Genomic DNA, 144,179 nt, shown 5'->3' on the forward strand with positions numbered 1-144,179 from the left:
GAGATCCTTATTCTCTTGGAGCTTATTTCCCGGTGGAGAAAACAGACTAAGTCAATAAATAAACAAGTATATATTAGAGAACGATAAACGCTATGATGTAAATAAAATCAAGACATGTGATATTGACAGGGCTGGGGTGGGGAAGGTACTGAGAAGGTATAGTTTTTGTCTATGCAAATAAGAAAGCAGAGTCTTAAAACACCCCAAGGTTATAAAGTGCAGTGGAGACTTGATAGTCTACTGGCATCCACTTCCGCCTTGTTCCTTCATAAACAAACCACTTCTCAGGGAAGGCTGAGTGTCCCAGCTCTAGCGCTTGGCCCTGGTGAATATCACCAGTCATGGTAGCCCCACCCCCCTGGCCAGCGATTGGTCTAAGAATCTGAGCGTAAGCACATAAGGTTTTCCCATCAGTAGGGTTTGGATCCGGAGGGGGCTCATGATCCAATCTGAAGCAGTGAGATGTGCAGGGGAGTCTTCTGGAAATGTCTGGGAAGTTTTCTACCCTTAATAGGAAGAGATGGTCTGTCTCTCTCCTTAGCTGGGATCAAGGAGGCAAGAAGATGCAGGTGTTCCTGGGAGCTGGCCTGCAGCCGTGTAGGAAATGGACGGTTTCAGACCTGAGTGTAGGGAAGCAAGCTATCTGGTTCTTGAGGACGTGAGTGAACCTCTAAGCCAACCCACGTTGAACGTCTGCTCTTTGGTGCTCGTCCTTCATCCCTGTGTAGCCAGAGCTTCTGTTCGTGCACAGAGCGGGACAGAGGGCCCCCCGAGCAGCCCTCAGCCAGTGATGAGCAGGAGATGATAGACAGCTACCCCATCTCCCTGGTCCCTGCTGAGACGGCTCTGAGCATCCTGTGGTCTCCAAGCAGAGAGCATGTACACTGAGCCGTGCATGACGACAGGAAGTCATCCGCCAGAAGAGTGCTCCCAGCTGGGGCAAAGGTTGGCAAAACCCTAATGTGGAATTTGTCTTGGCACATTCGAGAATCAGAAGAAAGGAGGACAAGTGTGGCTGGGACCTGGTTAGCAGGTTATAGAATCAGGGAGTCTGGCTAAGGTCCTCGTCCTCATCTTGCCTGCAGTTTGGTCTTGAGCAGGTTCTCTAACCCTTTTGAGTCTTAGTTTCCTCATCTTTAAATGGGCTTAATCATAGCACCCCCCCAGGACAGGGCTGTAAAGAGAATCAAAGGAGCTTGTGAATGTGAAATGTTTATTACGGCCCCTGGCACAGAGGAGTTATTCTCTCATCTAGATTAGGTTTGCTCGCAAATGTGTCATTTGCCATGGATTTTACATCTTTTCGGGGTCATCGTCAGAATGAGCAAAGTCTCACCCAGCTGAACCTCCGGACAATGAGAGCAAAGCACCACGGGTAAATCCCGAGGAATCATAACTAAGAGTTCTTTATAGAGAAATTATCTGGATCCATTTAGAGCTCGGGATGCCCCAGAGTTCATCGCCTTGCCAGGAAATCTGGAAGCAGGCCTTAAAAGCTTGCACAATGTAGGGTAAGTGTATCATCTGAGCCAGAGCACATCACCTCTCCTGTAGCCATGTCTGCTGCAAACTATCAAAATATAATCTGTCCAAATCCATAAAGATTGTGGCCCACAATAAAGACTTTGGCAGATCTGTCCATCAAATAAAATGAAAACCCTACTACAGACCTTCCTGGGGGAGGCAGAAAGGCCTGATATGGTTTCACCAGAACACACGTGATTAATTACCTGACGGGCCTTGGCATGTGTATTGTGGCTGCTTTGAAAGCTACTCTAACATAGATTCCTACTCCTAACGGAAGTGTCCAGGAAAGAGCCTGAATTTTCCCTGATGTCCAGGGTCATCAAGAATACTCCCTGCCTCTTTAGGCCGTGTTCAGCTTCCAAGGAAGCTACTGCAAGATTGCTTATGTTGATTGCACAGATGACTGTGCCGTGAATCCAGAGCTGACCCGCAGGAGAGCAATTCCACCCAGAATGCTTTGAGCAGAGTGCTATCAACACACTGGATAAATAGTATTATTTATTTATTTATTATTTATTTTTAAAATAAATAAATTAATTTATTTATTTTAAAATAAATAAATTTATTTATTTATTTTAAAAATAAATAAATTTATTTATTTATTTTAAAAATAAATAAATTTATTTATTTATTTTTAAAATAAATAAATAAATTTATTTATTTTAAAAATAAATAAATTTATTTATTTATTTTTGGCTGCATTGGGTCTTCATTGCTGCGTGCAGGCTTTCTCTAGTTGTGGCGAGAGGGGGCTACTCTTTGTTGTGGTGCGTGGGCTTCTCATCGCGGTGGCTTCTCTTGTTGTGGAGCACGGGCTCCAGGCGCTCGGTCTTCAGTAGTTGTGACACACGGGCTCAGTAGTTTTGGCTCGCAGGCTCAGTAGTTGTGGCCCACGGGCTTAGTTGCTCCTCGGCATGTGGGATCTTCCGGGATCAAGGCTCGAACCCGTGTCCCCTGCAATGGCGGGTGGATTCTTAACCACTGTGCCACCAGGGAAGTCCTAAGACACTGGATTTAATCATGTGTATTCGTTTACAAAAACAAAGACCAAGAAAGTGTGTTTCAACTCACCTGTCAGTAGTGATATTTCTGTTAGAGCTCCCTGTCAGAGAAGTGTCATAAAATAGTAGAAATGGCTAAGTAATATTTATCTAGGGCAAGTAATATTTTTCTGACCTCTCGGAAGCTCTGAAAGTAATCAAACCTCTCCATATTTAGTCAAAAGCTATTTCGGGACCCTTTCTGTCCACCATCATAGATGAATTTTCGATAATTATGGGCTATTAAAAATGAAACGAAGAGATAAAGAAAGATTCAATTCCTAGCTCTGGCACTTACTCATTCTTTGACCTTATTAATAGTAATAGTAATAATGACAGTTAATATTAATGACAGCTTACCGGGCCCCAAGCCTTATGCATAGCAGTTAACTTATACCCATTTCATTTAATATTTGCAAAACGCCTTTGGGAGGCAAATGTATTACCATGGTATTCTTTTTACAGCCGAGAAATAGAGACTTTAAAAGGTTGAGACACTTGTCTAGGGTCACACTCTGAGCAGACGGCTAGCCTGCATTTCCAACGTGGGCTGCCTGGTCTGGGGGATCATGTGGTCACTGTATATTCTGCCCCCTCTGAGGCCTCGTTTCCTCATCTATATTTGCCTTCCTCTCCTAGGTAAATGGGGAGGCCAGGGCTTGACCCAGACTGAGTTTCCAGACTAGGCGTGGGAGGGAGCAGAGCCGGCTCAGCTTTGCTGCTGAGGGCATTGGGTTCAGAGTGAGACCAGAGCCAGGGCTGCAGCCATGGGGGTGAGGCAGGAAGCAGAGGGCCGTCTGAAGTGCCCGGTGCTAGCCCAGTGAGCCAAAGTGGGGGATCAGCTCCAGAGATGCTGTAACATGAGCAAGGGCATTTGGGAGGCAGACTGGAGAGACTGCCAGAGTCGGGGAGACGGAAGCCATGGGAACATACTTGAGGCTGTCCAGGGTGAAGAGGGCTGCTGGGGCAGAGCTGCAGTGGACGCCCGGCATATTCCTGCCACCCGTGCAACAGAGGTCATCAAGATCTCTCTCTTCCATGCATCTCTTGAAGAGTCACGGAAGAGCCTATGTGCAAGGTCTCTGCAAACTCTAAAGCGAGGATTTTTATCCTAAAGCATTGTCTGTGTCTGTGCACACCAGATAAGATGAATCTGTGTGTCTGGTTCTCTCCCAGCAGCCTGGGCTACGGATTTCTGATGCAGAACACCTCAGTTGGGTTTAGGACTAGGCGGAAAGTAGGAAGATCGTTTTGATGAGGAAAGAGGGAGAGAATTTTCCAGTTTTGTCATTGCTCTGAGCGGAGAATATTCACGTGTACCAAGAGAAGGACCAACGCCGTTGCAAATTAATGCCAGAACACAATGGTTTCTAGGTGATAATGAGTGGTGTGTTGACAGATGGGATCCAGGACTTAAAACACGTGTGGCCGATTTTGTTCTGTAGCTGCAGCTCAGCATTGCTCATGGCAAAGGGAATCTCCAGGGCTTGTGAGCGCTGACTATCCCAAGCAGAAGGGCAGCAAGATGGGGAAGGAGCTGAACTCAGAGGCAATCGAGGAGACCTTGGGAGAGAGTTTATTACCCCCAACCTGTCGGGCACAGGCTGGAGATGCCCAGGGTGGGCCAGGGGGTCACGTAGAACACGCTGCTGAGTTTCTGTTCCACTCCGCAGCCCAGGGAGCTGGAGCGAGTAGCAGTGGGAGGCAACTGGTTTCACGCAGCCGCCACGGGGCCTGCATCCAGCTGGGTGGTGAGGCTTGTGCCGGAGCTGGCCAGCGGCAGGACCGAGACGGGGTTGGCAGAGATGCGGCTGTTACCTGGCGTGGAGGCCTGGCAAACGACAAGCCAGCAGCAGAAAGCTGGAAGCTCTGCAGCTCCACCAGTGCTGGGAAGAAACTGTGCAAAGACATTTCTCTGCTGGGAATGCCCTTGGCATTCTGCAGGCTGTTTAGTTCAGGCCGAATAGGAAACAGGCATTGACATCAACCAGCCTTCAGCATCAGAACCTGACAGGAGGGTTCCAAGGGCAATCAGGAGAATTAGGTGAATCCAGCCTTTCAGTTTGTGGAGGAAACGCTAAGCCAAAGTTAGCTTTACCTTCTAGGATGAAGAAGTAGGAAAAAAGCCCGAGGAGCTAATAGAAAGATTCTGAAGCAGGAAAACACAAAACCCACTCTTCAGGATGCAGAAAAAGTGGACAAATAGTTAAAAATAATGACAGATGGATAGCTTAGGAGCAGAGGGGAGTGATTAAACAGAGGTAACTGAGGTTTCTAAAAAGGAGACCAGAGCAAAAGGATGAGAGTCACATTCAAATGTATGTTAGAAGCAGGTATTCCCGAGCTGTGGGAAACCTGACTATATAGAAATGGCTAATGCAGTATCTGCTTACGGTAGTGAAAAAATATCCAGACATATCCTGGTTATATTTTAAAAATCAAGTACTTCCAAAGCATCCAGGGAGAAAATCAGGTGGCCTACAAAGGGGGACAATCATATTTCCCTCTGATATCTTCTCTACAATATTAAAATTTAGAACAGCATAGATTATGGGAATAGATGGGGCAAAGATTTGGTTTAAGAATGGTGCAAGCCAGGGAACTATACTCAGTATTTTGTAATAACTTATAAGGGAAAAGAATCTGAAAAAGAATATACATATATATATATATACACACATACACACATATATATATAAAACTGAATCACTGTGCTGTACACCTGAAACTAACACAACATTGTAAATCAACTATACTTCAATTTAAAAAATACACTTTAAAAAAAGAAATTAAAAAAAAGAATGGTGCAACATCTGATTCTATCAATATCTATCTATCTATCTATCTATCTATCTATCTATCTATCTATCTACCTACCTATCATCTCTCTATCCATCTATCTATCTCATTCCATTTCTGAAAAGGTAAGCCAAGTAGTTACCAAAGAAAGGTCCCTGAAAAAAATGACTCAAAGGTGAACTCTAGTTGACCCAAAGATACAGAACTCAGTGATGGGAAAATCATTGTACAAGGCAGACATAAATTAAATTTAAAGAATTGTTGTAAATATGGTTTGAAACCAAAGGAAAGTGTCAAAAACAAAATCTGAAAGAAACACGCCTAATCAGAAATTTGGCAGGGTAGGTTATGTATATATGTCCAAAGCACTTGACACATAGTACATGCTTTATAAACATTTGCTGACTGAGTATAGGGCCCTTACTATGTATGTAAAATAAGTCAGAGAAAGGGGGATGGCCAGTACTTAGAGGAAACTGAGTCATTTTCTTCTTCCCCTGGGTAAAGCAGAAAATGAAGGAGGGTACATAGTGGTATTTCTTTCTATAAAGAAAACATTTTTAATCTTACAGTACAGTCCCTTGAAAAGGACAGCAGTACAGTGCAACAGCTGGCATCCAGGGGCTGGCATCGAGGGAACAGGCAGGAAGAGTTACTGACTGGAGGAGGGAGAGGAGGTGGGAGATGGTAGAGCTGAAGGATCGTCAGCGATAGGGGGCGGAGGGCAAGCTGCAATGTCACTCACACCTGACGTTGATGGCACAGGTTTTGGTTCCCTGCTGGATTCAATTCTATCCACCCTCTTGAAAAAATGATCCAGTGATGTCTGGGGAGTAGTTCTTTTTTTCTCGTCACACAATAGCACTGGATTGCATTCTGAGCGGCTGCTGCAACCTCCATGTACCGTTCTACCTTCCGATCCTGTGCCTCAAAAACTAACAGCGCCTCCTCAAATAAAGAAAATCCCCTGCCATTTCCTGCGTTGTGAATCCCTTCGGTTCTTCAGTTACTTCTTCCTCCTCCACTTTTGTTTCCATCATTATCACTTGGCGCTTCTTAAAGTACCAGGAGTAATCAGTACCAGCTACATCACCGCTGCTTTTTCGCTTGCTTCTGGATATCCTGGGTTTGAAACAAAGATACTGTACTACTGTACTCTGTACAGTACTGTACAGTAAAGTACACAAAAGCACAACCACTTGTAGAGGATGCACGCACGTGACAATGTACGCCAGGCACAGGAACTAACTTTCGTGATTGGACATGTGAACACACGTTGCATCTTTGAAAGTTCGCAACTTGAAGGTTCATATGTAGGGGACTTACTGTACAGACACACACACACACAGTTTTCTGAGGGAGATTGCCTCTGCTGGCTCACTTGGGCTTCCGGCGTAGATTCGGGTGCTAGGTGGTGGGTGGGAGCAGGCGTTGTGGAGATTCGTGTAGGAATGTGAGGGAGAGAAGAGGCAGTGCAGTCGGGTGAGGTGAGGGAAGAGTGGGAGGGCAGAATCTTAGGAGGGAGGGGAGCAGAGAGCAAGGGGAGAAAGCCTGGGGAGGGAGTAAGGCATAGAGGCACTGAGTGTTTGGAGAAAGGATTTTAGGAGGAGTCGCTGTGGATCTGTATAGGATACCCTTTGGCGTTCTTGCAGAGAGACCATTAGGACCGGAAGTTCTCTCTACTTTTGGCTTCTGGGCAGAGTTTCCTGGGATGGTCACATGCCTGGAGACTGAAGGTGCAGGCTAGGTGCTGTTGGTACCATGCAGGGCACAAAACACATTTTCTCTGCCCTCGTGGAACTTACACATTAGCAGGGGTGCTAATATGAATCAAATAACCACCCAAGTATCAAGGATTCATTCATCATTCAGCGATCCATTCAACCACTATTTTTAAAGCACTTACCATGTGCCAGGCAGGCACTGTTTTGGGTTTTGGGGATTCTGATTCATCAGTAAACAAACAGACCATAGGATTCCCGCCTGGGGCGGCTTTATAATGTGCCAAACTCTCTAGGCTGGAACTTCATTTCCCAGAATTTCCTTCTCTGTGCATGTCCGGGATGAAGATGGCCCCAGAGAAACATGCAGAAGCTCTGCATGGCAGGAGCCCAGCTATGGCATCGTCTCTGAAGGTCACGGCATGGGGCAGCTCGTGACATGGGAGCCGACCTGCTGGACCACCGTCCTGGTGCTGGGGTCACCTTCCAGGCTTGCTGGGGCTCCTCTTCCTCTTCTCTGAGGCCTGGGTCCAGCCTGCTGCAGCTCCAGGACAGAGGGCCAGCTTCTGCCGCGATTCCCCCGGCACTGGACTGGAGGCAGTGGGCCACCGAAGTCCAAGGTTGTCCCGTGAGTGCCACCGTGTCCCCACTCCCACGCACAGCCAGGTCTCCTTCCTGACTGCTGGAGAGCTTGACTTCCGGCCACACCAGGCTCCACACTAGATGCAGAGGCAAGAGCTCGTGCAGCTGTGTCACCTGTCCCCACGACTGCACCCCTGTGATCCGTCCCCTTTCTCCAGCTCGCCTGTGGTTCTCCTGCTCTGGTTGAATCCCGATAGATATTCTGCCCTTGGGCAGTTGACATTCTAGACAGACAGTACATAGCTTAATACATAAGCAAATTGTGAAGTATGTTTCAGAGGGAAAGGTGTGATGGAAAGAAAATCAGAGAACGAGTCAGGGGGTGTCTAGGGCACCCTTGGGGGTGGAGGTGGGGAGGCAGGTGCTATGGGAAACAGGGCGGTCGTGATGGGCCTTACTGAGAAGGTAAGATCTGAGGGACCAGCCAGAAGAAAACGCCAAGGTCAGAGGGACCACAGGACACACTGCCAGAGGCAGGAATTTGCCTGAAGCATCCCTGGAGCTTCCAGGAGGCCAGTGTGACTGAAAGGAGGGGGCAGAAGGGTATCAGGCCCTGGGGGGTCTGGTATGTGCAGCAGGGGTTGGCGAACATGGACCTGTGGGCCACGTCCAACCGCCTGCCTGCTTTTGTGCATCAAGTCTTACTGACACGCAGCTATGCTTGCCCATTTCCACATCATCTGTGGATGCTTTCTGGCTACCACGGCAGAGCTGAAAAGTTGTGACAGAGACTGTATGGCCTGAACAGGTGGAAATATTCACTCCAAAAGTTTGCTGATCCCTGATCTAGAGGCTCAGAGGTTTTGCCTTTTACTCTGAATGAAACAGCCACCTCAGGGCTTTGGGTGGAGGAGAGCCATACTCGGACTAACCTTATATAAGAATTATTCCTGCTGCTGTGTTGAGAGCAGAATGCAGGGTGCAAGGGTAGAAGCGGGGAGACCCTTCGGGAAGCTATGGCAACAATGCAAGCAGCGGATGATGGTGGCTTGGACCGGAGCAGCAGCAGGAGGGAACAGAGGTGGTTGGATTCGGATTATTTTTTGAAGGTTGAGCCAAGCTGACAGACTGGATTTGGGGTGTGGGAAAAATGAGTCAACAAATACATGATTACAACTCATCTTAAGTGCTGGAATAAAGGATTCCTTAGAGGTACCTCAGGGACCACAGGGGTGGGAATGGTGCCAATCTCCCTGTCCAGCTGAAGCAGCGCTGTTTGTCTGTTTTATGTATTGGACTTTCTACTAGAAGAAAGATTGTTTACAATCTTGGCTACACGTTAGAATCACCTGGGCACTTTTATAAGGTCTGATGCCTGGGTTGCCCCGACCTTCAAATTCTTACTTAATTAGTTTGGGTTTTGACCTGAGAACCAGGATTCATAAAAGATCCCCCGATGATCCTTTTATCAACCAAAGTGGAGAACCACTGCTCTGATATTTTCTTTGAACAAACTTTCTATGTTGTTTGGTTTTTTTTTTCATTTAGAAATTGTTTTCAATTTCTTTTCAATTTTTATTGGAGCATAGTTGAACTTATTTACAAAACAGAAACAGACTTGCAGATCTCGAAATCAAATCTATGCCTTTTGAATGATTGCAAAGGGTTGGTTTGAGATCTAGAAGGGCGTGGTGGAATTCATCTCTTTTTCTTTTTATCTTCCTGCACTCGGCACCTTCATAACACCTCCTTAATTTCCTTTGAAGCAATTTCTTCTCCCCTTTGTTCTTAGCCTTGGTAGTGGTAAGGCCTGTCCCCTCACTGTTAAGGGGAACTTCCTGGATCTCTTCTCTCCTTTTTCCTGGTGCAGTCAGATGGCAGCTGTTTGACTTGAGCCCAACCGGTTGGACACACGGATGTCAGAGATGGTTGCAGGTGACGTTACAGCAATGGCCAACATGTTGGCGTCATCCTGAACAGGATTTCCCAACATGCATTGGTTGCTGCGTCCTGCTCCCAGCGCCCTGATTCTTCCTGTCCATCCCCAAGCCTGGTGCCCCTGCTTCCTCTTGGTCCTGTCAGTCTCCTTTGCCCTGCCCTGTATCATGGCTATAAATTCCCTATTGCTTAAGTTAACTTTAGCTGGTAACCAAGAACCCTCGTGATACAGAATGCCTGGGTGGCATCCTTCACTCTATTTGTATCATGACATTATTCCAGTCTATTCATCGTGATTTCTTGGAAAATCACAAGAAAAGAGCAAACAACAGGAATAACAATCTGTGGAACTATGCTTATTCGATAGGGAACAGACAGATATGTGTTGGGGCCAGATCCTTTGGAGATTATAACAATCATTTATAAAACGAGCATAGCTATCAATAATAACAACAATTTCTTAACCGTCTACTTCTTGAAATACGAAAATTGGATTTAATATTTCGACAGATGCCAAGTCTTTGTTTGAAATGCAAGATAGGTAAAATCTTCAAACTGGTGAATTAACAAGACCTCAATCTTGGGCCATGTATCTGATATCCAAAGGAAGAAGGACTTGTGTCAGTTTGTGTCCTGTAGGAAGCAGACCGAGATGGAATTAGGAGTGCAAGAGATTTAGCGTAGGAAACGCTTGTGATAGATAAAGAGGAGCGGTCATAGAAGCAGCTAGAGGGGAACCTCAGACCAGGCTGCAGGTCTGGCACCTGTGAAAGGAGAGCGGTGAGGAAGGAGGATCCTAGGAAAAGCTCAGGTTGCAGTGCAGCTCTGAGAAAGTCTAGATCAGGCTGATGGAGAGCTCCAGAGCAAAGGTGGCCAGTTAGAGGAGCCCTGCATTGGCCCTAGCAGCCTGCAGAGCTCAGGCATTAGCTGGGCGCAGCCTGGGAAGAGTGGCCTCGATATGAATGTTGGGGCAAATCTCAACGATGCAGCAGCTGTAGGTGATCAGCTGTGTTCCTTGCCCCAAGTTCTTTCCTGAAAGATTTGAGCAGTGCCCTTCCATAGAGGTCACAGAGGGCCAGAGGATGCAAGGGAGGAGGATCTTTTCTTTTTTCTTTCTTTCTTTTTTATTTCCTTTCTTTCTTTCTTTCTTTCTTTCCTTTCCTTTCTTTCCTTTCTTTCTTCCTTCCCTCCTTCCTTTCTTCCTTCCTTTCTTTTTCTTTCTTTCTTTTTCTTTCTTTCGTTCTTTTTCTTTCTTCCTTTCTTTTTCTTTCTCCCTTCTTTCCTTCCTTCCTTCCTTTCTTCCTCTCTCTCTTTCTCTTCCTTCCTTCCTTCCTTCCTTTCTTTTTCTTTCTTTCTTTCTTTCTTTCTTTCTTTCTTTCTTTCTTTCTTTCTTTTTCTTTCTTCCTTCCTTCCTCCCTCTCCCTCTTTCTCTCTCTCTCTCTTCCTTCCTTCCTTTTACCCTCGGCAGTGAAAACGCAGAGTCCTAACCATTGGGCCACCAGGGAATTCCCAAAGGAGGAAAATCTTATCTTTCAAAATTCAGGGTCAAATTCCTCCACCTGCCCTGATCTTTATTCAAGACTACGTAGGGCGTGAGAACTGCGTATATGACGGGAGGGGTTATGACTATGAGTTTTCTCTGTGCTTTAGCAAGAAGTCATTCAATCCCTTGTTGGAGGAAGATGAGTCATTTTGAAAAATTGGTGCATTTCCTTCCCTGTGGGGAGGGGTCAGAGGTGGGCTGCTGAAGAGGAGAGGCATTATTCTTCTAAGAATGGGACCACTGGGAAAGGGTAAGTAGATCCCATCTCTTCTTTCCTGCTCAAGCTATGTTCTTTCTGTTTTCTCCTCTCTCCTGTGCCGTCAACTGCTCCTTCTTTATGAAATCATTTCTATCATTATAAGCGTGCTCTTAAAAAATTTCCCTTTGTCCCGAATTCTTCTTCAATTACCCTCCTATTATTCTGCATCTATTCAAGACCAAGCACACCAGCTTTCTCTTGTTCTTTTACACCCATTCATTCTTCACTTTATCTGGCTCTAGTCTTACTGTCCCTTAGAAATGGCACTTGTCAAGGGCACCAGAGACTTCCATCGAGCAAACTTAATGACCATTTCTTTGTTCTTGCCTATGTGACCGCTAGCACCTAACACTGCTGAGACCCCCTTCTTTTTGAAACACATACCTTTCTTGGTTTCCCATCTCTTGGTATTTTCCCTGTCTCTCTCGCTACTCCCTCTCGGTGTCTTTATTTGACTCCCCCCTCCTCAACCAAGTCTAAACTTTGGACTTTGTCTGGTTTAGGTCTGAGCTGAATACTCTTTTTTTATTCCTTCCCCCTCTCTCTCCAGTGTTTCCTGGTCAGGGTGCTTTTTGGGTGGGAAGTTCGTTGTTGTGTGGTATGTTCTTGGCATTGAAGGGCTTTTAATGTCCCTGGTCTCCAGGCACCTAAATCCCATTTAGACTGAGTTTTTCATCAGTTCCCCAGAAGCAGACCCTGAAAAGAGGAATCTGTGCAAGGGGTTTATTAAGAAAGAGCTCCCGGAAGAATCGGAAAGAGTGTGAGGGGAAACAAGGCAGGGAAGGAGAGACACTGAGACAGAGGGATATTTCAGGCCAAGTTCCAGCCTCAGACAGATCCCCAGAGAAGCTCTGAGTGTGAATTACACTTCAAGGTTGTCCTGGCTTTGAGGCAGGAGATAGATGGGCTCCAGGTTAGACATTTACAACTGGTCTTCTGTTTACATTTCAAGGGGCAGGAAAAAGTGGGCTTCAGGCCGGACACTTACAACTAGCCTCCTGTTTGCATTTCCTGAGACAGGAGATAGGTGGGCTTCAGGTTAGGCATTTAAAATCAGCCTGCTGTTTGCTCTCCGAAATGGAAGCAATGACAGAGACAGGGTAAATAGCCAAGCTTTGTCTCTTGCGGATGTCTTAAGATAACTGTCATGGCAAGAACAAAGAGGGACAAAACCTTGTTTGAATAAAGTATCAAGGGATCTCCACTCTCCCCTGCCCCTTGGGGCACGAGAGACATTACGCATGCACAGAAAGGCTCCTTGGGGGTCAAAAGTCAGGGGACAAGGCCAGGCCATAATGAGTCTTGCTTCTCCCAGATGCCTTAACGGCGGGATCCGTGCATGAGGTGGAGAGGTGTGTGCGCACCTATGGGGAGGGTCCTGAGACTAATTAGCCAGGAGGGACAAAGCAAGATGATTGGCCAGAAGGGAAACAAAACCCCGAAGACTGCCCCCTTATAAAGGATTTAAACTTCCCAAAGGCGCGACTCTCTCTCTGAGTTCGCCCGTGCGTCTTTCCGCATGTCCTTTGCTTTTCCAATAAACTTTTTACTTTTCTCTTTACCTTCTGCCTCCTTGCCTGAATTCATTCCTGACAAGGCAGGCAAGGACCGGGGACCCAGGCCCCAGCCTCTGGCCCCTGGGGTCTAGCAGCTACAACTCGCGGCCCGGGAACTGAGATCTTGCTTCCAGCTACTGCTAGCTGCTGTGTGCGTCCGAAATCAGCTTGAGACAGGGAACTGGGTTTTCATATCCCTACTTACATCAGTCATTGCCTAAGGACTGCTCTGTGTGTGTGTGTGTGTGTGTGTGTGTGTGTGTGTGTGTGTGTGTTGGGGACCAGGGTGTTTGGTGTGAGTGGGTCAGATATAAACTCCGAAGCACTTTCAACTCTCCGTGTTTGCAGCAATGCAGGCCAGCAGCTCAGAAGAAATCACTGAAGAAAGTTGCAGGTAGGAGCCCTTAGCAGCAAACAACTCGAAGCTGGGGGATGGATACTCAGAGCTGGTAACGAGGATTCCAGGCGACCCGGGAGGAGCACGGACAGAATGTGTTACAATCTTCTGTAACGGGCACGTGGATGGAACAGGGTGGGTAGAGGCTGAGCGTACAAAGGAGGAGAGGGGAGAGTGCATCCCACCCATGAGAGTGGTTCCTTGGGGGTCTGTTTTCTGGAACATTCTCAGGTGAGTGGCTATGAGAAGACAACTATGAGAGTTACAATGTGAGTTCCTAGGAGCTGTGTTGGCAGAAGCCTGAATCCAGCCTCCTGGTCCAGGAATCACTCTCTGGGATCAGCTAACCCTTGTTTGCACTCAGAGGCCGGGCCTCCAAATGCCCTTCACCGCCCTTGGCTGGTCTCCTCCCATTCCCCCCCAGGCCTCTCACAAACATGATCCCTTGTGGAGGGAAGTGCAGGTCTTCTCCCCACTGTGAGCAATGAATAGGAGTGTCTGCTTTGCTGTGTCTTTCAGATTGAGGTATTTTGTTTGTTTGTTTGTTTGTTTGTTTTAAAGGGTTTTTTTTTTATGTGGACCATTTTTAAAGTCTTTAGTGAATTTGTTACAATACTGCTTCTGTTTTACGTTTTTGGTTTTATGGTCACAAGGCATGTGGGATCTTAGCTCCCTGACCAGGGATCGAACCAGCACCCCCTGCATTGGAAGGCAAAGTCTTAACTACTGGACCGCCAGGGAAGTCCCCAGATTGAGGTTTTATAATTAAAAAATGACTAACTGGATAACTTAAAAATGGAAAGAAGAAACTTTTCTGTTAAAAGTTAGGAAAATGTTTAGTAAACCATTATACTTGTAAATTTTAAAAGAGTACATATAAGTACACCACAAGCTGGGAAGAGAGGAAGCTGGATACTTCATTATGTGGATATATTTTGAAAAGCAGAAAGAAGAGAATATTCACCTTCAACTCTAACACCCAAAGGCATCTGATTGTAACATTTTGATTTATTTCTTTAGGATATTTTTCCATCTACATTTTTTCATCTAATGCTTTTCCCTTCTAATGTTATAATAGAAGGCTTTGCATATGCTATAGGATATTCTTGGAAAACAGTATTTGAAATTGCTGCATAATGTGCATATTGAGCTTTACTCAACATTTTCACAACTGTTGGATAGTGAAGGTTTTTATGCTTTTGTTTTATAAATACCACTGCAATGAACAATATCACAAAGGTCTTTGTGTGTGTGTGTGTGTGTGTGTGTGTGTGTTCTGGACCACTTTCCAAAATACCTTAGGGCTTGTTGTGGTTTTACAGTAATGAAAATAAAAACAAAAATAAACTAATGGGACCTAATTAAACTTAAAAGCTTTTGCACAGCAAAGGAAACCATAAACAAGACGAAAAGACCACCCTCAGAAAGGGAGAAAATATATGCAAATGAAGTAACTGACAAAGGATTAATCTCCAAAATATACAAGTAGCTCATGGAGCTCAATATCAAAAAAACAAACAACCCAATCAGAAAATGGGCAGAGGACCTAAATAGACATTTCTCCAAAGAAGATATACAGATGGCCAACAAACACATGAAAGAATGCTCAACATCACTAATCATTAGAGAAATACAAATCAAAACTACAATGAGGTATCACCTCACACCAGTCAGAATGGCCATCATCAAAAAATCTACAAACAATAAGTGCTGGAGAGGGTGTGGAGAAAAGGGAACCCTCTTGCACTGTTGGTGGGAATGTAAATTGATACAGCCACTATGAAGAACAGTATGGAGGTTCCTTAAGAAACTAAAAATGGAACTACCATATGACCCAGCAATCCTACTACTGGGCATATACCCCGAGAAAACCACAATTCAAAAAGACACATGCACCCCAATGTTCATTGTGGGATGAAAAATGTCTAGTTTTGGGGAGTAATTTTCAATGTAACAGTAGATAACTAATATTAGGCTCTTGATATATTCAAGGTGCCTTTTTAAAAGGTTATACGAATTTGTTCACTCATCAGAAAATAGGTAAGAATGGCTGCTTTACTGTAATCCTGAGAAGGTTTTCTTTTTTTAAAATTTATTTTATTATTTTATTATTTTTAATCAAAGTATAGTTGATTTACAATGTTGTGTTAGTTTCAGGTGTACAGCAAAGTGATTCAGTTATACATACATATATACTGATTTTTTTCAGATTCTTTTCCCTTATAGATTATTACAATGAATTAAGTACAGTTCCCTGTGCTATACAGTAGGTCCTTGTTGGTTATCTATTTTATATATGATATTGTTTATATGTGGAATCTAAAAAAAATGAACTTATATACAAAACCGAAATAGACCCTCAGACATAGAAAACAAACTTACGGTTACCAAAGGGGAAAGCCAGGGAGGGGGAGGGATAAAGTAGGAGTTTGGGTTTGACATATACATACTGCTATATTTGAAACAGGTTTTCTTTAACAGGTCCAAGGACTATTCATTTATAACCTTAAGATTATTAATGTTTCTTCCATGCAACTACATTTGCTAGAACATATATGCTAGAGAACAATGTCTTTTCTTGAAAGTTGTTTATTTCTTAAAGAAAGTGGCGTCACAGGAGATCAAGATGGTAGGTAGGAAGACGCTGAGCTCACCTTCCTCCACAAACACATCAAAAATACATCTACATGTGGAGCAACTCTCGCTGAGAACTACCTGGAGGCTGGCAGAGAGGCTCTTCTACAACCAGGGCTGTAAAAAAACATCCACATGGAGTTGGTTAGCAAGGGAGCAGTACAAAATCGATAAACCACAAGGTTATATTGTGCAGCACAGGAAGCTATAGCTAGTATTTTATAATAACTTCAAATGGAGTATAATCTATAAAAATATTGAATCACTATGTTGTACACCTGCAACTAATATAATATTGTAAATCAACTGTACTTTAATAATAAAAAAAGAAGGTGGCAGAGGGCCTCGTACTAAAATGATCAAGGAACGATGGGGGGTGAAGAGTAAGCCCGTAGGTACTGCAGCAAGGGGATTAGTGAATGGTGTATTAGGATGGTGCACCTCTCAGTGGGAGTCAGAAGTCTTTCAGAAGTGGCAATCAGGTCCAGAAGTGGTAAAAAAAGAACAGGAAGGGCCTCTCCACTTCAGGCCCTATGATATGCAGGATTTAGGAGGAAAATAGTCCTCACTTGAGAGAGTTGTGTGGAAAGAGTCATAGTGGGACAGCCAGGCTTTGTCAGAACAAGAAAGTGAAGGAACTCCTAAAAACATAGGATCTGGGCCTTCCCTGCTGGCGCAGTCGTTGAGAATCTGCCTGCTAATGCAGGGGACACGGGTTCGAGCCCTGGTCTGGGAGGATCCCACATGCCGCGGAGCAACTAGGCCCGTGAGCCACAACTACTGAGCCTGCGCGTCTGGAGCCTGTGCTCCGCAACAAGAGAAGCCGCGATAGTGAGAGGCCCGCGCACCGCGATGAAGAGTGGCCCCTGCTCGCCGCAACTAGAGAAAGCCCTCGCACAGAAACGAAGACCCAACACAGCCATAAATAAATAAATAAATAAGTAAATTTTAAAAAAAAAAGGTCTACAAATAACAAATGCTAGAGAGGGTGTGGAGAAAAGGAAACCCTCTTACACTGTTCGTGGGAATGCAAATTGGTGCAACCACTGTGGAAAACAGTGCAGAACTTCCTCAAAAAAACTAAAAATAGAATTACTGTATGATCCAGCAATCCTACTCCTGGGCATATATCCAGACAAAACTATAATTCAAAAAGATACATGCACCTCAATGTTCACTGAAACACTATGCACAATAGCCAAGACCTGGAAAGAACCTAAATGCCCATCAACAGAGGAAAGGATAAAGAAGATTGGTATATATATATAATGGAATATTACTCAGCCATAAAAAAGAACCAGATAATGCCATTTGCAGCAACATGGATGGACCTAGAGATTATCATACTGAGTGAAGTAAGTCAGAGAAAGACAAATACCTTATGATATCACTTACATGTGGAATGTAAAATACAACACAAATTAATCTATTTATGAAACAGAAACAGAATCACAGACCTAGAGAACAGACTGGTGGTTGCCAAGGGGGAGGGGGGTGGGGGAATGATGGATTGGGAGTTTGGGATTAGCAGATGCAAACTATTATATATAGGATGGATAAACAACAAGGTCTTACTGTATAGCACAGAGAACTATATTCAATATACTGTGATAAACCATAATGGAAAATAATATTTAAAAAAAGAATGTATATATATATGTATAACTGTATCACTTTGCTGTACAGCAGGTGAATCAACTATACTTCAACAAAAAATTATGAGACTGAAATTTATAAAAATTAGGAAAAACGTGATTCTTCCTTGCTCTCAAGTCCCCTCAAATTCGATTTTAGAAATAAGTTTACTTGGCTATGTTTATTTCTGATATCATAGAAGAGTTTGATTTCATAATGTATAACACCTGCCTTTGGCAGAAACACTGATCCTTTTTAAGCTATGAGAGGAGAGAATCTTTTCTAGGCAATCCCCTCTGAATATGTCTTTAACCCCTCCATCCCATAAAATGTTCGCTGCCACTGTCATTCACTAGTGCAGGACTCATTCTGGGTCTTCCTTCAGTGTTGGCTTAGAGCATGTCCCTGCTTCCCTCCTGTGGCCCAAACACCTGCACACCTGCATCCACACGTGCCCACCTGCATCCACACCTGCACACCCGCATCCTTCCCCTCTGGTGTCCGGCTAGGGCTCAGCAGCTACCCCAGTTCTTTCTGCAGCCCTTCCCAAGATGTCCACTGCTCAGCACTGGTGCCTGGTGCTGGACCTGGCGCCTGGCACCTGACCTCCCTCCTGGTGGGCCCACTGTGCCCCGGTCCTCACTCATCTGGGCGTGGGAAACAGACATCTGCAGAAGCTGTTCCTCCATTCATGATAATTTAGGAAACAGAGCTAAAAGTTGCCAGGCATTGCCACATCTCATGAGTGCCTTTCACACAATCATACACTTTAAGATGATATTTAAAGAGACAAATCCTGTGTTTGAAAAATTAGCTAACGGCAGTGATTTATTTTATTTTATTTTATTTTAATTTATACAGTGGTTCTTATTAGTTATCTATTTTATACATATTAGTGTATATATGTCAATCCCAGTCTCCCAATTTATCACAGCACCACCACCACTGCCACCACCCTGCTTACCCATTTGGTGTCCATACGTTTGTTCTCTACATCTGTGTCTCTATTTCTGTCTTGCAAACTGGTTCATCTGTACCATTTTTCTAGATTCCACATATATGCGTTAATATACAATATTTGTTTTTCTCTTTCTGACTTACTTCACTCTGTATGACAGTCTCTAAGTCCATCCACATCTCTACAAGTAACCCAATTTCCTTCCTTTTTATGGCTGAGTAATATTCCACTGTATATATGTACCACATCTTCTTTATCCACTCCTCTGTTGATGGACATTTAGGTTGCTTCCATGTCCTGGCTATTGTAAATAGTGGTGCAATGAACATTGGGGTGCATGTGTCTTTTTGAATTACAGTTTTCTCTGGGTATATGGCCAGTAGTGGATTGCTGGGTCATATGGTAACTCTATTTTTAATTCTTTAAGGAACCTCCATACTGTTCTCCATAGTGGCTGTATCAATTTACATTCCCACCAACAGTGCAAGAGGGTTGCATTTTCTCCACACCCTCTCCAGCATTTGTTGTTCATAGATTTTCTGATGATGCCCATTCTAACTGGTGTGAGGTGATACCTCATTGTAGTTTTGATTTGAATTTCTCTAATAAATACTGATGTGGAGCAACTTCTCATGTGCCTCTTGGCCATCTGTATGTCTTCTTCGGAGAAATGTCTGTTTAGGTCTTCTGCCCATGTTTTTGATTGGGTTGTTTGTTTTTTTATTATTGAGTTGCATGGGCTGTTTATATATCTTGGAGATTAATCCTTTGTCCGTTGATTATTTTGCAAATATTTTCTCCCATTCTGAGGGTTCTTTTCATCTTGTTTATGGCTTCCTTTGCTGTGCAAAAGATTTAAGTTTCATTAGGTCCCATTTGTTTATTTTTGTTTTTATTTTGTTGTGAATGCGCCCCTCCTACCATCTCACTGTGGCTTCTCCTTTGTCTTTGGATGTGGGGTATCTTTTTTGGTGAGTTCCAGTGTCTTCCTGCAGAAGATTTTTCAGCAGTTAGTTGTGATTCCGGTGCTCTCGCAAGAAGGAGTGAGTGCAAGTCCTTCTACTCTGCCATCTTGAACCAATTTCTACCCTTAATGCTTTGTTAACTGAAAGAGTTCTCTTAACATTTTGGATGGCTTTGGAAAAAGAAAGAAAACAAAATGGATCACCATGAAAACTCTCTGTATTTCTTGTGGCAGGAGTCTACATTAGCTTTAATTCCATTCTTGTAAGAAGACAAAACCAAACCACACCCAAGCCAGCACAATGGTCTTGTGTGTATGTGTTAGTTTCTGAACAACCCCCAGCAAATCTAGTGTCAGAGATAGTAAGCAATCTCCTTAGACTTCGTCTCTGATACTGCCTGCAGGCTTTTCATCCAGCCCACGCTCCATTTCTGAGAGAGCCATTTAAAAAGTGCAAGTCTGATCAGGATACTCTTTATGAAACAGAAACAGAATCATGGACGTAGAGGTGATCATGGTGGTTGCCAAGGGGAAGGGGGTTGGGGGAGGGATGGAGTGGGAGTTTGGGGTTAGCAGATTAAGCTATTATATAGAGAATGGATAAACAACAAGGTCCTACTGTATAGCACAGGGAGCTATATTCAATATCCTATGATAAACATAATGGAAAATAATATTTTAAAAAAAGAATGTATATATGTATAACTGAATCACTTTGCTGTACAGCAGAAATTAACACAACATTGTAAATCAACTATACTTCAATTTAAAAAATTGGAAAACATAAATTATATTTTGGCAAAAAAGGGAGAAAAAAAGATGAATTTCATAATTAATGCCAATAAATTGTGCAGTTAAAATGGCAATAAATAAATAAATAAAGCAAATCTGCAATAACAAAAATGTCCTATCTAAACTCCCAGGAGCTGCCGTGATCAGGCCAGTACACATTCCTGTGCATGGTCTCCTTTCCTGCAATTCTCCACTGCCTGCTTCTTGGTCTCCAGTTCCCCTGAAACCCACCTCAAAGGTCTCCCTGTGAAATCGTCTTTCACTTTCCTCCCCCAGGTTGAGTTGATCCTACTTGATGCATGATGGTCTATTGCATATAACAGTATCCCTTACCCTGACTATAATTATTTACCCTTCTGGCCAGTCTTTGACCTCCTTGAGGGTAGAGTCCTGTCTCCTTTGTGACCCCTGAACCTCATGCGATGTGTGACATGAATGAATGAGGGTGAGGAGCAATGGAAGGCTAGACCCAGCAGCTGATTTGAAACACTAAGGCGTGATATGGCCGTCAGACCCTATGACACAGATCGTTTTGTCTTCTCTTAAAAATATCCACTTTAGTCTGTGCAAGGTTGGCCCATGCACAGCCCTAGTGTGGGAAAGCAAACTTGCTGGGGTCTCAGTGATGCTTCTTCCCTCCAGCTGGCTAGAGGAACGCTAAGCCAATGCTTTTCTCCGCAAAACCAATATGTTTATATTTGGTTTGTCATTTATCAACCTCTGAGTAACTTGCTCCAGGTAGAGTGATGGAGTTGAGAGAGGGATTGTTTTGAGGGAGGTTGGCGGGCTGCCCAGGCAGGCTGTCTCCTGAGTGTCATTGTCCCAGCAGGGCTGCCCCGTCCTAAGTCTGGGTCTTTGCCTTGCGCAACATTGATATTTCACTCAGTGCGGAACGGACTGTATAATCAAACCCACAAGACTGACAAATACGAACCAAGATCCCAAATTATTCATTTACAATGAAAAATGTAACTGGGGAGCAGATGAGAAATTCATATTGGATGCGGAGTGTCTTCTGACTGCTTTAGGGAAACGTGTAGGAAAGAAGTGTTTAAATCCCAGGATGGATGGAGGATCCAGATGAAGAGAAAGTGATGAACGCCACTGAGCCACAAGACAGATGCTCTACTGCCCTGGTCCCCAAGCTGCCAAGCAGGCTGTATATTCGTGCTCAGAGGCCCTGGATGGCCCTTTCTCCAGACAAGGCAAAATATAACTGTCAGGTCTCCAATTTCCACCTTAGAATAATAATCCAGGACACCTTGATTGGACTTCCATATTTGCAAATCCCTGCAGCCCTAAATTGGTTTGCATTAATTGCTACGTTTAGCTAATCTCAGCCATGATGTATTAACTCAGTAATTTCATTCTTATAAAATGGTTACATTATTTATAGGTTTGGGGATGGGGGTCTGGGCTTTGCTTCTCACATTGATAACAGTTTTTGGGTGCTTGGTCCACACTCCCTGTAAGTACTAATTGACAATTATCCTTAAGCAGTGCCTTTCAGAGCACCAGTCTCCATGCATTAGTGTGTCATAAAATCAGAGGAGAGGGTTCTGATCAGTGGCTTAAAATGAAATAAAATAAGAAATATTAGAATTCATGGCATATGGTTAGGTAAATATTGTTTTATATGTATTCTGTGTACTAGGTTGTGATGTAAAACGTTTTTCTGCCTCTAGGTTGTGGTTAAAAAAACTTATAAACCCCTCCCTAGAACTCAGAGCACCATCCTCTGCCTTAGGAGCAGGATGCTTTTTGTATAGGAAGGTGTTAGAAAATTTATGTACAGAAAACCTTTGCCCGGAAGAGCTCTGTTATTGAGGGGACAGTCTACACTCTGTGACAGAGACCTGCAGAAACGTCCCATATTGACGGTGTGTGATAGGACATAAAAAAGAGGTGCAAGGCATGTCAAGCCAAATGTGAATGAGAAATCAGCTGAGAGGAAAGAGTTTTGGACGCTGGCTGGTCACTGCTTTTCTGTAGCTCAAGTTTCTCCTTTTGCCCTGGGGCTTGGGGTTCCTGACGGTCAGAACAGAGCTGCACTGAATTTATCGAGTTCTGTATGAGACAGGTGATGCCTGCTCAGATTCAGCCAGTCAGAATGAATAACGAGATTTTCATAAGAGATTTAATTTTCTTAGGAAATTGTTTTCATAAGCACAAAAATGCAGCATATGTTTGGGCACTCAAGATAAGTGTTTGGCAAACTCTTTGAGGCGCAAATACATTTTATTTTTTCCTCTGGAGTGCAGTTTATTACATAGCACTAATGTGTCCATGGACAGGTGCTGTTGAGTATTGCAAGTGTCAGACTGCATTATCCATCCATCCATCCATCCATCCATCCATCTCTTCATCCACCTCCATCCATCCATTTGTCTTTCCATGTGTGTCATCTGTCCATCCGTCCATTTGTCCATCCATACATGTCTGTCCATCAATCCATCCATTTGTCTGTCCATGAATGTGTCCATCCATTCATCCATCCATTTGTCTGTCCATACATGTGTCCATCTGTCCATCCATCCATCTATTTTTCCATCCGTATGTGTGTCCATCCATCCGTTTGTCTGTCCATATGTGTGTCCATTTGTCCATCCATCCACTCCTTCCTTGTTGAGTACCTATGTACTCTGTGCAAGCAGTTTGCCCTCTTATTGTGTATTTTCAACATCAGAAAGTCTTAGGTTGGCTGGGAATTTGAAAGTTATTTGATGTAGTTCTTATCAGATGAGTGCATCTTCCCTATAGCTCTCCTGGCAGGTGGTAATTCAGGTTTTTGCCATCACAGGAATACACCCCTCTGACTGAGAAAGTTCTTTCTTGTGTTTCTTTTTCACTAGCTCCCCTCAGAAGCCTCTTGCCTGACTCCCATACAGATAAGGATTCTGAAGAGCTGCTCCCCACCTACTTGCTCCTTCCAGTTCCCGAGCCAGTTCCTCAGCTGGCTGGTTTCTGAGCTAATTTTATTCCAGCCTGATGACATATTAAGATTTGCATTCCCATCAGAGGATGGGATCAAGACCATGGCTAATGTCAGGCAGGTCTAAGGTGTGTCCCTATCCCAGGCTACACCCTTCATGTTCCCACTCTGCTGCCCAGCTCTTGTGCCTCTGCTTCTCTCTGGTTTTCCCCTGGGATTGACACCCCAGTCTAAATCTCACCTTGACTGGGGCCCTGACAACCTTCCGGTCCTTTCCCATCTGTCTTTCCCCAGCCATTGGATGGATGGATTCAACCTGAATGGTCCTCCCCCTGATGTTGTGATGCCCCAATCTGCTACTGCAGGTGGAACCTTGGGCACTGATGCCATCTGAGACCGAGTCTAAGCTAGCCATGGTCCCCTGAGCATTCTAGTCTAGATTCTTGGTTTATTTTTCGAGGCCAGTCCCAACGCCAGCTGAGTCCAACTCTGGTACCCTCTTCTGGATCTCTCTGCCTAGTCTTATCATGGAAGTTCCTGGCTGCCTCTCAATGAGTCTCTCCAAGGTATGCATATTGGTTCTAATTCTCCATATTGGTTCTAATTCCAGCCCAAGGGGCCATGTCTGAGAGCTCTTCATATATTTGAAGATGTTTACTGTTTCAATGTCCTCTTGCCACCTAACAAACCGCCTCAGCTCAACACGATAACAGTAACTTTTTTCTGCGAATGATCTTGCAGTCTGGTGAAACTAAGCAGGGAAAAACTCATTTTTGCTCCATGTGGTATCAGCCAGGGTAGCTCAGCGAAGTAAGGATCTACATCAAAGTGGTTCACATACGTGGGCTGGCAGGGCATGCAGTCAGGGTGGCTGGGTTCTAAGTGGGAAGAAATGGAAGCTGCCAGTCTTCTGAAAGACTGGGCCTGGGGACTTCCCTGGTGGTCCAGTGGTAACGAATCCGCCCTGCAATGCAGGGAACTCGGGTTCCATCCCTGGTCAGGGAACTAAGATCCCACATGCGGCGGGGCAGCTAAGCCCGCGCGCCACCGCTACTGAGCTCACGCGCCTCAACTTGGGCCCACGTGCCACAAACTACAGAGCCCACGCGCCCTGGAACCGGCGCACCACAACTAGAGAGAAGCCCGCGCGCCACAATGAAAAGCCCGCACACCGCAACTAAAACCCAACACAGCCAAAAATAAATAAAATAAATAAATAATAAAATAAATCTTAAAAAAAAAAAAAAAAGACTGGGCCTGGAACTGGCACCGTTCCACTTTCCCTGCATTCTCTTGGTCCAAGTTGTCATAGAGTCAGCCCCAGATTCAAGGGGTGGGAAATATAGCTCCACTTCTTCTTCTTCTTTTTTTTTTTTTTAGAGGAAAATACCAATACATCTTATTAATACATTTTACATGACTTGTAAACTTCCACTGAAAACAATTTGCCTATACCATAAATAGACAAGATAAAATTTGAAAGGAGGTATTTGAAGTGTATAAATATTTAAAAGGATTAATATCTAGAATATATAAAGGAGATTTGAATAAATGAAATAAAGGAACCAATAGAAAGTAATGCTTAGAAGGTGTGACTCTAAACTTGGAGAAGAATAAACCCAATAGCGAATAAAGTATAGGAAAAGATGTTCAACCTTGTAATCAGGGAATTCAAATTAAAAGGAGATAACATTTCAGAACTCTCAGATGTCATATATTTTGATGGTGATGTAATTTTGCATGTTGGCCAGCATATGGAGAAAAAAGGATCAGATGTAATTTTACTGAGAAGGAAATTTGCAAAACACTTAATCATTATGTAGTACACCTGAAACTAATATATGATATGTCAATAACAACTCAATGAAAAAGAACATTTGTGAGAGACTTTACAGTCAGATTTTGCAATGTCTCATTTGAAGATTTCAAAATGCTGTATAACCCTAAATTCTATTCCTAAGAATGTGCCCCAGAGAAATTCCTGTGTGTGATAAAGCTTATACAAAAAGACACACTGGTAGCTCTGTTTCTTGATGGAGGGACTTGACAAAGATCTTGCAGCCACTTGTAACCCACCTCAGTTCCCAGAGGTGCATCTTGTCCTGTTGCCTTGCTTCACCACTCCTCCCACCCCTTCAGGCTCTTCTCAGCTGAAAAGCCCTTGTTCCTTTCCCACTACTTTATATGGCATCAATCCAAGTCTTATCAAGGTGCCAACAGCATTTGCTTGAACAGCTATAATCACAGTCATGCCAGGAATTGCGATGGGTGTAGTGAGGCTGAGATGACTAAGACACAGACCCTGTCCTTAAGGGAACCATAGATTAGAAAAATACTGTTTTTTCCCCTCCTCTGATCTAGTTTTAATCTCCCCCCCACCAAGTATCCTACCAAGAACATAATGCAATATTTTAATATAAGCATATTATGGAATATAGAACAAGATTTTCACCTCCTTTCTATAAAAACTTAACATCTTTCTTGATACAACCCAAGGCCATGTTAACGTACTTAAAAGTTACATTTCATTGTTAATTGACGCTGAACTTATTATTGATTATGACTCTAAGTCTTCTTTTTCTAACGTCCTCTTGGTATGGCATGGCACTTGTATCTTATGCTCAGAAAGTTGAATTTTCGACTTAATTCAGCTACTTCGAAGCTGTCTTTGTAAAGTTTCACCTTGTTAGATCTAAACTACTGCTTTAGCCTATAAGATAATTTAGATCATCATCTCTTGTCTAACATAACAATGTTCAGTCAACCCAAAGTTGATGTTTGTGCTTTTAGGTGGTCAGGCAAATAATTGACAAAAATGTTAAATAGACTGAATGTAGAGCCCTGTGACCTGCCACTGGAGATCTTCTTGGGTGACACAGGAATCACCACTCAGCTCTCCAACTGTTGTGTCCCAGTTGGCAAAACTTCATTTGACCCAATAGCGTATCATGAAAATAACACTTCCAAGGGTTAGCTCTATCACTCATCTCTCTAAAAAGTTTATACGAATATCCAGTCAACACCAACAGGGTTATCTCCCTTGAAATGTTATCTGTACGGTTTCCAAGTAGACCACAGGGCTATATACTGTCTTGGAATGTGCTCAGAAGGCTCCGTCATTGAGCAGGTAACACAGTAAACACCCCAGAGTCCTTTCTTTCAAATGGAAGAGGGGAAGGCAGAGATAAAAGAAACTCTTCAAACTTCATCTTCTTTCCTTGTGGCTTGTGGTCTCCTCCTCCTCCTCCTCTGCCCCCCCAGAAATCTCCTCGCCCTCCAAAGCCTCACTGGCCTCTGCCACCAAATCCACCTCGGCCACCTCTGCCACCACCTCGGCCTCCGAAGCCGCCTTCACCCTTAGGCTTGGCCCAGTCCGAAGTAACTTTGTTTCCATCAATTTCACCATCTTCCATGGCCTCCTTGACAGCTTTGGCATCTTCCTCGCTGTTGAAGTCTACAAAACCAAACCCCTTGGAGGATCCAGTCTCCTGGTCAGTGACTATCCTTGCACGAATACTCTAATGTCTCTTCTGTAGTATCCTCAGACAGACCTTTGACAAACAGAGTTTTGGATGGTTGGCTTCTTGCATTAGGTGATCCCCTGGGTCCTTGCCTGATTGCTCTGCCCTCAATTTCCCTTTTATTACATGAATTTAAAGCTTCTTTAGCATCTTCAAATGAAGCAACTTCTACGGTAGTTCCCAGATCTTGCAACCCAATAGCCATGTCGGGGAAGGAAAAATTATCAGGAAAATACAACATTTTCTCAGTGAAAATGTATTGTGTCCCAATCAGCCCTACTCCTTTTTTACGCTCTTACCGACTTAATAATATCATTTCGTATTTTGGTGATTTCTTTTCTCAAAAATTAGTTTGATTTAGGTACAGTTCACATACAACAAATTACACCCATTTAAAATGTATAATTTGACATATGATATCACTTACATGTGGCATCTAAAATATGATACAAATCAACATATCTATGAAAAAAAACAGACTCACGGATACAGAGAACAGACTTGTGGTTGCCAAGGGGGAGGGGATGGGATAGGGATGGATTGCGAGGTTGGGATTAGCAGATGCAAACTATTATATACAGGATGGATAAACAACAAGGTCCTACTGTATAACACAAGGAACTATATTCAATATCCTTTAATAAACCATAATGGAAAAGAATATGAAAAAGAATGTATATATATGTATAGCTGAGTCACTTTGCTGTACAGAAGAAATTAGCACAGCATTGTAAATCAACTGTACTTCAATAAAATAAAAAAAATAAAATGTATAATTTGATGCATTTTGACAGAATTATGTATAGACCCTTGAAACCCCCACCATAACTGGGACACAGGACATTTCCACCACCTTCCAAGGTTTCCTCATGCCCCTTCTCCTTAACTCTTCCCTTCCACCCCTGGTCAGCGGGCAACCTCTGATCTCCTTTCCATCACCATAGGTTACTTGCTCTTTCTAGAGCGTGTTATAGATGGAATTATACAGTATGTACTTTTTTTGTGTTTGCCTTCTTTCATTCAACACAATGATTTTGAGGCTCATCCATGTCGCTGCTCTCCCAGGACTATGTTGCTTTTTACTGCCGAGTGGTATTCTGTTGCAGGGATAGAACACGCTTTCTTTCTCCACTTCCTGTTGGTAGACATTTGTTTCTAGTTTTGAGCAATGATGAATATAGCTCTTTTGAATATTCATGTCTGAGTCTTGGTGTGGACATGTGTTTTCATTTCTCTTTGGTACCTAGATGACTTCTCCTTTTTTGGATTTTTGTGTTGTTTTGCTTTTTCACCAGACTCTTCCTACCTAGAATTAACACCACCATTCTGTGGTTTTGAAAATCAAACTTATGCCGTATTTTGGAAATTCCAGCAAAAGTTATCTACCTCTAACCTTCTGGGATATCATGATAGTTCCTCAAAAACTTTCCATTTACAAGTTCTCTCAGTTCTTAGAATATAGTCCCATAAATTAGAGAATTGATTCTCCTTTAGCTAGCAGATTTTGGCATAAATATTACTGAACACTTAATGTGTCAGACTAAGTAGTTTATGTACATTATATGTACATTACCTAATTTCCCACTCACAACCATCTTATAAGAGAGGTACTATTTTTATTTATTTACTTTTTACAGATGAAGAAACAGAAGCATAGAGAGATGATGTAACTTGCCTAAATTCTGACAGCTGGGGAGATATGTTTTGAAGCTAGAGTTTCTGTCTTGAGCTGGAGTCCAAACCATGTCACAATATAAGACAGAGAGTGGTGATTATGATAAGAAACTGGGCATACAGTGCGATGAGTGTTTATAACACAGAAAGATTACTCTGGGTGAAGACAATGAGAAACTTCCTTGACAGGGAGGTGATGGCTAAAGTGGATTTTGAAAGCTGGGATGAATTTGGTTATGGTGAGGTGGGGACAAAATGATATAAAATTCAGATGTACAAGCAACATAAACAGCAGCCCAGGGGCAGGAATGGGAACTCCATTGAGCCGCCTCAGTGCAGAGATCTGTGGGTGATGGGAGGCCAGGGGGAAAAGTGGCCTTGAGATTAGGTGCCATGGTGGGCAGACTGCAATCAGATCAACACCAGTCTTCGAATGCCAGGCCAGGGAACTGACCTTGACCGTAATTGTGATGTACGGCATGCAGTGCTCAGGCTGGGCTTCAAGATTAATATGGTCACTTGAAATGGATCCAAGGAAGATGACAGTAAAACTAGGAAAGCCAATTGGGAATCTACTGCACTTAAAAATAAAAGATCACAAGGGCCTGAATCAGAGGGAATGGCAGGGGCGTGGTTTGTATTGAAAGAGCCAACGGAACTCTGCTTAGTACTAGAAGTTAAAATAATTTTTGTGTCATTTACTGTTTTTGGCTAATCTTGCAACCGCTTTTCCAAACTAGCTTTAAGTACTTAATTGCGTTTATACCCATTGATATTTTTCTGTTTTTAAAATTTATAAACACAGAGCTCTCAAGTTATGCCATGAGCATATAGAAGGAATTAAAATATAAATAAATTGAAACTATTTAACTCATTAAATAAATGCACTGCTTACGATCCTTACTTGGGTAATATTTGAGTTAGTAACTCTTTCAAGTGATATCTCTTTTTGCTTATATCTAAAAGACCTGTAATATTTTACAGTTGCATAAGTATTTAATAAAGGCGGGGATTTCATAAAGTTTAAGTATAAAATTGAAGAGCTTACAGAACACCCACACATATTTTACTTATTTATTTATTTTTGGCCATGTGGCTTGTGGATCTTAGTTCCCTGACCAGGGATTGAACCCTGGCCTCGGCAGTGAAAGCATCAAGTCTTAACCACTGGACTGCCAGGGAATTCACTGTTTTATTTTCTGAGGTATAGTTTACACACAGATTGTTACTGAGACCAAGCTTGCTCTACTTGCCACACGACAGGCCAATAAATTGGGAGATCAGTTGTTGGGGCAAAGAATAATGACTTTATTTGGAAAGCCAGCAGACCAAGAAGATGGCAGACTAGTGTCTCAAAAAACCATCTTCCCTCAGTCCGAATTCAGGCTTTTTTTATACAGAGGAAGGGGAGGGGGAGGGGCCCACTTTGGTGCCAACCAATGGCTGAGCAGGACTGTTAATGGTTGCTCACTTGTGGGAGGGGCCCACAATGACCCCGACCAATGGCTGAGCAGGACCGCTACCAGTCGCTTGCTAACAGCCAGGTGCATGTCCCACCCCTATTACAAGATCTTAATGTAAAGATCTTAAATACATAGTTTGATGAGTTTGACAAACATATACCTGCACATAACCGTGCCCTGATGAGATATAGAACTTTTCATCACCCAGAAAGTGTGCTTTTTCCAGGCAATCCTGCACCACTCCCTACTTCCCCCACTGTTCTGATTTATTGTCACAGATTGGTTTCGACTGTCCTAGAATTTTACATAAATGGAATCATGCAACATGCACTGTTTTGTACATGATGTTCTGTCACCTGTTGTAGAGATTCGTCCATGATGGTTGCACACATCTGAAGTTGTTTCCTTTTTATTGCTGAGGAGGATTCTGGTATATGAATACGTCATTGTTTGTTTGCCCATCCTCCTGTTGGTTTGGGTTGTTTCCAGTTTGGGGCTGTTATGAATAGAGCTGCTATGAACATTTTTGTGCGGGTCTTTTTGTGGCCATATGGTTCCCTTTCTTAGACAAATGGCTTGGGAACCATGGCTGGGTCGTATGGTAGGTGTATGTCTAACCTTTTAAGAAATGGCTACACTGTTTTCCAAAGTGTGTGCATTTTAAGAATATATTTTAGGATTGTGTGGTTCTGGACATCTTATTCCTATAAAGCCTACCACAAGACTCGATTAAGAATGTAATATTCACGTTAGACTTACAACGATATTTCCTGTGGCAAGGAGGACTTAGAGATTACAGATGGCTGGCTTAGCCATCAACACCATTTTCTCCATAATTATGCTATAAATTAGGGGTGACCCCTGAGCCTCTTCTAGTAAGAACTTCAGTAACCGGAAGGTGAACACAAGACCCTCCAAGGTGAAGTGGTGCCTCAAGGAAAAACATGCTATCATGTCACATAAGTTCATAATTTTAAGGAGCCTGTAGGCTTGGCAGTGGAATTAAATGCTTAACAATAATTCAAAAATGGCTTAGAGAAACTTAAAAATGTGAATCATTTAGCAGGACTGAAATTTTGCTCCTGACATATATGTGTGACACAGGAGAGCACTTACCTGGGAATTTATTACCAGCTTCTGAGCAAACAAAGCCTGACCTACATTTGACTAAAGTCAGCTGTCTTTGGTTAATCCTATGGGCTTCTTTTTATTAATGTCACAATCGCTAATGTGGTATAACATTGTCATTACCGAATAGCACAGTGGGATTAGCTGCAGCTGTTATTTCTCTTTCAGAACTTACTGAATCATTAAATCTGAGTTTGGGGGACTACAAGTTGTAAAGATTATTCAAATTCTGATTGAGAAATAGGACTACAGGGAAATTGTAGGTACATAAAGTAAAACTTTGAATCAATGTTCCTTTTTTTTTGGTGAAGGTTGAATGATCAAAATTGTTCCTTATGTTTAATTTAAAACCAAATGTCAAGGAAATAGGTGAACAAAAGAAAATAAAAGAACAATAAGAATTACATGCTAAGTCTCTTTTTCTGTGGGGAAACCGATGCGTTGTTACTGGGGAAATATTAGGAAAATCATTTCCTTCAAAAGATTGTAACATTTTAAGAATCTTAACATTAGTTGAAGAAGGATACACTCTCATTGTAACAAGCCAGAGAAGAACTGATTTCTCTTTAATACCTAAGGAAATTTTGTTGTATTGTTTGTAGGTCTTCCTTGCAAAAATTTCTCTCTTCTTTTAGAATTCTTACTTTGCCTTTGGTCACAATTAGTCCTTTGTAAAGGGTATGAACCTGCAGTTTCCAAACTGAACCAAGGTACGTTAGCGTGGCTCAGAAAATTTTCAGTTTTTGAAGCGGAAGTACAGTGATATTGAATTTTTGTTGGATATCACATGAACTACTAGCCCAAGATACTTCACAGTTTCTTCAATGTGATTGTACTACATTCCCCTCCAGGGTGTCCAGTATTTGTGAAACTGGGTTTTCACAGTTGCTGTGATAAATAGCAATCACCACGTGAAAGGCAAAGTGGAATGAGGGCTGAGGGTGGCAGTGTCCAATCTGATGCCAAGGTTTAAGAAGTTGTGTGGTGCCCAGGATGCACACATCCTGATTAATAAGTGCTTGTGGTTATTTAAGGATAAAAAAAAAAAAAAGCAGATTTTCTTTCAGTTTATGTGTACTATTTTTTCAAATGGCTATTAAGTTGTTAGGACAAAAAAAAAAATACCAAGTTGTATGGACCTAACAAATTAGTAAATAAAGCAGTTGGTCATTTCTTTTGGGTTAAGGATGTTGTGAAAAAATTACAAAGTCACTTAAGGATCCCTTGAAGGGGAGAAATTTGGGAAACTCCTGGTATAATCTGATGATCGTATAAGATCATTTCTGACCTGTTATGTTAATTCAATTACCGTGTTTTGAAAGTTATTTTAAAATGTTGGGAGCAACAGAGTTCAGAGATTGGCATTTCTTTCTTTTCTTTAAATTGAAGTATAGTTGATTTACAATGTTGTGTTAATTGCTGCTGTACAGGGAAGTGATTCAGTTATACATATATATATATATACATTCTTTTTCATATTCTTTTCCATTATGGTTTATCAAAGGATATTGAGTATAGTTACCTGTGCTATACAGTAGGACCTTGTTGTTTATCCATCCCATATATAATAGTTTTCTTCTGCTAATCCCACACTCCCAATCCATCCCTCCCCCCCGCCCCTTGGCAACCACCAGTCTATTCAGAGCTTGGCATTTCTGAAGCTCATTTCTTCTAGATGATATTTTGGAACTCAGGCCTTCTGCAATGATGTCATTGACTCCAAGCAAAACTTTTAAGTTGAAAAGCTTGTCTTTGGCGTCATACCCCATGGGCACAGACATCCCTGGATACCTGGAATGCTTGTTCTCCACCACTCCACTCAGCAAGTGGTCTGTGGAGCAGCTCATCAGAAATGCAGACTCTCAGGTCCCACCCGGAACTGCTGAATCAGAGCCTGCGTTATCACAAGGCCTCTAGGTGACTGACATGCACATTAAAAGTGAGAACCACTCCCGTCACATCCCACCTCAGCCGCCCTAGACGAAATCCCCCATTCCCTTTGAGTGCATCTTTAAAATCTAGTTTTTGGTGCCCTATTTGATTTGGGCCTTACTATGCACTACTTAAACCAAAACTTCCTAATGAATTAATGCCTGAGGATAGTTGAAATGTGCTATCATTTCCCAGATAACCTAGGAATTTGGGGAGAAGCTTCATATAAACATTTATCTAACCCAGCATTTTCAAAATATCTGTTTTGGACTGAATGTTTGTGTCCCCCCACCCAAATTCATTAGTTGAAGCCCTAACCACGAAATGCGATGGTATTTGGAGGTGGGGCCTTTGGAGGTCAGGAGGGTGGGGCCCTAGTGATGTGATTAGTGCACTTGTAAAAAGAGACAGCAGAGAGCTTGCTCTCTCTCCTGCCATGAGAACAAAGAAGAGGTTATGTGAGCACACGGCCAGATGGCAGCTGCCTTTAATCTAAGAGAAGGAGCCTCAGAATGAAACCTACCTTGCTGGCACCTTGGTCTCGGACTTCCCAGCCTCCAGAACCGTGAGAAATGAAATCTGTTGTTCAAGCCACTCAGTCTATGGCATTTTGTCATGGAGTCTGAGCTGAGACACGGACCATAATGAACACCTGGTACAGTTGGGAAGCCCTGCATGTCCTAATTCAGTAGTCCTGGGGTCCAGAAATGTGTTTATATATAGTCTACACAGTGAGTATTAGGATCAGATACTTCATAAACCCACTACTTCCCTGACTTACTTGACTGTAAGAATCACCTGAGGACTTGTAAGCTCTCAGATAAGAAGCTATAAAATAGGTGTTTTTAACGAGTGTGCTGCATGATTTTGATAATTAGGTAATTTGGGAAAATCTTTTAACCCAAGGATTAAAATTGATGGAGTTTTAGGCACTTGCTGTGGACATGTAGGAATATATTAGTGGGCTTCTCCATTCAGTGATCCTCCTACTGACATGGCCCCAGGAAAAACCAAAGTTGGCAATGTTATTCTTCAGGCGCTTCCAGCTTCCTCTGCGTGTTCCTGCCTTTCTTCCAGGTGACCAGGGCTATTCTCAGCCTTCTGCATCCACGTATGCCTTTGGATTCTGGACCACTTGGAAGGCATTTTTAAAGAGAATTCAATTAAGTTATATATGACAAGTTGTAACTTAATGCAACGTTCTTCCCATGTGGGCTTGCAATTCAGTGTGGGCAATCCCCTGCCCTTGAATAAATGCAGGGAAGTGTGGGTGCAGGTGTGGGGGGGTCAGTGATGGGCATGAGAATTTTAAGGCAAGAGAAGCGTCTTCATACCTCCCCCCATCATCTTTCATAAGAAGTCATCTAATCTGAGCACAAATAAGTTGTTTTCTAGTTTTTGCCATTGCTTCAAACCAAGGTTGGCTCTGAAAAAAATCGCAGCGCAAGTGTCTAAGAGTTTCTAAATGCATAGAATTTGAAAAACTGTCACAATGCAATGTTATTTTTTGTCTTGTAAGCGTCTTTGACGTTTCCCCGTGCAGCCAGCTCACCGCACTCTCTCGTGATCTGGCTGTATTTTGAGGGGTCGGCTCACTGTATACCTTGAAATGGGCTTCTCTGGTGTGGAGCAGAAAGCATGGATGTCAGGCATGTGAGACGGAAAAGTGGGACGTGAAAAGTGGGAAAGCGCCTTTCTGTGCTGCCAGAGAGGAGTCCGCAAGGTGTTGTTCTGGGTTCCCGCAGTCATTCAAAGGGCAAACTTCACAACGTCCAGAGCAAATGAAGGAGGAGGATGTCCTCAAATTCCTTGCAGCAGGGACCCACTTAGGGGCCCCCACCTGGACCTCCAAAAGGGACAGAACATCTGCAAAAGGAGAAGTGATGGCCTCCACGTCATAAGTTTGAAGACTACCTGGGAGAATCTCTTGCTGGCGGCTCGTGCCGTGGTTGTCACTGAAAACTGGGCTGATGTCAGGGTTCTCTCCTCCAGGGAGACTGGCCGGCCAGCTGTGCTCACGTGTCCTGCTGCCACTGGCAGCTTCACTCCTGGAACCATCCAGGTGGCCCTGCAGGAGCCCTGACTCCCAGGGCTTCCTGATCCCGGTGACGTCAGCCTGTCACCCACTCCTTGGCTCGGCTTCACACAGCCTCTCCTCCGCGCCAAGGGGTCACTGCCATCCAGGCCATGACAAGGAAGCCCACTCAGCAGGTCTGAGCAGGTGGGTGCTGGCCGGCGAGGTTCTGCACGTGATCTCTGCTTGTACAGAGATGCTGAAGAGATGGGGACAGAAGGGCAGGCTGCTGCTGAAAGGCTGTGACTGAGGAGGAATTTCAGGGTGAAAGGCAGCTCCAGCTCCCGAATTTACCACTACTCAACCTGGAGTCTGAAAGTGGTGGTGGCCTCCGTGCCTGCCCAGGGGTCCCCCCTGAAGACTGGTCCCCAGTCCCCACTGCTCAGGCCACTGAGTGGGTAGGAAGAACCACTGAGTGAATTTCAGCTGTTGTTGCACAGACTCTTAAACAGAAAGCAGAAATAAGGTTGACGGAAAATAAATGTTTCTTTTTTAAAAAAGTGAGAAAGGGCCACTTCGCAGCAGCAGCAGCCAAAGCCCCGGGGTGAGGGAAGGCTCTGTGGTCCATGGTCAGTGGACAGTAGGGCTGGGAATGGAGCTTGGGTCCTCTGATTGCAGTTCTGCCTTTCCAAGTAATGAAGGTGATCATAGCAAACACTTCTCGAATTCTTATTATGTGCCAGGCGCTGTTCTGTGATCAGCACACACGTTGTCATTATTCAAAGTACACACGGTATCTTTCTTTCTTTTTTAAAGATACAGCACTGAGTTTACTTCATTCCTTTTACATCTACCAAGTGAGGCTGCATTCTAGACCCCTTCCTTCTATACAGAGATTCTTTTTTTTTTAAATTGCGGTATAATTGAGAGATAGCATTATATTTCAGGTGTATAAAATGAATCAATATTTGTATACATTGCAAAATGATCACTGTAATAAGTTTAGTTAACTTCCATCACCATACATAGTTACAAAATATTTTTTTTTTCTTGTCATGAGGACTTTTTTTTTTTTTTTTTTTTTAAATTTATTTATTTAATTTATTTATTTATTTATTTTTGGCTGTGCTGGGTCTTCGGTTCGTGCGAGGGCTTTCTCCAGCTGCGGCAAGCGGGGGCCACTCTTCATCGCGGTGCGGGGACCGCTCTTCATCGCGGTGCGCGGGCCTTTCACTATCGCGGCCCCTCCCGTTGCGGGGCACAGGCTCCAGACGCGCAGGCTCAGCAGCTGTGGCTCACGGGCCCAGCCACTCCGCGGCACGTGGGATCTTCCCAGACCAGGGCTCGAACCCGTGTCTCCTGCATTAGCAGGCAGACTCTCAACCACTGCGCCACCAGGGAAGCCCGTCATGAGGACTTTTAAGATCCACAGTTGACCCTTGAACAATGTGGGCATTAGGGGCACCAACTTTGTGCAGCTGAAAATCTGCATGTAACTTATAGTCGGCCCTCTGCATCCACAGTTTCTCCCAACCAAGGATCGTGTACTACTGTAGTATTTACTACTGAAAAAAAATCTGTGTGTAAGTGGACCCACGCAGTTCAAACCCATGTTCTTCAAGGGCCAACTGTATTCTTTTGGCAACTTTCAAGTGTGCAATACAATGTTATTAACTATGGTCACCATCCTGTACATTACATCCCCATGACTTATTTATTTTATAACTGGAGGTTTGTACTTTTTGATTCTAAATCGAAGACATTTTTAGTGATATTTGACTATATATCGTTATTTCCTTAAGAGCATAAGTGTCGCTAAGCTCATGTACTTATTTAAGTCAAACTGTTCTATCTGCAGGATTCTGGTTCCATGCAGTTATTTTGTAAAAGTTTTTATTGGAGTATAGCTGCTTTACAATGTTGTGTTAGTTTCTACTGTACAGCAAAGTGAAGCAGTCATACATATGTCCCCTCTTTTTTGGATTTCCTTCCCATTTAGGTCACCACAGAGCATTGAGTAGAGTTCCTTGTGCTGTACAGTCGGTTCTCATTAGTTATCTATTTTATACATAGTCGTGTATCTTTCTTTAAGTTTACACCACATACGAGGTAGGTGCTATTACTCCCCTCCTTCTGCAGATGAGGAAACTGAGAGCTGGAGCGCACTCTAACTTAGGTCCAGACATCGTTTGTTTATTGCGTGTTGGGTCCCTGTGCAGTTACCAGCTTCCTTCCCTTGGCTCAGATGGGTCCTTCAGTATTTGCTAGGTGGTGATGGGTTGGACTTTTTCTCTGTTCTTTTCAGGGGGTGATGCCACGCTGTGTCAGTAGAGGGCGCTGGAGGGACATTGCCAGGGAAAGATGCTCTTCCTCCGTCCGCGGCTGCGTTCGCTTCTCCCGCAGCCATCAGTCGTGGGGGGCTGAGCGGGGAGGGACATCTGGTGGCGCTCTGCGCGGCTGAGCCCCGGAGGGGGCAGTCGCTTAGCAACCTGCAGCCCCAGCCTGGGCCCCGGAACCACCTTGCTCTGGCCTCCTGACACGGACCTGGCATACCCCGGACCCTGTGCCCTCTCACCAACCTGGCTTGTGCCCTTGACGTGTGTGGACACCACACACTCCAGGCCTTGCACCTGCAGTGACGCCAGACTCCCTCTGCACGCCCTCTCACCAGCCACAGCTCGCCTGTGCCTGAAGGGTCGATACTGCTTACCCAGCAACCCTGGTCCAGCCCCAGTGCGGGCAACGCAGTGAACTTCACCACCCGAGGGCTGCAAGCAGGCCGTCTTCCATGAGGCTGAATGCCAGCCTTGGGGAGGGGACTTTCCCTCTCAGTCTGTCCTTCCTTTGATAGTCTCCCTTTGTCCAAGGTCTCCTTTAGAGTTGTCTTTACATCTTTGTAGTTATTCTCCTATCAGGGGTTAATAATTCTTTATATTAAATTTATGTTTACTGTCTCTTGACTTCCTAACCTGATCCAGACTGACACCATCTCCTCCGCTTTTCCACCCAGAATAACCTCTTCGACTGTCTGCTTTGCTTTATTTCTGACTCATTTATACGAAGGTATTTTTTAAAATTTACTTTATTGAAGTATAGTTGATTTACAATGTTGCATTAATTTCTTGTGTACAGCAAAGTGATTCAGTTATAAATATATATATATATTCTTTTTTATATTCTTTTCCATTATGGTTTATTACAGGATACAGAATATAGTCCCCTGTGCAATGCAATAGGTCCTTGTTGTTTATCTATTGTATGCATAATAGTTTGCATCTGCTAATCCCGAATTCCCAATCCATCCCCCCACCCCATACAAAGGTATTTTTTTATGACACCAACAATTCAATTGTTTTCTCTCTTTGAGCTCAGGGAGCAGCCAAGGGGATATTCAATAACTGATTGATTCCACACATATTCAGTCATAAAAACTTTTGCTGAATGCATGTTTGATACAAGGTGCTGGGGTTCACAAGGCAGATCAAGGCACCATCTTTGCTTAGATGAGCTCAAAGTCCTGTAGAGGAGGCATGAGGTTAAACAGATAAATTAGAAGACAATGTGAGAACTACTATAGTTGAGAAATGAGCACAGCTTTCTGGGAGCACCATGACAGAATGACTCATTCTGTCTGAGGGAGCTGACACAGCCCCATCGGAACTGGATCTGGAAGAGTTTACCTAACGCTAAAGTATGTGAAAATCTGTTGACATAGATCACTGTATGGTTATATACAGGGCTATGTAGATAACTATAGACGGATTTTTTTCCTTTTTTTAAATTTAATTTTTATTTTATATTGGAGTAGAGTTGATTTACAATGTTGTGTTAGTTTCAGGTGTACAGCAAAGTGATTCAATTATACATATACATATATCCATTCTTTTTCAGATTCTTTTCCCACTTAGGTTATTACAGAATATTGAGTAGAGTTCCCTGTGATATACAGTAGGTCTTTGTTGATTATCTATTTTATATATAGTATATGTTAATCCCAAACTCCTAATTTCCCTCCCTACCACCTTTCCCCTTTGGTAACCATAAGTTTGTTTTCAAAGTCTGTTTCTGTTTTGTAAATAAATTCATTTGTATCATTCTTTTTAGATTCCACATATAAGTGATATTATATGATATTTGTCTTTCTCTGTTTGACTTACTTCACTTAGTATGATCATCTCTAGGTCCATCCATGTTGCTACAAATGGCATTAGTTCGTTCTTTTTTATGGCCGAGTAGTATTCCATTGTATATGTGTACCACATCTTCTTTATCCACTCCTCTGTCGATGGACATTTAGGTTGCTCCTCCCAGGTCTTGGCTATTGTGAATAGTGCTGCTATGAACATAGGGGTGCATCTATCTTTTTGAATTATGGTTTTCTCCAGATATATGCCCAGGAGTGGGATTGCTAGACTAAGTTTCTAGACTTTTTTATCAGGGTGCTAGTAAAGGTAAAGAGGGATGGTAAAATATCGTTGCTGTGCTGGGGTCAGAGGCCAGGGCCAGACATAGGCCTGGCTTTGTCATTAACTCACTGGAGGACCCTTGAACATAGTAACTCTGTGGAACTAAACTTCTCTGTCTATAACCTGAGGCCATCAGATCACATAGTCCTGTCTGTCTCTTCTAACTCTCAATGCTATATATTTTAATAGAATGCATTTAAATAGCACATGCAGGTTGTATGAAACCAAAAGAAAATTTTAATCAGAAAGCATTCTAAATTGTCTGTAACATTTAATTTTACTTAAAAAAATGTTTTTTTCTGTAAATACCATGGCAAAACACTTAATTCTAGGTTATAGTTACAAGAGTGGTTGTTATTTTCTATCCTTTCCATATTAACTTTTTCAAAATAAAACAATTTAGTTTAGAAAGGAAAAATATAAGAAATGCACATTGGATATAAATAGATATTCAAAGTAATTCTAAAATTAAAATAAAAAAACTAAATTGTTTTGTTTTGTTTTTAAGTAAGGTACTATTTTGTTAAATAATAGGAGACATCTTGGAGGAGATCTCAGAAATAGATGCTTTAATCTGGAGGAGTTACTGTGTTTATTGTTCACTTATTTGTCTTCCAGAAATGCTTACAATCAGGAAGGGCTGGCTCTGTAATGGATCCTTTATATTTTCTGAGCAAATGCTAAAGTCAACCCTGCAGACAGCCCTGATGTTTTGACACAACTTTAATTACACTGGTGGCTCTAGATAGATGTTGCTAGGGACCAAATGGTAGAAGGACACATCACCAGATCTCACATCGTGAACACTTTACAGAGGCTTGGAAGAGAAGCTGAGAAATAGATTCCTTAATGAATATCATAAGTGAGGAGAAAATGTCCGGAATGTGTGTATATTTATTTGTCAGTATGATGTTGTTAAAGGTCTCTGAGGATATTGGTATCTGCAATTATTTTAAGATATTTAGCATTCGAGGTGGCAAATGGGCTTTTCAGCGGAGTCTACTTATTCTGTCTATAGCAGCTTAGTATGATGACTGGGGAACTGGGATTTGGAGTGACAGCTTGGAAAGTTTACTTCAACTCTCTGAGCCTTAGGTTCACAGGTCTGCAAAATAAGGCTGGTGATAACAGTACTTACACTGTAGGATTAAAGAGGTGATATATGTCACGAAGTACCCCATTGTCTGGAAAAGAGAAAGCACTCAATAAAAGTAAAGATTTATTATGATCACTAGAGCAAATATCTCAGGAAGATGATATAGAGGGGCCAGATGCTAAAAGGATGGGTCCAAGTATTGGATTAGGAGCCTACTCATTGTGTAACCTCAGATGAGTTCATGATGATCTTTAAATCCTGAGTTTTTTATCTGTAAGATTGAACTTACTAAGTCTGCTTCCTTCCCTTCTAGGATTGCTGCAAGAACCAAAGGAGAATGTGTATGTGAGAGTACTCCCTGCACGCCATGGGCCAGTGGAAGCGATTCCTGTGCGGCAGAATCATCTTCCCAACCACCATCCTAGCATACAAAGGGAGACCTAAGTAGGACATAGTAGAAAGACAGAAACTTGTTCAGCATCTTTCCTGCAGCACATTCTATGGACTGTCTCCAAAACATATTGAATGCTATCCATTTCTTTGCTTCCTTTGCTGCCATCTTAGTTCAAGATACCATCATCTGTCATTGAGGGAAGTGGCCTCTTTATTGGTATTTTGCTTCTACTCCTGATCCCTTTTAAGCCATTTTCCACTCAATTTCCAGGGCAATGTTACTCTTCTTCTTAAAGCCCCATAATGGCTTCCCCATCACACTTAGAATAAAATCTGTACTCTTTACCATGAAGTCGTGTACAATCCAATCCCTGCTCACCTCTCTGATTTTATCTTCTGCTACTTTTTGTTGCCCACTACATGCCAGCCTCATGAGCCTTCCTTCTATTCTTTAAGAAGGTCAAGTTCATTCCTAAGAGCATTGATCTAGTTGCCCTGCCAGCCTAAAATATGCTTCCTTCTGATGGCTTCCCCCAGTCCTGTTGCAGCTGACTATTTCTTGTCATTCTGTGGTCTCCCTGGAGAGGATTTTTCTGGCCATTTTATTGCACTGTCCTATTTTAATTTTCTCCATAGCTTATTGTCTTTGAAGTTTAGCTTCAGAAGAATGACATCCTTATCTGTCTTATTTGATGCTTCATTCCTAGGACCTAAAAAATACTTGACATACAATAGGTGCTAAAAAAATCCATTAGCTAAACATATAAATTAAACTTTAAAAGGGGTCAATATTAGCAAGGACTTGCTTATTGTTATTCATTTTTTGTTTGTTTCACTTAGAAGACTCTAAAGGACCTCAAGTCTCCTCCAGGATAGGACTTCAAATGCTTGAATTTATCTCCTTCATGTACTCACTTCTTGGAGCCTGGAATGGCTCCTAGCTTCTAGAAGGATCTGGTTCTTTGCTTTGGGGATAGTGATGACATCTGGGGAGCATAACAAGTAGAGGAAAAAAAAAAAAAAGCCTGAGGGCACCAACAGCCATAGAATAGATTTGTAGCAGTAGAATGTCTCCAAATAAACTGTTGTATATTCATACAATGGAATGTAAGGAAGAGAGCAAAACTGCTTCATGAGGCATCTTGCAGTCATAATGGTGAATGAAGGAAATGACAGAGTACAAACTATATACTATATGATTCCACTTATTTGAAGTCCGTGAACAGGCAAAACTAATGTATGGTGATTCAAGTCAGGACAGTGGTTACCTTTGAGGGGAAGGTATTGAGTAGGAGGACACATGAAAATACTCTATGTTATATATGCAAAAATGAATCCCCTTTTATATTTAATATTGATATAACTCAATAAAAATATTTTAAAAATCCATGGACATAGCCATTAAAAAATCCTGAGGAGGGAGTTGTGGGGGAAATAACAGAGAGGGAGGTCAGAGATGGTGGAGATACATTTAAGGTAGATCCAGCATGGACCCACCATCCGTGGACTCTGTGGATAGGTGAGATAAGCCAGCATGAAGTTTCCCACTGTTTAGATGAACATATACACACTGCTATATACAAAATAGATAACCAATAAGGACCTACTGTATAGCACAAGGAGCTCTACTCAATATTTTGTAAAAACCTATAAGGGGAACAAATCTGAAAAAATAGATATATATGTATGTATAACTGAATCACTTTGCTGTACACCTGAAACTAACACAACACTAAATCAACTATACTTCAATAAAAAATAATTTTAAAAACTTTTTAAAGGGAAGATATTTAAAATTTTAAAAAATTTTAAAAAATGGAAAGGAAAAAAAAAGACTTCACCTACATATCCTGCAAAACCTAATCAGCCTAATTGTGGGGTCACAACTCTAGTGCCCAGAGAACTCAAGATATTCAACATTGCTCAAAAGTCAAGATTTTAGTAGCAAAAACAAACATAGGAAATGCTGAATTCTGGAATTAAAAAAAAAAAAACAGCATAAACAGTGACACACATCACATGCAAAATTTACCTACTTGACAACAAAAAATTGATGAGGCTGGCTACCCTCTGATTTTTTTTCTTTTTTTTTTAAAACAAGACAGAGTAAATTTCTCAAACACGGGAGTCACAGAGGCTTTGATGGTACATACTAATCAAGGCAAAAGCCCACACCACCTAACCTCCTTCATGTACAAATCCGTATTTTCCTCTAGGCTAAAATGCAGTGTCTTTCTCAAGTATTCTGCTCCCCTGAACTCTATAGAACAGAAGGGAATGTAGTGGGTCAGCTGGCAGGAGACGTGACATTCTGAGGCTTGTAGAGCCATTTAATTAGATGAAATGACAGTCAACGCCACAGACCACTGCTTGGATGATTTGCATTCTCCATAAATTATGGGGCAGATATTTATTCTTTGCAGAGAGCGGTTCCTTTTCTCCCTTTTGGCTCAAATTCCCTCTGATTTTTCAGAATGATCAAGTGCTTGGAAATACATTTCGTGTGGTTTGTTTTATTTTTAAAGATGGGAGGGGTATATGTGTGGCTGAAAAGCCAACTCCAAACATGAAGTACTTTCCTAACATCTATACGTGAAGCTCGCATTTCCGCACGTTTTCATGGCTGGCATTTCGAAGACCATCATGCTTGTGATTCTTTACAGAAGACCCGAGGTTGGCTTAAAGAGTTGGCTTGAAAAGCACAGCTTGTTTCTTTGTTTCAACAGAACAAAATGGCTCATCTAGTTTGCAATCTGCCGCCATCCAGAACTGGGTAGCATTGTGGTAAGTGGTACTTTAGTTCCTAGCTTTAGAGCCCCTGTATGTTTCCTCTTTGGTTGCCCTGTTTTATCAGACCTTTCTTAAGTATAAGCCACATTCCTACTCCCCTTTGTCTGGGTTTCTCCAGCCTGTGCTTACAGGTAAAGCTATATTATTAAGAATCAGCTGGTTCCTCTGGCTTTTGCTCTTCCTGTTCACATAGGATCTTAGGTTCCTCAGGTGAGGTATCCCTCAAGTATTAGGTGTTCCCAACAGGTATCTCATGTGTGCTTATAAACCAGCCAGGCTCAGCTGGGCAGCACTGCATCAACAGACAATTATGTGTCTGCCACCATGAGACCCAGAAGCCCTTGAGATGGCATGGCCAACGTGGTGAAGAATGAGTGATGGTTTTAGAATATGGCTCCAATAAAGAAGATGTGGTACATATATACAATGGAATATTACTCAGTCATAAAAAGGAACGAAATTGGGTCATTTGTAGAGACATGGATGGACCTAGAGACTGTCATACAGAGTGAAGTAAGTCAGAAAGAGAAAAACAAGTATCGCATATTAACGCATATATGTGGAATCTGAAAAATTGGTATAGACGATCTTATTTACAAAGCAGAAATAGAGACACAGAGGTAGAGAACAAACGTATGAATACCAAGGGGGAAAGGGGAGGGTGGGATGAATTGAGAGATTGGGATTGACATATATACGCTATTGATACTATGTATAAAATAGATAACTAATGAGAACCTACTGTACAGCACAGGGAACTCTTCTCAATGCTCTGTGGTGACCTAAATGAGAAGGAAATCCAAAAAAGAGGGGATATATGCGTACGTACAGCTGATTCACTTTGCTATACAGTATAAACTAACACAATATTGTAAAGCAGCTATACTCCAATTAAAAAAATAAAATAAAATAAAATAAAATAAAATATGGCTCCAAATTCTGTGATATTCCTTCAATCAAGGTCATGTCTGTGTCCCTTCCCTTAGAATCTGGGTGGGCCAACAGTCCTTTGACCAGTAGAGTATGGCAGACACGATACTATGTGGCTTCCAAGGTCAGGTCTTAAAAGCCATGCCACTGCCACCTGGCTCTCCTGGAACATTTCCTCTCCAGGTGGTCTCTCTTGGGACACTGTCTCTCAGAACCCAGCTGTGAGAAGACCAAGCCTCATGGAGAAGCCACGTGTAGGTGCTTGATCAGTAGTCCTGGCTAAGTCCCCAGACTTGTAGTCATCCCAGCCCGACATGTGAGTGAAAAGCCTCCAGATAATCCCAATGCCCAACAGTTTGGATCCCCCCATCCCTCCCACTCTTCCCAGCTGAGGCCCCAGACATTATGGACCACAGACAAGCCTTTCCCACTGCTGACCTGTCCAATCTCCAGACCTTCCGAATCGTGGGATATGATAAAATGGTGATTTTTATCTCAGTTGGGGATGGTTCCCCAGCAGCAGATAACTGGAGTAGAATGCTTTACTTTCCTTTTGGATTTTGTGCCCTGCTGTGTCAGAGTGGTCCTGAGGAGGGCTATTTGTCCTCTGAGCTCACTCAGGCTCAGAAGCACCCCTTACATCTTAGAGCTCATCTATAGGAAGGCTGAGAAGCCTCTCTACCTACAGAGGCCCCTTGGGCCTGTCCCACATCTTCCTCAGATGTCTTTCTCCTAATGTTCTGCAGCACCTCTGTGTCAACAGGCCTCCAGTGGGCACAGTCCATCAGTTTTCCAAATGAACCCAGACAAAAGTTAATCCTCAATCTATTGATAACCATAATGCCATTTGCAGCAACATGGATGGACCTAGAGATTGTCATACTGAGTAAAGTAAGTCAGACAGAGAAAGACAAATATCATATGATATCACTTACATGTGGAATCCATAAAAAAATATGATACAAATGAACTTATTTACAAAACTGAAACAGACTCACAGACTTACAAAATGAACTTATGGTTACCAGGGGGGAAGGGTAGTGGGGAGGGATATTTAGGGAGTTTGGGATTGACATGTACACACTCTTATATTTAAAATGGATAACCAACAAGGACCTACTGTATAGCACAGGGAACTCTGCTCAATATTCTGCAACAACCTATTGGGACTAGAATTTGATAAAGAATAGATACATATATATGTATAACTGAATCACTTTGTAGTACACCCGAAACTAACACAACATTGTTAATCAACTGTACTCCAATATAAAATAAAAAGTTAAAAAAAATTTTTAAATGGTTGATGTTTATGAGTTGGGGTGACATGTGTAGGTACATGCACAGAGAGTGAAACAAGATGCTTTTAAATATTTGAGTGTCTGAGATGTTACTGACACAGTAGGTGAGCAGAGACCTTAAGAAAGTGAGCAAGGAAGCCCTGTGGATTTCCAAGGGATGGCTTCTGGGCAGAGGAAAGGCAGAGACAGCAGCCCTGAGGCAGCAGCAGCTGGGGTGTGCGAGTGATGGGGTCAGAGAGGAGAGCAGTGATGAGGTCAGGGAGGAGAGCAGGGGCCAGACCATGGGGGGGCCTGGTTGGACTGAGATTTTATTGGCAGTGGGAGGAGATTTTATTTGGAGGGATTCAGCTGAAGAAGGACAGGCTCTGGCTCACCAACGTAGAAGATTCATCCTGGCTGCCTTGTGGAGAATAGATTGTAAACTGGGAGTCCAAGTGGGAGGCTCTCACTTGGCAATATTGTCACCTATTATAACTGGAGAAGCAGAGCATAACCTAATGAACTTTTAGTTCTACAGGAAAAGGCTGGAAAACAATATTTTCTGAAAACATGCTTCATGAAGAACTATGGATGAAGATGTTGGTCCATAAACTTTTGGGAAATCAGATAGAAAGACATCTACTAAATTTCTGAGAAAATCAAAAAAGAAACCACAATATGGTAGAGCCTTGGTCAGCCCAGATGTTACCGGACCAAACTCCAAGCAAGGAGTCTGGGTCTTTTAAGCACTAGCTGCCTGGACTCCTTGCTAGGTGCCCTGCAATAAATGCTGCACTTTTCTTAACACAACCCGGTGTCAGCAGATTGGCTTTACTGCCCTCAGGCAAGTGGACCCACGTTTGGTTCAGTAACAGTTTGAGTTGAGTTCCTATCATTTATACCCAGAGGGTCCTGATTGATCTCCTAAACTACGTTGGGATCACACTTACAACAGTCCATTCATGATACTATAGTTTCACCTCCCTTTTGAACTTTTATATCCTTTTGTACACCGTTATTCAGAGGATTCAAAATATCTTGTCAAGTCATCTGCAGTGATTTGTGTCTTAATTTCATATTTTCAATACATTTAAATTATCATGCATTTCAGCATCAACACCTTCATGTTAACTCAAGAATCTCTGTGTTCTCTGGTTTTATCTTTGTTGCAAATGTTTTCACATTTTATGAATTTGCTATGTAAACTAATGTTACACAAAATTGATTCCCAGTTTTTAGTGAGCTATTACTCTTTTGATAGAAACAACAAAATGACTGAAATGTTCCCATTTCATACATCATAAAGCAATATTGTATCATGAATTAGTAATCGACATTCCCAATATTACAGATACTTGTCTGCAAGAAATTGCAGATGCTTGTAAATTTCTTTCCGTTACTCCCACCCTCCTGAGTTCTGACCAGGAACAGAATTCTGTAGCGGTTTTTTGCCTTATTGCTATTTCAAAGCAGGCCTTTGTGGTTACGTACAATTTTCTACAAGAATCACACCCAGCGTGGTCCAATGGGCTGTGTCAGCCACGGGTAAGGAGTGTGACATTAGTGGAAGTTTAACGTGGTTTTTCTACCTTGAATAGTCACTGGCTGTCATTCATGCTCTGAGGACATTTTTAGGCTTCAAATAAGATCCATCAGAATATTCCTACCTGGGCAAGGGCTGGTGTCACTGCCATGATTACCTGCTGGCTGACTGGCCCCATAGAGCTCATGGCATTTTTCAGTACACGCCAGCCCAAGTGCCTCTACTTGGAAATTCTAAACACACTGGAAATACATTAGGAATAACAAGTAGAGCTAAGAAAAGAGATGCAGAACATTAAAGTGGTAAAGGTGTTAACTCCATCCTTAGGTAAGACATCCCAGCTCTCCAGGGCTGAGCTGGTTTCCCTGCTCCCTCTGGCTCACATCTGCATGGGGTAGCTCACGGCACGAACATGTTCTCACATCAAAATGGGTTGAAAATGAGATTTTTTTTGGAATGGATGTACCTTCTGAGAGCAATTTTCCCAAGCAGTAATTCTTAGTATGTAAGGGATACGATCGTTAGAAAGTCCCTAATGCCCAACGGGTTGGGATTCTCTCCGATTCAAGTTGTCAGTCATCGGCTGTATGTGGTGATGAATGGAGAAAACGATTATTTTTATCCACATCTTCCATAGTAATTAAATAGGTCCCACTTCATTGTTTACTCTGAGGATGAGACATTATGATTTATTCCTTTTGCTCTGTTGCTTCAGATTTGTTAAAGACATTCTGTTATTTGATGAAGTTATTTCTGAGGGGAGGCAAATACCTTATTTCTTACCAGATTTGATGTTATTTGTACTAGCTGTTGGCAAGAACGTTTTCGCAAACAACAGGGTTTGGTGAGAATGTAACCATGTGATACCATGTACCCTGCAGTACATATACAAGCACTTAACGGGTAATAGCTGATTATAAACTTATGTTTTTCAAATGCACTAATGACATTTCAGACCTACATTTTAGACTTTGTACTTTTTTATTAACAGAGGTAGGTTTGAAAAAAAAAAAAAAGATTGCTGGTCCCCAGTCCCTGTGTGAGCTGGCGTTGCCATGGGCGTCGCGGTCAGACAGCCACAAGGAGGAGCCCAAGCATCAAACTGAAAATTAACACGTGCTATTAAGTGTGGCTTCTGCTGCTTTTGGCAACCTATTAAGACAATATTGATTCTTAAATGGAGGTGAGGTGATTTGTGGGCCTTTTGCCCAAATTCATATCACTCTGGGGGTGTTTATATTGATTTGCTTGTATGTATCCAAATATTTAAATACCTATGATAACCTAGGCATCATCTATTCTTCACCCAGGAAGCAGAGGGATCTTTAAAAAATGCAAAGGAGATCATGTCACCCCCACCCCTGGCTTAAAGCCTTCCAACGGCTGCTCTTCACTTTGGGAATTAACTACGTGGTCTTTACCTTGGCCTCAAGGCCCTGCTTTGTCCGGTTCCTATGTCCTTTTCTGGATCCATCTCACACCTCTCTCCCCACAGGCCTGATGCCATAGCCACATTCGCTGGCCGACAGGTCCTAGAATGGCTCCTTTTCCGCCTTAGTTTCCTCTGTTATTTTCCATCTTGGCATGCATGCCTCCTTCTCATCCTTGGAACTGGGCTTCAGGGTCACCTAGAGCCTTGTTTCCTGACACTTACAGAGAGTAGGTTGGCCTGCCCGCCCTCCTCCCATTCGGTGTCTGTTCATTCCTCCTTAGCATTTATCACAAGCTGTAATTCTCCTGGTCATTGGTGTGTTCCCCATTTATTACCTGGCTTCTATTTTCGAATATATATTAGGGCAGGAATGTTGTCTATTTTAACACTGCGGTATCCACAGTGCCTAGAACAATTCTTGGCACACTTTAAGTGTGCAATAAATATTGTTTGAATGAATGAGGTTTTATAATTGGAACTTACAGAACGTGACTGGGCCAATGTGTCCCTAAAATAACAGCTGTGGATACGGTTTTAAAAAATTAGTCTTTTATCTCAATGACCTAGATTCATGGTTTCAAAGACCACTCACTGGTTCCCCAACTGTACACATGCTGTTCCTACGGACCCCCAAGAATGGGTAGCAAATGCCACACAGTGAAATCTAAAGCCCCCCGCCCCCAGAATAAATCACTAGCAGCATTGCTGGATGAAACAAAATTAAAATTAAGCAAAACATACAGACATCTTCCACTGCCATCAGTATTATTTGAACCGTGATGACACAAGCTTGTTTCTGACCAACAGCCTCTTCGGCCCCGTTAATGGTACTTCCCTCTGGTGGTGTCACCAGCATCACGGTTCAGAGGTAGTGATAGAAATGGCTTTCATTGACCACATCTGTCAAATGCAGGAGGATATTTGGCTTGTTTGGAGCTGTTGTCCTTCCTTCGAGAAGGCCCTGGTGCCTTCCCTCCTCAAGGAGCCCGCCTTAGTGTCGGGGCAAGCAGGCTCCTTTAAGACAGATCTCACGTTCGTGTGAATGCTCCCGGAAAATTCCTGGCTCTGCTAAAACTGAATCCTAAAACCCACTAAGCTTGAGTTTCTGCCAGGTGTATTATTTCACTAGGTATAATACATTTCACCTTATACTTGGGTTTTAAAAATAGCTTGTGATTCTTCTAGTAATGACCAGTCATTACTCAACCTTGCTCATTTTCTCCATCTTCCCAAGAAACTTTTTCTAGGTAGTACATTTATTTACCAAGAAAAGAAACACTTCCTTTCTGGAAATGTACTCAGGGAAGATTCCCCAAAGAAATATATTTGATCCTTTCACAGGAAGAAAGTTGACACATTATCTGTTAGAATGACCATTCCAAAAACCATGCTTACATATTTTAAAATTTGCAGAGTAGCAAAAGAAGTTAACGCTGGCATATATTTTATTTATTACTCTCTGGGGTCACTTTGTCAGGATATGGCATTAAAAATGCTTTTGGGGCTTCCCTGGTGGCGCAGTGGTTGAGAATCTGCCTGCTAATGCAGGGGACACGGGTTCGAGCCCTGGTCTGGGAAGATCCCACATGCCGCAGAGCGGCTGGGCCCGTGAGCCATAATTACTGAGCCTGCGCGTCTGGAGCCTGTGCCCCGCGACGGGAGGGGCCGCGATAGAGAAAGGCCCGCGCACCGCGATGAAGAGCGGTCCCCGCACCGCGATGAAGAGTGGCCCCCACTTGCCGCAACTGGAGAAGGCCCTCGCACAGAAACGAAGACCCAACACAGCCATAAATAAATAAATTAATTAATTAATTAAAAAAAAAAAAAAAAAGAAAAAAGAAAAAAAAAAAAAAAAAGAGTGGCACCTAATTTATCTTAAAAAAAAAAAAAAAAAAAAATGCTTTTGTATTTCTTAGAGAGTTGGGAAAAATAACTGCAATTGAAATAGAGTCGTGATTCCTTCTCACAGGTCACCACTTAATAGGGAGCAGAGATACCCAAGCCTGCATGACTTGTTTGCAAGGAGAGAGGGGTCTTTCACTCAGGTGTCTTAATCTGTAATGTTGTGATACACAGGATTATGTTGATAAGATGTATACTGTTTCTGGGTGACCTGTGATGGTGACATAATGGGTGTCGTGACTTTAGCTGTTGGTGTCGCTTTTAGTTTTAAGTATATATAGTACTATGTTCCAAGGTATCTGTGGTAGATTGATTATAAAAATGTCTGAATTCTCCAGGCATCCCTGAGCACGTATCCTTTGCAATGGAGCTTTGCAACAACTGCCATCAGGAGGTAGAGTCTACTTCCCCCTCTTTGAGTCTGGGCTCATCTTATCAGCAGAAAGTAGCTAAAATGAAGGTATGTCAGTTCTCACCCTAGACCTCCAGGCTACTTGTATATTTCTGCTCATGCTGGTATCCCTTTTCCTTCCACATCAACAAGCCTGGGAGAGCCTGCTGGAAAGTGACAGATCATTTGCAGCAGAGCTGACTCATCCCAGCTGAGGACATCCTAGCCCAGCCAGCTCCTGGCTAACCTACCAAACCAATTGCAGCCAATGAGCAAGTCTGGCTAAGATCAGCCACACCTGGACCAGACCAAAGAACTCTCTGGTCAACCTGTAGAATCATGAGCAATAATAAATCGTTACTGTTTAAAGTCACTTAATTTTTAAAAATTTTGATAACTTGGACATATTACATTTTGTAAATTTAAGTCGTCCAGCATGTTACTTGGATACATTTATATAGACATATGATTGCCATTGAAGCAATAGTTATCACATTACATCTTTATAGTACAACATAATTGTCTATATTCATTAGACTGTGCATTAGATCTCTATGGCTTATTTGCATGTTGTTACAAGTTTGTACCATGAAACACCATTGTCCCTCTTATGCCCCCACCCCCACATTCCCTGGTAACCACCATTTTACTCTTTTTTTTTTTCAGGTTGAACTTTTTAAAGTTCCATATATAAGTGATATCATAAGTATTTGTCTTCCTCTGTCTGACTTATATCTTGTTTAGTGTAATGTGCTCAAGGTCTATTCATGTTGTTACAAATGGCAGGATATGCTCCTCTCTCATGGCTGAATAATATTCCATTGTGTATATATATCACATTTTTTTATCCATTCATCCATTGATGGGGATTTGGGTTGTTTCCATATCTTGGCTATTGTGAATAATGCTGCAATAAACATGGGTGTGTACATATCTCATCAAAATCCTGTTTTCATTTCCTTTGGGTATATACCCAGAAGTAGAATTGCTGGATCGCATGGTAGATCTATCTTTAATTTTTTGAGAGCACTCCATGTTGTTTTCCATAGTGGTTGGACTAATTTTTATTCCCCCCAACAATGTATAAGGGCTCCCTTTTCACCACACCCTCACCAGCACCTGTTGTCTCTTGTCTTTTTGATGACAAACATCTGACAGGTGTGAGGTGATAGCTCATTGTGGTTTTGATTTGCATCTCCCTGATGATTAGTGATGTTAAGCATTTTTTCATGTGCCTGTTGGCCATTTTCATATCCTTTTTAGAGAAATGTCTATGTAATTCTTGTGCCTATTTTTATTTTTATTTATTTATTTTTAACATCTTTATTGGAGTATAATTGCTTTACAATGGTGTGTTAGTTTCTGCTTTATAACAAAGTGAATCAGCTATACATACACATATATCCCCATGTCTTCCCTCTTGTGTCTCCCTCCCTCCCACCCTCCCTATCCCACCCATCTAGGTGGTCACAAAGCACCGAGCTGATCTCCCTGTGCTATGTGACTGCTTCCCACTAGCTATTTTACATTTGGTAGTGTATATATGTCCATGCCACTCTCTCACTTTGTCCCAGCTTACCCTTCCCCTTCCCCATGTCCTCAAGTCCATTCTCTAGTAGGTCTGTGTCTTTATTCCCATCCTGCCCCTAGGTTCTTCATGACCTTTTTTTTTAGATTCCATTTATATGTGTTAGCATATGGTATTTGTTTTTCTCTTTCTGACTTACTTCACTCTGTATGACAGACTCTAACTCTATCCACCTCAGTACAAATAACTCCATTTCGTTTCTTTTTATGGCTGAGGAATATTCCATTGTATATATGTGCCACATCTTCTTTATCCATTCATCTGTCAATGGACACTTAGGTTGCTTCCATGTCCTGGCTACTGTAAATAGAGCTGCAATGAACATTGTGGTACATGACTCTTTTTGAATTATGGTGTTCTCAGGGTATATGCCCAGTAGTGGGATTGCTGAGTCGTATGATAGTTCTATTTTTAGTTTTTTAAGGAACCTCCATACTGTTCTCCATAGTGGCTGTATCAATTTACATTCCCACCAACAGTGTATGAGGGTTCTCTTTTCTCCACACCCTCTCCAGCATTTATTGTTTCTAGAGTTTTTGATGATGGCCATTCTGACTGGTGTGAGGTGATACCTCATTGTAGTTTTGATTGGGACTTCTCTAATGATTACTGATGTTGAGCATCTTTTCATGTGTTTGTTGGCAATCTGTATATCTTTTTTGTAGAAATGTCTATTTTGGTCTTCTGCCCATTTTTGGATTGGGTTGTTTGTTTTTTTTTGATATTGAGCTGCATGAGCTGCTTGTAAATTTTGGAGATTAATCCTTTGTCAGTTGCCTCACTTGCAAATATTTTCTCCCATTCTGAGGGTTGTCTTTTCATCTTGCTTATGGTTTCCTTTGCTGTGCAAAAGCTTTTAAATTTCATTAGGTCCCATTTGTTTATTTTTGCTTTTATTTCCATTTCTCTAGGAGGTGGGTCAAAAAGGATCTTGCTGTGATTTATATCAAAGAGTGTTCTTCCTATGTTTTCCTCTAAGAGTTTTATAGCGTCCAGTCTTACATTTAGGTCTTTAATCCATTTTGAGTTTATTTTTGTGTATGGTGTTAGAGAGTGTTCTAATTTCATTCTTTTCCATGTAGCTGTCCAGTTTTCCCAGCACCACTTATTGAAGAGGCTGTCTGTTCTCCATTGTATATTCTTGCCTCCTTTATCAAAGATAAGGTGACCATATGTGCATGGGTTTACCTCTGGGATTTCTATCCTGTTCCATTGATCTATATTTCTGTTTTTGTGCCAGTACCATAGTGTCTTGTTTACTATAGCTTTGTATTATAGTCTGAAGTCGGGGAGCCTGATTCTTCCAGCTCCATTTTTCTATCTCAAGATTGCTTTGGCTATTCGGGGTCTTTTGTGTTTCCATATAAATTGTGAAGTATTTTGTTCTAGTTCTGTGAAAAATGCTAGTGGTATTTTGATAGGGATTGCATTGAATCTGTAGATTGCTTTGGGTAGTATAGTCATTTTCACAAGGTTGATTCTTCCAATCCAAGAACATGGTATATCTCTCCATCTATTTGTATCATCTTTAATTTCTTTCATCAGTGTCTTATAGTTTTCTGCATACAGGTCTTTTGTCTCCATAGGTAGGTTTATTCCTAGGTATTTTATTCTTTTTGTTGCAGTGGTAAATGGGAGTGTTTCCTTAATTTCACTTTCAGATTTTTCATCATTAGTGTATAGGAATGCAAGAGATTTCTGTGAATGAATTTTGTATCCTGCTACTTTACCAAATTCATTGACTAGCTCTTGTAGTTTTCTGGTAGCATCTTTAGGATTCTCTATGTATAGTACCATGTCATCTGCAAACAGTGACAGCTTTACTTCTTTTCTGATTTGGATTCCTTTTATTTCTTTTTCTTCTCTGATGGCTGTGGCTAAAACTTCCAAAACTATGTTGAATAATAGCGGTGAGAGTGGGCAATCTTGTCTTGTTCCTGATCTTAGTGGAAATGGTTTCAGTTTTTCACCATTGAGGATGACGTTGGCTGTGGGTTTGTCATATATGGCCTTTATTATGTTGAGGTAAGTTCCCTCTGTGCCTACTTTCTGGAGGGTTTTTATCATAAATGGGTGTTGAATTTTATCAAAAGCTTTTTCCACCTCTATTGAGATGATCATATGGTTTTTATTCTTCAGTTTGTTATATGGTGTATCACATTGATTGATTTGCATATATTGAAGAATCCTTGCATTCCTGGGGTAAACCCCACTTGATCGTGGTGTATGATCCTTTTAATGTGCTGTTGGATTCTGTTTGCTAGTATTTTGTTGAGCATTTTTGCATGTATGTTCATCAGTGATATTGGCCTGTAGTTTTCTTTCTTGGTGACATCTTTGGTTTTGGTATCAGGGTGATGGTGGCCTCTTAGAATGAGTTTGGGAGTGTTCTTCCCTCTGCTATATTTTGGAAGAGTTTGAGAAGGATAGGTGTTAGCGCTTCTCTAAATGTTTGGTAGAATTCACCTGTGAAGCCATCTGGTCCTGGGCTTTTGTTTGTTGGAGGATTTTTAATCACAGTTTCAATTACAGTGCTTCTGATTGGTCTGTTTATATTTTCTATTTCTTCCTGGTTCAGTCTCAGGAGGTCATGCTTTTCTAAGAATTTGTCCATTTCTTCCAGGTTGTCCATTTTATTGGCATAGGGTTGCTTGTAGTAATCTCTCATGATCCTTTGTATTTCTGCAGTGTCAGTTGTCACTTCTCCTTTTTCATTTCTAATTCTATTGATTTGAATCTTCTCCCTTTTTTTCTTGATGAGTCTGGCTAACGGTTTATCAATTTTGTTTATCTTCTCAAAGAACCAGCTTTTAGTTTTATTGATCTTTGTTATTGTTTCCTTCATTTCTTTTCATTTATTTCTGATCTGATCTTTATGATTTCTTTCCTTCTGCAAACTTTGGGGTTTTCTCTTCTTCTTTCTCTAATTGCTTTAGGTGTAAGCTTAGGTTGTTTATTTGAGATGTTTCTTGTTTCTTAAGGTAGGATTGTATTGCTATAACTTCCCTCTTAGAACTGCTTTGGCTACATCCCATAGGTTTTGGGTCGTCATGTTTTCATTGTCATTGGTTTCTAGGTATTTTTTGATTTCCTCTTTGATTTCTTCAGTGATCTCTTGGTTATTAAGTAGTGTATTGTTTAGCCTCCATGTGTTTGTATTTTTTACAGATTTTTTCCTGTAATTGATATCTAGTCTCATAACGTTGTAGTCAGAAAAGATGCTTGATATGATTTCAATTTTCTTAAATTTACCAAGGCTTGATTTGTGACCCAAGATATGATCTATCCTGGAGAATGTTCCATGAGCACTTGAGAAGAAAGTGTATTCTGTTTTTTTTGGATGGAATGTCCTATAAGTATCAATTAAGTCCATCTTGTTTAATGTATCATTTAAAGCTTGTGTTTCCTTATTTATTTTCATTTTGGATGATCTGTCCATTGGTGAAAGTGGGGTGTTAAAGTCCCCTACAATGATTGTGTTACTGTCGATTTGATTTCCCCTTTTATGGCTGTTAGTATTTGACTTATGTATTGAGGTGCTCCTATGTTGGGTGCATAAATATTTACAATTGTTATATCTTCTTCGTGGATTGATCCCTTGATCGTTATGTAGTGTCCTTTTTGTCTCTTATAAAAGTCTTTGTTTTAAAGTCTATTTTGTCTGATATGAGAATTGCTACTCCAGCTTTCTTTTGATTTACATTTGCATGGAATATCTATTTTCATCCCCTCACTTTCATTCTGTGTGTGTCTCTAAGTGTGAAGTAGGTGTCTTGTAGACAGCATATATACAGGTCTTGTTTTTGCATCCATTTAGCCAGTCTATGTCTTTTGGTTGGAGCATTTAATCCATTTACATTTAAGGTAATTATTGATATGTACATTCCTATTACCATTTTCTTAATTGTTTTGGGTTTGTTATTGTAGATCTTTTCCTTCTCTTGTGTTTCTTACCTAGAGAAGTTCCTTTAGCATTTTTTGTAAAGCTGGTTTGGTGGTGCTGAATTCTCTTAGCTTTTGCTTGTCTCTAAAGGTTTTAATTTCTCCATGAAATCTGAATGAGATCCTTGCTGGGTAAAGTAATCTTGGTTGCAGGTTTTTCCCTTTCATCACTTTAAATATGTCCTGCCACTCTCTTCTGGCTTGCAGAGTCTCTGCTGACAGATCAGCTGTTAACCTTATGGGGATTCCCTTGTATGTTGTTTGTTGTTTTTCCCTTGTTGCTTTTAATTTTTTTCTTTGTATTTAATTTTTCATAGTTTGATTAATATGTGCCTTGGTGTGCTTCTCCTAGGATTTACCCTGTATGGGACTCTCTGCACTTCCTGGACTTGATTGAGTATTTCCTTTCCCATGTTAGGGAAGTTTTCAACTATAATCTCTTCAAATATTTTCTCAGTCCCTTTCTTTTTCTCTTCTTCTTCTGGGACCCCTATAATTCGAATGTTGGTGCATTTAATGTTGTCCCAGAGGTCTCTGAGACTTTCCTCAAGTCTTTTCATTCTTTTTTCTTTATTCTGCTCTGCAGTAGTTATTTTCACTATTTTATCTTCCAGGTCACTTATCCATTCTTCTGCCTCAGTTATTCTTCTATTGATTCCTTCTAGAGAATTTTTAATTTCATTTATTGTGTTGTTCATCATTGTTTGTTTGCTCTTTAGTTCTTCTAGGTCCTTGTTAAATGTTTCTTGTATTTTCTCTATTCTATATCCAAGATTTTGGATCATTTTTACTAACATTATTCTGAATTCTTTTTCAGGTAGACTGCCTATTTCCTCTTCATTTATTAGATATGGTGGGTTTTTACCTTGCTCCTTCATCTGCTGTGTGTTTTTCTGTCTTCTCATTTTGCTTAACTTACTGTGTTTGGGGTCTCCTTTTCGCAGGCTGCAGGTTTGTAGTTCCCGTTGTTTTTGGTGCCTGCCACCAGTGGCTAAGGTTGGTTCAGTGGGTTGTGTAGGCTTCCTGGTGAAGGGGGACTAGTGCTTGTGTTCTGGTGGATGAGGCTGCATCTTGTCTTTCTGGTGGGCAGGTCTGTGTCTGCTTGTGTGTTTTGGGGTGTCTGTGACCTTATCAAGATTTTAGGCAGCCTCTCTGCTAATGGGTGGGGTTGTGTTCCTGTCTTGCTAGTTGTTTGGCATAGGGTGTCCAGCACTGTAGCTTGTTGGTTGTTGAATGGAGCTGGGTCTTGGCGTTGAGATGGAAATCTCTGGGAGATTTTTGCCGTTTGATATTACATGGAGCTTGGAGGTCTCTGGTGGACAAATGTCCTGAACTCGGCTCTCCCACTACAGAGGCACAGGCCTGATGCCCAGCCAGAGCACCAAGACCCTGTCATCCACACGGGTCAGAATAAAAGGGAGAAAAAAAGAAAGAGAGAAAGGAAAAAATAAAATAAAATAAAATAGAATAAAGTAACTAAAATAAAAAATAATTATTAAAAATTTTAAAAAATTTAAAAAGTAATAAAGAAAGAAAGAAAGAAGAGAGCAACCAAACCAAAAAACAAATCCACCAATGATAACAATCATTAAAAAGTATACTAAAACAAAAAACAAAAAACAAAAAACTGACAGTCAGAACCCTAGGACAAATGGTAAAAACAAAGCTATAGACAAAATCACACACAGAAACATACACATACACACTCACAAAAAGAGAAAAAGGAAATATATATATATATTGTTGCTCCCAAATCCACTGTCTCAATTTGGGATGATTCGCTGTCTATTCAGGTATTCCAGAGATGCAGGTACATCAAGTTGATTGTGGAGATTTAATCCGCTGCTCCTGAGGCTGCGGGGAGAAGTTTCCCTTTCTCTTCTTTGTTCGCACAGCTCCTGGGTTCAGCTTTGGATTTGGCCCTGCCTCTGCGTGTAGGTCACCTGAGGGCGTCTGTTCCCCGCCCAGACAGAACGGGGTTAAAGGAGCAGCTGCTTCGGGGGCTCTGGCTCACTCAGGCCGGGGGGAGGGAGGGGTACGGAGGAGGCGGGGCGAGCCTGCGGCGGCCGAGGTGTCGTGACGTTGCACCAGCCTGAGGCGCGCCGTGCGTTCTCCCGGGGATGTTGTCCCCGGATCACGGGAGCCCTGGCAGTGGCAGGCTGCACCGGCTCCCGGGAGGGGTGGTGTGGATAGTGACCTGTGCTCGCACACAGGCTTCTTGGTGGCGGCAGCAGCAGCCTTAGTGTCTCATGCCCGTCTCTGGGGTCCGCGCTGATCGCCGCGGCTCACGCCCGTCTCTGGAGCTCATTTAGGCGGCACTCTGAATCCCCTCTCCTTGTGCACCCCGAAACAGTGGTCTCTTGCCTCTTAGACAGGTCCAAACTCTTTCCCAGACTCCCTCCCAGCTAGCTGTGGTGCACTAACCTCTTCAGGCTGTGTTCACGCAGCCAGCCCCAGTCCGCTCCCTGGGATCCGACCTCTGAAGCCCGAACCTCAGCTCCCAGCCCCCGCCCGCCCCAGTGGGTAAGCAGACAAGCCTCTCGGGCTGGTGAGTGCTGGTCGGCACCGATCCTCTGTGCGGGAACCTCTCCGCTTTGCCCTCTGCACCCCTGTTGCTGCGCTCTCCTCCGTGGCTCCCCCCCTCTGCCACCCGCAGTCTCCACCCGCGAAGGGTCTTCCTAGTGTGTAGAAACCTTTCCTCCTTCGCAGCTGCCTCCCACTGGTGCAGGTCCTGTCCCTATTCTTTTGTCTCTGTTTTTTCTTTTTTCCTTTGCCCTACCCAGGTACGTGGGGAGTTTCTTGCCTTTTGGGAGGTCTGAGGTCTTCTGCCAGCGTTCAGTAAGTGTTCTGTAGGAGTTGTTCCACATGCAGATGTATTTCTGATGTATTTGTGGGGAGGAAGGTGATCTCCACGTCTTACTCTTCCGCCATCTTGAAGCTCCTCTATGCCTATTTTTAAATCAAATTTTTTTCTGTTAAGTTGTATGAATTCTTTATATATTTTGGATATTAACACTTTATCTGATATATGGTTTGCAAAATTTTTCTCCCATTCTGTAGGCTGCTGTTTCATTTTGTTGTTTTTTTTTACTGTGCAGAAGCTTTTGAGTTTGATGTAGTCCCTTTGTTGATATTTGCTTTTGTTGTTTGTGCTTTTGTTGTCATGTCCTAAAAATCATTACCAAGACCAATATCAATGAGCTTCTTCCCTGTTTTCTTCCAGGAGTATTAGGTCTTATGATCCATTTTAAGTTAATTTTTGTGAGTGGTGTGAGATAGGGATCCAATGTCATTTTTCTGCATGTGTTTCTCCAGTTTTCCTAGTACCATATGTTGAAGTTCCTAGTACCATACCTTCCCCCTGTTGGGTGTTCTTGGCCCCCCTTGTCAAATAGTAGTTGACTGTATATGCTGGGATTTAATTCTGGGCTTTCTATTCTGTTCCATTGGTCTATGTGTCTATTTTTATGGTAGAGCCATGTTATTTTTATTATGATGGCTTTGTAGTGTAATTTAAAATCAGGAAGTGTGATATCTCCAGCTTTTTCTTTTTTTTCTCCAGATTATAAAGCCACTTAATTTTGAGTTGGTTTGTTACCCAGCATTATTGTGACAATAGCTAACTTGTATGCTATTGGACACATGTTTCTGGGAGACAGTGACTGTATAGTCTTAGTCATTGATAGTTTTGTGGTTCTGGGTTATATTAACTATGGGTTTAGATAATAGTGGTCTTGTGGTTCTAGGTGTTGGAGGTTCAATGATGATGCAACTTGAAAGTATTTATGGCAATGTAGCTAATATTTATGGCTTTTGATAATGATGGACTTGTGCTTTTGGTGGCTATGGTGCTTATGCTAAGAGGTGGTTATCATGTTGACAGTACTTCATATGACAACCCATGTGATATACTAGGGAATTCAGATTTTCTGCCATGTTGCCACAATTTGATAACTAAATGACAGCTCTCAATGCCACAAAGTTTCCAAGGAAGCTAAATATACCTACTTCTTTGTTTCTTGCTAGACTGGGAAAGTTGAGATATTGTTGGGTATCTTCTCACTGTTTATATGTGTGTGTGTACACAAGCATTCGTGCACACACACATACACACATACACACAGAAGACTATAAAGGATTCCCGGCTATTGCACTGTACATGTGGAGGTCAACCTTCGCCATGCCAATCTGGGTCCAACTGGCACAGATGCCAGAAGTGGAGACCTTCTTACACCAATTCTCATGATTTTTCAGAAAAAAACCACCTTCTCTAGGCCTAAGTTCAGCCTTTACAGGAAGGGCTGATAAATGTGTGTAAAAATACCAGATCATCTTTTTCCTTTGGCTGAGCATGTCCAGTGGTTAGAGACAGAGTCCTGCCCGTACTTCAGCAGGGGGGCCGTCCATGTATGGGGCTCCAACCCGGAGGACCCTGGTCCTATCGCTGGAATGATCCTATTCTCCTAGGAGGTCACCAGTAATGCTTGCCTTTGGTTTCCACATAACTTCTCTGCCAGTGTATCCATTTGAATTACGGGGTACCATAGTACTCTTTAAGAATCCCTCCACATTTTCTGAGGCTATTTCCCACCTTTGTGGATAAATGGTTAACAAAACTCTTTCCTTTTTTTAAAATGAGAATTTGACCCTTGGCTAACTCTCTAGCTCAGTTCCCCTGGTAACTTGACAATGACAGAAAGTCAACTGTGTTTCTAGGTAGGATTACTTGTGCTAAAAATGACCTTTGACTGGCACGTTGCATCTGGCCTGGAAGCGCAATAAAGGAACTATAAATACTTGATAGGGAAGCTACACTTTGGGCTTCCCTAAGAGCTGTGACTCTTAGATCTGGGCATGCATCTTGCAGGGACCCTGGAAGCTCTGGATCTTATGGGTTAACGTCTTTCCAGACAGGGTGGATCCTGTACCTGCCTGATGTTGGTCTCATCTCCTGGCACCTCAGCTGTTAGACTGCTTCAAGGACCACCATAGAAATAGAACACCTGAAGTTGTCCTTTTGGTAGGCTCTGGGTTTTGTCCTCTCACCTAATAAGTGGGTGCCAAGTGTGGCCCTTGACAGTCTTGTGAGTGAATATTTAATTGAACGTAAAACGATCTTTAATGGGTATTGCATACTTGGCTTAGGTCCATAGGTCCAGCTGCTGATACACTTGAGACACCGTCTGGCCTGAGAGGACTCTATGACAACTGCCCTCTGTGTGAGTTTGGGGGTGATTCATCATGCATGAGGTGCTTGCCAGGAGATTAAGTGGCAGGATGCCTGTTTCCTTGGGGGTCCCAGACTATGGTACTAGCACATTGACAGAAGTGTTGTTTAGGTAACTTGCCTAAATGCAAGATCCCTACTCTGACTAAGACAGAGTATATGGAGAAGGGTTTTTTGGGAAGGAGGCTAAAGACCTTGGGGGGATGATTATGTTGCTGGTAGTACTGGCCAAAGACAGCTATTCCTGGTTAAAACCAAAGGGCACTCACAACATAGGACTCCCAGGAATCACATGGCCAGTCACAGGAAAGGCTGGAGAATGAACCCCCATCTTAGGCACGCCCCTAACCAGAGGAGGGCCTTCTTTAGCGGGGCCCTAGGCAAGTCCTGGCCACACTGCCATGCCTGCCCTTTGTCTAGAGAGAGAAGGCAGGTCTGCGTAGGATGAGTCAAGTGCTCAAGCAGCAGCCTCTGGAATCTTCTTCCATCTCAAGGCTCTATTCCACTCTGTGTTGGCTTCATCTTCAGTTGGCTTTTTCCTAGAAAGAGACAGAGGTTGCCACTGGCAGCTCCAGGCTTCCATTTTGCCACCTTAGCAACCATAGAGGGAAGAGCGTCTTTCTTTCCTTCCCTCCGGCAAGTATGCTGTGGCTGGCACTGCCAGGGCTTGGAACCCACGAGCTTGCCGATCACAGAGGCCGGGGTGATGGGAGCTCTCGTGGGACTGCCTAGGAGCTGGCTGTTCGGGACATTTGAAACACAAAGCCTGTGATTGGATCAAAGTGGTTTCCCAAAGGAAAACTGGAGGGCTGGGATGCAAGTGAGTGGGGAAGGAATACTGGGAAGCCTAAACAAGAGTTGTTCCCAACAGTATCCCTGAGCATCTAGGAAGAATATGGAAAAGCGACGATTTGCGTTCATTTAATATTGTCTTGATCACCTACAAGCCACTGAAAGGTACAAAGTCAAAGACAAGGGCAAAGACTCGGGATTAGACACAGAAATACCTTCATATATGATGGAGTGTGGGTGAGACAGCTGTGTGAAAAATGATACTCAGGGAGAAAAGTGATAAGTACCATGATGCAGACATCAATCCGGAGTTTATAGAAACTGGCAATGATCATGACAGCTCAGAAAATACTGGAGAAGAATTCTGGCATTCTTGACTTCCATCCAGTAGAAACTCCTCAAACTTCAGTGTGCTACGTTGTCACCTGGGGATGTGCTTAAACGCAGGTTCGATGCAGCCGGTCTGGGGAGGGGTCCAAGATTGTGTGTTTCTAATGAGTTCCCAGGTGTCTCTGATGGGACTGCGCACTGACAGAGCAGGAGAGCGTTTGGTCACTGCACATCTGCTACTGATACTATTCCTAAAGAAGAGGTGTTAGCAGCTGCCTCCAAGACATTTGGGGAGCATTAGGATAGCATCCCTAGTACAACAGGGGGCGTGAGAAAGCTTGTTGAGGGATCTCTTCTAAACGACTAGGTCTAGTGGGGCAGGTTGCATGACCCTGCAATGCTAATGTTGGCAGTTTTTCTTCGTGCTGTGGCAGCACTTATGAAAGTACGTTATGCTGTGAAATGAATTATATACAGTGAGATAATCACAGGGGTCTCCTGCCAATGGACAGGTCCCACTGGAATGAATCTGGAGATGGAGGGTGTTAAAAAAAAAAAAATAGCCAAATGGCAGGATACTGTGTAACCAGAACTATTTTCAAAATGAGCCATAAAAAGGATGTTTGGAGAGAGTTAATCTTTAAAAGTCTGCTCCCACACTGTTGTCTGGATTCCTTAGAAGACAAAGAATACCATTCCTTTTCCTTACACGCTTCTCTCCCAGGGTTGTTTTCAGAAAATATCGATTTGTCTCCTTGATTTGTTAAGCAGCAAATCCAACAACGTTTTAACTTGCTGACTTGAATTTCATAGCATGGTCTTAATCAGACCCAGCTTGCTTATACCAGGGAAACTAGTTGTATTCTAAATTAGATCCTTCTTTTCTGTTAGAAGAATAAATGGTGGTACTCCTCAAAATATTTAAGGAATAAACGTTTAAGCCCAGAACTGAAAAGATAAATAAAACAAGCAAAAAAATTATGGAGGAATTGAACTCTGGGAATTCAGGACATACTGCAATTTAGGACCTAGCATTTTTTCTGCAAGTCATTAATTATTTTGACTTTGAAGTCATTTGTCAAAGGCAGAAATTAGATAGACCAATATGTGTAAAAAGGAATTGTTTAGTAGTATTTTGGATAGTTTCCTCTAGCATCTGTTTTTCTCTTTTCATCTCATTCAACTTAAATGACAAATACAATGCAGTTGGCACAAAGGACATTAGATTGTCCCAATAAACAGATGATCAGCTGTAATTCACCTGACCTGTCCTTGAATCTGTTTTTGGAGTGTGGTGGGGAGCAGAAGGGGTTATTCCATAGTAGGGTCAATACCCGTATATGCCTGCTGGTTCCTGACACTGGAGCAGAGTGAGAAGGGAGAGAATCTTTGAGAAAAGAATAGGGATTCTGTAACTCAAGGGCTCCAGTGCCAAGCCCTGAGCTTTGTTTATGATAGGTTGATATTAAGGGGTTCCTCTCTTTTCCACTTGATTTTTCTCATCCAATAAAAATGCAAAGCTATCTCAGTGTTTATGTCTCACACATACAAACTACAAATACTTTGCAAATAAGGTTAAGAAAATGACGTGGCGTCTGGTCTTCGTAACTAGACAAGATGCTCTTCTCCAGGCAGCCTCTCCTGACCACCTTATGTAATACCTCCATTGTGGCTTCCTCTCCGGCCCCTCCCCTCCCACTGCAGCCCTGATCTCATGACTCTCATAGCATTTCTCATCACATAATTCGTCATTTATTTATTTGTTTTGTCCACTGACTGTCTCCCTCCTCTAGAATATCACATCTACAAGAGCTGGAATCTTTGTATTGTTCATGGATGTATCCTGCATCCCTGGAACAGTGCCCGCCTGGCCCTTGCTAGGTTTTCAATGAAGCCATGAATAAAATTATATATATATATATATTCTTATTCTAAATGCTAATGTACATATATATGTGTGTATATATGTATAAATATATGTGTATATATGTATATATACACATATATGTGTAAATATATGTATATATGTGTATATATATGTATAAATAAGTAGATACATATATTAGCATTTAGAATAAGTTAACTCCCATTTTCTTAGACCAGGTTGAATTTAAAACAGGAATACAGCCATCTACTTATACCATGTCTCAAACACAATAAGGATACCATGGAATATTATCTCATACTTTTTTTCCAGTGGAAGAAAAACCTTTTTTTCCTGTCATGGAACAAAAGAGATCACTTGATACAGCACTGATGAGAGTTCATTGGGTAATAATAAAAATTTCATTTCCATGTAGATCAATTAACTTTTCCCAAAGTGTTCAGGTAAGCTAGGGTTTCTCCATCTTGGCACTATTGACATTTGGGGCTGGTTAATTCTTTGTTGTGGGGGGTTGCCCTGTGTTTTGTTAGATGTTTAGCAGTGACCCTGACCTTGACCTACTAGGGACCAGTTTCACTCCCCTTCCTACGGCTATGACAACCAAAAATGTCTCCAGACATTGCCTAATGTCCCCTGGTTGGAACCATTTAGTCAAACCAATCAATCCAACATTATTGTAAATAGGCTCATAGGCTTGCAAAGGTTTTTCTTTAATCATTAAAGAGATAATAGCTGTCTTTCATCAAGCACTTATGTGGTAGGCAGAATAACGTCCTTGCAAAAGGTCCACACCCTAATCCTGGGAAATTGTGAATACGTTACCTTGTATGACAAAAGGACTTTGCAGATGGGATTCAGGTTAAAGACCCTGAGATGAGGGGATTATCTTGGATTATTCAAGTGAGACCAATCTAATCACACACTCCTTTACAAGAAGAGCATTTTAGGCTGTGGTCAGAGAGGAATGCCATCACAGAATAAGGGCCAGAGAGATGTGATATGACAAGGACTCAGTCTCCTGTTGCTGGTTTTGAAGATGAAGGAAGGGGGCCACAAGCCAAGGGATGGGATGACCCCTAATGCTGAGAATGACCTTCAAATGACGGCTAGATGGGAACATTGGTCCTACATCTGCAGGGAACCTGAGTGATCAAGGAACAGATAGAGCTTCCCCTTGAGCTTAGGGAAAGGAATGCAGCCCTACTGACATCTTAATTTCAGCCTAGTAAGATCCATGTGGGACATGAGACCTGCAGAACTGTAAAATAATAAATTTGTGTTAAGTCGCTAAGTTTGTGGTCATTTGTTACAGCAATAATAGAAAACGGATACAATTTATCATGCTCAGACCTTTATATATTAACTCTTTCCATCTTCTTATTTTATAGATGTTATTGGCTGAATTGTATCCTTGCCAATTTATATGTTAAAATCCTATCCCCCCAGTGCCCAGAATGTGACTGTATTTGGAGATAGGGTTTTGATAGAGGTAATTAAGGTTAAATGAGGTTGCTAGGATGGGTCCTCATCCAATGACTGGTGTCCTTGGACACCACAGGGAGAAGACACACACAGGGAGAAGACCATGTGAAAATACCCAAAAAAGGTGGCCATCTATAAGCCAAGGAGAAAGGCCTTTAGAAGAAACCGACAGCCAACCCCTTGATCTTGGACTCCTAGCCCATAGAACTGGGAAAAAATATATTTCTGTTGTTTAAGCCACCCGGTCTGCGGTACTAGGAAACTAATATAATACATGAGGAAACAAAGTCAGAGAATACAGATAAATTTCCCTAGGACACACAGCTAACACAGAGGGATTAGAGTCTCCCAAATCCATGACATGTACACACTGCTATATTTAAAATAGGTAACCAACAAGGACATACTGTAAGAAAAAAATTAAAAATTAAAAAAATGAAATAAAATAAAATTCCTGTAATACCAAAACCAAAACCAAAACAACAAAAAAAAGACAAATGCATTATAAAGTAAAAAAAAAAAAAAAAAATCCATACACTAAGTGATTCCTTTAGGTGGTCAAGATCATGGATGATCCAGAGGATTCTAACTAGTGCCAATTTCTAGAGGAAAAGCCCGAATCATGCATTCAAATTCTGACTCACTTACTAGCAGCTGTGTCTTGAGTATCATGTTGACCTCAGAAACTCAATTTGCTCATACGTAAAAGTGTTATTATTTTCTTCCCGAGATAACTTCAATAATTAATCTGAACAATGAATGGAAAAGGACTTTGTCAAGTGCAGGACGCTGCAAACGTGAGGTGGTATTTTTAAAGCGTTACCTCTACTGGAAAAAGTGAGTGTCGTTCTGACAGTACCCTCCAGACCTTCTTTTTGGTGTGTTTAGTGATGAATGTCCATTTTGGAACCTGAGAAGTAACATATGAAGGATTCTTCAACTGAAACGGGATCAAGAATGTGCAAGAATCAGTGTTTTCTTTCTATACTTCCTTCTAAAAGGCAATTCACGTTGGTTTTATTGTTTGAAATTCCCAGCGGAAGTCTTATCGAGTATGGTGTTCAGAAAACCAGTGGGAAGAACAACAGCTGTTTTAAAAAAGAAGGGGAACGGTCCACTCTGGTTAGCTTGTCGGGTTTATGATGGGAAAAACCAAAGGGAAAAGGACTATTTACCTGTGGTAAAGTGAACAAGACAGCTTTCCCACAGGACGGCAACGGGTTCCACAAATCTGTGGGTCCATGTCATGTTCTTCCAGTGGGGAAAGCATCTGTTTTGGTTTGAAACTCCACAAGCTTCTCTTTCATAATATCTACTCTCACAAATGATAGTCCTTTTTGTATAAGAGGTAACTGAAGCTGCAAGTGCTCAGAAGGTTCTACCAGCCCCATGAAACTTGCTTCCACTGTGCCCTTTAGTAAGGGACTGTACAGCCACTTCCACCCAACTTTCAGATTCCAGATGAGGACAAATTTAGTGCCAACACGGGCAGCTGACATGCTTTCTTGCAGATGTTACCAAAATAACATTACCTACTCATTCTGGCATCAGTAAGATATACCTATGCCATTCGTTTTCTAGAATGTTCTTTCCCCTTCTCCCTAAGGTACTTCTAGTCAAACTTCAAGTCCTAGTTCAAATTTCATCTCTTTTGTGAAACCTTTTTCTGCTTTTTACAGATACTGTAAATCCCTCACTCATCTGTGTATCACTAATACCTTATTCAGATCTCAAATATACTATTTATTCTCTTATATAATGATGATTTGTTTACCATTTAGTATAATAATGATTTGTGAGGTTTTCAAATGAAAGGTATATTGTGTTCCCAGCAGTGGTGAAACATAGCAGGTGTATGATGTATTAATGAATTTCAGGTCAGAGGAGGGGTTTTGAATAGCTTTTACAATTTGTTCATTTATTCATTTTTAATTTTTAAATTTTACTTTTTTCTTCCAGTTTTATTGAGATATAAGCGACATACAGCACTGTATAAGTTTAAGGTGTTCAGCATAATGATTTGATTTACATACATCATGAAATGATGATCACGATAAATTTAGCCAACATCCATCATCTCATAGTCTATATAAGATCTAACAAGATCTGTGTGTATCTAACAAAATTAAAGAAACAGAAAATATTTTTTTCCTTGTGATGAGAACTCTTAGGATTTACTCTCTTAACCATTTCATATATAACATAGAGCAGGGTTAGTTGTATTTATCATGTTGTACATTGCATCCCTAGAACTTATTTATTTTATAACTGGAAGTTTGAACTTTTGACCACCTTCATCCAATTCCCCCTCCTCCCACCCCCCAACTCGGATAACCACAAATCTGATCTCTTTTCCTATAAGTTTGTTTGTTCATTTTTAAAGTATAATTGACCTACAACACTACGTTAGTTCCTGGTACACAACATAGTGATTCAAAATTTCTGTACATTTCGAAACGGTCACCATGATAAATCTAGTTACCATCTGTCACCACACAAAGATATTACATAATTATTGATTATATTCCTCTACACTGTGCATTTCACACCCGTGACTCATTTATTTTGCAGCTGAAGTTTGTACCTCTTAATCTCCCTCAGCTACTTCTCTCCTCCTAGCACCCTCTCCCCTCTGGCAATCACCTGTTTGTTCTCTGTATCTATGACTCTGTTTCTGTTTTGTTATGTGAAAACTGGGCAACGCCATGCAAGACAATCAAATTGGACTATTTTCTTACACCATGCACAAAAATACATTCAAAATGAAGTAAAGATTTAAATGTAAGCCCTGAAATCATAAAACTTCTAGATGATAATATAGGCAGTCAGCTCTCCCCTGGAGAGAGGTTGGAAGTGTGGGAGAGATTCAGTACCAGGAAGATTCTAGGCCACTAGCTTTGAAGATGGGGGTGGTGAGGGGAGAGGCATATGGCAAGGGTCTGAGGGTGGCCCGCTGGAGCTGAGAGCGGTGCCGACAGGCGCCTGCAACCACAAGGACCTGAATCCTTCCATCAGTCTGAATGGACATGGAAACAGTCTTTCCCAGAGCCTCCAGAAAGGCAAGTAGCGTGGCTGACACCCAGATTTTACCCTGAGAAACCTTGAGCAAAGAACCCAGCGCACCATGCCTGGATTTCTGACCCTAGAACTGTGAGCTAATAGATGGGTTTGTTTTAGCCACTAAAGTGGTTATAATTCATTATGCAGCAATAGAAAACAAATACAAGTCATAAGAGACTGAATTTTATCAGTGGCCTGAATGGGCTTGGAAGAGACTTCTCAGTCTTAGCCGACATCTTGATTCAGCCTGGGAGACCCTGAGCAGAGAACCCAATTACTCTGTGCCCAGACTTCTGGCCTACAGAAAATCAGAGATGAGAAACTGTGAAATGCTTTAAGTTACTAAGATTGGGTAACTGCTATGACTGCTGTAACTAATACCCCCCTCACCCCCGCCCCCAGCTCACATTGGAGGTGGAAGGCTGAAAACACTGGGCCGTGTCAAAACAAAGTCAAGGTTAGCCGTTGGGTATAGAATAGATAACGGCAATATCTTATTGGCATACTTTTATTTTCTAAATTCATAAATATACTAAAAGTTAATAAAGGAAAATCACTATACTGTTCTGAAGAATATATGAAATTGAGGGTTATGAATAACAATTACTGCATCCAATTTGTTTCCCTGTTTTCTTTTGGTTGCACACATCAAGACAATCTCAACTCACACATATTTAGTAACCATGCAGACAGTTTCATAATTCTATATACTGTGGACATGTATAGGCTGGAATGAAACAAATGGACCACTACAGAGCTACCACCTGTCATCACTGACACAGTTACAGGAAGTCTGATTAAACACAAAGAAGTGATAGAATTTTTATGCCAGGATTGGTATAAAATCAAATGTTTTGGTGGTTGTACAATTAATGTGGTCTCTAGAATGTTTCAATTTGATATGACTTTTAAGTGTACATTTAAGTGTACATGACATTAAGTGTACAAAGTTGATTTTATTACAGTATTTTAAACAGATGAATATATGTGTGTGTGTGTGTGTATATATATATATATATAACTGAAATTTGAATCCATGCTTTGTAGAACAGTGAAGTACCTTTGTCATTGTCCAGGGTTCCAGAGATAATAATTTGCAAGCTCTTGCTCAGACCCTGTGACTCTATGCTGATAGCAGCTGGTCCTTCAGTATAGCTAACCTCATCAAGGAAGGAGACAAATGGCAGTGAATTAACAAACAGACAAATACTTTGTATTCAGCTGTTGTGAGGCAAAATACATGGTGGGAGAGGAAGAGCCTTAGGTCTTGGGCGACAGCAGCTCCTAGCTCTGTGAGCTTATCTCCTGGGATTGATGTTCCCTCCCAATGGGGAGGCCAAACAGTGATATCTTGTACCTGGGATTCTACCCATTTATGGGCCACGCAGGGCTGGAACACGCCTGTGATAGAATAGATGACCGTGAGCTTCTTGGGCTGTGGAGCTGGGCTGGCTTCATCACATAGGGCAGCAGGAGGTGACTTGCTACTCTAGACCCCAGTGACTGAAGTGTGGCTGAATTTTCTAGCTAATCCAGGAGACTAAATATCAAGATGCCTATGACACTTTTAGCTCAGTGCCTGGTACCTATTTAAACCTCAAGCATACGACTGGCCCAATATCCTTTATCTAAAACCCTTGGGGCTGGCTGTTTTTGGCATTTTAAAAGGAAATTTAGTGCAAACATCTTATATTGTAATGTCCCTGGTGAAATCTGGAGCAGCGTCCCATAATCAAGCATCTTAATATTTCATTTTTGAGTTTCATACCAAGTATCAATATTTATACTAAATGGGCCAAATGAAGACTATAACAGCTCCCTGCATTAGGGGCATTTTATAATTATAAAAGAGTTATAAAAGGGTTTCCAGGAAAACATTACAATTATAAACATATATGTATCTAACACCAGAATCACAAAACACATGAAGCTAAAAACTAACATAATTGAAGACAGAAATAAATAATTCAACAAAAATATTTGAAGACTTCAATTCCCCATTCAGAATAACTGATGGAACAATTAGAAAGAAAATCAACGATATTTAGAAGGTGTGAATATTAACTAAGGATTTCTAAACTTCTTGCCCAAGTTTGATTTGAACTAGCCCAGCTTCCTGATCTAGCCATACAATATTTGATTTCTATGCTTATTAACTTAAGTTTCATGATCCCTAGGCAACACGTATGTGGATTTCAGGGGTTCACAATCCTATAAAATAATATGAAAACATTTTTTTGTGAGTGAATGCATTGGGGAAAGTGTGTTCATAGCTTTCATCAGTCAGTTAACATATATTCTTTGGGGGTATATTAAGCACCAGGTACTGGACAGAGTGTTGGGGAAACAGCTATGAATAGACAGATTCATATGGAGCTTGTATTCCACTGGAGGTAGATGGGGTGGGCCATTCAGACAATAAACATAAGTCAATGAGATTAGATACTAATGCATGCTCTGAAGACAATAGAATAGAGTAATGTGATAGGCACTGGCTTTGAGGGCCACTGATTTAGCTGGGGGATTCAAAGAATTCTTAGGGGGTGACATTTGAAGGATGAAAACAGAAGAAGAAAAGTACTAATGTCTTAAGATAGGGGCAGATGTGTTTTATTCAAGAGGCTGAACGAAGACCAGAGTGGCTGGAGCACAGAAACCCAATGGGATGGTAGAGAGAGGTGATTTTGGAGTAGGCAGGGGTCAGATTGTGGAGAGCCTTCCAGGCGGAGTTCCAGGCCCTACACTGTGACATGCCCATGGTGAGAGCCATTTCAAGGTCCCAAGCATGGATTTATTCTCACTACTGTGTGCACAACGGGATCCCAGCTATGAACTAATTTCCACGGTCCAGATGGGAGATGCGGGTGGCTTGGGTCAAGAGAAGAAGAGGGGGTTCCCTCAAGATCTTAGCAATCACCAAGGCAAGGAGCGCTTTGAAATGGGAGCGTACCAGTCCGAAAATCATTAGAAAGCAAATTAAATAAGCTTAAGTCAAGCGGGACACGAGTTCACATCTTTCATTATGTCTTCCTTGGGTCTGCAAGCCTGTGACGTAGAAAAGGGCAGTGTTGATCGTATCAGCGAAAGAAGTTGCAGGCAGTAATCCAAGTAGGGTTTAAATCACCGCTGATGTCAACAAGTGAAAAAAGGTAAGTAACACTAGCTTCTCCAAGTTCTAGTGGCTTTTGATAGTAGAAGTTTCCCCTTCCAGTTCTCATGTATGGACTTTCATGCTTTGCCTCTATCATCTCAAAGTTCTGAACATCTTCAGAGGGAGATGGTGGGGAAGGTCATGTGCCTGTGTTAAAGCTGGGCCTACGACTGTCTAATCTCGGGTCTGTTCCACATTTCACTAGTAAGGACCCAGCCGCATAAACACACCTCACTGCAAGGGACCGGGAGAAGTAGGGTACGGTGAGCGCTAATCATCTCAGCTCCAGAGATAGGACTCCTGCCACACCCCGTTGGCTTATGACTGGATTGTTCAAGATGAAGCTGGAGCATTTCCTCTGTTCTCTTAAGCAAATGAAATAATAGAATCTCTCTCTGTGACATCAATTTGCCTCAATGGTGGGCAGTTTCTTTTTTCTGTTTGTTTTTGTTTTGTTGGTTGTTTGTTGAACTGCAGTCTACCTGCATCAAAATAGTATTCTCCAGTTTTTAGAAGTAGAATCCTTATCTGTTTTCTTTTTTAAAGACCATGCTACCTTTCGGCCTCTTCACTAATTGGGTACCTGTTTGGGGTTTCCCTGTACCCAATCATACCTGTCAAACGCACAGTCATATTTTGTGTCCTGAGATCAGCTTTGGAAAACCAAAGTATTTTATAAGATAGAAGAGTTAATTGCTGGATTGAGGGCCTATTATCAACAATTAAAACTTGTGTTGTCTATTTACAATAGCCAAGACATGGAAACAACCTAAAAGTCCATCAATAGATGAATAGATAAAGAAGATGTGGTACATATATTCAATGGAATACTACTCAGCCATAAAAAAGAATGAAATAATGCCATTTGCAGCAACATGGATGGATCGAGAGATTATCATAGTAAGTGAAGTAAGTCAGACAGAGAAAGACAAATATCATATGATATCACTTACATGTGGAATCTAAAAAAAATGATACAAATGAACTTACTTAAAAAACAGAAACAGACTCACAGACATAGAAAACAAACTTATGGTTACCAAAGGGGAAAGTGGGGGAAGGATAAATTAGGAGTTAGGGATCAACAGATACACACTAGTATATATAAAATAGATAACCAACAAGGATCAACTCTATGACACAGGGAACTATTCCCAATGTCTTGTAATAACGTATAGTGGGAAAGAATTTGAAAAAGAATATATTTATATATATATATGTGTACATATAACTGAATCATTTTGCTGTACACCTGAAACTAACACAACATTGTAAATCAACTATATTTCAAAACAAAAAGAAAAGAAACTTGTCCACAAGTAGAGTGTGAACATTTAGGACCTACAAAGAGTCTATAGCCATAGGTTCTAGCCCGTATATTTGTGTAACCTCTGACTGCTCTACTCTGTCTAGCCTCCCTATTGTTCTATATTTAATTATAAATATGATAGCTGGTATTTATTGAATGCTTTCTCTGTGCCAGGCCTTCTTCTAAGCATTTTACCCTAATTATTGCAATCTTCACAAGAAACCTACAAAGTAGGTATTATTATTCTTGTTATAGATGGCAAAATTGAGTCACGGAGAGGTTAAATAGTTTTAGAAAAATTATGGATTTCAGGACCATCAGATTAGATACCTTTCAGGGTATTGGGTGAGGCTCTCTGGTATGATTTTCACTTATAAATTTTTGGAGAACTTTTTTGCTTATTTGTCTATATTAATGACTCAGCAACGTATCTGGCTTGCCTTACCTTGTTTCCAAGTTAGTTTCACAGGAAGAATATTGTTCATGCTTTCTGGCTACAGGGACATATATCTTTACAAGTACCCAAGATACTTCCTGTGATACTTCCTATGAGTTTCTCCCATGATGCTCATCATATCAATGATACCGTTTTCAAGGAAGTGATGGGTTGACTAAGCATGATTCTTGGCTGTAGACCCATTGTACTCTTTGCATAACATTAAAAAAAATAAATTTATTTATTTATTTATTTTTGGCTGCATTGGGTCTTCATTGTTGTGCACAGGCTTTCTCTAGTTGCGGCGAGCGGGGGCTACTCTTTGTTGCGGTGTGCGGGCTTCTCGTTGCGGTGGCTTCTCTTGTTGTGGAGCACGGGCTCTAGATGCGCGAGCTTCAGCAGTTGTGGATCGTGGGCTCTAGAGCACAGGCTCAGTAGTTGTGGCGCACGGGCTTAGTTGTTCCGCTGCATGTGGGATCTTCCCGGACCAGGGCTTGAACCCATGTCCCCTGCATTGGCAGGGGAATTCTTATCCACTGCACCACCAGGGAAATCCTGCATGACATTTTTGAATCCTTATCTGAAGTCATTTCTTCACGAGAACATTTTGCTTGTGTTACCAAAATTATAAGCTGCTGAAGAGGCAGCTCAGGACTCACGTGGAACAGGATCATTCGTAAGTCTTCTGGGCAAAGTACTCGTTTTCAAGTTGCATTTATTGGCACTGTTCAGTTTAGGTGAGAATACTGTGTGAAGTAAGCTCTCTTCAAAAAATCATCTTTGAGTTTATTTACTCAGTAACACAATCCAACCGTTGTCAAATCCATCTACTACTATTTACCCATGAGGCATCTTAAGGAGGGCTGATTCATTTCTCAGATTGTTCAAAAATGAAGTGCTAAAACAGAAATTGGTTCTTACGCATTTTTTTTTTTATTTCCTCTTAAATCTTGGCTGATGTTCTCTGCTTTTGTATACTGTGGGAAAATTTCTTCTAGTTGGTAATGAGCTATCAGGAAGCTCAACCCTCAGGCCTTATAAGACCCAAGAATTTACACAGTGTTAAACGCATTTTCAGTGTGAAGCCCTTTAGATGGCCATTCCTGTGGCAACTTCCTCTTGTCTCTATCACTTTGTTTTGTTTGACCCAACTTGTACATTTCTGTGATGGAGTTGGCCCCTGGAGAGCATCCTGGGATGCTCTTCAGTTTCTAGAAGGTAGCTGCCTAATTTTCTCTTTTTCAAAATATGAGTGCCTTTTGGGCCAGCTCATCAACTGGACACATTTTGGGATTTCTCAAAACTCAGTCACATCTGGCTAAGACCCAGTCTTATTTTCTCTCCTGGGTACAACTTTTATAACAAAGCATTCGACAGGATTGAGGAATTAGATGCTCCATTTACAGCCTATTAACAACAACCAAGATGTGGGCTGCAAGCGTGGGCTAAGGGTTTCAGGCCTGTAGTATGCTTGGCCATGGATACTATTCAAAATATTTACGTAACTATTCAACATATTTATGTAAATTCTGGTTTGCATGCATTTTAAATCACTGTGGGTCTGGGGGAAGGATTAAGGGTTAAGATATTTCCAGTTTATAATACTTATAATGCTTTATAATACTCAGCACACTTTCTTACCATTCTAATTTTTATATAAGCCCCAAGTCCTGAAAAAGAAACTCTAAGAGATTCTAAACCTGTATTGACCAATATGGTAACTACATTTGAACTATAGCTTGTCCAAATTAGTGCAAAGATGCACTGTGAATGTAAAATATACACCAGATTTTTTAATAAATTTATTTATTTATTCATTTTTGCTGTGTTGGGTCTTCGTTTCTGTGCGAGGGCTTTCTCTAGTTGCGGCGAGTGGGGGCCACTCTTCATCGCGGTGCGCGGGCCTCTCACTATCGCGGCCTCTCTTGTTGCGGAGCACAGGCTCCAGACGCGCAGGCTCAGTAGTTGTGGCTCACGGGCCCAGTTGCTCCGCGGCATGTGGGATCTTCCCAGCCAGGGCTTTGAACTCATGTCCCCTGCATTGGCAGGCAGATTATCAACCACTGCGCCACCAGGGAAGCCCACACCAGATTTTAAAGACTTAGTATGACAAGTAAAATCTAAAATATCTTCTTAATAATTTTTTATATTGGCTACATGTTAAAATAATAATATTTTGGATAGATTGGGTTGAATAAAATATATTGTTAAAATTAATCACTTGTTTCTTTTTCCTTTTTTAAATGTGACTCAGAAAATTTTAAACTACACATGTGGCTTACATTACTGACTTACATTATATTAGTATTGGACAACATTGTGCTAAACAATTAATAAAGACTGTTACAATCTTAATATATATTAATGTTTAGCACAGATCACAGTTGAGAAATATTGACATTTGCTGGTCTTGATATTTGCCATACTGAAGTTGTAATTAAAATGCCAGTAAATCCTCATTGAGTCAGGACACTTATTTCTTACTTGAGTTCACCCATTCACCTTCCAACGTCTAAGCTTAAAAAAAAGTCTCCCTAAAATAGGCTTTGATGTGCATGTTCTGGTGTCTGAAATAGTCTCATTGCTTTTGGTGGATTATACTTGAGAAGCAGGAGGCATGGTTTGTTTTGATAGTGAGGAATGCAAGAGGCTTTCTAGCTTAGATTTAACATTCCATCTGCTGTGTTTTACAAGTAGAAGAGCTCAGTGAAGAGGGACCTGCTGGAATGGGGTGGTGGTGGTTCTGTTTTATCCCATGTCTTCCTTTTTTTTAAACTTATGAGCTAAAGAAGAGACATAACAAACAACGTCACTGTGCATTAACAACCTTGCCAAGTGTAACAGATGAACATAGTTCTATTGAGTATCACTCAGTCTTAGCCAGTCAGATTGCTCACTGCTCTGCCTCAACTGCCAGGGAAAGGCATCTCTTTAGAGCTATAGATGCCATTTATGATTCAAAGAGAACTGCTTCCTATGGATCGCTATAATAAATCAAAAGCAGGAAGCCTGTTTCCTTGGATGAAACGGAGTAAATTTCTGACTGCCAGGTCTCCGTGGAGTTCATAGGTGGAAGGGATTTATAAGTAGGGACTCAAAGGAGTTATCTCTCTAGCTCATGTGTAAGCAATTTGGGGTCAAGCCTTTAAGCTGGTGAATGTGCTTTCTACACATGTTCTTTCTCTTTTCCTATGGGCTGGAAAGGCAATGACCAGATTTACCTTGAAACTTGATGAGCAGCCTCTATTAGCCTGGGTCCCTGAATGACCATGTGGAAGACAGACATGTGCTGCCTGGGCTGTTCTGTGAGAGAGAATTAAACTTTCATGTGTTTCAGCTGTTGTGTTTTGGGGGTTATTTGTTACAGATGTTTGGCCAACCCTAGCTAATGTAAACCCTATTAGTTATCCTTTTTAATGAAGTGTGGTTGATTTACAATATTACATTAGTTGCAGGTGTACAATATAGTGATTCAATATTTTTATAGATTATACTCCATTTAAAGTTATTAATAAATATTGGCTATATCTCCCTGTGCTGCACAATATATCTTTGTTGCTTATCTATTTTGTACACAGTAGTTTGTACCTCTTAAACCCCTACCCCTATCTTGCCCCTCCCCACTTCCCTTTCCTCACTGGTACCCACTAGATTGTTCTCTATATCTGTGAGTCTGTTTCTGTTTTGTTACATACATTCATTTGCTTTATTTTTTAGATTCTACATATAAGTGATAATATAGAGTATTTGTCTTTCCCTGTCTGAATTATTTCTCTAAGTATGATACCCTCCAGGACAATCCAAGTTGTTGCAAATTAATCAATTTCATTGTATTATATGGCTGAGTAGTATCCAATTGCATATATATATACAACATCTGCTTTATTCATTCATCTCTTGATGGACACTTAGGTTGCTTCCATGTCTTGACTATTTAAAATAATGCTGCTATGAACACTGGGGTGCTGTATCTTTTCATATTAGTGTTTTTGGTTTTTTTAGATATATACCCAAGAGTGGAATTGCTGGGTCATATAGCAGCTCTATTTTTAGTTTTGTTTTTTTTTTTAGATTCCTCCATACTTATTTTCCATAGTGGCTACACCAATTTACATTCCCACCAACAGAGTACAAGGGTTCCCTTTTCTCCACATCCTCTCCAACATTTGTTATTTGTAGACTTTTTGATGATAGCCATTCTGATAGGTGTTAGGTGATATCTTCTTTTTTTTTTAATATCTTTATTGGAGTATAATTGCTTTACAATGTTGTGTTAGTTTCTGCTGTATAACAAAGTGAATCAGCTATACGTATACATTTATCCCCATATCCCCTCCCTCTTGCGTCTCCTTCCCACCCTCCCTATCCCACCCCTCTAGGTGGTCACAAAGCACCGAGCTGATCTCCTTGTGCTGTGAGGCTGCTTCCCACTAGCTATCTATTTTACATTTGGTACTATATATGCCACTTTACCTGCTACTTTACCAAATTCATTGATTAGCTCTAGTAGATTTCTGGTAGCATCTTTAGGATTCTCTATGTATAGTATGTCATCTGCAAACAGTGACAGTTTTACTTCTTCTTTTCCGATTTGGATTCCTTTTATTTCTTTTTCTTCTCTGATGGCTGTGGCTAAAACTTCCAAAACTATGTTGAATAATAGTGGTGAGAGTGGGCAACCTTGTCTTGTTCCTGATCTTAGAGGAAATGGTTTCAGTTTTTCACCATTGAGAACGATGCTGGCTGTGGGTTTGTCATATATGGCCTTTATTATGTTGAGGTAAGTTCCCTCTGTGCCTAGTTTCTGGAGGGTTTTTGTCATAAATTGGTGTTGAATTTTGTCCCAAAAATTTTCTGCATCTATTGAGATGATCATATGGTTTTTATCCTTCAATTTGTTAATGTGGTGTATCACATTGATTGATTTGCATATATTGAAGAATCCTTGCATTCCTGGGATAAACCCCACTTTATCATGGTGTATGATCCTTTTAATGTGCTGTTACATTCTGTTTGCTAGTATTTTGTTGAGGATTTTTGCATCTATGCTCATCAGTGATATTGGCCTATAGCTTTCTTTTTGTGCGATATCTTTGTCTGGTTTTGGTATCAGGGTGATGATGGTGGCCTCGTAGAATAAGTTTGGGAGTATTCCTTCCTCTGCAATTTTTTGGAAGAGTTTGAGAAGGATGGGTGTTAGCTCTTCTCTAAATGTTTGATAGAATTCGCCTGTGAAGCCATCTGGTCCTGGACTTCTGTTTGTTGGAAGATTTTAAATCACAGTTTCAATTTCATTACTTGTGATTGGTCTGTTCATAATTTCTATTTCTTCCTGGTTCAGTCTTGGAAGGTTATACCTTTCTAAGAATTTGTCCATTTCTTCCAGGTTGTCCATTTTATTGGCAGAGAGTTGCTTGTAGTAGTCTCTTATGATGCTTTGTATTTCTGCAGTGTCAGCTGTTACCTCTTTTTCATTTCTAATCTGTTGATTTGAGTCTTTTCCCTTTTTTCTTGATAAGTCTGGCTAATGGTTTATTTATTTTGTTTATCTTCTCAAAGAATCAGCCTTTAGTTTTATTGATCTTTATTATTGTTTCCTTCATTTCTTTTTCATTTATTTCGGATCTGATCTATATGATTTCTTTCCTTCTGCTAACTTTGGGTGTTTTTTCTTCTTCTTTCTTTCTCTAATTGCTTCAGGTATAAGGTTAGGTTGTCTATCTGATATTTTTCTTCTTCTTGAGGTAGGATTGTATTGGTATAAACTTCCCTCTTAGAACGGCTTTTGCTGCATCCTATAGATTTTGGGTCATCATGTTTTCATTGTCATTTGTTTCTAGGTATTTTTTTATTTCTTCAGTGATCTCTTGGTTATTTAGTAGTGTATTGTTTAGCCTCCATTTGTTTGTATTTTTTACAGTTTTTTTCCTGTAATTAATATCTAGTCTCATAGCATTGTGGTTGGAAAAAATACTTGACGTGATTTCAATTTTCTTAAATTTACCAAGGCTTGATTTGTGATCCAAGATATGATCTATCCTGGAGAATGTTCCATGAGCACTTGAGAAGAAAGTGTATTCTATTGTTTTTGGATGGAATGTCCTATAAATATCAATTAAGTCCATCTTGTTTAATGTATCATTTAAAGCTTGTGTTTCTTTATTTATTTTCATTTTGGATGATCTGTCCATTGGTGAAAGTGGGGTGTTAAAGTCCCCTACTATTGTTGTGTTACTGTCGATTTCCCCTTTTATGGCTGTTAGCATTTGCCTTATATGAGGTCCTCCTATGTTGGGTGCATAAATATTTACAATTGTTAAATCTTCTTCTTGGATTGATCCCTTGATCATTATGTAGTGTCTTTCTTTGTTTATTGTAATAGTCTTTATTTTAAAGTCTATTTTGTCTGATATGAGAATTGCTACTCCAGCTTTCTTTTGATTTCCATTTGCATGGAATATCTTTTCCCGTCCCCTCACTTTCAGTCTGTATGTGTCCTTAGGTCTGAAGTAGGTCTCTTGTAGACAGCATATATACAGGTCTTGCTTTTGTATCCACCAGCCAGTCTATGTCTTTTGGTTGGAGCATTTAATCCATTTACATTTAAGGTAATTATCGATATATATGTTCCTATTACCATTTTCTTAATTGTTTTGGGTTCGTTACTGTAGGTCTTTTCCTTCTCTTTTGCTTCCTGCCTAGAGAAGTTCCTTTAGCTTTTTTTGTAGAGCTGGTTTGGTGGTGCTGAATTCTCTTAGCTTTTGCTTGTCTCTAAAGGTTTTAATTTCTCAGTCAAGTCTGAATGAGATCCTTGCTGGGTAGAGTAATCTTGGTTGTAGGTTTTTCCCTTTCATCTCTTTAAATATGTCCTGCCACTCCCTTCTGGCTTGCAGAGTTTCTGCTGAACGATCAGCTGTTAACCTTATGGGGATTCCCTTGTACATTATTTGTTGTTTTTCCCTTGCTGCTTTTAATATTTTTTCTTTGTATTTAATTTTTGATAGTTTGATTTATATGTGTCTTGGCGTGTTTCTCCTTGGCTTTATCCTGTATGGGACTCTCTGCACTTCTTGGACTTGATTATTTCCTTTCCCATATTAGGGAAGTTTTCAACTATAATCTCTTCAAATATTTTCTCAGTCCCTTTCTTTTTCTCTTCTTCTTCTGGGACCCCTATAATTTGAATGTTGGTGCATTTACTGTTGTCCCAGAGGTCTCTGAGACTGTCCTTAAGTCTTTTCATTCTTTTTTCTTTATTCTGCTCTGCAGTAGTTATTTCCACTATTTTATCTTCCAGGTCACTTATTCGTTCTTCTGCATCAATTATTCTCCTATTGATTCCTTCTAGAGAATTTTTAATTCATTTATTGTGTTGTTCATCATTGTTTATTTGCTCTTTAGTTCTTCTAGGTCCTTGTTAAATGTTTCTTGTATTTTCTCCATTGTGTTTCCAAGATTTTGGATCATATTTACTATCATTACTCTGAATTCTTTTTCAGGCAGACTGCCTCTTTCCTCTTCATTTGTTTGGTCTGGTGGGTTTTTGCCTTGCTCCTTTTCTGCTGTGTATTTCTCTGTCTTCCCATTTTGCTTAACTTACTGTGTTTGGCATGTCCTTTTCATAGGCTGCAGGTTTGTAGCTCCTGTTGTTTTTGGTGTCTGCCCCCAGTGGGTAAGGTTGGTTCAGTGGATTGTGTAGGCTTCCTGGTGGAGGGGACTGGTGCCTGTGTTCTGGTGGGTGTGGCTGGATCTTTTCTTTCTGGTGGGCAGGACTACCTCTGGTGGTGTGTTTTGGGGTGTCTGTGACCTTATTATGATTTTAGGCAGCTTCTCTGATAATGGGTGGGGCTGTTTTCCTGTCTTGCTAGTTGTTTGGCATGGGGTGTCCAGAACTTTAGCTTGCTCATTGTTGAGTGTATCTGGGTCTTAGCATTGAGACGGAGATCTCTAGAACAGCTCTTGCCGATTGATATTACGTGGGGCCAGGAGGTCTCTGGTGTTCCAATGTGCTGAACTCGGCTCTCCCACCACAGAGGCTCAGGCCTGACACCCAGTCGGAGCAACAAGACCCGGTCAGCCACACAGCTGAGAAGAAAAGGGAGAAAAAAAAGATAGAAAAGAAAAGAAAGTTATTAAAATTAAAAAATATATATTAAAATAAAAAAATTTAAAAAGTAATTAAGAAAAAAAGAGAGCAACCAAACCAACAAACAAATCCACCAATGATAACAAGCGCTGAAAACTAAACTAAGATAAACATAAAAATCTGAAAATGGTCAGTCGCATACAGCAAACCCCAAGTCTCCAGTTGCTCCCAAAGTCCACTGCCTCAATTTTGGGATGATTCATTGTCTCTTCAAGTATTCCACAGATGCATGGTACATCAAATTGACTTTGGGGATTTAATCCACTGCTCCTGAGGCTGCACGGAGAAATTTCCCTTTCTCTTCTTTGTTTGCACAGCCCCTGGGTTCAGCTTTGGTTTGGCCCTGCCTCTGCATGTAGGTTGCCCTCTGGTGTCTGTTCTTCGCCCAGACAGGACGGGGTTAAAGGAGCAGCTGATTAGGGGGCTCTGGCTCACTCAGGCCGGGGGGAGGGAGGGGTACAGATGTGGGGCGAGCCTGCAGTGGCAGAGGCAGAGGCTAGCGTGACATTGCAACAGCCTGAGGTATGCCATGTATTCTCCCGGGAATCTTGTCCCTGGATCATGGGACCCTGGCAGTGGCGGGCTGCACAGGCTCCCGGGAGGGGCGGTGTGGAGAGTGACCTGTGCTTGCAGACAGGCTTCTTGGTGGCTGCAGCAGCAGCCTTAGCGTTTCATGACCGTTTCTGGGTTCCACGCTGATAGCCGCGGCTTGCACTAGTCTCTGAACCTCGTTTAGTTGGTATTTTGAATCCCCTCTCCTTGCGCACCCCGAAGCCATAGTCTCTTGACTCTTAAGCAGTTTCAGACCTTTTTCCGGCCTCCCTCCCAGTTAGCTGTGGTGCACTAACCCCTTCAGGCTGTGTTCACGCAGCCAACCCCAGTCCTCTCCCTGCGATGCGAGCGAAGCCCGAGCCTCAGCTCCCAGCCCCGCCCGCCCCGGCGGGGGAGCAGACAAGCCTCTCGGGCTGGTGAGTGCTGGTTGGCACCGATCCTCTGTGCGGGAACCTCTCCGCTTTGCCCTCCGCACCCCTGTGGCTGCGCTCTCCTCCGTGGCTCCGAAGCTTCCCCCTCCGTCACCCGTAGTCTCCACCCGTGAAGGGGCTTCCTAGTGTGTGGAAACTTTTCCTCCTTCACATCTCTCTCCCAGAGGGGCAGGTCCCATCCCTATTCTTTTGTCTCTGTTATTTCTTTTTTTCTTTTGCCCTACCCAGGTACATAGGGAGTTTCTTACCTTTTGGGAAGTCTGAGGTCTTCTGCCAGCATTCAGTAGGTGTTTTGTAGAAGCTGTTCCACATGTAGATGTATTTCTGATGTATTTGTGGGGAGGAAGGTGATCTCCACGTCTTACCCCTCCGCCATCTTCGTGAGGTGGTATCTAATTGTTGTTTTGGTTTGCATTTATCTAATAATAGAGACGATGAGCATCTTTTCACGTACCTGTTATCCATCTGTATATCTTCTTGGAAAAATGTCTATTCAGGTCTTCTGCCCATTTTTTTTTTTGATTGGGTTGTTTGTTTTTTTGATGTTGAGTTGTATGAGCTGTTTATATATTTTGGATATTAATCTGTAGCTGGTCATATCATTTGCAAATATTTTCTCCTGTTCTGTAGGTTGTCTCTTTGCTTTTTCAATGGTTTCCTTTGCTGTGCAAACTTTTTAAGTTTAATTAGGTCCCATTTGTTTATTTTTGCATTTATTTCTTTTGCCTTAGGAGACAGATCCAAAAAAATATTGTTATGATTTATGTCAAAGAGTGTTGTGTCTATGTTCTCTTCTAGGAGTTTTATGGTTTCAGATCTTACATTTATGTCTCTAAACCATTTGAGTTTATTTTTGAATATGGTGTGAGGAAATGTTCTAATCTCATTGTTTTACATGTAGCTGTCCAGTTTCCTAGCACCACTTATCGAAGAGACTGTCTTTTCTCCATTGTACATTCTTTGTCTTAGGTTAATTGACTGTAGCTGGGTAGGTTTATTTCTGGGGTCTCTATTCTGTTCCATTGATGTATGTGTCTGGTTTTTTTGTGCCAGCCCATGCTGTTTTGATTAAACCCTATTAGATATTATACTGGAAATTACCTGATTTGAAAATAAGAAAAGGTCATAAATCACAAAGGAGATAACTTTCTTTTCTCTTAGCATACAATTTTATCTGCAGCAGTCATGATCTTATTTTTCTTGCATTTAACCTAAGCTGGCTTAGGCATTAGTCCTGGAGGTGGGATATATTGGAACTGGGAAGGAGTCATGTAATCCAAATGCCTTATTTTGCAGATGAGGAAATACCCATATCTTGCCTGCCTGATGTGACATGGCTAGGAAGTTTCAGGAATTGGAGTTTCCTGTTTCTCGTTTCAATATCTTTCCAATACGTCTAAGAGGTGTAAATAACTCTTATGTAATGTGGCAACTCTGACTGATTGGTAGTGCCTGTCTGGCCTATTATTTTCAAGAGTAAGAAGCTGCTTTTTGGCCCGTGAGAGAGGAAAGAGAGTGGAGAAGATTATGTATTGCATTCACCAAGTCTGTATTACCTAATGCAGCTTCATAGTGAGGTAAGCTTCGTGATGTCTCTTGGCAGTATTGAGAATGTGCCAGTTTTATTTGTCTTTCAAGTTGTGGCAGTCTGAATGGAAAACCCTGATAGTGTCATCACTAACAGCATTAGCATTCCAGTGGTGTGGAAAGAACATAGGCTGGGTGTCTGAAAATCTAGGTTTTAGCCTTAGTCTGTTACTCACGATCATGGGCAGGTCATTAAACACACCTAAACTTTAGTTTGCTCGTTTGTAAGACAGTGCTGTGAAACAAGATTCTATTCTACGTTCAAATTCTTATTATTTTACAAGAATATGTTTTGATAGCATTCAGTAAACATAGTTTGTTGCTTTCATAAACACATCTGTATCTATCATTTCTCTATATCCTATCATTGATCTATCTACCCATCTATCTACCTATTTAACATAACCTTTAAGAGGCATGAATCAAATTCACTAAAAATATCCAAGCATTTATAATATTAGGATTAATAATTACAAGAAAACATATTTGTATGGAGCTTTTATTTTTGTCTTCACATTTGATCTCCATAACAAATTTATGAGGTTGGCAGAGATCTTTTTTGTGACATGGCATGGCTTGAAAAAAGGACTCCATTTACAGGTAATAAAATTGTGGCTTGGGAAGCATGCATGACAAAACATTAAATCACAGAACAAGTAAGTGAAGAAATTGGAGCTTGATTTCAGACCGGATGCACGTTTTCTGTAGATTACATTTCCTTCATAATCCTTTACAATTAAAACCAGTTATAGTTTGCTTAGAACATTTTTTTTTATGGAGACGACTGTTGCATGTCTAGGGTAATTCAGATTCCAGACACCTTGAGTTTTACTTTGTAAGTTTTTGTTGTTTTTGTTGAGGCATATAATAGATCTCCAGCGTCCTCTCTGTTCTCTTTTTGCAGGGGAAGTCATATGCTCCGCCACTCCTCATCATAGGTTTCTCTTGGACCTGGTTCATTCTTGGCTCAAATTAACCCCTCCCATTGAGTCTTGGTGGGTCTTTGTCACCACTTTTCAGCCTAGCTTCAGTGTGACCCTTGGATAGAAAACAACTCAGAGTGTCCCATCAGTGAGACTGAGATGCCGCAAAGAAGGGCATAGGAGGATGAAACATCTGTACTGAATCAAAGTAATTGGTTGCCAAATGTACTCCACATGCCTTCTCCTTTTCTTTCTGGATAATGTGCTCATCAGACAGCATTTAACAGCTGTTAAGTGACCTGGATTGTGTGGTATCTTTCACTGTTGCAAAATTTTCCAATTGTTTAACAAGACAAACACATGAGTAAACTGTTAGGGCAAATGGTTTATTTAATGTTTTGTTAAATTACATATGTTTTGGGTGTATGGCATTATAATTTAACATCTGTATAGACTACAGAGTGATCACCACCACAAGACTAGTTACCATCCATCACTATACGGTTGACTCCCTTCATCCACTTCACCCTTCACCCCTCATAACCACTAATCTGTTATCTTTATCTATGAGTTTGTTTTTTTGTTTGTTCATTTGTTTTTTTAGATTCCACATATGAGAGAAATCATATGGTATTGTCTTTCTCCACTTGACTTATTTCACTAAACATAATACCTTCAAGGTCAATCCATATTGTCACAAATGGCAGGATTTCACCCATTTTTATAGCTGACTGATATTCCATTGTACATATATACCACATCTTCTTTATCTATTCATCCATTGATGGACACTTAGGTTGTTTCCATATCTTGACTATAGTGAATAATGCTGCAGGGGAAAAAAGCGTGTATATATTGTATATTTTGGATTCGTGTTTTTCTGTTTTTTGGATGTTATACCCAGATGTGGGATAGCTGGGTCATATGGTAGTTCTATTTTAATTTTTTGTTTCCATAGTGGCTGCACCAATTTACATTTCTAAGAGTACACAAGGGTTCCCTTTTCTCTACCTACTCTCCAACATTTGTTATTTCTTTTTTATTTTTTTTCATCTGTTATTTCTTGGCTTTTTGATAATAGCCATTCTAACAGGTGTGAGGTAGTATCTCATGTGGTTTGGATTTGCATTTCTCTAATTATTAGTGATGCTGAACATACTTTCATGTGCCTGCTCACCATCTGTATGTCTTCTTTGGAAAATGTCTACTCAGATCCTCTGCCCATTTATTAATTGAGTTGTTTGTTTTTTAGTTGTTGAGTTATATGAGTTCTTTATATATTTTGGATATTAACCCCTTATTGGATATATGATTTGCAAATATCTTCTCCAGTTCAGTAGGTTCCTTTGATGATGGTTTCCTTTGCTGTGCAGAAGCTTTTTAGTTTGATGTAGCCCCATTTGTTTAGTTTTATTTTTGTTTCCTTTGCCTTTGGAGTCAGATTCTCAAAAACATTGCTAAGACTAATGTCAGTGAAATTACTACCAATGTTTTTTTCTAGGAATTTTATGGTTTCAAGACACATTCAACGCTTTAATCCATTTTGAGTTAATTTTTTGTGTATGGTGTGGTCTAGTTTCATTCTTTTACATGTGGTTGTCCAGTGTTCCCAAAACCATTTATTGAAGACTGTCCTTTCTCCATTGTATGTTTTTGTTCCTTTGTTGTAAATTAATCATACATATATGTGTATATATATGTGTCAATTTATGTGGTTTATTTTGAGACTTGCAATTCTGTTCCATTGATCTGTGTATCTATTTTTGTGCCAGTAACATACTGTTTTGATTACTATAGCTTTGTAGTACAGTTTGAAATTATGTAACTTGATACCTACAGCTTTGTTCTTCTTTCTGAAGATTGTTTTGGTTATTCAGGGTCTTTTGTGTTTCCATACAAATATTAGAATTATTTGTTCTGGTTCTGTGAAATATGCCATTGGAATTTTGATAGGGATTGTATTGAATCTGTAGATTGCTTGGGGTAGTATGAACTCTTTCTGATAGTTTGCTAATAGTGTATAAAAATGCCACAGATTTCTGTATATTGATTTTGTATCCTGCAACTTTATTGAATTCATTTATTAGTTCTAATAGTTTTTTGGTGGAGTCTTTAGGTTTTTCTATATATAGTATCATGTCATCTGTAAATAGCGACAATTTTACTTCTTCCTTTCTGATTTGGATGCCTTTTATTTCTTTTGCTTGCCTAATTGCTGTAGCTAGGACTTCTAATACTATGTTGAATAAAAGTGGTGAGAGTGGGCATCTTTATCTTTTTCCTGATCTTAGAGGAAAAGTTGAGTATGTTAGCTCTGGGTTTGTGGTATATGGCCTTTGTTGTGCTGAGGTTCGTTCCCTCTATTCCCACTTTGTTGAGATTTTTTGTCATACACGGATGTTGAATTTTGTCAAATGCTTTTTTTGCAACAGTTGAGATGATCATACAATTTTTATCCTTCATTCTGTTAATGTTATGTATGTGTTATTGTATGTGATGTTAATGTGATGTGATGTGTATATATAAGGATATTGGCCTATAATGTTCTATTTTTGTGGGGTCCTTGTCTGGTTTTTATATCAGAGTAATGCTAGTTTTATAAAATGAGTTTGCAATGTTTCTCTCCTCTTCAATTTTTTGAAAGATTTTGAGAAGGGTAGCTATTAAATCTTTTTTGAATTTTTTTAGAATTTGCAAGTGAAGCCATCTGGCCTGGGCTTTTGTTCTTGGGACATTTTTGATTACAGTTGCAATCTCCTTACTAGTAATTCATCTATTCAGATTTTCTATTTCTTCATGATTTGCTTCTTAGATTATGTTTCTAAAGAATTTATCCATTTCTTCTAGGTTGTCCAATTTGTTGGCATATAATTGTTTGTAGTAGTCTCTTATGATCCTTTGTATTTCTTTGATATTAGTTGTAAATTCTCTTCTTTCATTTATGATTTTACTTATTTGAGTCTTCTCTTTTTTTCTTGGTTAGTCTAGCTAAAGGTTTGTTGATTTTTTTTTTTTTTTATCTTTTCAGAGAACCAGCTCTTGGTTTCATTGATTTTTACTTTTTTTTTTTTTAATGTCTCTATTTTTAAAATTTCTGCTCTGATCTTTATTATTTCCTTCCTTCTACTAATTCTGAACTTTTTTGTTGTCTTTTTCTGGTTCCTTTAGGTGTAAAGTTAGATTGTTTATTTGAGATTTTTCTTATTTCTTGCTGTAGGTCTGTATTGCTATGAACTTTCCTCTTAGAACTGCTTTTGCTTTATCCCACAGCTCCTGGTATAACATATTTCTGTTTTAATTTGTCTCTAGGTATTTTATTTTTCCTTTGATTTCTTTGATGAACCATTGGTTGTTCAGTAGCAAATTTTTAATCTCCATGTTTGGTGGGGTTTTTTTCCAGTTTTCTTCTTGTAATTGATTTCTGGTTTCATCCATTGTTGTCAGAAAAGGTGCTTGATGTGATTTCAATCTTCTTGAATTCACTGATACTTTTTTGTAACCCAACATGTGATCTATCCTGAAGAATGTGTCATGTGTACTTGAAAGGAATGTATAGTCTACTGCTTTTGGATTGAATGTTTTGTATATATCTATTAAGTTCATTTAGTCTGATGTGTCATTTAAGACCCATGTTTCCTTATTGATTTTCTGTCTGGATGATCTATCCATTGATGTAAGTCTGGTGTTAAAGTCCTCTGCTCTTATTGTACTGCTTTCAATTTCTCCCTTCGAGTCTTTTAGTGCTTGTTTTATATATTTAAGTTCTTCTTTGTTGGATGCATATACATTTATAAGTGTTATATCTTCTTTTACATTTTTTATTTTTTATTTTATGCATCCCTTAACTAATTATTATAATTTTAGTTAATTTGACTATTTTTGTCTTTTAACCTTCATGCTTGCTTTATAAGTGATCAATACACTACCTTTATTATGTATTTACCTTTTCCAGAGAGACATTTAGTTTTGTGTGTTTTCTTATTATATATTAGTGCCATTTATTTTCAGCTTAAAAAAAGTCCCTTGAGCTTTTCTTGTAGGGTCAATTTAGTGGTGATGAACTACTTTAGCTTTTGCTTCTCAGGGAAATTCTTAATCTCTCCTTCAATTCTGAATGATAACCTTGCTGGGTAGAGAATTCTTATTTGGAAATTTTTCTCTTTTCAGCACTTTGAATATGTCATGTCACTCCCTTCTGGTCCATAAGGTTTCTGCTGAAAAATTTTTTGATAGCCTTTTGGGTCAAGTGAGTCTGTGAATGTGTACTTTGAGAGTGGATTTTCTGTTCCCTGCAGTTCTATAGTTTTGTGTGTACTCCCAGTTGGTTTTTAAAGCAAAGTGTTTTGGAGGCTTGTCTCTCCTGTGCAGGATCTAGGAGTTGTGGTGCCTGATGTGAAAATTGAATTACTTGCTCCTCATGGAAAAGATTCATACCTTTGTGGTCCCTCCTAATTATGGAATGCTGCAGCTGGAGTGTGGTGAATTGTTCTACATGTGGTTGTATATTTGATGTGTTCACGGGAGGAGGTGAGTTCAGGACCTTCCTACACTGACATCATGAACCCTCTCCCCTCATGGAAAATGTAAACAATTACTCTGAGGATTCTGTCATCTTCTGGCCTCTTTGATACCTCTCATGATGTTCTTTTGGATTAAATGGAAAAATATGGACCTAATGTCAGAAGAGTTAGGTGGATTCTTACCTGGCTGAAAAATGTTAACTAATTTGGCTAACCAGATTAGTTTGGGCCCTGTTCTGTCAAACATTTTAATTACAATTTGGATTAAAAACACATAGAATTTGCTTAACAAACTTTGGATGTCACAAAATATTGGAAGAACAGACAATATATTTGATGACAAGCTGTTCATCAAAAGCTATATTAATAGTCTATCATGATGGCCTGAAACTAACAGGATATAATTCCAAAATTTAGACCTGAAAAATAAAATCCTTTATGAATGTTTATAAAGAGGAAAACCAAGTTTAGTAGGGCTTTATATGCAGAAAATTTCAGTTGATTACAAGCTGAATAGGAGCCAACAATATAGTTGCAGCTGCTTGGCAGGCTAATGCAATCTGAGGGAAGTTTTAAGATAATATACTGTTTGGATTAATGGCAGTGATGGCTTCATTGTAATGGCCACTGGTCAGAACTCATCAGGATTATTGTGTTATTTTTGGTACCATATTTTAAGTGGATATTGTCAGATGAAAGAAACTGGATACTGAAGAAACCCAGAGTTCAAAGACTCAGGGATGTTCAACCTGAACAGGGGAAATGATGATGAGACATGGTAACTAGGGTGACCATATGTCTCAGTTCACCTGGGTCATTCCCTGTTCATGCATGTTTCTCAGCATCCCATCTGGTTTAGCATCTGTCCCAAATATGTTATTTTTACATTTTGGAAAGCAATTTATTTTTGAAAATGCTTTCTGATTAGAACTTTTTAATAGATCTCCCACTCTATTAAAACCTAATATTCAATTAATAAATACAAATTTTAACAATTATAATATCTTTATTATATTTTTAAAAATTTTTATAATTTATTTAACCCAATATGCCTAAAATATTATCATTTCAACATATAAACAGTATGCAAATTAGAAATGAGATATTTTACATTCTTTTGTTCTTAAGCACTAAGTTTTCAGGTATCCAGGGTTTATTTAGCTGTATGGGGCTAGTGGCTACGATATGGACAGCACAGGTTTTATCCTCTTTCTCTCTCTTTAAGCTTTCCAGTATGATTATAAGTAACTACCCCACCCTATAGTCTTGAATCCTGCATTGCCAGATTTTCACCTGTCGCTAAGAACAGGAGATTTGCATTCCCCTTCAGCACTGTTTAGGCAATATTGAACCCAAGAATCCTCCTTTCTCTAAGTATCTGCTGTCTACAGTCTATTCACAATTACCAATTTCTTCACCAGAGTGTTTATTGTAAGCAACAACACCAACTCTGGAAACTTAAGGAGAAATTATTTTCCTGGATGAATAATAATTAGTTAAAAAACTTCAGTTCAAAAGCTGGAGAATCAGTCTCGGTTAGAAATCAGGGAATACAGTCTAGTTCATGCTAAGGATGCCACTCTTGGCACCTTTGCAAGCCTCACAGCACTACTATGCTAATGTCTTCAAATGTACCTGCATCTTTGCAGATTCAAGGTCAAAGCTGAAGAATTTCACTGATTCAGTATCATGAGCTGGCTCTTTAGGGGGTCAGGGAGAGGTGATATCTGGATCCTTCAGTTTCTGTAGTAGAAGATAGAATTCTCTTATCACTTGAATCAGGGGAATTCTTCCCAAATAAGATGGACAGTAGGGTGATGCATGTTAGGATAATGGGCAGTAGGATAAAGGAGTCAACTGTCCCCTACAAAAACACTGGGGAAATAAATAGAGTGGAATAAGTGCATTTTCTTATTTATGGCAAGTGAATTTATGGACTGTCATAAATGCCCTCAATAAAAATTAAGGGCTTATTTGAAGTGAGAGTTACTATTTTTTGATCATATTTATGTTGTTAAATCTTTTGAATTAAAAAATATTTCTGATTTTAATAAATCAAATTTTAAAAATCTGGCTTCATAACATAACCAGTGTTAAAAGTTTGGTACGTTTTTTTTTCTGTGCCAGGAGTAAAATTTTAGAGGCTCTCTGACTGAATTATTTTGAAGTGATAAATAAAAGCCTTCATAAACTCTTATCACTGTAATTTTGATGTTGTCAGAGTTTAAAAGTCCTTGAGAAAAAAATAATTTAGTTCCAAAAAGAGTTTTAAAAGAGCATAAAAATTTTTTGTTATGGTATCAAGGCAGTAGTATTCAGTATTTTTTTTGAAACTTTTCTTCCCTTTTATTGAGTTTTTTTGTAAAATATATTAATTGTTAAAAAATGTAAAGACTATATCTAAATAATTCCCCAAATGAACAGCCACCTTAGACTTTAATTATAGTATGTTCTCTTTCCCCCTTGCTCTCCACTTGCTAAATTGTACCACTAATAGTCATAATTCCTTCTGTGGGTTCTAGACTTTACAGTTTGTAAGGGGTTGTATTTATATCTCCACCTTTGGCCCTCACAGCAAGTCCATGCAGCATTTTGGGTTTTTATTTTAATCTTTTGAGGGGTTATGTTTCTTTTTTTCTTTTTCTTTTTTTTTTTTTGCATTTTTTAACATCTTTATTGGAGTATAATTACTTTACAATGGTATGTTAGTTTCTGCTTTATAACAAAGTGAATCAGCTATACGTATACAAATATCCCCATAGCTTCTCCCTCTTGCATCTCCCTCCCACCCTCCTTATCCCACCCCTCTAGGTGGTCACAATGCACCGAGCTGATCTCTGTGTGCTATGTGGCTACTTCCCACTAGCTATCTATTTTACATTTGGTAGTGTATATATGTCCATGCCACTCTCTCACTTTCTCCCAGCTTATGCTTCCCCCTTCCCGCATCCTCAAGTCCATTCTCTATGTCTGCGTCTTTATTCCTGTCCTGCCCCTAGGTTCATCAGAACCTTTCTTTATTTTTTTTTTTAAGATTCCATATATATGTGTTAGCATACAGTATTTGTTTTTCTCATTCTGACTTACTTCACTCTGTATGACAGTCTCTAGGTCCATCCACCTCACTACAAATAACTCAATTTCGTTTCTTTTTAGGGCTGAGTAATGTTCCATTGTATATATGTGCCACAACTTCTTCATCCATTCATCTGTCGATGGACACTTAGGTTGCTTCCATGACCTGGCTATTGTAAATAGAGCTGCCATGAACATTGTGGTACATGATTCTTTTTGAATTATGGTTTTCTCAGGGTATATGCCCAGTAGTGGGATTGCTGGGTCATATGGTAGTTCTATTTTTAGTTTTTTAAGGAACCTCCATACTGTTCTCCATAGTGGCTGTATCAATTTACATTCCCACCAATAGTGCAAGAGGGTTCCCTTTTCTCCACACCCTCTCCAGCATTTATTGTTTGTAGATTTTTTTGTTGATGGCCATTCTGACCGGTGTGAGGTGATACCTCATTGTAGTTTTGGTTTGCATTTCTCTAATGATTAGTGATGTTGAGCATCCTTTTGTGTGTTTGTTGGCAATCTGTATATCTTCTTTGGAGAATATATTTATTATTTTAGTACCACTTTTTACCTTCAAAATTTGTCCCCATTTTGGATAGTAAATTATACACCTAATAACCATCCTGCTATTTGGAGGATTCTCTTGCTGAGAGATTTACTTTTGTGTAAAGAACTACTTTTATGTAGTTCACAGGAGAGAACTTTGATCAATTGGTGGACATGATAGGAAGTCAAGTTTCAGCTGAATATAAACTTTATGAAGTGGTAGGATCTCACTTCTGGAAAAGCTCAAGTGAAGCTTGATGACCCTTTGTATGCCAGGGATTTAAAAATACTTTATTATGGAAAAGTTTCAAATATACACCAAAGTAGAGAAAACAATATAATGTCAGGAATGTTTTGAAGATGGAATCCAAATTCCCAAGTGACTGTACTAACCCAAGTGCCTGGCAGCTGTATGAAGTGTCATCTGCATTAGTGGATGCAGGAGTGGTGACAGGGCTGAGGGTAAATGCTTGGTAGGTCACATCACAATCCACATGATTCTAATAGCAGGGCTTCCATTGCCAAGTTTTACTGCTAGAATTGCAGGCCCCTGGGAATCAGGAGTCTGTTCCTTTCTTATCTTTTGTTTCCTTGATAAGAAGTTCTCATGTGTAAAGGAGAGTAACCTTTTCCTTCTGGTCTTTCCAATTTTTCCCTAGTGGGTGGTCTTGATGGAGGTGTGGCCTATCATTGCCTCATCTTGACTCCAACTTAGATGACCACCTGAGCCCCTAACCCACAGTGTCTAATTCATTAACAGGTGCTTAATTCACTTTGTTGACCGAATGAATGAACAACTGGAAGACTGCCATCTACCATCCCTAGCACAATGGAAGCTTAGCATAGTTCTCTCTCCACTGGAAAATGGGGTTTGGAAGTAATTTTAAGTTGTTCTACCCATGGAGAATTGAAGAAGCTGGAATATAAGAGAATTCTTGGCATTGAGGCCATTCTTGGGTGGTAGCTTCTGGATTCTCAGTTATTAAACAAACTCTAATTAGGAAGTAGATACAGTATATTCTCACAACCTTTTGTGTAAACCTAAGGAAGTCTCAGTTCTCTCTGCATGTAGATATTACAACCATCACCTTGCATGAAAAATTTACTCAGGGCAGACATGACAATATGCCAGAGAAGGAATTCTGTACCCTTATATTTGGAACTAGACAATGAGAAATCTTCTTAATCAATGGTTGAAACAGAGTCTCTTGGGGATCAAGACTTGGGTATCACCTTTAAAGTTGTCAGGCTAGAGGCCTTTGTAGAGTGCTATTCCTTTCTCATGAAAGAACAGAGAGTATCTCTCAAAGTTTATCCAATTATATGTCTTTAACATTTAGTTATTTCACCAATGAGAGCAACTGCTAACATTCATTATGGCATTTAACAAGCCACAGATTTCACCAGTAAAAACTTATTTCTGACATTCACTATTCTGATGGTCATAGCATTCAGTTTTAATCAAGATATGGTAATTGTTAAGATGGATGGATCTGAGATTAATCAAGAAACTTTTGTAGTAGTCACCATTGGAGTGTGGTGTTTCTAGCAGAAACAAAGGTAGGCAATATGAATTTACTCTTCCTGTGTTCAGAGCCATCCTATCTAAGGAGCACTTTTCCCCTGTTCCAATTGCATGAGTCTATGACTCATATGAGTAATCAGATATAGTTCTTTAAAAAAATATATCAACTAAAAAATAAAAGCTATGCAATGGTGCATTGAGACCATCATTTGGTATTTTCTCCCTCACCAAGAAGTCCTCCAATCTTTAGAACACTACCTAGTGGTTTAATTTGAATTATAATTACTACTTGTGTTTCTTCATTTAGGATGAAATAACAATAAGAAAAACTATCAAAATAAAGGTATTTTTCCATTTGCATTTCCTTGTTCCTATGTGACAAGAAGTAAATTAGATTGAGCTGAGCTAACCTGTTACTTACAAAGATGTTTATTTTTTACCAAGTTCCTGGGATTTTTGAAAACTTGCCCCATTGACTAAAATTTTTCATAATCCAGCATTTTTGGGGATAGAAAATAAAGGAAAATTTTTATAATTAATTAGGAAATTCTTTCTCAGGTATTGGTGTGAAATATTTGTTAAATATTCTAGTCTCCAGATAATGTCCCAATTTCATAAATGCTTATAATGACAGCTATTGATTATATGAAAAATTTGAATGATTATTTAGTTGCGCAAGAATATAATTTCTTTGGGTGAAGAGATTTAAATATTTCTAGCTTGAATAATTCTCCATTCATCCCAACTCTGTTCTACCTATTTAATTTTCGGTCCTTGATGTATTTTGAAATTGCATAAACTTGGACAAGTCATAATCTTATTTCAGTATCATCTGTAAAATGGGATAAAATATCTGCCTTAGGAAGGCATTGTAAATAAGGTTAGGTGTAGAAACACTTGGCAAACTACAAAATATAAATAACTATTATTTTAAAAAGCTGTAAAATTATCTGACTTTTTAATTGCTCATATTGTAAATTTCCCCCTCACTTTAAAGAAATATACTTAATCATTCTAGAATTATACTGCATTTCAGTAATTTGCAAGGAGTTATTATTGTACTGTAAGGCTACATTGGGAGGATTAAAACCTTAGAATTTAGTTATCCAAGTTTTAGTAGCTTCCTGTTATTCATAATAGTTTATATTTACTTTTATTTTGAGTCATTATTTTGAGTGACATTAGGGGATAAATTAATATAACTGATTTCTCAGCAATAGAGACTATACTGACCCTTACTGAAAAGGTGAACTTTGTAGGGGAAACTTTAAAATGAAAATGGGAAAACCATTCTCTTGACTGTGCTAGTATAACTGATAAATCTTAAAATCTCAAACAAAGCCACAAACATTGCACAATGAAATTCCCTATCACTTATTATTGGAGTTATTTTTACTTGCCTCACCTTTCCATTTGATTGTCAGTTTTGCAAATTGATTTGTCTTACCTCCCAATTTTTCTCTAAGCCATCCAAAAATCTATATTCATACAAAAATTCTAAGTTCCTGGAATTTTTCTAATTCCAGAAGAGACAGAATTTTGTGATCATCTGCAACAATTCTAGAGAATGTTGTTGATTTTGTGAAAATCAAAAGCTTTTATTTACTGAAAAGTGATGATTTCTGTTTCTTAAGGATGTGAGAAGATGCTTAAATTATGCTCACATCAGCTTTTGCTTATTCTTTGGCATGTGCTCTATACCTAGCTGGGCTCTAATATCCAAACTAAGTGCTGCAAATTTTAAAATAATTGCTAAATCAGTAAATTTATTATGCTAAAATCTGTTTGCCTTGTACTCTGCTTAAAACGGAAGTCTAACAATAGTTTATGTAATTTTACAACGTCTATCAGACCGATAGCGTGCTATTGCTTCCTTTTGGCGTATGTATATACCCACCAGTGTTTAACAAGCATTTAAAATAATATTCTACAATTAAAAATCAGCTAAACAGAAATGTAATTTGAATGTGAGCCCAGCTTGCAGCTAGTACTCAAGGTAAATAAAATTGTAAGGAAATCTGGTTTTGTGAACAGTTTATGAATTCAGTTAATAAAGGATACATTCATGAACTCAAAAGTGCTTCCATAATCACTTTCACAAACGAAAAGTAGAGACCACAAATCAATAGGACGTTTACAGACATGGCAGAACTTCAAGTGCATGTCATCTTCCTTAAAGTATTTGCTGTAACTACCATAATTGTGACATTGGTGTCGCTCCTCAGCATAGTCTGTGACTGATCTCTGAGGGCACTGTCTTCTATGTCTCCCATCAGCAACCTCTCCATCCCCTCATTTTTAAAATCATCTCCAGTGGTGGCGAAGCTTTATCCTTTGCAGACAGATTTATCGTTTGGCAAGAGCCTGGTACTAAGCAAGACCAACCTCACCAGCTCATAAGCCCCTTGAGGGCCTGTATCTCATTTTCTGGTGACTTCTCTCTTACATTTTGGTATCCTTGGAGTGGAGCCTGGGAAACCATGGGCCGTCCACACGAGCTTGCAAAACTGTCACAGTGTGCAAAGTCGTGAATTTGATTGACTCCATGATGTGACCTGTGTGACTGCACAGTGACATGATTTGGAAGGAGAAAGACGGGTCAGATGCTAGCTTCTTTCCTTGCCAGCCCCGTGACCTGGGACCAACTTGGCATTTTAAGTTTTGTAGTCTCCGGGAGCCTCAGTTTTTCCCATCTGGAACGCCTCATGCTGCTGTTGTGAAGGATTTTGTTAGACAAAATGTGTAAGAAGATTTGTAAGTTCATGGAATCTTGTAAGAGCTCAGCAATTGGCAGTTGCTGTTACTTGCTCTGAGGATAGTCACAAAAAGGAGTTATAAAATGTTCTGGGCCAAAGCTGTATCGCAGGTACCCCTGCCCTAAAGAAGAATACAAAGGGGAGACTCATTCTTTTTTATTGAGATAAAATTGACATGTATGTCAAAGCATATATTAGTTTCAGGTGTACAGTGTAATGATTCCGTATATGTATATATTGAGAAATGATCACCACAATAAGTTTAATTAACATCCATCACCACACATAGTTATAATTCTTTTCCTTGTGATAAGAACTTTTAAGATCTACTCTCTTAACAACTTTCAAATATACAACACAGTCTTGTTAACCATCGTCACCATGCTGTACATGATGTTCCCAGGGCTTACTTACTTTTAACCGGTAGTCTGTACCTTTTGACCCCCGTCACCTATCTCACCCGTCCCTTCCCCCTGCTTCTGGCAAACCGCAAGTCTGTTCTCTGCAACTCTGAGTTCAGTTTTGGGTGTTTTTTTTGGTTCTTGTTTATGTTTTTGTTTTTAGATTTCACATATATGTGAGATCATACAGTATTTCTCTCCCTCTGTCTGACATTTCACTTACATAAAGCCCTCAAGGTCCTTCCGTATTGTCACAAATGGCAGGATTTCCTTCTTTTTATGACTGGATAATATTAGGTTGTATATCTGTGTGGCTTATATTAATATATATCATATTTTCTTTATCCATTTACCCATAGGGAAATTCATTTTTACGTGTAGCTTTTGAAATAAGTTTCACTAAGTTACAGTCATCCATTGTATAGCCTTCTAGGTGTCTCTTCTGATTCATTTGATCATATTTTGGAATCATCTTGTTAAAAAAATCAGCTTCGTTCTCTTCTAGCAACATTATGTGTCCTATATGGTTTATTTTCAGTCTTATGTAAGCAAGATGTGTGTATCCCCTGCTGAAAGAAGGATGTTTAGAAAGATTTGAGAACTTCTCTTTACCCTAAAATATAATGTAAGTTCCGCACTTTATTGTGACTAATTGAAGTTTGTTGGCTAGACATTGATTTTGTTTTATCATCTTATTGTTCCTTAAAAGCCCTATTGTGTGCAAAATATGACCAATGTATTTTTAGTAATGGTGCAATGCCCTTGGTGGGGAGGTGACTGCTCTGCCAGTCTTCCTTGATTCCTGGTCATCTGTCATGTAGTTGAAACGCTGGGTGCAGTTCTGCAATTGCTAATAGGTAAATATTCTCTTTGTTGTTCTGAGTTTAGTCCCCTACGCTTCATAAACTCCTTACTGATGAAATGTTGTCATGCCGCAGAATTAGGTACAAAAGAAGAAAAGCAACTAGGCATGGTAGATGGAGGAGAGGAGAGGAGAGCCTGGGTTTGACTAACTTTGGTTAGTAAAAAGCTATAAGCAGCTGGTTAGTGGTTTTAGGGAATTAATATGTGGTTAACTCTATTTTGAGAAAGAGTTCTAGAGGTGAAGCCAAAATTCAGGATCTGTCTAGAGAGGCAAATAGAAAGGGGGAAACATGGTCATAGATCTTAGAGGCAGGGTGATGCAGTACACTTGCCACCAAGACTCACCTGATAAATAACATTCATATGCAAGACACACACCATTAGGCTTATCAAAGCCCTAAACTTTCTTCTTCCCCTGGAGCCATTTCCTTCTACTAGAGAAAGCATTTCTGAACACAAAGGAGCATGAGATAGATTTTTTTATGCAAACAACCCCTCCTTATAAATAAAAGTCCATCATTTGCAAGCTTCACATGTTTCCAGTAACAGATGACTTGTGAGGGTCCCACAGTGGATGGCTGTGTCATAGTTGACAGCTGCTGCTGTGATATTAGACCTGTCTGTGTACTTAGAATAGCGAGACTAAGGATTCGCTCTTCTCCTTGCTTTGCTGTGTGATGCAGAAAAAGATCACTCAAGCTCTCTGGGTTATACTTTGTACCTTTAAATTTAGAAAAAGTTGTCATCTTAGGCTACTTTGCAGAATCGTTGATAAAATGACAAAATAATGTACGTGAAAGCACTTGGTAAACTCTAAAAGCAAAGACATCAAAACTAGTAGTTAGTCCCAAGGGACAAATAAATCCATGTGGGACCCTGAATTATCCTGTTTGTCCAAATTTGCCAGGTATTTGCTGACTCCTCAGAATGCTTTATGCTATAAACTATTGCCTTAGATACATTCCTAAGTATAATAAAAAGAAGTTTCTGTGGTATGACAGTAGGACATACTTCACTTTCTTTCTCATTACTTTTTTTTTAAAGTTGGAATGTGAAGCTTTTAATAATAACAATTACAATAATAAATAGCAATTGATTACATTCTAAGTGTGTCAAGACATTGCTCTGAATACTTTGTGTTTTTTATTTCTCACAGCAGTTCTATAAGATAAATACTATGATTAATTTCCCATTTATATTTGAGAAAACTAAGACACAAATCATTTAAGTGAAATATGCAAGATCACACAGCACATAATTGGTGGAGCTTGAATTTGGCTGAACCCAGGCAGTCTGACTCCAGGATCTATGCTCTTAAACCCTACATTCCATTCCTTTTAGCAGTCTTGTTTAATCCCAAATCTATGCTCTGAGCCTCTTATGCATTGCCTCTCCGGAAGTCTTCCAAGGAGAGACCTCACAAAGAGGCATCATTTCCTGGCTGCAGAGTAAGCCTAAGGCTAATCAGTTACAATAAGATCATCTTCATAACACAAATTTGTACACAAATGTATATAAACAGTGCAGCTGTAAATATTTAGGAGTAAATACCCTAAATATCTGTATGTTCTAAGAAACAAACTTGATAGATAAACCAGTGGTTAATTTTATGGAAGTATTAAAGAATAAAAAACAATTATAGATCTCGTTACTTTCTAAATATGTCTTTCTATTTATCATTCTTGTTGCAATAGGACAATTAGCTCAAAGGAAGAGATACAAACACACATTTCATTTGTTTTGAGAATCAAAATTGCTGAGGTTAGGGAAAAGCGCTGTGATACATGTTTCAGACTTGTATCAGGAATTCAGACGGGAATAATATACAAGAAACACAAATAAAGGAGCATAAACAGAATTACACCTTAAGAATTAAGGTGTGTTCAACAAACAAAACCAAACTCTAGTGCTTAATGAAAAGGACGTTAGCTGTATTGGTATTTAGAGTTAGTTGTGGATACTGGACTTCACTGGCCCAAATCTCTCCTTCAGGACTGAAGGATTTATTCCCTCCTCTCTGGAGGTTGTCCACTGAGAGGTCTCCTCAGCACTCTTGGAGACTTGTCTCCATTGAGGAGCTCCACCTTGCCCAAGGGTGTCTGCCTCCGGGGGCAGCCCCCTTCCAGTGATCCATCAATTCAGGGGTATAAAGGTCTGGGTACCCCCTGGCGTGAACAGGGCGGTCCCAGCCGCAGAGCTCCCCATGGGATCAGGGATTCGTCATGACTGCACTGCAGCCCAACTGTTCCCCTGCCCAGCCCTCCTCCTGCCCTGCCCTCCCAGCAAACACCCTGCACAAAAATCTTGAACCCAGCCTGCACCAGAGGCTCTGACCTCAGAGTTTTCTGAAGGTTCTTTAGGTAATTGCAATTAACTTTTGATTAAAACTGTTAAACAGTTGTCTCGGAAGGGAAACTTGGTGTCCTATCCATTCACTACCACATTTTCAGAGGGTCATGCTCAGGTCAAACCAAGAGGTTGGTTTGAGTTAACTAGAATTTTATAGGCTTGTCAACCTTCTGGTCAACTTGATTCATTAAAAGATGTTTGTATTGTCTGATTATGGGGAGAAAACAGAAAAATTGTCAAAAGATCACCCCAACACAGAAATTGTCAAATGATTCAATTCTAAAAATTGAATCTATATAAGCAGCATAGAACATCATTACCATTTCTTTGCAGTTCTTTCACTCAGCAAGTAATTATTGAGGGTCTATTATGCTATGGGAGAGTTGGCCAAAAGGTTCGTTTGGGCTTTTCCCTAAGATGTTACGGAAAAACCCCAATGAATTTTTTGGCCAACCCAGTATAAGATATGGGTTGCTGTTCTTCTCATTGTGTAAGGGAGAAAATACATGTGCCTATTATATGATTAATGAAACAAAATAATACAAAATAAAAAGAGACAGGAATTTAGGAAAAGAAAAAACTCTGCGTTGTGGTGACTGGGAAAGGTTTCAAGGATGATGTGATAGTTGAGTAGAACCCAGAAGAATAAGCAGAGATGGTTGACGACAGCCGTGCCATGCAGGGAAAAGAACAGGAACAAGACACGGATGTGAAGAAATATAAGTAATACTGTAGCATATCATATAGACGTCCCACACCATAGGACAGATAGTTTGGGATCAGATGGTGAAGATCTTGAATGGCAGGATGAGAACCTGGAATTCTCTTTGGGAACCAGTGAGTAACTATTAAAGGCTTCTGAGAGTGACATAATCAGGTGGTGGTCCAGGCAGATGGAGTGGGCATGAGAGAACAGAGCCTTGGAGATGAGAGGGTAAGCCACGCACACTTCCTGGTTCATGAAGCCTGATTTTACTATTGCTTTTCATCTACCCATAAGCCCAGCCATCCAGGAACTCTCAGAATGAGAAACTTGGTTAAAGGGCTAACAGTAAGGACATCTTCTTTCTTTCTAGCTTAACTGAAAAAAAGTAGAATTTCAGCCTCTTTCAATTTTATTTTGGGTAGTGTCTTTAAATCGTATTGCCAGCTGAAACAACTAGCTAATAATAAAAAGAATTTTTAATGAAAACATAGTTGAAGCTCAGAATTGAATCTTCCCATTGTTTTGTGCCCAAGTATAGCTGTCCCAGTATTTAGGTGTTGAGGGAGAATATCTTAAACAAATACATACACAGAATGACCTCGATCCACAGGCAAGTGAGCGCCAGGAAACATCACACTCCCACCTCTGGGAACTTCTTAGTGTGTTTCTTTTTAAGATGACAGTGATTTTGGTGCTACGTAAATTTACAAGTGATTCTCTGAAAGTGGATTTCTCACAAAAGGCTGACTCCACAGCTGTGTCTGGCGCCTTCTATCTGTCTGTGCTCATTCTTTTTCACTTTGCAAAGGCTTTATTTATTTAGAGCATTTCCCAGATCTTGTCTAAGCTGGCCTAGGAAAGTCGTAAAAGTGTTAATTAATGTATTTTTGATGTTGAATGTCTCCTTGTTCAACATTTTCCTCTTTTTTAAAAAACTCTGGAATATTCTATGAGATACCGAGGTAACAATGATTGTCTTTCAAAAGTCCTAGAAATTGCAACATGACTGTCATTTTTTTGTGTATATAAATATCAGTGTTTAACCTACTTTAAATTCATTTTGTTATGATTAAAATTCAATAGCAACAGTCAAGAAAACAAAATAAACATTTAAAAATAAATGAAATCACAAAGAAGCAAAAGTAATCCAGGCTATAAATGCCTGATCATTTATCTATCATCTGTCATTCATCTATCATCAAGGAAGATAAGATCCTTGCTAGGAAATGGAACTAGAACAAAAACTTGAAGGAGAGGTAGGATTCTGATAAGCTTGGACAAGTGGCAGACATTTCTGATAGGAATGGAAGGAAGTATGAGCAATGCAAGGAAGACTGAGAAAAGGTTTCACAAAGAGATAAATGTTAAAGGACACTTTACGAAAAGTTAAAAACATAGCTGTTTTACAAATTTAAAATGAACACATGTCAAAGATATTATTCACCTCATTAAATAATGAGGAAACCAGTATAATGGCGTGGCTGGTTTCAAGGGCATTTGAGGAGCTAGATATCCTTAGAAATCTAATAAAGGAAAGTTACGATATGACTTCAGAGTTACAGACCATACAGACCAAACTAGATAACGTTCTATAAGTCAGTAAACTGTAACGTTGGGTTATCTTTTCTACTAGACAAAAATCTGCATGTCAACTTGTGATTCATTACATCTAGGTCTTTATTTAATGATAAACAGTGAGCTGAACAAAGTATATGCCTTTAAATAATCCTTGGGTGGACCTTTTGAGCAATGCCTCCAAATGACATTGAAAGGACGTGGTACTCACCCTTTTGCTTTATTTCCAAGTTTGGATGAATTTTTGTTAACAGTAGGAAGGTTAGTGCAGTTGGATGATTCTGTTTGCTTCGAGTGGAGTGGATGGAGGGAACGACAAAAAGAAAGCAGGGGAGAGTTTGGAGGTCTCTGAACAGCAGGCTAATGAATTGGGACCTGTAGGAAATGGTGGGGAGGAATTCACTGAAGGTTTGGATGTGGACTATTTGGAGTAAGGGCTATTAAAAAATATTAGGCTAAGTGATATAGGAATTATGACACCTTCTGGGACATTCTTTCAATAATTGAGGATTAAGGTTAAATGTCAAGGGCAGGAAGGAGTATATGTGAGGGGCCAAGGGCAGTGCCTATAGAAAATATACTTGAAAGGAGATATTAACCAGAGTGAGTCATTGCTCAGTTATAGAAATCAAGCGTTAATCTATTGATCCTGAGCTGGAGACTGACAGCTTTGAAAATGACATGCATGATAGGAGAAGGAACTGATTTGAAGTGAGAGATAATGAGCTCAGAGAATATTTGGGATCACAGAAAACTTCATAAATCCTTCTGTCTATTTGCTCCATACCCACCTGGGACTCAAAGAGATTCCGCCCTTGCTCAAATAGACAGTGGGTGAATGAGACAGAATCCAGGACTTTTAACTCCTAATCTAGTTCTCTTTTCTGTTTACCTTGGTGACTGTGGAAGATTGAGTTATTTGTACTACTTTTTCATCCCCCTGTAGTATAGTTTTATATATCCATATTCTTGCCATCACTTCTTGATGGGTAGAGCATACTTCCCTGATCCTTGGCTTTGGGCTTGGCTGCATAACTTGCTTTGATCAAAGGACTGCCTTGCATGGTTGGGCTTGCCTTCTTGAACTTCTTCCATTGCTATGAAAAGGACCAGGTAGCCCTACAGCTTAGGCTACAGAATGAGACAGGTAGTCATGCCACCAGGACATTCACCCTGAAATATGTAGTGACTAGTTGGCTATTTGGAGCTGTGGTTTTACTGAAATGTGTGATTGTTGTCACCAGAATAAATGTGATCATCACAAGAGACAGTGTATGCCTTATAAGAAATTCCATAATGAAATTTATATGGAGGTTTTAGCTTTCTTTAAATTACTGTGTGATCATTGCACTGAATGAAAATACTAGATTCAGAATGAGACAGCTCATGGATGAATGAAACAAGGTTTATTTACCCAAAGGATAGAGAAGGAAGTTCATGTAGTCAGGATACTTAGCAGGCAGATCAGCTATATTCTCTATAACTTATAAGCTTCTGGACGCCAAGACCCTTACGGGAAGAGCACAGTTGTGAATGTTAATGCTTGAGTGAGAGTCACATCAGAACTTCTGGGAGCTTAAGCATCTGCCTCTAAGTGACCTAGAGTGGGAGCAATTCTGCGTGTAAGCTGCTCTGGATCTGTACCACATCGTGGAAGGAGGAGCATCTTAACTATCTTGGTGATTAAAAACAATGTACAATTGCAGATTTGGTGCAGTGCATTTAGGAAAGACCAGTTATTCTTCTATTTCTGCTAATTATCTCACATAAGACTCTCAAAAACTTGGTGGATTTTCTTTCAGGAGATGCTAGCTTCTGGTCTTGGGTAGTTACCGATACAGCTATTTCCATGTTCATTTTCCCGCACATGTGCACACTTGCATGAATGTATCTTCACATGCTCTTCTGTGCTCTATAGTTTATGTTTGTCAATAAACATGGTAGAAGGAACTGATGAAGGGCCAATTGTCTTTTTTTTTTAAAATTTATTTATTATTTTATTTTTTTGGCTGTGTTGGGTCTTCGTTTCTGTGCGAGGGCTTTCTCTAGTTGCGGCAAGCGGGGGCCACTCTTCATCGCGGTGTGCGGGCCTCTCACTATCGCGGCCTCTCTCGTTGCGGAGCACAGGCTCCAGACGCGCAGGCTCAGTAGTTGTGGCTCACGGGCCCAGTTGCTCCGCGGCATGTGGGATCTTCCCAGACCAGGGCTCGAACCCGTGTGCCCTGCATTGGCAGGCGGATTCTCAACCACTGCGCCACCAGGGAAGCCCGCCAATTGTCTTCTTGATGGGACAGATCAGTGGGACTCAGAGCACTGAAAGTAGAACTGTAATCGGGTTCCCACGCGAAAGTACGTGCAAGTCTATATACTTTCATATTTGCATTCAACTTACAGAGAGTTATTCCTTGCTTGCTTTTAAGACGTGCCACAGGTGTCATTTTATTTTACCTCAGGATACAGTCATCATAATCTGAAATTAACACCCAATTGTTGGAGCTCCTTGGGGACTACGATTCATCATTTTATTAAAATATCTGACTGCCAACCAGTGCTCAGAAACTTTCCAGATCTCTTATCTTGTAGGCACAACAGCAGGTCTTTGGAATTCTCATGGATGGAAAGGATGGGTAAGTGAGAGAATCACACCTGTAATATTGTCCCTACAGATAGTTAAGTGCTAGAGGGCTATTTTATTTTTTTATTGAAGTATAGTTGATTTACAATGTAGTACAACAAAGTGATTCAGTTTTTTATACATATATATATATATATATATATATATATATATATATATATATACACACACACATGTACAAACACATATATATATTTAATGCTCCAGTAATTGCATTAGGGAAATATATACACCTGTGAGCTATCAGAAAGCATCCTACATTAGTCGTCCTCTATCTCTGTGAGGAGACAGGGTGAGGTCCACACTCTTATTTTTTCCAGGAGTTATTCGCATATATCCAATAGCCTCAAGTTCCTCTCTATGTACCCACCCCCCCTCCTTCCACCCACAGTTTGAGTCACAGTATTTTCTGGATCAAAATTGGGTCACTTGATCTAATAAAAGATTCAACACGTTGTGGGAATTGGAGGGATTATTTAAAACAGAAATAGCAAGACAATTTGGAGTATATTATTGTTAAATACCCCTGGATGCAACCAATTTACAAGAATAGCCCTGGGTTTTATTATAATTACTTGGGCTATCTATTGAAACTACATCCTGATTGCGGCCATGAAAATGCAAAAGCACTGTTCCTTAAGTTATATGTTCTAATTCAGACTTCTCAATAATTCAGATTGATTTGTTCATTAATGTCAAGTAATAGTGCTTTTTCTTTATTTTTTCTTATTTTGCATAACAAACTCCTCTAGAATCAAACTTCATGTGCTCCAGAGTACTTCCCGTTATTTTCTAGGCTAATCAAAGAATATTAATTGTGTCTTCCTTAACATCCAAAGCCTAACTCTGTACCACATACCTCTTAAGTCATACTCTTTACATTTTTCAGCAGCAACTTTCCTATATTCAATATGATAAGAAGAGACAGGAAATTTAATCTGAATGACCTTGGAACTCACTGTCTATCAAGGAGAATGACTTTCGGATGTACCATAAGTGTTACTTGATTTCAGCTCAGACTGGGAGAACCGGGTTCCTTTAGGGACTGTTTGCTCACAAAGCTCATGTACCAACTGGCCACCTGGTGATCCTCAGATTCAATAGATTCTGTAATACCAGTACTATCGAGAATATCCATTGGAGGACACTAGAACACAACAAATCGATGAGAATGTAGGAATACATAAGTAACTTAAAGTAAATCCTCTGGACAAAATCAGACAATTTACTCTCCCAAATTAAATCGAATGGCCCTCTAACTACAAAAATATGACTAATTATCAATATTTTTATTGAACAAATTCTGTCACTGGTGCTCCTCGTCTTTCAAAGTTGTAATTTTAGAAATGGTCAATGAATGGCTTCTCCAGGAGGTAAATAGATAAATTATTTCAATAACCTGAACATTTATGTAAGAATCTGCTTCAGACGTTCTGCTTAATAGCCTAAACTTAATTAAATCTTCCTTGACAGACAAATGGAGTCTCCTTTGCAGTTTGATGAGCTGGGTTTGCTCACAAGCCCTCTGAACATAGAGAACTTGGTAAGGCTCACAGAAAAAAAAAACCCAAACAAACCAGGGGTTCTCTTTGCTGCCAAAGGGAGTTATCCCAAGCAAATTATTTAGGTAAAAGCCCTGCTGAGAGAAAAATCTTTGACATCCATGGTGAGGGTTTGTAAATTTCGTCATAATATGTCTTCAAGTGTTTGAACAGTCTGTTAACAATTTTTAATCTCAAATGACAACTATTTGCAAGATGTGAATATCATTTACATATTTGGGCCTTTAATTTTTTTTAAATAAATTTATTTATTTTATTTTTATTTATTTTTGGCTGCCTTGGGTCTTCGTTGCTGCGCGTAGGCTTTCTCTAGTTGCCGCGAGCAGGGGCTGCACTTCGTTGTGGTGCGTGGGCTTCTCATTGTGGTGGCTTCTCTTGTTGCGGAGCACGGGTTCCAGGCGCGCGGGCTTCAGTAGTTGTGGCACGTGGGCTCAGTAGTTGTGGCACGCGGGCTCTAGAGCACGGGCTCAGTAGTTGTGGCGCACGGGCTTAGTTGCTCCGCGGCATGTGGGATCTTCCCAGACCAGGGCTCGAACCCGTGTCCCCTGCATTGGCAGGCGGATTCTTAACCACTGCACCACCAGGGAAGCCCAGGGCCTTTAATTTTAATTTAGAATAAAACGAGGCTTGTCCCCATTCCTGAGATTCCCCAGACTCCACCTATAAACAGTACATAGCTTGGGTTGTAAATAATGATGCCAACGGTATGACAATTTGTTAAACATATTCGTGCTTGAAAACTATCAGCACAATTACGTATTTTTGTCAGATGAATAAGCACTCATACATCAGCTTGTCTTGGTAATAATAGCAACAATAGGGATTTCCACTTTATACACAGCAGGGCACTCCGGGTTTGATTTGCAAAGGAGAAGATGAAAAATTCTGGGAGTAACTTTGTTCTGGAAATAGGTCTCCCTTGACCCAGAATACTTAGCTGGGAGTGACAGGGCAGCCAGCTTTTCCCATGTAGGGTCTTATTAATTTCAATTCACCTCTCCTTTTGCAACACAGGTTGTCAGGCGGTGAAAGCCATTATTTATGGTAGTGAGCTAACAAGGGTGTTAAATCAGGCATATTAAGGCTTGTAGGCAGCGAGTAAGATGGAAATGTCATTGAAACCACTTAGAATCCGTGCAGTGATTTACATCCTCCAAACGGGGGTTCCAGCCTCCGTGGGAGACACTTGTATTCCAAATCACTTAATTGTTTTGGGCCAGGGCTCTGTTTCTTCATTTCATTTAAGAGGGACTTAAGCTGCTTACATGTTTTTGGGAGTGGGGATGTAAACGACTAAAATGATTTGAAGTGTTCTGAAAATACAAACTTGTTTCAGAAGCATGGAATAAGTACAATGATGGTGCTCCTAATAATCCAGTATATTTCACTGCATAACATTTACTTAATTCTATCCTTTTCACTAAAAGAGCGAGACGGACAGTGGTCGGGGGAGGGCTGCGTGTCTGAGTCGCCCGTGGGGCACTCATTCCGATAGTGCCCTTTCCTCTCTTCGTCCACAGCACCTTCCAACTGAGTGGTCTGAGAAGAACCTCGTCAGGGTGTGAGCAGGATTTGGGGAAGCCGTGCAGCACCCCGAGGCGAGCGACTGCGGGGAGCCCGCGGCCACCTCTGCACACGAAGAGCAGGGCGGGGAGCTCTACGGAGAGGGCTGTCCAGGGAGCCTCAGGTTGGGGAGTCAAGTGTCCACTGCAAACTGGGGGTGGGAGCCCGGGGCAGAAATACCTGACGTCACGGCCGCTCCTTTTCCAGTCTCCTGCCACTGTCCCCACTTGGCTACAAGAATCTGCACGCCAGGGACAGCAAGGAATGCCTCTGACACGGTGTGCGCATGTCAGCCCACAGCACAGAGCCCCAGCAGGGGGAGGCTCGGCGTGGCGCGGTCCACGGGGTCAGAGAGAACACACCTCGGCTCTCGCGTGAACTCCCACCCGCTGGAAGCCAAATCTCGCGAGGGGTGCATGTTGCCGACGGGATCCTGGCTGCTGAGACCCGTGGCTGCGGTGGGCCAGGTGGTCCTTCTCGCGCGCTGGACCAGGCGTGTGACCCGCCGTATTAAGGTTCCTGACAGTCTCCCTACTTGCGTTTGCTGAAGAAGAGTGAATTAAAAAAACCCCGAAGATGGCAGTTAATCTACTCCATCTTGCCGTTTCTTCTAGTCAAGCAGCCTTACCTTTGTTGTTCTCTCACAAATCTTGACACTGATGAGGATTCCGAAGTCTTCAGACGGTAACGTTGCTGTTTTAAAAAAGAAAAACATTTTAAAAAATTACGAGGTGGTAGACATTATGCAGAAAAATCGTGAGTCTCCATTTCCCTTTCATGCTAGAAAAGGGGAAAGTTCAAAACCAAGCACGTATACAAGTAAACGTATTTTCTGAAGTTTGGGGGGGAGGATATCTGTAATTTATTTTCGTTCATCCCCCTTTACACTTTATATTACCATAATGTATCTTCCCACTTTCTTGGTTTGCTGTTTTCTCTTTGTTTGTGAACCACTCGTAGTTTTCAGTGATACGGTTATGATAATAATAGTATCATATACTATTTTAGAATAGTAAATTCTAAGACTATTAAACGATGAACATGTATTCTTTGAATCTTACTATAATGCTAAAAATAGACCAAATTATTATTAATGTCATTTAAATGTTGGGTAAATTAAAGCTTAGGGACAAACACTAATCTCCAAGGTGGGTTTTTTTTTTTTTTATTGTGGTAAAAAACACATAACATAGATCTAACCTCGATTTGGTTAACTATAAACAGTGTTCTAAAGCTGATTTCTGGAACTTTTTAGTCTCCCCGTGACAAACTTTATTCCCATTGATCAGCAGCTCCCCATTTCCCCTCCCCCAGTCACTGGCAATCACCCTTCTACTTCCTGTTTTAACTCTTCCTAACTCGTTTTCCTTCATTTGTAGTCTGCTTTCAATATCTATCTTAAGGTTCTTGGGCTCTAAAAACCATCCTAAAGAACTTTGGATACTGTCTTAGCATTTAATTGTAAACCATTCTCTGCACGAATCATATTACTGTAATCATCAGTTTTTAAAAAGTGGAATAGTTCAAGCATTCAGAAAATATGACAGACACCTATATATCCATCACCTATAGCTTTATCAAATCTTAATGTTTCTCCATCTTTGGCTCAGATTTTTTTTTTTTTTCTTCTTTGAACAAAATTAAAGATCCTAGATACGGTTCTCTTTGCTAGTCTAATTCTCCTTCCTTCTCTAGAAGTCAAATACTGTTCTGAATTCAGTGTTTCTGAGTCACATGTGTTTCAGAGTTTTAACCGGTACCAGCTTTACGGCTTTAGGTCCTGTGTTTAGAAGGGTCCTGTGCTTGGTTTGATGCTCTTATTTTTTGAACAAGGCAAGTCGCCCCTGTTTTGTAGGTTTTAAAGTTTCTTTTGATGAGATGCAACACACTGATACTGATAGATGAAAGGCAGAACTCTTTCTTAGAGCTGCAAATGGGAGAAGAATGCCACTCAGGGCTACACAAAGGGTTGCCCCCATAGGGTAACAGCAAACTGCAGCTGTTAAATGTTACAGCTTATATAAGGCAGGCTGGCGATGGGGTGAACTCGGTTTCCTGGGGACCCTGTGGATTGGCTAATTTGAATAATTTCGCAGGCTACAGGGAGAAGTGGCTCTCCTCAGTGGTCTGGTACTTGGCTGTGGAGTGCGGGGTCCCTGATAAGGGAGGTGGTTGGGTGCGTGTACAGAGGCCCCAGAGAGTGAGAGTTTGACAAGGGAAGTGGTTGGAGTCGGGGTATAGCAAACTGCTGCTGAAGGGAAATTGAGGTTTTCCGCCAGGATTTCAAAACTAGGTCAAGACAGCCCTTGTGAAATATTATATTACAGCCCAGCATTGTCATTTTGCACTAAACCCTGCAAGTTCTGTAGCCAGTCCTGATTTTAACTATATATTTATCCATAAACATTGTATAGTACTGTTTTCTGTGCATGTAGATTTTAATGAACAGTTAGGTTGTTTCAATGTTTTTTTGCTTCAATTTGTTTCAATTTTTTTTAAAATTTTTATTTATTTATTTTATTTATGGCTGTGTTGGGTCTTCGTTTCTGTGCGAGGGCTTTCTCTTGTTGTGGCAAGTGGGGGCCACTCTTCATCACGGTGCACGGGCCTCTCACCATCGCGGCCTCTCTTATTGCGGAGCACAGGCTCCAGACACACAGGCTCAGTAGTTGTGGCTCACGGGCCTAGCCGCTCCGCGGCATGTGGGATCTTCCCAGACCAGGGCTCGAACCCGTGTTCCCTGCATTGGCAGGCGGACTCCCAACCACTGCACCACCAGGGAAGCCCTCAAGTTTTTAAAAAATAAATTATGCTGCAGTAAAATTCTCGAACACAACTTCTTGGATACATGTGCTTCTTTAGGGAATATAACTATGAAGGCAGTTGCTTGGCACAGACTATGTACCTATTTGATATTTATAATCTGATGTTCCCATAATCCTCGCACTTTAAATCTTAGTTCTACAGTTAAATTCGTTTCACATACACTGTCAGTCACTTTGCCGCGGTTTCCCCAGTCATCTGTCAGTTGGCTAGAATTTGTTGTCTAGATGTTTCCTCAAGAAGGGCTCATGAGAAAGACATTCCCTGAGTTACATGTGCAACACTGTTTTTCAGTAGCCTTTATTCAGAAAGATAGCTTGGCTGGCTATGAAATCCTTTGCTCACACTTTTCTCCTTGAGGGTCTTCTAGAAATTGCTCTGCTGTCTTTGGCGTTGAATGACGTGGAAAAGTCTGATCTGAGCCTAGTTCTTTCCCTTATAAGTGTCTTGGTCAATTTGCCTGACAAATGAAATGATTTCTTTTAATCTTTAAATTCCAGTAATTTTGCTAGGACTTGTCTTAGTCCTGACTGTTCTAGGTAAGTGTTCTTAGGCACATGGTATGCCATTTCAACATGTAAATTCAACTCTTCTTTTTTTCCAGAAATTTTCTTGACATAATTTAAAAAATTTGTTCTGATTTACTGCTTTTTTAGGACAACAATTGTAGTCATCCCTCAGTATCCACTGGGGGATTGGTTCCAGGTTTCCCACAGATACCAAAATCCACAGATGCTCGTCTGTTATATAAAATCGTGTAGTATTTGCATGTAACCTACACATCCTCCCGTATACTTGAAATCACCTCCAGATTACTTATAATACCTAATACAATGTAAATGCTATTTAGATAGTTGCCAGGGTGTGGCAAACTCAAGTTTTGCTTTTTGAAACTTTCTCGATTTTTTTTCCACTAATATTTTCAATCCACAGTTGGTTGAATCTGTGGATACGGTATCCGAGGATATGGAAGGCTGATTGTATATTATGGTGGAAACATTTGCCTGTTTTTTTCGTGCATCTCCCAATTTCTCCTTCTTCCTTTTAAACTTTTACCTGTCTTATTTCAATTGTTTTTCTAATATCTATAATTGATATTAATTACTGATTTCTGCCCACAATATTTATTCTCTCTTGCTTTCATTTAAATTTAATTCTCACTTATATAATACCCTTTTTCTTTTAACTTTTTCCTTGAGCTCTCACAACACTCAATTCATTTCATTCCCTTTTCTCACCACTTCTTGCTTTCTCACAATCTGTTCTCTGAGTTTCTGCATTTCTGCTTTATGGGCTTACTTTTTAGAGATAAATAACTTCAAAATATTTGTGGTAAAATGCTTGGTCACTATTTTCCTCTATTCTGTGGCAACCTTTCCCTGGTGGATGTTTTTGTCTGGTAAGTTTTGCTACTCTTTCCCATCATTTTTCTTGTAGTATTATTGCATTGAGGTTGTACCAGTTTTTTACTACTTTTTTGAGAAAGATTGAGTTGCACTTTCCTGGTCTAGCTATTTATAGACATTCCCTTTTGGGAGACGATTTTTCCTGTTTTTTTTTTTTTAATTTATTTAATTAATTTATATTTTGGCTGCTTTGGGTCTTCGTTGCTGTGCGTGGGCTTTCTCTAGTTGTGGAGAGCGGGGGCTACACTTCATTGCCGTGCACAGGCTTCTCATTGCAGTGGCCTCTCATTGCAGAGCACGGGCTCTAGGTGCTCGGGCTTCAGTAGATGTGGCACGCGGGCTCAGTAGTTGTGGCTTGCGGGCTCTAGAGAGCAGGTTCAATAGCTGTGGCGCATGGGCTGAGTTGCTCCGCAGCATGTGGGATCTTCCCGGACCAGGGATCGAACCCGTGTCCCCTGCATTGGCAGGCAGATTCTTAACCATTGCGCCAGCAGGGAAGCCCTCCTGGTGTGTTTTGAGGTATTTGGGCTTCTGTTTCACTACTCTTTTTGAGTTGTCTTTGTATTTATCTGCCTTCTCCATCTCCTACCTGTCTTGCCTACATCCTTGGCAATTCAGAAGATACAGGTTTCACTTCGGGGTAAAACCCCTCCTTCAGGAAGGATGTGTGTGTGTGTGTGTGTGTGTGTGTGTGTGATTTTCTGAGATCTCCTGCCATGAAGCTGACTCTATTTACTGCTCCTGTGCATGGCAATTGCTATACTTCTTGACACACCTCTAGGATTTTTTTTTTTAAACATTTTTTGCCTACATTGTTTCCAGTCACTATTTCAAAGACAATAGAAAGATACATTAGTATTTCCTTCATAATAGATTATCAGTGTTTCTTTTTTATTTAATTTTATTGTTTTTAAATTCATTTTTTATTTTATTAATTTTTCATTGGAAGTTTCTTTCAACTTCCAACTTGTTATTATTAGTAAAATGTGCATTTTGAGTGTTGTCAATTTTGGCAAAACTTTTATTAAGTTTCTTTCAAATATGAGAGATAAGATGTGGAAGAGATTTCCAGGACTGGCTTCTGGTTCCTTATATTTCAATACTTGCTTTTTCTCCGTAACCATCATCCATCTGGTGCTGAGCACTGTAGGAAGCATTGACATCGTGATGCAACTTTCGGTCCTGCAACTTTATGTCATGATTCTAAGTGAGTTAGCACAGTGGGCATTAGAATTCCCTGAAGCCATTCTCCCACTGGCGGATTAACTTTACTACCTCTGAATTGACTGTGAATAACACAAATAGATTCCACTAAATCCAAACCAAATATATTCCCAACTCAACTCTTCCATGGCTGGCAGGGTTGCCTGAGGCTACTCCCACACCACCAAGGGAAATACCATGGAGGGAAGTCAAAGTGGAAATATATAGTTAGCCTATTTTACTTTTGTAAGTTTTCCAAATGTACGTCCATCTGATCACAGTGTGAGGGCTTTGAAGGTGAAGCACTGAAGTTCTCTGTTTGCCCTTGGGGAGGAGGGAAGGAAGGGTGTTTTCTCTGGTGTGGTTGCTAGCACCAGGAGAAAATCTTGAGGCATAAGCTGATGGGTCCTCCTGGGACAGTGTCAGAGGGGGAGCGATAAAGCTTTTAGGCACATGAGTAATTCCCAGCCCTAGTTTTTTGGTTTTTTTTGTTTTTTTTTTGTTTTTAATTTAAGTATAGTTGATTTCCAATGTTGTGCTAGTTTCTGGGGTACAGCAAAGGGATTCAGGTGTATATGTATATGTGTATATATATATATATATATATATACATATATTCTTTTCCAGATTCTTTTCCATTATAGGTTATTATAAAATATTGAATATAGTTCCCTACCTATACAGTAGGTCCTTATTGTTTATATATTTTTTATATGGAAGTGTGTATATGTTAATCTCAAAGTCCTAGTTTTTCCCTCCTCTCACCCTTTCCCCTTTGATAACCATAAGTTTGTCTTCTATGTCTGTGAGTCTGTTTCTGTTTTGTAAATAAGTTTCATTTGTATCATTTTTATTTTTAGATTGCACATATAAGCAATATCATATAATATTTGTCTTTCTCCATCTGGCTTATTTCACTTAGTATGATAATCTCTAGGTCCATTCATGTTGCTGCAAATTGCATTATTTAAGTCTTTTTTATGGCTGAGTAGTATTCCATTGTGTGTGTGTGTGTGTGTGTATGTATACACACACACACACCACATCTTCTATATCCATTCATCTGGACATTTAGGTTGCTTCCATGTCTTGGCTATTGTAAATAGTGCTGCTGTGAACATAGGGATGCATGTATTCTTTCAAATATAATTCCTTTTAAAATGTAATAAAGTGATATGAAATATTAGGACAGGTTTCTTTCCTTCCCAATACCTATATATCATCTGATGAAAAACATATAAGCTATCTTATTATTACAAGGACACTTGACTTACATACACTAATTTGGGGAGGTGATAAGCAGCATGTGGAATGTCAGTGCCCTTGGACAGAGCTAATACCATCCAGGATAGAACTAAACTTGTATCAAATAAACATCCAGCATGTATTTTTATAATAATATGATTTGATTTAAGAATATTCACGTCATTGGCACATACTTTCCAGGTAATACCAGGAAACAACTATTATTTTTATTGAAGTATAGTTGATTTACAATGTTGTGTTAGTTTCTGGTGTACAGCAAAGTGATTTGGTTTTATATATATATATATATATATATATACATATATATGTATATACACACACACATATATATGTATACACACATACACACACACACATTTATATTCTTTTTCAGATTCTTTTCCATTATGGTTTATTACAAGATATTGAGTATAGTTCCCTGTGCTATACAGTTGGTCCTTGTTGATTATCTATTTTGTATATAGTAGTGTGTATCTGCTAATCCCAAACTCCTAATTTATCCTTCCCCCTTTTTCCCCTTTGGTAACCATAAGTTTGTTTTCTGTGTCTGTGAGTCTGTTTCTGTTTAGGAAACAACTATTTTTAAATTCCCACAGGCACTGAATATTCTGGCACAAATTTATTAACAAAGCCCAAAGTAGCGACATACAAAGGTATCAAATATATCTTGGCCATCAAAGGTTTATTTGATTACTGCAAGTCCAGCGTTGGGTTAGGGGACATGAGAAGAGAGATGTACCTCTGCTCTGAAGGAGTTTATGGTCCAGTCTAGTGTTTCTTAAGCAGAGTTACTACCCACTGGGGGTTGTGTAATTAATTTGGTAGGTCACCGCCAGAATGAAAATAACAGAATAGAGAATATCAGAGTGCATTTTTGGTAATAACAACCAATATCATTTTATATTACTTGTGATTATGAAATACTTTGCTCACTGAGTTTGCTGTCAAAAACATTCGAAAAACATTGACTTCTAGGTGGAAAAAATATTACAAGTGTACCAGGAACAATTAGCCTCTCAGAATCATGTCTTAGTTTCCTAGGGCTGCTGTAACAAAGTACCACAAACTGAGTGGCTTAAACTACAGACATTTATTGTCTCACAGTTCTGGAGGCCAGAAGTCCAAGATCAAGGTGTTGGTGAGGTTGATTCCTTCTGAGGGCCATGAGGGAGAATCTGCTCTATGCCTCTCGCCTAGCTTCTGGGGCTTTGCTGGCAGTCTGTGGTGTTGCTTGGCTTGTAGATACATCACCTTAATTGCTGCTTTCATTTCACATGACATCCTCCCTGTGTACATGTTTATCTCTGTGTCCAAGTTTTCTCTTTTTATGTCATGACTTTTTGTAAGTGATGTTGGGTTAGGGCCCACCCTAATGATCTCATTTTAACGTGATTACCTCTGAAAAGACCCTATCTCCAAATAAGGTCACGTTCTGAGGTATTTAGGGTTAGGGCTTCAATGTCTCTTTTTTGGGGGAACACAATTCAACCCACAGTAATCAAAATGGCCACCATTTAAAATACGTACGTGCTAGTCCTGGTACCAAGGTCTTATTAGTCTTTACAACCACCATTATCTTTACAACCACCATGAGAAGTAAATTTATTATGTCAGTTTTACAGAGTAATTGAGGATCAGAGAGATTCACTGTTACAATTTAGGTCTGTTTTACTTCAAAGCTGGTGTTCTTTCCATTCTGCTTGTTGATTCCTGGGAGGCTAGAGCTGGCAGGGGTCTTGGAGGCCATCTGGTACAATCCCCTCTTTTAATGTGTAGCAGGCCAAAAGATAAAAATGTTTCTGTTTGTAAAAATCTGGTATGTTTTCTACATTCCAGAGAAGCAATGAAATTCATCTACGGAGAATGAACACCTTTTTACTTTGGGAAACTCTGGAAAGATCCACAAATATTTTTTCTTCCCCCACCATCCCCCCAAAGTGGGAAAAGTTGGGAGCCCTTGGGGTGTATGTAGAGGGATAAAATAAAGCACAGAGATGCCAAGTCTCTTGTCCATGTTTCCCCAGCTTATGTTCCCCAGATGACATTTATGATATAAACTCCCAGAGCAATATTCATGAGAAAGAAGGAGGGGGGAGGGGGAGAGGGGAGGGGAGAAGAGATAGAGAAAGGGAATGAATCCAGGCTGCCTATTTGCAAGCTTCAGCCAAAGAACAATTTAGCCCAAAGAGCTAAGTATATATTTTGTCTCTTTTCAAAAGACAAATATGAAATACATTTTTATTATTAAACTTTATTACTATGCAAATCTCTTTTCTCCTTGAATAGTATAAAGAGCAGAGAATTGGTATTCTTTGCATAAAATATAAGTGGAATCTGAGAAATTTTGCTAGTGTAGGATAAGGAAAAGTTATTTTGGTCATGAACGCCTATTTCCCGTTGCCAATAAAAAAGAGCAATGAATGAAGGACTGTAATGTGATAGCAAACCAGTGTGATTGTAGGAAGGGGCTGGGTTCTATAGCTAGACCTATCTTTGCATTTATTAGCAGTTTGAATTTGGGAAAATTACTTCTTTGAATTTTTGTTTCATTGACTTAGACATTTGAGATTATTATAATACAGTCTACTGCAGAGAGATACAGATTAGATTAAATACAATAAAACACATAAAAGTGGCTACCATGGGGCCCAGAGTATGGAAGGCTTAACACATGTGTTCTTTTATCAAGTAGGTCTGGATTTAGACTTGATTGTCCAGTTTTCGGTGACTACCACTCATTCAGCAAATGTTTGCTGAGCTCCTATTTTTGGCAAGGCACTACTTTTGGCACTAGGCATTCAGTGGGGACAGAGACAGGCAAGGTCTCTATTCTCTTATAAGGTACATTCTGGGAGGAAAGACAGACGATAAGCCACTGGAAAAATAAGCAGTGGAAACCATCAAGTAGTGATGAGGGATTTGCAGCAGGTTAAAATAAGGAGATATGATACAAGTTCTAGATGTCTTCATTATTTTGGATGATCAGGGAAGGCACCTTTGAGGAGGAGACACTGAAGCAAAGATCTGAGTGGCAAGAAGGAGCTTCTGAGGTGCAGACCAGGAGTACAGGCCATCAAGGCAGAGGAAGGCGTTAAGAACAGGCATGAGGGTGGGAATGATCTGAGGTAACTAGAGTGAAGAGCAGAGAGCTGGTACCTGAGGAACAGAAGGAAAGGCAGCAGGGCTGGAGCATCCTAGAAGAGAGTGATGTGGGAGCTGGATTCAGGAGGCAGTGCTGAACATGGAAAGTAGCACAAGGATTCCAAATATGTCTGGAGACTAACTGGGTGTTGGGAAATGGAGAACCAAGGATAACTCCTTGATTTTCGGTTTGAGCAACCACAAGGAGGCTGGTGTCGTTTACTGAGATGGGGAACCCCAGGGGAGGAGCAAGTTTTGGGGAAAGGTCAAGCATTGTGCAATAGTTAAGATACTTACTTGCCATTCAAGGAGACTTTTACTAGGAGACCCATATTTTAGGGAGAGGATATGGATGTAGATGTGGGAGTTATCGACATAACAGTGGTCTTTTAAAGTCCACGGTACTGTGCAGGAGAACCTCTTCTCTTCTCCAAGCTGCAGCTGGGTAGTCTCCTTTGATATCTGCTCTCTCTCCACTTCCCACCCCATTGTTACATCAGGACTCTCAGGCAGTGATGACTTTAACTTATGGAAAGGGCATATTCTGGGTGGTTCAGATCTTGCCTTTTTTCCTAACAGAATCTCCATTTTTTTTGCCTTGGATTCATATGAAACTTTCATTAAAATAGTCAATAATCATTTTCTAGGTGAATGCAAGTATAAAAAACATGTTAATTATCTTTCACAACAGACTAATAAAAAGAAAATTTATCCCTTCATCAAAAATTATGGTCAGTGCTCATTTATCAATAGTGACCTCACCATAGAGCTAAATTTAATTATCTGGTCACATATTTACCTTTGATTTGCATACACCACTCTAAGCGATGCCAAGAGCCATGCTACACGTCACTTTAAGACAAATTAGAGCCATAAAATCTAACCTGCTGTTACAGTTTTTGTGTTTATGATTTAGGCTCCATTTCACATGTTTTATGTCTAGTTTTATAGCAAAGCTCTCATCATCAGCACCTCTGGGCACAAGTACAAAGCACCACTTACAAAAACAACAGATTGGCAAAAATTAGCCTCCAACGCTAACCCCCATCGCCCTGTTTCCGGCACAAGTGCCAGTCAAAAGATGAATCTCCTCTGTGAGCCCTAAGGGCTTACATCCTTGGACTCTTAATGAACCAAATCAGAAGGGAAATGTTTGCTTCAGGGACCTGGGAAGCCTGAACTTCTTTGTGTTCGAAGTTAGGGTCCCTTGGGAAGTAGTCTAATCTTTATAATCAATTTAACTTGTATAAAAAGAAAGTAAGAGTCAACTTGCTACTGTGGGGTAAATTTAAGAGTAACTAAGAGTTAAATAATACTTACATCACACCAGATGTAACCTGTTCTGTTCTAAGCACTTGATATGTGTACTCATTCATTGAATCCTCATCACATTACTGTGAAGTAGGTGCTATTATTACCCTTATTTTATAGATGAGGAAACTGGGGCGCAGAGAATTGAGTGACCTGCAAGATCTAACAGGAAGTGAGTTGCTGCGGGTCGGGTGCCCCAGGAAGTGGGCTCTGGCATGGAGATTTGCACGCAGGCAGTGTGTCTGGGAGTGTTCCTGGGATCAACACCCAGGGGCAGAGAAGGAAGCAGGGTTGGGCAGAAGGAGAAGTTGGGGTGCAGTGCAGTCCCAACAAAGGCTTCATTCAACCCCATGGGGAGCTCTGGGGCAAGGATGGCCCTGCACAGTTTTCCGGAATTGGGATGAGAGGCATGGGCCTTTTTATACTATGCAAATTGTCCCTGGAAAAGGGCTGTGACTTTGGGTGAGGCAGCGCTCTTCCGTAGAAGACAGTTCCTAGGCAGCTGCTGTTGGCACCGCTCCCTAGAGCTGGGGGATTAAATTCTTTAGTTCTGAGGGGGCATCTGGGTGGCATGTCACAGAATCCACTAGGTGGAACTGGGATTCAAAGCTAGGATGTCTGGCCTCAGAATTCAGGTTCTTAACCACTACAGATCTTCTTTGACTTATGATGGGGTTATGATGTCCCAATAAACTCATCGTAAGTTGAAAATATCATAAGTCAAATGCATTTAATACCCTAATCTGTATCACAGCTCAGCCTAGCCCACCTGAAACCTGCTCAGAGCACTTAGGTTAGCCTACCGTCAGGCAAAATCAGCTAACACAAAGCCTGTTTTGTAACAAAGTGTTGAGTATCTCCTGCAATGTATTGAATACTGTACTGAAAGTGAAAATCAGGAAGGTTGTAAGTTGTTCACCCTCATGATCACGTGGCTGACTGGGAGCTGTGTCTGTGGTCACTGCCCCGCATCATGAGAGAATATCGTGCTGCGTGTCACTAGCCCGGGAAGAAGATCAAGATTCAAAGTATGGTTTCTACTGAATGCGTATTGCTCATCTTAATTCGAACCACTGTTAAGTCGGGGACTGTCTGTCTACTAAATTGTATACAGTATACATACTGCGTTCACAGTTTGTAAATAAGAACAGGTAGTATTAATATGCCTGGTCGGATGCTTAGAAATACTTCTAGAAAGAGATTAAAAATAAGATCAGACCAAATGATTTTTATATAGCGTATTTTTCATTTAGATAACTAAGCAAACTCAATTATTAAGTATTAGTTTACGTTCTTTAGGATGTATGCAACAGAAATTGACTCAGGTTGGCTTAAACAGTAACAACAGCTACAGCAACAACAAAGGAAAGAGAAAGGGGGTTCTCCTGGGGTCAAAGAAGACCTGAAGAGCAAAGCCCTGGGAAGAGCAGGGATGCAGACAGACTCAGGCAGCTGGAACCAGGGACTGGAGTGCGGTTGTATCCCTGTCTCTGCTTCTTACTCCACACAGCTTCATCTCTCATAACGCGAAACACAAAACATCAGAACAACTAGAGAGGCTATTCTCAAGTTTTTTATCGTCCCAAGTTCTGGAGGAGACCCATTGGCTTAGCTTGCCTTGGCCGCTTCTTCTGGAGCCAGTTGTTGCAGTGAACTTATAGTAAGGTGGTGACTCTGGATTTTACTATGCTGATGGGGGAGAGAGACAGTTCTTAGGAGACGGGTGTTGAGTAGATAACCCCAGTGTCATAGGGCTGTCCAGCGTAGTGTGTATGAAACTCTACTTTTACCTTTTAAAGTTTATTTTATTGAAGTATAGTTGATTTACAACGTTGTGTTTAATTTCTGCTGTATGGCAAAGTGACTCAGTTATACATATATATATATTCTTTTTTATAGTCAGTTCCATTATGGTTCACCGCAGGATACTGAATAAAGTTCCCTGTGCTATACAGTAGGACCTTGGTGTTTATCGATTCTCTATATAAAAGCTTACATCTGCTCACCCCCACCTCCCACTCCATCCCCTCCCAAACCCCCTCCCCCTTGGCAACCACCAGTCTGTTCTCTATGTCTGTGAGTCTGTTTCTGTTTTGTTAGACACGTTCATTTGTGTCATATTTTAGATTCCCCATATAAGTGATATCGTATGGTATTTGTCTTTCTCTTTCTCACTTCACATAGTATGGTCACCTCTAGGTCCATCCATGTTGCTGCAAATGGCATTATTTCATTCTTTTTATGGCTGAGTAATATTCCACTGTATATCTGTACCACATCTTCTTTATGCATTCCTCTGTCAATGGACATTTAGGTTGAAACACTAGTTTTAAATAACCCCAAGGAAGCAGAGGGACCTGTACTGTTCCAACTCCCCAGCAGAGATGGGGAATAAGGCAAAGATCAAGCCTTGCTCTCTATGTGCTCTGCACTGGTCTGCAATTTGCTGGATGGCTCCCCAACGCCTGGCTGTCTCTACGTATTAGAGGACATTACACAGAAGAGTGTTTGCCTCATTCTCTGTCTTCTGTGACAGAAAAGACGAAATAAATGTGTTGTACTGCAGCCTCGGGGGTTGAATGCAGTCAGAAGCTGGCACTACAGATAAGAGTTGTTTAAAGTTTCAGGAGGAGTGATGAAGAGCCTTTGGCATCTCCATACCAGGGACTGATGTTCTTATTTATTTTTAGGGTGGAAGGGTAACAGCTTCTTCTTCAGGGCAATTGGCCACTTAACTGATAAATGGCGTGTTAAGGAAAATAGAACGTCTTTTAAGTTCTTAGTATGTGCTAGAAGTTTTACATACATATGAAATAATCCCTGCATCTGACCAGTTTGATGCAACTCAGGATGAAACTCATGAAGCATCACCCCAGGGCTCAGCACCAGGTGCTAATCTGCAGTCATCTTTCCCAGCCTCTGCATCCCTTGATGGTCTTTGGCCCAAGTTCATGGTTACGTGTGTGTTTAGGAGCTATCCTGATATGTTCACACTGAAGTTCTCTCAATCTGGTTTAGTGTTTTGGTTTTCCTGGCTGCTGAAGTAACTCCTCCACGTGAAATAAGCGTTCATGTGAGTGATGTGTTTAAGTTCTTTAAAACATTTTCCATTTTCCCTCTGTTGCATCTTGTTCCATAAACTCCGTGCCAGGGGCTGAGGCACGGCTGGTGGAATGGCCCAGCCTTAAGCCTAAACCAGAGTTAATGTCTTGAGCTGTGAGTGGTTTTATGGTTTATTTATGTATTTCGTCTCTCGGTTGCAGCCCCTCCCAACATAGAGTGCCCTTCAGCCTTCCCTGAAAATCACGCCCCCCAGGCACACTTCTAATTTGCCCACCACACCCCTCTCTCTCCCAGTAAGTCACCCCGCTTCTGCGGGCATGTGTGGGCCAATCTGATTCACTGGAGAACTTTCCCTTTTCCTACTTAGCATTATCCCAGTGTTTACAGCAGAGGAAACTGAAGTTTGAAAGAAGTCAGCAAATTGCCCACTATTACACAGCTCGTAAGTGACAGAGCAAAGATTTGATCATACATATGTGAATCCAAAGACTTATTTTTCACTATGAAAGTAATATGTCATCAAAAAGTTCGGGAAATACCTACAATGTTCCTTAAAACCTACATTCCTTTTCAAAAATTTATTTTATTGTAGTATAGTTGATTTACAATGTGTTCATTTCTACTATACAGCAAAGTGATTCAGATACATATATATATACATATATTCTTCTTCATATTCTTTTCCATTATGGTTTATCACAGGATATTGAATATAGTTCCCTGTGCTATACAGTAGGACCTTGTTGTTTATCCATCCTATATATATAATAGTTTGCATCTGCTAATCTCAAACTCCCAATCCATCCCTCTCCCATCTCCCTCCCCCTTGGCAGCCACAAGTCTGTTCTGTATGTCTGTGAGTCTGTTTCTGTTTCATAGATAAATTCATTTGTGTCATATTTTAGTTTTCACATGTAAGTGATAGCATATGATATTTGTCTTTCTCTGTCTGACTTCACTTAGTATGATGATCTCTGGGTCCATCCATGTAGCTGCAAATAGCATTATTTCATTCTTTTTTATGGTTGAGTAGTATCCCATTGTATATATGTACCACAACCTCTTTATCCATTTATCTGTTGATGGACATTTAGGTTGCTTCCATGTCTCGGCTATTGTAAATAGAGCTGCTATGAACACTGGGGTGCATGTATCTTTTTGAATTATAGTTTTGTCTGGATATATGCCCAGGAGTAGAATTGCTGGGTCATATGGTAGCTCTAGTTTTAGTGTTCTGAGGAACGTCCATAGTGTTCTCTATAGCGGCCGCACCAATTTACATTCCCACCAACAGTGTAGGAGAAACCTACGTTCTTGAAATATCTGCATACTCTAAAAAATGAAAAAAATCACTTATTTGTTCTGTCATCAGCAAGGAGGATAGTAACCATCTTGATTTATTTTCTTTTTATAGATTTTTGTTTGTTTGTTTCACAGAGTTGCATCCTGGCATTTCCTGTTTTTCTGGATGAGGGAGAGATTAGCTGTGGATTGCTACAGCTTTGTCTGGTTAGACTGGCATGTTGATGCTTTCTGAAGTTCCTTACAGTCTTCCTCATTTCCAGAGTTTGAATTCTGGAATTCTTGTGGAAGGATTCATAAGGCAATTGAAGAGAACAGACACCGTAGAAGACACTTTGATCACATTTCCTAGGCATTTATTGCAAATGTGTATCTCAGTGGTTCTTAAAGTTTTGTGTGTCGTAATTGCCTGGGAGGCTTTAAAAACATGTATGCTCCAGCATTATCTAGAACCTACTGAACCAAGGCCCCAGGGATCATACTAGGCCATCTGTATTTTACAAAAGCTTTCTCAGTGATTCTGAAAAGTTTGTTGTTCTTTAGGACCCTTGGTGTATTTTTGTAAACAACTGTTTTTTCCCAAGAGGTTACTTGGTAAGCCACTGGCAATTTGAGTTTGTTCATTGTGATTTTTGGACTGCTGTTGGCAGGGTCTGAATGGGAAGTTATCAGAAGTACAGATACTGCTTCTCTCATCTCCCCTCTGTTCCCTGTTCTCTGTGGCACTTTCACATTCTAAAAAGATGTCAGATGTTTCCTTTGACAAAAGTCCTCTTCTGTGGAAGGGTCTGTTTTGTAGAACTTGGGCATTGAGAGAAGTGTCAAAAGAGAAAACAGAAATAGCTGCTGCATTTCTAGAAACCAATAATTATTTGTCTGGTTCTCCAGCGTGTGTGCAGAAATGAACAGCTCCGTCCTGGTGACGTGGCAGAATCAGAGCAGCAAAAGAAAACGAGCTGGATTACAGCACATCGCCGAACTTTAGGCTATGTGTGCGTGCGTGCATTTACATGTTTTTAAAGCTTTCCAAGGGGGAAGGGAGGCGTAAAAAAGCCGCACTGAGAACCACAGAGGCAGACATTTGTGCCTCTGCTGGAGAGTAAGAGTAATCAAGACAACGCAGAGCCTCAACACTTGTGTTAGAATTTGGGCCTATTTTAAGAGCGCTGGGGAGACAAAATGAAAAGAAAGATCATTTTGTCTGCTCCGTAGAACATATGCTGGAGAATGATCTGAATTGAAGGAGGAGGACCATTAGGGGGCTCATGCAGTGGCTCGGGCTAGGTCAGAGGCAGTTGAGATGGAGATTAATAGGACAGGGCAGAGAAACGTTTGATACATGAAATCTATAAGACTTATTGATTCATTGAATGTTGGCGTTGAAGAAGGGAAGAGAGAGTGTTTGATTTGGACGACTAGAATGTCATTGTCTAATTTAGGGAACCGGGGAGGGAGAGTGGGTTTGAGGTGGGGGAAAAAGGCCATCACTTTGGGACATGCTAAGTTCGCGAAATCTGTGGGATGGGTAGGCAGAGGTTCAAGTAGGCTCTTGAAGACAGGGGCCTGATGCTCTGGAGAAAGGTCTAGGGTAAAGATAGAGATTTGGGGATTCTCAGTCCTGGGAACAGTTGGATCTGCCTGGTGGAGAGTGTGTGGATGGAGAAGAAAGAGGATCTGTGATGGAGCCCTGGCCATCACCCTTGAAGGTGAAGGTCAAAGAGGAGAGCACCCTAAGGCAAAGTCATCAGAGATAGTAAGAAAATCAGGGGACTGCTCTGTGGAGTGAAGGGAAGGGAACCTCCAAGGCGGAATAGGGCAGTGGTGTCACTGGGATAAGAGTTCCTGTGATGGGAGGGAGATCAGCTCGGTGCTTTGTGACCACCTAGAGGGGTGGGATAGGGAGGGTGGGAGGGAGACGCAAGAGGGAGGGGATATGGGGATATATGTATATGTATAGCTGATTCACTTTGTTATACAGCGGAAACTAACACACCATAGTAAAGCAATTATACTCCAATAAAGATGTAAAAAGAAAAATCATTAGGGATGAACTGAAAAAAAAAAAAAGAGCAAACATTTCTGAAAACAGATACCTTTGGGAAACCACCCATGTTGCAATTTCTACTACAAATTTTCACAACTTTGCTGTAAAATACAATAACTTCTGTATTATCAAATATATTCAAATATTTCAAAGTTTTTTTTTTTAAAAAGAAGAGTTCTTGTGATGGGAGGGAGTCGGGGAGACAGAACTCAGGTTGGGTTGTGAGGTGACGAGTGATGGGGAAGAAGAGGAGGAGGACCGGGAGGAGGAGGGGAGAAAACTGATGAAGGAGACTTGGATGGGCCTCTCTGGATCTCAGTTTCTTCCTCTCACTGAAGGATGAGAGAAATGAGTGTCTCAGATTTCTAGTAACTCCCATACTCTCTGATCAGATGTTTTTAAGCCACACTTAAGCAGGGTATGAAATTACAGGGCAGCATGCGTAGTTGATGGAAGAAAAAAATGTCTCATCCCCAACCCAAGATTCATAATCTTTCGGAAACTTGCTACTGAAAATTTTGTGGTAAAGCAGAAGGTCTTGCGATTTTACATGCTGATTTTTCTATGTTGTTTCCCCGCGTGCATCATATCAAGCTTCAGCGTAATTCTCTTATATTTCTTTCATGAAATCACAAAAATTTCGTTAGTGGAAAAATCGAATCGGGTATGCCTGGAGTCGTCTTTGACTTTCATGGAAGTGAATCCAGACTGGAGCTATGAAATCACTTTTGAATACAGTCCTGGTAGAAAACTTGTGGTTTATAGCATTAAACCGCTTGAGTTAACTTCTTAGAGGTAATTTTATCCAGGTTTCAGTCTGGAATTGCTTAACTAGGGAACCAGTGGTTTCCAAAATGACATTTTTCCTTCTAACCTCAAATGATAAACTACTTTTTCTTCCTTTGGAGAGTCAGAAGTCATCACATTTAACAATTGTTTTGGTGATATCCTATTCTAACATCACTTTTTTGTTTGCTTTGGTACGTATGATATTGGGACAGACTTCTCCAGGCCTTTCTGTGTGGTCTCTGTCTTCTAGTTTCCTAGTTAATCTGAGAACTGACTGGCATAAAACTGGGATGAATATGAAGTGTTTGGGGTGAGCAATGAAATGTTAAAGTATCATTTTCTTTTGTTACTGGCCTTGTCCGATGAGAGTGGAGTGAGCCACTGTATACATATCAGCCATTCCATGGTGGTTAAATAGACCTTAATTACACAGTTAGTAAAATGTTACTGTGCAAACTATTGGGTTAGAAGACTTAGAAATGACATCTAACAGTTATTTTAATTAAGGGCATTTCCGAAACTTATTCACATTAAAATCTGATATGCCTGCTTTCAGAAAATCCCAAACTCCAACATTTTTTTCACTGAAAAGATGTAAGAACAGAGTAATAAGAGATGAGTTGTGTGATCACCATTTATAACAGAGGCTCCCTTGGGTCCTTTCTTGAACTTGAAAGGAAGGAGCAGGGTTATAGGAAGAGTCACTTGGCAGGTGAACACACGGGGTATTTAACCCGGCTCTTGGGACACGGGGCTGACAGCTTCCGCGGTAGGCATTACTCTGCGTCTCCATTCATTAGCAGCCTCCAAGATGTTTTAATAAACCTGACCATTTGATTCACCCAGATAGAACTGTTTTCTGGTTCATCGTTTGCAAAAGCAGGGTCACACCAAACTGGGAAGATTTCAAACTCACCAAATCTCCCAGGGAAGACAACTTTCAGGTTTGGGAGAAGACTTTCAACTTGGACCCATTGTATTCGGGGTTTGGATACGTAGACCAAACTGAAATAGGAACTGAATTTGTTGACGTCTGGAAGCAGGCTCTGAATTATGATTTTCTTGGAAAAACAAAATAAAACAAAACAAAGGTGACGTTGAGTTGTGCCCCCAAAAAACACATGGTCAGAATTTGCCCGGAGTTTTACATTTTGTAACAGAATACACTGTCCCTCTGCAGGTAACTTCTGTGAGAAAAAGTCCCCGGGGACACCCTGGTCCCTACCTTGGAATCCTCTGGGTCCGAGTGAGAGTCAGCAAGGTTGACAGGGCAGGTTGGGGAGGGGGTCACGGCATGACTCACAGACATAGGAGGTTGGGGAAGGGTTGTACCGGGAGGATGGGCGTGTGGTACCTTGGGTTCTACTACTAGGGCTGTGGTCGTGGCTAACAGGAGCTGAGGCTCTGGAGTACATCGAGAGTGATCCCACATGAGCTTTGCCTCCGCTTGTGCTTCCAGAGTTCCTTGGAATGGAGGGATAGAGACAAAATCCTTTGGGTTGAAGACCTGCTTTCCCACCCTCCATCCTCCCACCTTCCTGCCCTGTCCCCTCCCATCCCTCGCGCCCTCCCTACCTCTCAGCCCCTCTTTGGCAGACATTAAGCTCAGACGTCTTTTCCTTTGGAAAGCTTTCCCCGAAGGCTCCTACCCTTATTTCCTTCCCCTCCTCAGTCTGGTCCCATCACCTGTGTTAGGTAACTTTAGTTTTCAAATGCTTGTCGCACTGTATGGTAACTGTTGGCGTAGGTGGCTGTCCCCACTACACTTTGACCCCCGGGGAAAAGTGTAATGCGGTCCGTGTAGCCCCAGTGCCCACCACAGTGCCTGGCATCCAGTGGAGGGTCATTCTTGGGAGGAACTGAATGAATGAAGGGGGATGTGGGCAAGCTGCATTTTATCCACAGTCAACATTAGTGTGGTTTATCCCTTTTCTACTTCGAAAGAGGCAATAGAACTGTGGAGATCAGTCTGGAGGTTCCTTAAAAAACTACAAATAGAACTACCATACGACCCAGCAATCCCACTACTGGGCATATACCCTGAGAAAACCATAATTCAAAAAGAGACATGCACCACAATGTTCATTGCAGCTCTATTTACAATAGCCAGGACATGGAAGCAACCTAAGTGTCCATCGACAGATGAATGGATGAAGAAGATGTGGCACATGTATACAATGGAATATTACTCAGCCATAAAAAGAAACGAAACTGAGTTACTTGTAGTGAGGTGGATGGACCTAGAGACTGTCATACAGAGTGAAGTAAGTCAGAAAGAGAAAAACAAATACCGTGTGCTAACACATATATATGGAATCTAAAAAAAAAAAAAAAAGATCATGAAGAACCTAGGGGCCAGACGGGAATAAAGATGCAGACCTACTAGAGAATGGGCTTGAGGATACGGGGAGGGGGAAGGGTAAGCTGGGACAAAGTGAGAGAGTGGCATGGACATATATACACTACCAAATGTAAAATAGCTAGCTAGTGGGAAGCAGCTGCATAGCACGGGGAGATCAGCTCGGTGCTTTGTGACCACCTAGAGGGGTGGGATAGGGAGGGTAAGAGGGAGGGAGATGCAAGAGAGAAGAGGTATGGAGATACATGCATATATATAACTGTTTCACTTTGTTATAAAGCAGAAACTAACACACCATTGTAAAGCAATTATACTCCAATAAACATGTTAAAAAAAAAAAAAGAGGCAATGGAGGTGGCCTCTGATTGTCACTCTAAAAATACAGTTTGTTGATTTATGTCAGCTCCTGTCCATCTCACTTTATGGTGGCTTCAAAAACACTGTGGTCCTTGGTCAAAGCGTTTTTGTGATTCCTAATAAACACCTCGGTTTTCAGATGCCTCTATAAATATCCCATTACTCCGGGGGGCATAGCTGCTTAAACTTTTACTAATGCACATTCATGACCTGTGTGGATTAGTATAGAGGCAGGGCTGTAGATTAAGACTGATCAAAGAACCACAAGGTTGAGGGTGAGTTTGACCAGCATTGGGTTGCAGGGGTGGGTGGTCCTAGAGCCAGAGTGACATCACCTGCAGTGAAAATGGAGGCATTGACATAGGAAGTGCAACTTTCTTCTCTTACAGCTTTCCCTGGTACTGACCCTGACAAATTCATCCTAAGGGTGAAAGGCAAAGGGTCCTAAGGGGGAGATTTAAAAGCTATGCCTGGTAGGCAGTTTGCTAAGTGGGTTTGCCACAGTGAATGCTGCTTTCTGTTATTTGCACTGGATTGATAATCGCTACATGGCTTTGTGAAGATCTCTTCAAGTGGATGCAGTGAGTTTAGATGGAGGAAATATATTTCATTTTGTCCTAGGGAGGAATTTAGGTTTTTTCTGCCTGCCCATGCCATGTGAATGCCATTAGTTACTCCAGTAAATATTATATGGCTGTGGCCAAGAAGCAACACATCTTAAAAACTAGTGAATCCTTAAAAAATGTTATAGCCCATTGATAGTGTATTGAGAACTCGTGTGTCACTGCTAAAGATGAAAAATTTCTAGTTCACAAGTTGCTATGTAACAATGAACTGTAAATAAATGCCAATGAGGATTCCTTTAAAAATTAACCTTTTTAAGATCGGCTGTGTAAAACTGAACCTCAACTGGAAAGTTTGCAGTGCTTGAGATCTGTGGCCACTTGGAGGAGCCGCTGATGGCTTTTTCACCTTTAATAGGCAGGTTCCTAGACATTGTACCTGGTCTAGAGATTAACAATGCAGAGTTATGTCGGTCGTGGCTAAAACTACCTGACGTGGAACATACAAGCTACTGTCAGGGAGGAAGAGATATTCTTCGACCCCTCTACATTCTTCTGCTGGTCTAAGAGTTAAATTGACGTGAGACAGATTAACAGGAGGAAATCACACAAACGTTTAATAACGTGGAAAACTGAGTAACTCGCCAGAATGGCTGAAGCCCTCAGGTTATACACCATCTTCAGCTAAAAACAAGAGGATGTTGGGGGTAGGGGTTTGGGACTTCAGAGGGGAGGAAGGCAATTCACATGGAGATGGAAGAGCAAAGTTTGGTAAATAGATATTTGGTGGACCAGCAGGGACAATGGGACACAGAGAGGAATTTTAACCAACAGTCTTTGCCAGGTTCCTCCCTGAACACACACCTGGTTGACACCGTAGTTACCTATGGAGATTCTCCCTTCCTGGAGCAGGTCCTCTATCCACATTCTTCAGGCAGTTCGGGAGAAGATCAAAAGTTCTTCCGGAGTCTTTTGGGCCTTGGTTGTTTTCAGCTTGAAATAGTTCTCATGCCAAAGAGACATTTTAGGGTGGCAAATTTTGTTCCCCTAAAATAGTATAGAGGATTTTACTTACAAAAAGATATGGCAAATTTATTTGTGAAATCCTAAGATATTACTTATTATTTTTAAAGTCTGCCTCTTCTAGGCAGATATTTGTAATCATTTTATTCCTAATTCCAGTCATTTACTTTTTTTCTTCTTTCCCTGACTCATTTCCTTCTCCCTTTCTGCTCATTACATGTGTGTCTGACTCCTGTACTGGGAATTTAGTGTAAATAAATATTTAAGGTCAGGAACATAATCTAATAAGACAAGTTATTTGTAAAAGATCAGCATTGTAAGCAGAACAAAATTAAGTTTATGTTTAGCTGTCGGCCAAGAAATTGGAGGGTAATGGACAAGAATTTGTTTGGGTAGACAGTTTATTTTACATGAAATAAATGGCAAATTTAAAAGTACAATGCAATTTGTTTTTATAAATTCTATGTACACATTTGTTTGCAGATATGCTGTAGTGGGAAAAAGTAACGTCTTTGGCATCAGCCAGGTCTAGTTCCTTGCTCTGCTACTTACTGGCTGTGTGGCCTTGGTTGTATTAATTAACCTGTCTGAGCATCCAATTCCCATCCAATTCCCATCTGTTTACACTGCGGGTGTTTTTGGGGATTCAGTGAGCTAACATACACAAGGAACTTTGGCGTACCAGGAATGTGTATAAGGAAGTTTGTGTGCCATTGGTAATACTAGTGAGATTTCTTCATGCTCTGATGCTTATTCTAGGCAGATGCACTTTCATAAAAAAGTGTTGTAGAAATTTAGGCCCAAAATGAATTCGGGAAGCAGTATAAGGCTGCAGTCAAGAGCAGTAGCTTTGGAGCAAGACCGACTTGGGCTTGAGTCTGTTGACTTGAAAAAAATGCACAACATAAGAGCTGTGAGTCGAGTTTATTCAGTGTCTTACTGAGGACTATAGCCCAGGAGACAGACTCTCAGAGAGCTCTGAGAAAATATTTCGAAGAGGTAAGGGGGGGGATGATAGTGTGATTCTGTGATTTATGTGGTTTTGGCAAAGGAGGTACATGCAACCAAGCACACATCTCAATAGAAGGCTTCTGCTAGCCACAAGGAACAGATATCTCAATGATTTTCATATTTTCTAAGTATGGGGAAATGCAAGTATCCAGGTTCATAAAAAAATTTCTCCTGAAAATAACTACCTGCAGGCCTGTTCTGCCAGTTTTTCCCAGAGGACAGAGGACCTCCTTCCTGAGCTCCACCCTGAGCTCCTTTCAGGATGTGCTAAAGGTCAGTGAGTGCAGTGGCTCATGACTCAATCCTTGTAGGGCCAGGTGGTGAGTGGCCTTCTTTAGGTGGCAAGTCCCAGCATTGTCACTTGCTAGCAGGGTGTCCTTGTGTACGTGACACTCTCTCTGAACCTCAGATGTCTCATGACACCTGGAGTTAGGGTTTTAACCTAAGGGTGGAATTGTGGAGGCGGAGGGGGGAGGTTTCAAGCTAGTTCCAGTCTGTCCTACCTTGTTTGTTTTTGTGCTGAGTTCAGGGCTGCCATGGGCATCGGTTTTTTTTTTTTTTTAACTTTCATTTTATTTATTTTTTTATACAGCAGGTTCTTATTAGTTATCTATTTTATACATATTAGTGTATACATGTCAATCCCAATCTCCCAGTTCATCCCACCACCACCACATGGGCATCGTTTTTGTCGGATGATCAACAAAGGGCCCGCAGGCCATTGTCGAAGGACAGTGCACACTGAGCTGTGCTCGGCAGAAACAAGAACATTTACAGGGGTCACTTACAGGGCAGTGCACTGCCTGCTACCAGGCTGAGCTGGTACTTCATCAGTGTAGAAAGAGAAGTGTCTTTGCAGGCAGCAGCTAGCACTCCTTTAAAGTGGATTCCTCTTTTCCCCCCAAGGCCCCTCCTGGCCACACCCCCTTCCTCCTTGGTAGTTGCCCCTCCAACTCAAGCCACCCTCAGCTACTCTCCCGTGCATCTTTTTTCCTGCTCTCATTCCAACTCTTGTTTGTGGCAGCCACCACCTCTAGGCCCTGCTGGCTTTAGCTCTTACCACTTCGATTCTCAAATGGGTCTTCTCTCAGGAAGCCTGGCTCTTAAAAAGAAAAGGCTTTGGTTTTAAGACTGCTATCTCTGTTATGGATTTTTAAATTGATTTAGAAACTAAAGACCTGAGTATTCTTCCTTCTTTCCTTTTGCACTCCTGCTGTGAATCCTAATCTTCCTTAGGACAAGTGAGGCCTTTGAGGGCATGGAGGAACTGGGATAGGAGATCCTGGGGGCACTAAGGAAATCTTCATATTTTATTTCACAACATCTATTCTAATTTAGAACACATTTCACTTTGATGCGATTAGCTCAGGAGAGAAGGCTTGAAAAATAACCTGCTTAGGGGCTTCCCTGGTGGCACGGTGGTTAAGAATCCACCTGCCAATGCAGGGGACACAGGTTCGAGCCCTGGCCAGGGAAGATCCCACATGCCGTGGAGCAACTAAGCCCGTGCGCCACAACTACTGAGCCTGCCTTCTAGAGCCCACAGCCACGACTACTGAGCCCATGTGCCACAACTACTGAAGCCCACGTGCCTAGAGCCCGTGCTCTGCAACAAGAGAAGCCACCGCAATGAGAAGCCCACACACCGCAACAAAGAGTAGCCCCTGCTCTCCGCAACTAGAGAAAGCCCGCGCACAGCAATGAAGACCCAATGCAGCCAAAAATAAATAAATAAAATAAATAAATTTATAAAAAAAAAATCCCCCTTAAAAAAAACAAAGAAAAATAACCTGCTTAGTTTTTGTGCTAAGTATCTGAATAAGAAGTACTGATTCCTAACTTCCTATCTCCCTTGTGAAGACAAACATGTTTTATTATCTTGATCTAGTTCTTCTATTACCTGTTGTTGTTGTGGCCACAGAATGAATAAAGTTCACACAGAATTGAGATAGAATCATAGAATTAAGATAAGCAGGTTTTTTTTTCTTTTTTTTTTTTCTTGACAAGATGACTAAAAACCATGCTCTCCAGGTCAGGTGATGCGACTTTGCTTCTAACATAGTCCATTAGTAAACTTCTAGGGCAGAGCAGTGATTGATCAGATGGCAAACATAGAAAGTGTTTGAGGTTTTCCTTCTGCTATGATTAGTACTGAACAGTGCAGTATCACAGGGGTCCCCAACCCCCGGGCCATGGACCGGTAGTGGTCCACAGCTTGTTAGGAACCGTACAGCAGGTGAGCAGCGAGTGAGCAAGCGAAGCTTGGTCTGCCGCTCCCTGCCGCTCCCCTCCGCTCCCCATCGCTCGCGTTACCACCTGAACCATCCCACCCCACCACCCCCCCCCCCGGGCCCCTGTCCGTGGAAAAATTGTCTATTACGAAACCAGTCCCTGGTGCCAAAAAGGTTGGGGACCGCTGCAGTATAGTCTTTCCATGAGTTTCATTGAAACGAGGTAATATAAATGAACTGGAGTAAAACATACCACTGTTGGCACACTGCAGCCCACAGGCCAAATCTGGCCTGTTTTTAAGCCTCAGAGCAAAGAATGTTTTTCAATTTTAAAGGGCTGTAGACAAAGCAAAACAAAACATAGAATATGTGACACATGGCCTGAAAAGCCTAAAATGTTTATCAGCTGGCCTTTTGCTGAAAGAGCTTGCTGACCCATGGTGCAGAGAACACAAAACAGCAAAATCATCTGGCATCCTACCAAGCCTTACAAATGAATTGTTTAAGCAGTGGCACATATTTTAGGTCACAAATCAAGTTACTAGATCTGTTTTCTCATTTACAAATCAAAGATCGTAATCTCTCCCAATGAAATGATAGGCATTGTAGTATTTGCTGTACAGAAGATACTGAAACGCAAGATGGTCTTTATCTCCAACTTTATTCTGCAACTTTGCAGAGTGCCTGGCACCTAATAAGTATTCACGAAAAGAAAATCTCTAAATGATTTTCCTGGGATGGGAACAGAAGAAGTTATCAATAAGAAAGTAAGTTTTAATTTACCACCACTATGTAAGAAAGCCTTGAAATATGAAGGCTTTAAACTGTTTTCATAGCAAACCAATGGGGAGGCATGCGTTTGAAGCTTAGACCTCAACAGCTTCCTTTCAAAGTTGACAGAAAAAGATCTATAGCTCGGAAGGCCTATTGTTGGTCTTCAATGGAATGAACCTCTGAGGAATGTGTTGGGAGAGCGGTACCTTTTTATTTTTTTAAATTTTATTTTAATTTTTATTTTATATTGGATTATAGTTGATTTACAATGTTGTGTTAGTTTCATGTGTACAGCAAAGTGATTCAGTTATACATATACATATATCCATTCTTTTTCAGATTCTTTTCCCATTTAGGTTATTGCAGAGTATTGAGTAGAGTTCCCTGTGCTATACAGTAGGTCTTGTTGGTTATCTATTTTATATACAGTAGTGTGTGTGTGTTCATCCCAAACTGCTAATGTATCCCTCCCCACCCCCACATTTCCCCTTTGGTAACCATAAGTTTGTTTTTGGTATCTGTAAGTCTGTTTGTTTTGTAAATAAGTTCATTTGTATCATTGGTAAATAAATACACATTATTGTGAAAAAAAATTGGATTCCACATATGAGTGATATCATATGATATTTGTCTTTGTCTGACTTACTTCACTTAGTATGGTAATCTCTAGGTCCGTCCATGTTGCTGCAAATGGCATTACTTCATTCTTTTTTATGGCTGAGTAGTATTCCATTGTATATATGTACCACATCTTCTTTATCCATTCCTCTGTCAATGGGCATTTAGGTTGCTTCCATGTCTTGGCTATTGTAAATAGTGCTGCTATGAACATTGGGATGTCTGTATCTTTTCCAAGTATGATTTTCTCCAGATATATACCCAGGAGTGGGATTGTTGGATCATATGGTAGTTCTATTTTTAGTTTTTTTAAGGAACCTCCATACTGTTCTCCATGGTGGTCGTACCAATTTACATTCCCACCAACAGTGTAAGAGGGTTCCCTTTTGGGAGAGTGGTATTTTTAACCACTTATTTTAAAACTTTTACATTAAACTTGTATTATTAAACTTTATTTTTTGGAAAATTTTGGACATTTACAAAACTACAGAGAATACTGTAGTGATTCTAGCTTCAACAAATATCAACCTATGCCCAATCTTGTTTCATCTATAACCCTTTCCATTCTTTACCACTACCATCACATACATTATTTCACAGCAAATCCTAGAGACTATGTTATGTGATCTGTACTTTTTTCGACATGTATGGCTAATTGTTTCTTTAAGGTACCCTTTTCATAAAAACGTAATCATTATACCATTATCACACTGAGGAAGTTTACAGTAAGTCTTTAGTATCAATAAATGTTGAATGTGTTCTAATTTCTCTGATTTCATTTTGTTTTGTCTTACATACATGCTCTACACAAAGCTTCTAGTTGATATGTACCTTACATCTCCTTAAATATCTAAATTTACTCCTCTTTTAATTTTAATCCCTTGAAATTTATGTGCTGCTAGATCAGTCTGCTAATGTTTTAGCGAGGTACATTAGTGTCATGAGAAATACTGGTCTGTAGTTTTCTTTTTCAGTAATATTTTCCCTGGTATTTGTATCAGGATAATACTGTCCTTGTAAACTGAGTTGGCAAGTGTTTCCTGCTATTCTATTTTCTGGAAGGGTTTGTGTAGAATCCATATTATTTGTTCCTCATGTGTTTGGTAGAATTCCCTGGTGAGGGAATGAATTGGGAGATTGGGATTGACATAGGTACGCTAATACGTATAAAATAGATAACTAATAAGAACCTGCTGTATAAAAAAAAATAAAGAAAATATAATTGTAAAAGAATGCCATTATATAGCAAAAATATAATAAATCTAGGTATAAATCTAAAAAAAAAAAAGAAAAGAATTCCCTGGTGAAGTCATTTGGGACTGGAGTTTTCTTTGTGGAAGGTTTTAAACTACAAATTCAATTTCTTTAATAGATACAGGATTACTACATTATGTTATCTATTTCATTTTGAGGGAGCTTTCATAGCTGGTTTCTTTTGAGCAATCTGTTTTATTTAACTTGTTGAATTAATTGGCATAAAATATTCCCTTATTATCCTTTTAATGCCTCTAGGATCTATTGTGAGATCTTCTCTTTCATTCCCCAAACTGGTAATCTGCGTCTTTCTCCCCCATCCCCTCTTGGTCAGTCTTCCTAGAGCTTTATCACTCTTATTGATCTTTTCAAAGAACTAGTTTTTGGTTTCATTGATTTTCTTTATTGCTTTTCTGTTTTCAATTTTATTGACTTATGCTTATCATTATTTTTCTTTTTTCTGCATACTTTGGGTTCAGTTTGCTCTTCTTTTTTCTAGTAAGGTGGAAAGTTATATCATTGATTTGGGACCATTTTTCTTTTCTAATAGAATTCAATGCTATAAATTTATTTTTAAGCATTGTTTTAGCTGCATCTCATGCATTTTAATGTGTTATGCTTTAATTTTCATTCAGTTTAAAACATGTTCCCATTCTCTTGTGACTTTGTCTTTGATCCATGAGTTATTTAGAAGTGTGTTGTTAATTTCTAAATATTTGATGATGCCCTGATGTTTCTGTTATTAATTTCTAGGTGAATGTCTTTTTTTTTTTTTAACATCTTTATTGAAGTATAATTGCCTTACAATAGTGTGTTAGCTTCTGCTTTATAACAAAGTGAATCAGTTATACATATACAATATGTTCCCATTTCTCTTCCCTCTAGCATCTCCCTCCCTCCCACCCTCCCCATCCCACCCCTCTAGGTGGTCACAAAGCACCGAGCTGATCTCCCTGTGCTATGCGGCTGCTTCCCACTAGTTATCTATTTTACATTTGGTAGTGTATATATGTCTATGCCACTCTCTCACTTTGTCCCAGTTTACCCTTCCCCCTCCCTGTGTCCTCAAGTCCATTCTCTAGTAGGTCTGTGTCTTTATTCCCGTCTTGCCACTAGGTTCTTCATGGCCTTTTTTTTTTTTTTTTTTCCCCTTAGATTCCGTATATATGTGTTAGCATACTGTATTTGTTTTTCTCTTTCTGACTTACTTCACTCTGTATGACAGACTCTAACTCCATCCACCTCATTACAAATACCTCCATTTCATTTCTTTTTATGGCTGAGTAATATTCCATTGTATATAAGTGCCACATCTTCTTTATCCATTCATCCGATGATGGACACTTAGGTTGCTTCCATGTCCTGGCTATTGTAAATAGAGCTGCAATGAACATTTTGGTACATGACTCTTTTTGACCTATGGTTTTCTCAGGGTATATGCCCAGTAGTGGGATTGCTGGGTCGTATGGTAGTTCTATTTGTAGTTTTTTAAGGAACCTCCATACTGTTCTCCATAGTGGCTGTATCAATTTACATTCCCACCAACAGTGCAAGAGTGTTCCCTTTCCTCCACACCCTCTCCAGCATTTATTGTTTCCAGATTTTTTGATGATGGCCATTCTGACCGGTGTGAGATGATATCTCATTGTAGTTTTGATTTGCATTTCTCTAATGATTAATGATGTTGAGCATTCTTTCATGTGTCTGTAGGCCATCTGTATATCTTCTTTGGAGAAATGTCTATTTAGATCTTCTGCCCATTTATGGATTGGGTTGTTCGTTTTTTTGTTATTGAGCTGCATGAGCTGCTTGTAAATCTTGGAGATTAATCCTTTGTCAGTTGCTTCATTTGCAAATATTTTCTCCCATTCTGAGGGTTGTCTTTTGGTCTTGTTTATGGTTTCCTTTGCTGTGCAAAAGCTTTTAAGTTTCATTAGGTCCCATTTGTTTATTTGTGTTCTTATTTCCATTTCTCTGGGAGCTGGGTCAAAAAGAATCTTGCTGTGATGTATGTCATAGAGTGTTCTGCCTATGTTTTCCTCTAAGAGTTTGATAGTGTCTGCCCTTACACTTAGGTCTTTAATCCATTTTGAGTTTATTTTTGTGCATGGTGTCAGGGAGTGTTCTAATTTCATACTTTTACATGTTCCTGTCCAATTTTCCCAGCACCACTTATTGAAGAGGCTGTCTTTTCTCCACTGTATATGCTTGCCTCCTTTATCAAAGATAAGTTGACCATCTGTGTGTGGGTTTATCTCTGGGCTTTCTATCCTGTTCCATTGATCTATATTTCTGTTTTTGTGCCAGTACCAAACTGTCTTGATTACTGAAGCTTTGTAATATAGTCTGAAGTCAGGGAGCCTGATTCCCCCAGCTCCATTTTTCGTTCTCAAGATTGCTTTGGCTATTCGGGGTCTTTTGTGTTTCCATACAAATTGTGAAATTTTTTGTTCTAGTTCTGTGAAAAATGCCAGTGGTAGTTTGATAGGGATTGCATTGAATCTGTAGATTGCTTTGGGTAGTAGAGTCATTTTCACAATGTTGATTCTTCCAATCCAGGAACATGGTATATCTCTCCATCTATTTGTATCGTCTTTAATTTCTTTCATCAGTGTCTTATAATTTTCTGCATACAGGTCTTTTGTCTCCTTAGGTAGGTTTATTCCTAGATATTTTATTCTTTTTGTTGCAATGGTAAATGGGAGTGTTTTCTTAATTTCACTTTCAGATTTTTCGTCATTAGTGTATAGAAATGCAAGAGATTTCTGTGCATTAATTTTGTATCCTGCTACTTTACCAAATTCATTGATTAGCTCTAGGAGTTTTCTGGTAGCATCTTTAGGATTCTCTATGTATAGTATCATGTCATCTGCAAATAGTGACAGCTTTACTTCTTCTTTTCCGATTTGGATTCCTTTTATTTCTTTGTCTTCTCTGATTGCTGTGGCTAGGACTTCCAGAACTATGTTGAATAATAGTGGTGAGAGTGGGCAACCTTGTCTTGTTCCTGATCTTAGTGGAAATGGTTTCAGTTTTTCACCATTGAGGACAATGTTGGCTGTGGGTTTGTCATATATGGCCTTTATTATGTTGAGGAAAGTTCCCTCTATGCCTACTTTCTGCAGGGCTTTTATCATAAATGGGTGTTGAATTTTGTCGAAAGCTTTCTCTGCATCTATTGAGATGATCATATGGTTTTTCTCCTTCAATTTGTTAATATGGTGTATCACATTGATTGATTTGCGTATATTGAAGAATCCTTGCATTCCTGGGATGAACCCCACTTGATCATGGTGTATGATCCTTTTAATGTGCTGTTGGATTCTGTTTGCTAGTATTTTGTTGAGGATTTCTGCATCTATGTTCATCAGTGATATTGGCCTGTAGTTTTCTTTCTTTGTGACATCTTTGTCTGGTTTTGGTATCAGGGTGATGGTGGCCTCGTAGAATGAGTTTGGGAGTGTTCCTCCCTCTGCAATATTTTGGAAGAGTTTGAGAAGGATAGGTGTTAGCTCTTCTCTAAATGTTTGACAGAATTCGCCTGTGAAGCCATCTGGTCCTGGGCTTTTGTTTGTTGGAAGGTTTTTAGTCACAGTTTCAATTTCAGTGCTTGTGATTGGCCTGTTCATATTTTCTATTTCTTCCTGGTTCAGTCTCGGCAGTTTGTGCATTTCTAAGAATCTGTCCATTTCTTCCAGGTTGTCCATTTTATTGGCATATAGTTGCTTGTAGTAATCTCTCATGATCTTTTGTATTTCTGCAGTGTCAGTGGTTACTTCTCCTTTTTCATTTCTAATTCTATTGATCTGAGTCTTCTCCCTTTTTCTCTTGATGAGTCTGGCTAATGGTTTATCAATTTTGTTTATCTACTCAGAGAACCAGCTTTTAGTTTCATTGATTTTTGCTATTGTTTCCTTCATTTCTTTTTCATTTATTTCTGACCTGATCTTTATAATTTCTTTCCTTCTGCTGGCTTTGGGGTTTTTTTGTTCTTCTTTCTCTAATTGCTTTAGGTGCAAGGTTAGGTTGTTTATTCGAGATGTTTCCTGTTTCTTGAGGTAGGCTTGTATTGCTATAAACTTCCCTCTTAGCACTGCTTTTGCTGCGTCCCATAGGTTTTGGGTCGTCGTGTCTCCATTGTCATTTGTTTCTAGATATTTTTTGATTTCCCCTTTGATTTCTTCAGTAATCACTTCGTTATTAAGTAATGTGTTGTGTAGCCTCCATGTGTTTGTATTTTTTACAGATCTTTTCCTGTAATTGATATCTAGTCTCATAGCGTTGTGGTCGGAAAAGATACTTGATACGATTTCAATTTTCTTAAATTTACCAAGGCTTGATTTGTGACCCAAGATATGATCTATCCTGGAGAATGTTCCATGAGCACTTGAGAAAAATGTGTATTCTGTTGTTTTTGGGTGGAATGTCCTATAAATATCAATTAAGTCCATATTGTTTAATGTATCATTTAAAGCTTGTATTTCCTTATTTATTTTCATTTTGGATGATCTGTCCATTGGTGAAAGTGGGGTGTTAAAGTCCCCTACTATGATTGTGTTGCTGTCAATTTCTCCTTTTATGGCTGTTAGTATTTGCCTTATGTATTGAGGTGCTCCTATGTTGGGTGCATAAATATTTATAATTGTTATACCTTCCTCTTGGATCGATCCCTTGATCATTATATAGTGTCCTTCTTTGTCTCTTGTAATAGTCTTTATTTTAAAGTCTATTTTGTCTGATATGAGAATTGCTACTCCAGCTTTCTTTTGATTTCCATTTGCATGGAATATCTTTTTCCATCCCCTCACTTTCAGTCTGTATGTGTCTCTAGGTCTGAAGTGGGTCTCTTGTAGACAGCATATATATGGGTCTTGTTTTTGTATCCATTCAGCCAGCCTGTGTCTTTTGGTGGGAGCATTTAATCCATTTACATTCAAGGTAATTATCGATATGTATGTTCCTATTCCCATTTTCTTAAATGTATTGGGTTTGTTATCGTAGGTGTTTTCCTTCTCTTGTGTTTCTTGCCTAGAGAATTTCCTTTAGCATTTGTTGTAAAGCTGGTTTGGTGGTGCTGAACTCTCTCAGCTTTTGCTTGTCTGTAAAGGTTTTAATTTCTCCATCGAATCTGAATGAGATCCTTGCTGGGTAGAGTAATCTTGGTTGTAGGTTTTTCTCCTTCATCACTTTAAGTATATCCTGCCACTCCCTTCTGGCTTGCAGAGTTTCTGCTGATAGATCAGATGTTAACCTTATGGGGATTCCCTTGTGTGTTATTTGTTTTTTTTTCCCTTGCTACCTTTAATATGTTTTCCTTATATTTAATTTTTGACAGTTTGATTAATATGTGTCTTGGCGTGTTCCTCCTTGGGTTTATCCTGTATGGGACTCTCTGTGCTTCCAGGACTTGATTAACTATTTCCTTTCCCATATTAGGGAAGTTTTCAACTATAATCTCTTCAAAAATTTTCTCAGTCCCTTTCTTTTTCTC

The 144,179-nt window shown here is 40.5% G+C and overlaps 1 protein-coding gene across 1 annotated transcript; it reads left to right on the forward strand.

The window, feature by feature from the left end:
* Positions 1-7,526: 7,526 nt before the first annotated feature.
* On the forward strand, positions 7,527-110,152 carry LOC130708127 (uncharacterized protein C6orf132 homolog). Its single transcript, XM_057545656.1, is given in 7 exon segments — positions 7,527-7,715; positions 13,314-13,359; positions 26,405-26,792; positions 26,794-26,971; positions 106,974-107,017; positions 108,499-108,568; positions 110,108-110,152. Coding segments are annotated over 7 exon segments (960 nt in total).
* The last annotated feature ends 34,027 nt before the right edge of the window (positions 110,153-144,179 follow it).

This window comes from Balaenoptera acutorostrata, chromosome 4 (genome assembly GCF_949987535.1).
Source record: "Balaenoptera acutorostrata chromosome 4, mBalAcu1.1, whole genome shotgun sequence".
Classification (NCBI taxonomy): Eukaryota; Metazoa; Chordata; class Mammalia; order Artiodactyla; family Balaenopteridae; genus Balaenoptera; species Balaenoptera acutorostrata.